At 36.2% G+C, this 111,358-nt stretch overlaps 10 protein-coding genes and 1 non-coding gene across 12 annotated transcripts; 7 read left to right on the forward strand and 4 right to left on the reverse strand.

Annotated features, from left to right (window-relative positions):
- Nucleotides 1–2,892: 2,892 nt before the first annotated feature.
- LOC143619903 (uncharacterized) lies at nucleotides 2,893–4,630 on the forward strand. The gene is made up of 3 exons (XM_077091724.1): nucleotides 2,893–3,251; nucleotides 4,039–4,203; nucleotides 4,532–4,630. The coding sequence occupies exons 1-3, from the start codon at nucleotides 2,934–2,936 to the stop codon at nucleotides 4,628–4,630; spliced, it is 582 nt and encodes a 193-aa protein (XP_076947839.1). The 5' UTR covers nucleotides 2,893–2,933.
- A 1,192-nt stretch (nucleotides 4,631–5,822) lies between these two features.
- LOC143619994 (protein PIGMENT DEFECTIVE 338, chloroplastic-like) lies at nucleotides 5,823–18,141 on the reverse strand. 2 transcript variants are annotated; one of them, XM_077091801.1, is made up of 8 exons: nucleotides 17,307–18,134; nucleotides 16,976–17,050; nucleotides 16,822–16,893; nucleotides 16,665–16,745; nucleotides 15,972–16,069; nucleotides 15,761–15,886; nucleotides 6,259–6,307; nucleotides 5,823–6,183 (listed from the first exon to the last, which is right to left on the reverse strand). In XM_077091801.1, the coding sequence occupies exons 1-8, from the start codon at nucleotides 18,102–18,104 to the stop codon at nucleotides 6,007–6,009; spliced, it is 1,476 nt and encodes a 491-aa protein (XP_076947916.1). In that variant the 5' UTR covers nucleotides 18,105–18,134; the 3' UTR covers nucleotides 5,823–6,006. The 2 variants fall into 2 exon arrangements, with proteins under 2 accessions (XP_076947916.1, XP_076947917.1); XM_077091802.1 differs by lacking the exons at nucleotides 5,823–6,183; nucleotides 6,259–6,307 and adding exons at nucleotides 15,131–15,534; nucleotides 15,615–15,663 and having other exon boundaries at nucleotides 17,307–18,141.
- Nucleotides 18,142–24,985: 6,844 nt separating this feature from the next.
- LOC143620032 (type IV inositol polyphosphate 5-phosphatase 3-like) lies at nucleotides 24,986–30,805 on the forward strand. Its single transcript, XM_077091829.1, has 10 exons — nucleotides 24,986–25,045; nucleotides 25,121–25,232; nucleotides 25,511–25,594; nucleotides 26,631–26,703; nucleotides 26,798–26,902; nucleotides 26,985–27,840; nucleotides 27,921–28,105; nucleotides 29,552–29,803; nucleotides 29,887–30,118; nucleotides 30,470–30,805. The coding sequence occupies exons 1-10, from the start codon at nucleotides 24,986–24,988 to the stop codon at nucleotides 30,485–30,487; spliced, it is 1,977 nt and encodes a 658-aa protein (XP_076947944.1). The 3' UTR covers nucleotides 30,488–30,805.
- A 557-nt stretch (nucleotides 30,806–31,362) lies between these two features.
- Nucleotides 31,363–31,433, reverse strand: TRNAG-GCC (transfer RNA glycine (anticodon GCC)). Its single transcript has one exon. It is a non-coding gene; the product is annotated as a tRNA-Gly (tRNA).
- An 18,834-nt stretch (nucleotides 31,434–50,267) lies between these two features.
- Nucleotides 50,268–59,475, forward strand: LOC143619991 (protein GIGANTEA-like). The gene is made up of 14 exons (XM_077091799.1): nucleotides 50,268–50,571; nucleotides 50,694–50,765; nucleotides 51,335–51,389; nucleotides 51,477–51,619; nucleotides 51,699–51,958; nucleotides 52,699–52,754; nucleotides 52,991–53,237; nucleotides 53,320–53,470; nucleotides 56,711–56,899; nucleotides 56,996–58,441; nucleotides 58,511–58,579; nucleotides 58,681–58,899; nucleotides 58,980–59,072; nucleotides 59,169–59,475. The coding sequence occupies exons 1-14, from the start codon at nucleotides 50,485–50,487 to the stop codon at nucleotides 59,403–59,405; spliced, it is 3,324 nt and encodes a 1,107-aa protein (XP_076947914.1). The 5' UTR covers nucleotides 50,268–50,484; the 3' UTR covers nucleotides 59,406–59,475.
- Nucleotides 59,476–60,139: 664 nt separating this feature from the next.
- On the reverse strand, nucleotides 60,140–61,546 carry LOC143619904 (UDP-rhamnose/UDP-galactose transporter 6-like). Its single transcript, XM_077091725.1, has 3 exons — nucleotides 61,367–61,546; nucleotides 61,088–61,288; nucleotides 60,140–60,774 (listed from the first exon to the last, which is right to left on the reverse strand). The coding sequence occupies exons 1-3, from the start codon at nucleotides 61,508–61,510 to the stop codon at nucleotides 60,304–60,306; spliced, it is 816 nt and encodes a 271-aa protein (XP_076947840.1). The 5' UTR covers nucleotides 61,511–61,546; the 3' UTR covers nucleotides 60,140–60,303.
- A 2,278-nt stretch (nucleotides 61,547–63,824) lies between these two features.
- On the forward strand, nucleotides 63,825–65,824 carry LOC143619905 (uncharacterized). Its single transcript, XM_077091726.1, has 3 exons — nucleotides 63,825–63,983; nucleotides 65,189–65,269; nucleotides 65,414–65,824. Exons 1-3 carry the CDS (start codon nucleotides 63,825–63,827, stop codon nucleotides 65,678–65,680), a joined length of 507 nt encoding a protein of 168 aa, XP_076947841.1. The 3' UTR covers nucleotides 65,681–65,824.
- Nucleotides 65,825–66,975: 1,151 nt separating this feature from the next.
- LOC143619906 (light-harvesting complex-like protein OHP2, chloroplastic) lies at nucleotides 66,976–69,342 on the forward strand. Its single transcript, XM_077091727.1, has 2 exons — nucleotides 66,976–67,362; nucleotides 69,195–69,342. Exons 1-2 carry the CDS (start codon nucleotides 66,980–66,982, stop codon nucleotides 69,307–69,309), a joined length of 498 nt encoding a protein of 165 aa, XP_076947842.1. The 5' UTR covers nucleotides 66,976–66,979; the 3' UTR covers nucleotides 69,310–69,342.
- A 989-nt stretch (nucleotides 69,343–70,331) lies between these two features.
- LOC143619907 (amino acid permease 4-like) lies at nucleotides 70,332–72,611 on the forward strand. Its single transcript, XM_077091728.1, has 5 exons — nucleotides 70,332–70,507; nucleotides 70,591–70,818; nucleotides 70,889–70,982; nucleotides 71,082–71,296; nucleotides 71,815–72,611. Exons 1-5 carry the CDS (start codon nucleotides 70,390–70,392, stop codon nucleotides 72,609–72,611), a joined length of 1,452 nt encoding a protein of 483 aa, XP_076947843.1. The 5' UTR covers nucleotides 70,332–70,389.
- A 5,764-nt stretch (nucleotides 72,612–78,375) lies between these two features.
- On the reverse strand, nucleotides 78,376–80,702 carry LOC143620033 (putative glucan 1,3-beta-glucosidase A). The gene is made up of 6 exons (XM_077091830.1): nucleotides 80,508–80,702; nucleotides 79,892–80,014; nucleotides 79,620–79,811; nucleotides 79,378–79,536; nucleotides 79,134–79,303; nucleotides 78,376–79,054 (listed from the first exon to the last, which is right to left on the reverse strand). The coding sequence occupies exons 1-6, from the start codon at nucleotides 80,700–80,702 to the stop codon at nucleotides 78,376–78,378; spliced, it is 1,518 nt and encodes a 505-aa protein (XP_076947945.1).
- Nucleotides 80,703–87,061: 6,359 nt separating this feature from the next.
- LOC143619908 (uncharacterized) lies at nucleotides 87,062–87,485 on the forward strand. Its single transcript, XM_077091729.1, has one exon. The coding sequence runs from the start codon at nucleotides 87,207–87,209 to the stop codon at nucleotides 87,423–87,425; it is 219 nt and encodes a 72-aa protein (XP_076947844.1). The 5' UTR covers nucleotides 87,062–87,206; the 3' UTR covers nucleotides 87,426–87,485.
- The last annotated feature ends 23,873 nt before the right edge of the window (nucleotides 87,486–111,358 follow it).

The following is a 111,358-nucleotide window of genomic DNA, read 5'->3' on the forward strand; positions in this document are numbered from 1 at the left end:
GAGATGCATCCTCTTCCCCCTTTATATACCCATCGCAAAGAATGCGATGAATTTAATGCAGGGAGAGGGAAAAGCGCATGCGCAATGAGACGATGACACGTGGAAAGCAAGCTGGCAACAGCTGTCGACAGGACGCGTGCCGTAAAATTCGCGCCCACGCGCCCGAAAACTCGCGCCCACGCGCCTGAAAAAGCGTCTGGAATGACCATACACTGTCACGTCGCCATAACTTCCTGCACGTCCTGAAACCGTCAGAAGAAACCGTCAGACGACGCTAACGTCCCTTCAACAGTTTGGACTGTTCTTATCCTTTCACCAACTCTTCGAATTTCAAAAAGATTCAGAAAGATTCAAAGATTCAAAAATGAGGGAATATACCCCCTCACCTTGGCAACCAAGAAACCGTAAGACAAGTGCGGATACAGTGTCAAGGGGAAACCCTTCACATACCTAGCACCTGCAGGGAATTGAAGCCAAGAATACCTTGGTAACCAAGAAACCGTAAGACAAGTGCGGGTACAGTGTCAAGGCGAAACCCTTCACATACTTAGCACCTGCAGGGAATTGAAGCCAAGAATACCTTGGAAGTCAAGTAACTATAAGACGAGTGCGGGTACAGTGTCAAGCCGAAACCCTTCACATACTTAGCACTTGCAGGGAATTAAAACCAAGAAGGATCTTCTGGGCCATGCTTGTGGACAGGGAAATAACATCCCCGCATAGCGGGAACGTTGAGAACTAGATTGTTTGAAGCTCCAAGATGGAATTGGTTGTTTAACATAATTGATCACTATGTCTAAAACTACCAAAACCTCGTGGAGAATCTACACAAGTGAAACTCAACTCTCCTGACTTGCGATGAGGTTACATACCTACCCGCATCATACCCAAAGATCAAGCAGAAAAGTCGGGAATTTCTGCACGTGACATTAGGAAACCCGCGGGAAGAATCCCCACGGAGAACCTTAAAACTAAAAACCCTTTTCAAAACCCCTTGCTTAAGTCCAAAAGTTCACCTCACTTATTAACAATTCATGAGAAGAACATTGGACTGGGGGGACTTGAAGAGGTAGGTCCCAGCAAAGCCCAGTTGGACCCGCAAGACTCACCTTGAAGAGGGACGTCTGCGCAAAGACCAACTGGTTCCGCAGGACCCACCATGCTCAGAGAGATGAAGACCTTACGCGCAGTACGACCAGCTGTTCCCGCAGGAAAAGCCTCCCAATGGTGAAGTACCCCGCCTGTTCCCGCAGCTGCGGATACAAGCCATCAGGGAAGGCTACCCGCACTAATAGCAAGGCTACACGCACAAGGCACTAACTCTCAATAATTCAGTAATGTCACCTGAAGAAGTAATGAGCAAGGCGGGAATACTCCCGCCCAAATGAGCCAGTCCGTACGCTTCTGGAGGATCTTTTGTACTATACCTGCCAAGGTATGGACAAAATAGACAAGATCTGACCAAAGCAGCCCATGAACCAATCACAGGGTGACAGCTCACTGACAACAGTACGACGAGCAGCACGCTCTAGTACTTAATGTCACTATCAGCCGCTGCCTACTCACCAACCCTCATCGTGGCACGTACATAGCCTGCAGTTGGTGGAAAAGGAATAGTACACAGCCGGCCATGTCACTATCAGCCGCTGCCTACCCACCAACCACCAGCATGGCACGTGCGTAGCCCACAGTTGGTAGAAAAGGAATATTATACAGCTGGCTGTACCTGCTTGGAAACCTACCTTCGGCTATAAATACTCCAACACCTTGGAACGGTATCATACACTATCTTATACCATCACATATCTTATCTGCTCTAGCTATTTCTCTTAATATACACTTATATTCAGAGCAATCTAGTCTGATTCTCACGCCGGAGGGTGGTCACAAGGAGGTACCCCCCCTTCTCAGTGACGAGCTCACGGTGTCTGTTTTGCAGGTCATCAGAAGAATAACCATCTTTGCCGGACCTAACCCTCGTGGGAAACATCTACTTAACCCCCAGATTATCCGTAATCTGCCGGGGTCACTTAGTGTTTCTTCAGTAAGCACCAAGGACAATTTTGCAAATATAAAAATTAGATTACCAATACGTTCAAAACTCATCCCATTCAAGTTATAGAACACCAAACGTAAATTATATCATTATATATGTTCTCTTAGGGTATTTGTAGTGAATGGCTACAAAATGAAAAGGATTTTCGACACGTGGCGTTACGTCAGCAGGGGGTGATTTTCATTTTAGGGTGTAGTGGTTTGCAGCCCAATATTGTCCCTTCACATATATATATAGGGTTAGGTTAGAATAAAAAACCCACTTTGAGTTGTGAAAACTTTAGAAACTCATTCTCAACCACATGTTTTTAATTAAAGATTAAATCTTGTGGTTCACAATTAAAATTAATAAAAAATGTAAAAGTTTCTTTACATTTTCTCTCTCCTGAAAACATATATAAAAATTACTGAAAAAATATAAAAAAGATAACAAAACATTTTTTTTTATGTTTTCGATGTTTTGTATTAAATGTAAAAACATATATTACATGTAACAAAAAAAAAACGATGTTACATAAGGTTTTCATAAGTTTTTTCAATTTAAGAGATTTTTCAAACTATACTTCTATATATATATGATGAGTATAAGCACACACATATATATATTACACACACGACATAATAAAAAATTATTAATTTTAAACTCAAACCCGATGATAAAGCTATATCGCCCCACCCACATGCACACAAATTGCATGAATACCGTCAGAAGACGGTGTTCAAGCCAAAAATTAAAAAAAGAAAAAAAAATCCATTTTGTGATCCATTTCACACACTCTTTCAAAAAGTTTTTTCTTTTGTTATGAATAAACCTTTTCTTTTCAACCAAAATTCAAAGCCCTAAACCCCAATCTCAAAACCCTCTAAAAAAACCAACCATGGTTACTACCAGCAGTTCCATCGACGACGACATTTTGACCGTCCTATGGTCGCCGGAGCAACTCCTGCAGAAAGTCCGAGACTTAGCTTCCAAAATCACCCACGACTTCTCTTCGCCGGACTCTTCTTCTCCGGTCATCGTCGGCGTTGCCACCGGCGCGTTTCTCTTCCTCGCCGACCTCGTACGCAACATCAAGTTGCCGGTCACCGTCGATTTTGTTCGAGCGGAATCGTACGGCTCTGGAACTGTTTCCAGTGGTGCTCCCAAGATTTCTTGTGACGTGAAACTCGATGTTACTGGAAAACATGTCGTTTTGGTACGATTGATTGAACTGCATGTTGTATTGATTGATAAATCTTAGTTTATTGAAGATGATATTGCTATTTAATTTGGTGTGTACCCATGGATTCGGTACCTGCGTTTTCTAGAAATTTGGAATCCGTAATTTCGGTACCTATGGCTAGTTTCCAGCTCTAAGAAGGTTTTCAAGCTTCGTTTACTATTTTTTTATAATTAAAATTATTTTTTATATATATTTTCCATTATAATTTTATGTGTGAAATAATATATATTATTTAGTAATATTTATTTATTTTTTTCATAACATAATATATATTAATTAATAATTATTAAATGTTGTTTTAAAAAATTATGTAAATAACAGGCTAGGGCTCGTTTTTTAGGCTCGAGTTTGAGCTCGGGCTCGGGCTCGGGCTCGGGCTTGATTGAGCTTTTTAACGAGTCAATCTCGGATACCTTGCGAGCAGCTAGGCTCATTTGCACCTCTAACTGGTACCATATAGAGATGGGTATTTTGTAACGAGTGTAGATATGGTACCGATAAATTTGGTCCAGTATTGGGTTTTCAGAATTTCGGTACAATGCTGGGTACCTGCTTTTTCCAGAAATTCTGCATCGGTATTTTTGGTTCTGATACCATATAGAGATGGGCAATTTGTAACGAGTACAGATACGGTACCGATGAATTTGGTATGGTATTGGGCACCCATCTTTTCAGAAATTCGGGTATCAGTATTTTTGGTGTCAATGAGGTACTGGTGTCATATCTAACAGTACTAATGATGCAAATAATTTTGATTCAGGTTGAGGATATTGTGGATACGGGAAACACAGTTTCGCGTCTGATTGCTTACTTGGAAGGTAAAGGGGCGAGTTCTGTTTCAGTGTGCACTCTTCTTGATAAACCATCAAGAAGAACGGTTCAGTTTGAGCTTTTGGGTGATGGCAAGTTCTATAGTGGCTTTGAGGTTGTCTTTCTTCTCTCTTTCATATACACACAAATGCAGATATAGATGTAGATACATATTATTATTAGTAATAAGTTTGTTTGGTCTAGTTGTAGCATCTGAATTGGGCATTTTTCAATTATCCTGTGATATATGATAAACCTTGTTATTAATTTGACATACGGACAATGACATGTTAGCCATAACTTTAGCTTAACAAATGAGAAAATGGAGTTATTATTATTGGTTTACAAGTTGTCCTAGATTGTTTTATGATGACATGACATATAACATATTAGATAAGTTATGTGTGGTTCAAGACATGAGAAGATATTTTTATGTGTGACAGTGCCCGGATTGCTTCGTTGTGGGGTACGGATTGGATTTCGACGAACACTACAGAAACTTGCCTTACATTGGAGTCTTGAAGCCTGAGATATACAAGTGAGAGAAACACATTAGGACTTTATTATTGTAGTTGACAACTTGACATACATAGATTATGTGATTCAGTGTTGGACTTAGTGGCTGGTCATAGGCTGGTTTTGGGCCAAACTAAACCAAAAATGAAAGCTTGGTTATTCAGTTTTTCTTTTTGTGTTTAGTTATGTTATGAGTTTGGTCTTTTGTTTTAGGTTTGGGAATGAAATGTCTGGTTCTGGTTATGGGAAAAAAAGTAATGAATAATGAATCATTGAATCTTGTAGAACTAATATACAGAATAATGGTTTTGTTAACTTAACCATTTATTAATAAGTTTGTGCTTGAAACTTTTGACCCAAAATAATGAATTTCATCCATAAATCCAATAACAGATGTTAAAACATGCGATTCAGTTTTGGAACCAGGTATAATTGAAACCGAACTGCGATTTCTGCTTTTCAGACTTGATAAACTCTGCTGGGTTAAGACTTAAGAATCTTGGGAAATCAAGAACACTGCTAGATTTTAGAAACCCCAATTTGGTTTTCATGCAAACTAACCAAGAAGCAACGTCATGCTTTCATAAAAGTTTATTATAATCATTAACTAAAACAAATTGCAATTTGATTCTGAAATCAATCTTTAACAAGAAAGCAACATATGCTTTCCCAACTAAGCTACTTAAATCAAGAAATTAAAACTCACAGCCAGAATCTTCAATAAAATGTTCATCGCAAACTCTCAAACTAATGTTTTACCATAACAAAAATGCATAATTCAAAGCTATTAAGTATTTACTGAATTCAGTACAAGACATCATCCTCAAAACAAAATCTTAAACTCTTGTATCTAACCTTCCTTTTCTTCATTGCCTTTTCTTTTCTTCTAATCTAATTAACTACCATCCTATGCATTCAACTCGGTACAAATCGAATCATCGTTTATACCATGATTGATGTCATAAATTCAATCCTTAATTGATTGTCTCCACTTGCTTCTCTTGAATTCCCCCAACTTTTAACTTAATATCAGGCAAAGAATGAGACAAACTACAAAGGCAATGCAACCGGATCTGAAAACTTCAAAGGCAAAGATCTCACATCTGATAACTTCTTTCAAACGAAAGTTTGGCTACTCGAATCACGCTACATGTTCCTGTTCTAACTACATTAAGTATACGAATTAAGAACTTAAGGTTTAATCCCGATAACTGCATCTCTAACGACATTGTCATGCTCCCGGAACACTACAAACAGCATAAACTCTAATTTCTTGTTTAAGGGACACTTGATACAGAATCTGACATATACAAACGTACAAATAACCTGTTCATGATACCATAAATGCTTTCGAACACTGTTGATATTTCGTTTTTCTTTGTGTCAGCCAAGGGTAAAATTGTCATTTTCGTTCGTCTTCTCGTTCAAATTTGAACCACTTCCACTTTGCATACATATTTTCTTCATCATTGAAGGGCAATGTGTCCAATGAAGGCTGTTCCGTCTTTCGAGTAGGTGAAACAGGTGGGATCTTTTGCCTGTACTTCTTTGCCATTTCTGCAGCTTCTGGAAATACTTTCTGCATAGTAAAAACAACCTTAAACTAATGCATCGGGGAAAGAGCATTTTGGTCAAATCAAAAAACACAAACTACCTCCTTGTTTGACAGGAACAAGCCCGGTTCACTCTCAAGTTCTGCAGTACTGTTCCACGAGATCAAGGTTTATAAAATGTAAATAAACAAAATACTTAAACGAAAGGGTAGTTTCGTCATTTACCCAAGAGATATTTTGTCGGGGAACATCGATTTCACTACCAAAACTTTTGACTTTTTCAACAAGCGCTAGAGAATTCATGACGTAATCAATTTCTCTGCGAGTGATATTAGATATATGCAATAATCCGCTGAAAAATAATTATTATGAAGATATGAACCAGAACTAAAAAGAGTTGTATTTTGATATTATATAATTACCTTCGGTTACTATCACCGATCCTTATTTGAGCACCATAAGGGAAAATTTTCCTCATTGTGCCTTCCAAAAGTGTTCCTTCTTTAAGGTGTATTGAATTCTGTAAATGTTCCCATTATAAATATCAATGGTCGGTTTGGTTGACCTGTATATGAAATGAGTGTTAACATGTATCTTTTCTAGTGTACATAAATTGATGTATAAATGTATCTCTTATTTAATAAGGGATATTGAACTTTCATGTGCAACTGTACAAATGTAACAATATTAAACAAAATAATCTCATAAGAGCTTTATTAAGATTTTATAATAAGGGGTTAACACCATTAAAAGCAAACATACTTATGACATGTTAAACAAACTAAAAACGTATGCTAGTTTTTTTATGGTATTAACGCTACAATAAAAAAGCATGCTTTCTAATTAATTTTTGAAAATAGAAAAGTAATTGTCAAAAAAGTTTTGATCTTTTGCATTTCATGGGAAAAGAAGCCATTCATTTTTTTCTCTAATTAGCATACGAAAACTGAAAACACTACCTAAAAGAATAATAGAACTAAAAGAAAAGGACCAACCAAGCTTCCTTTGACTAAGAATTAAGTCATCTGTATCCTTATTCGAGTAATTTGAGCATGCATGCAACGTCCCACCTACATTTATCAACAATTTCCCATCAATAACCGCCAAATGACACCCCTAATTAACCGCCAAATAGTGAATAGACAACAATTAGCGCTATTTTTTGTTAAGCGACAACGATTACTAATACATGATGTGATATAAATAAGGACAAAACTAAGTTTGTTCAATTTCTTTGATGATTAATTAGTAATTCATTTGCTATTATTTGTTATTGTGAATTGGTTTCCTTCAAAATAACAAATAGAGTGTCATATTCTATTACTTTGTTGCAGGTGGACACAAGTGATGATTGCAGATCTTCTTGCATTTGTAATTCCTATAGGGGTGAGCAAGTTAATTTCATTTAGAAGACTTCAATTTTTTGTTTCTTAGATATTTAACTATTACCCTATATAAGATGCGTATCATTATAGAACTCTTAAATTATTTAAGAACATTAAATAACTCTTAATAACTAACGTTTTTTATAAAAAAAATTTGTATGCTAATATTATTTGAGTGTAGTTTTATCACTTTTAGATCTATTTTTACGATTACAATATGAAAATTAATTTTTACACATATAAATTTGATATTACATAAATTTTACACATGTATAAACTTGTGATTTATATGTGATCAAAATTTTTTTTTAAATATGATAAAACTAGTCTCAAATAATGTTAAGATATAAAAAAAATTAAAAAATGTTTGGTTGTTATGAGTACCAACCCATATATATATATATATATATATATATATATCATCATCATCATCATCGTACTCAGTATATCCCACCAATAGCAATGCTATGGTAGGGTCTGAGGAGGGTAAGATGTAGACAGCCTTACCTCTATCCCATAGGGATAGAGAGGCTACTTCCGGTGAGACCCCCGGCTCGATAGTAGTTTTGAATCAAGCCTTGGACATAAGACACATAGCACTCAATCATCGGGACACCGGCTGATTGGTGCATGTGCCCTTGTCTTTCGGCTATCAACGCCACCACATGATGCCTGATTAACCTTCCGCCACTTTTAACGTTATTTTCACGTGATTAGTAAAATAACGTCAAAATTAGTGCAATTTTACTTTTGCCCACCCAAGGGTTCACACATATATACATTATATGTGCGCACCGCAAGCAGGGCGTCATATATATATATATATATATATATATATAATGGTTCAAATAAAAATAAGTAAGAACTAATAGATTTTTGACATGTGGTATTACAACCTATGGTGAAAGAACAATTCTAGGAAACTATATTGGTTTTTGTTAATCTTAAATCTCAATCATTGATTAATATGATCCAATGACTATGATTTATTCCTAGTCTTTCTAGAAAACTACTTATTTTTAGGATAACCCTCCCATATATATATATATATAGAGAGAGAGAGAGAGTTTTCTCTTGATCTCACCCCTATATATATATATGTAATTTGTATGAATCAAATACAAATGATTTTTATCGTTAATACAAATAAGTAGAGTAATTATTATTACAATATTTTATTTTTTATGAAAAATTACTCTAGTTCAAAACAATAATTACACTAGTTATTTGTATGTTTAGTAGGTTAATTTTATTTGTATAGCATCTTACCCTTATATATCCTTATATATGTGTGTGTGTGAGGTTGCTATGCTTTCTCCCGGAAAAGAGTCAAATCATTTGTACTCAAATCTGGTTGTACACTTTTTTAGGCTTGGTTTTTCTACAAGGAATCCAACTGGATCAAGAGAGTTGTTTATATGATTGCAGTATTTTGGTTCGGAAGGTAATCTTATTTTCGCTTATGATCGTGAAACGTGACATGTTTCAAAGTATATAAGTTTAAGTGCTTTATTTCATTTTTTTCCTCTTTATAGTTTTGTTACCTGTGGATACATTGTTTGGCTGTTGTTCAACTTGTCACCTGAAGAATCTTTAGAAGATCCAATATATTTTGTGTTGGTGCGACGTCAAAACCGGTAAGAATAAAGGACATTAGTCATACTCCTTAAATCGTATACTCTTTTCATAAATATTTTCTCTTAGTTTTATGTAATCATAAGTCTCATCAAATAATGTGTCAAGGCATATGCTTCTAATTTTATTTATATATATTTGGCAGAGATGTCAATATAGGACGTGTGGCACAGTTTTCTCATGTAATTACGGCAAAAGTAATTATGACTGCATTAAGCTGTTGCTTACTGGGGCTTATAATTTTCGCGTATTCTGTTCTTGGATTCCCATTCTATGCAGAAGTGCTCACACCGAAAACTTCTTTTCACTTCCTAAGGGTTATTTTTATTTTTTTTATTTTTATGCGCGTGTGTAAATTTGATATTAATATACTCTCGCAGGTGCATGATAACAACGCTGGTTTGTCTCTACGTTCACATTGTGGCTTTATCTGTATGCCACCTACCATTCACCAGATTTTTTTTTTTCTGATTTAATTAATTTCTAGTACTTATACAAGTGTTGATTAATTTAAGGTGTGGATAGTATATAAGGAATCAAGTTGGACAAGTGCTGTTCTTTGGATACTTGGGCTTGTATGTTTTACTGGGTAAGTATTCAATTAATCCAAACTGACTCAACAAAGGTTCTTCACTCCCACACTCATGGGACATGAACATTTTGCACATGTAATTTGCTCTACCAATCGACCTTGAGGAGGTTGTGCACTTCAGTCATATCTTTTATGGCTTATGATTGAACAATGTTGTTTCTTTTGACAGCTTTGGCATATGTTTTTACTTAGTGCGGGAGTTGTCCCATCTCTCACCGGAGCAGCCCGTTTTCTTTATACTTTTCAACAAAAATAGCAGGCAAGTCCAAGAAATTCTATTTATATATATATATATGGGTATATGGATGTTAGGATGTATGTATGTATTAAATAGGTCCCCACACGATGCAACGAGTATTTGAACACAGGTGGTGATCACATAATAATTATTGATGTTCATGGTTCGGTTTGAAAACTTAAACCGTTCAAACTGGTCATCAGTTAGGTTTCACGTTTGGTTTTCTTCTTTAACTTTTGGTGTCAATTTTCAATGGTTCACTTTCTATTTTCAACGACAAAATATCGTTAAGGGTTTGGCTTACATGTTTAACTTAAAAACCGTCAAAATTGAACCGTAAACACCTAAATGTAACATATTATTTTTATTGAAAAAAAAAACTACAGCAATACCATACTCAAGTTAAAGGGAATAAAATAATCGTTTTTATGATATTAACGCATGAGAAAGTTAATGTTGTTTAAAATTCGCCAGGGAGGGGGGGTGGACGTTGGTTTAAAGTTGAAAATAAAATAATAATATAGGATTAAAAAGGAGGCGGCAAACTTGTAAGTATTTTTTGAAAACCCTAGTGAAAATATAAAATGAAAGCCCATTTAAGTTGTGAAAACACTATGTAACATCGTTTTTTTATGTTACACATGTAATATATGTTACATTTAATTCAAAACATCGAAAAATCAAAAAAACATTTTTTTGCTATTTTTTAAACATTTTTTACTAATTTTTATATATGTTTTCAGGAGAGAGAAAATGTTATATATATGTTTACATTTTTTATTAACTTTAATTGTGGACCACAAGATTTAAACTTTAATTAAAAACATATGGTTGAGAATGAGTTTCTAGAGTTTTCACAACTCAAGTGAGTTTTTATTTTAACCTAACCATATATATATATATATATATAATATGAGACATGGACAAATTAATACACCTTTCTTTTAAGAGTTTACAAATCAATTAACACATGATACAACCCTCGATGCATTTAGGATAAGGGCAAACTTTTTCATTAAAAAAGTTACATATCGTTATTAAATAATAGTTACAGCATTGGCTCCTTCACTTTGCTTAACTTTTGTAAATTTTAAAAATAGTTACAAACTTACAACTATGATCCTAGATCTTTCAATATGTGATTTTTATTTTCATTTTTAACCTAACTTTCCCCATGATTTTTAAACGTTAATAACCTTTTCATACGTTAATTTTTTTTAAAGAAATTACACAATAAAAACGAGCATATTTTTTTCTTTAATTTGAGTATGATATTGCTATATTTTTTGTAGTTAAAAAAAATAAGATTTTACATAGTGACGTTTGCGTTCTGGTTTTGATGGTTTTTACATTAAACCGTGGGCCAAACTGTTAGTAACGGGTTTTTGTCGTTGAAAACCGAAACTGAAGAAAACGACCGGCTAAAAGTTAATGAAAACTATCAACCATGAAATCAAACAATGACCGGTTTGAACGGTTTTACGGTTTCAAATCGGACAACGACCACCCATAAACTTGTTTTACCTAGGTTACTAGGTATGTGTTTCTCGCTGCATTGCGCGGGCACCCGTATGCTATAGTATAGATATAGATACGGATGTTAGGATGTATGTATGCAGTATGACAGTATGTACGTGCGTATACATTAGTTGGAACCTGCAGACATCCCATCCCATGTGTTTTATGGCACAACTAGGCAGAAGTTGTCAATACAAACTTTTTTTTTTTTTTGAAAACTATCCCATATTTATCACCACCAGCCTATAAATATATTTATTTATCACGTGTATAGTATATATCTTCTTTAATTTATATGTCAAGGCTAGGATGCTACAAAACACTACTGTTACAACTATACTTTTTTTTTCTTTCCAGTCATGTTTACGATACCTTAGAAGCAAATTACAGAATTTACAGAATTAACTTTAAAATTTTGCCTCCTAAGTAAACCACGTGGTATTTTACTCTTTAACTTCTATTTAAGTGTTTGAATACAAGATTCCAAGAAATTAGCTCATGTGGCAAGACGAGTTACACTCACATTCATGAGCACTAATGTATGCATAATTGTGTTATATAAGTGTTTGGCGTATTGATCGTATGTTCAATATACCGTTCAACAACGATGCAAACTTTTGTGAGTATTTCATATTTTGTTAATTAATTATCTTGTCTTGAATATATTATATCAAAGAGGAAGCCCCCTTTCTAGTCTGAATATATTATCTTGTCACTATATATCTATAACCAAATTTACCTATGATGAGTTTTAGTCTTGTATAATTATACAATTCGAGCCCATAAATCCCCGCTCTGCTTTATGGTTATATAACTCTTCTCCAGTTCTGTATTTTCCATTTTCTCTATAAGCAAGATAGATGTTGCTGATGTTTGTTTCTTTCTTTAGGCAGAATCATAATTTTCAAAGTTCTTGATTTTTTTTAATTCTTGCAGAGATATGATGTCAAGTGGTCCTCTATCGAAGCATTCTTATGTATAAGTACGATTTGCAACAGCCTGCGCACTTCATTTTTCTTTTAATAATAGCAGCATTGAGCTCTGTGATGCTGAGGACTCTAACTCTTACTTGAGATGTTGGTTTAAATTTAGGGTACTGTGCTTGGGTTTGTTTTTGTTTTAAAAATTTACACTACTGTAACGCGAATTCTATGTGCCAAGTGATTCTATAATGGGTAGTGTCTGATGTATTATGTTGTTGATTTTCATGTATAACTAAAGGTGCATGTTGGAAATAATCCCGATCTCGTTAAATTAATCCCTTAGTTTATTATAGTTTAGTTAAACTTTGTTAACTAGTTCAGTTAATAAAGTTAGGGTGTAAATTGTAATTAGTTAATAGTTTGTGAACATATTGTAAATAGGGAAGTTAGAAACGATGTGATACGTCGCTTATTGAAAGGTTGCAACGGTTGACGGAATAACCGCCGGTGGGTATAAATACCCATCTCCGGCACCCATTGTAATAATATATCAAATCAATAATACATAATTATTCATATATTTTCGTTTAATTTCTTTCACATTGTGTTAATTGATTCTGAGGGACAACCGTGCCAACCTTATATTATGATACTCAGAAGACCTAAAGATTAACAAAACACGGGAACCATCCGAAAAGAAACTTATCATTAGGAAGATTTTAAGAGAGGAAAACGTTACGATACGTCTATTCTAAACTTTGAAAGTTGGAAATACAATACGAGAAATTAGAGTCTGCTAATTACAAGAAGGAAAATATAAAAAGCCTATGGATGTCCTAAAAGATGGTGCCAGAGGTCTTTAGATAAAGCAGCCAAAACTAACAGAGAAATCACTTGGGAACGTGCCGGAGGGTAAGCAGATAAAGTGACTGTAGTTTATCACATTAGCACATGATGGCAGGTCCAGTTAATAATTTTCTGAGTTATATAAGTGCAATCAACGTGACAATACAAGCCAATGGTCTGACGATTAAGCCATGAGCTATGCTAAAAAAGAGTGCCAGGAAGAGATGAAAGCTATTTTTAAGTAAGAGTATGGAGTATGTGTGGAATGTTGTTAAACATGTGCCAAAATGGACCAAACCGATTCAATCAAAGAGGAAGAAGACTTCAACTTCAAGAGACTAGATCATATCAGCTACCGACGCACATACAATCATCAATGCCAATCTCCAAACACAAATGATGAAGCGGCATTCAATGTTGATGACGAATTACAAGAGCTGTCGCGATCAACTAGCCAAGTGAGAGAGATACATAAGGGCTTTATTATTGTAGTTAGCATATATACATAGATTATGTATTTCAATATTGGACTTAATGGCTGGTCATAGGCCGGTTTCGGGCACAAACTGAAACAAAAATGAAAACTTGGTTTTCAGTTTTTCTTTTTGTGCATGGATTTGGTTTAGTTATTAGTTTGGTCATTTGTTTTAGGTTTGGGATTGAAATGCCTGGTTCAGGGAAAATAAATAATGATTAATGAATCTTGTAGAACTAATATACAGAATAATGAATCTTGGTTTTAAACTTTTATCCTGAGTTTTGTTAACCATTATTAATAAGTTTTGTAGCATGTTGGTTCAACCATGAGCGGTCTGATGTCAACTGGTAGAACCGGTGCTTGGTGTGGTTTCTGATCAATGTGTCGGCTGGTCTAGTTTGGTTTATAAAACACTGATGATCAGCACACATAATTAAGTAAATAAATGGCCGGTTTAAAGTTACCGTCAATCTTGTAGAACTAATTCCATTAAAATAAGTGGCATACAATATAACATTCCCCTCTTAGGCTAGATCATAGATAGATATTAATCATGTCAACTTGTTATATATATACACATTACAAATTATCTAACTTTAGGTTCATTCGCTTTATAGTATGGCTCAGCAAGTCTTTTAATATCAATTTATTCGTTTAAGCCCGAAGTCAATAGATGAGTGACAACCTCATTTGAGTTGGTTCATTATGATGTTTGATGTCCATATCATACCTATTAAACTGGATTTAAGTATTATGTTATCTTTATGGATGATAATTTGTGTGTTGCTTGGTTCTATTTCATGAAAAATCGGTCTGTAGTGTTTTCCATTTTTGTTAGCGTTATGCTGAAATCAAAACACAAGACAATGCCAAATCAAAGAGTACTTATCCGAGTCTTTTCAGCCGTATTTGCTGAAAAGATTTGCTGAAATCAAAGAGTACTTATCCGTGCTGTTCGGGAAAAAAAATACTCGGTCTTTAATATGAAGACAGCATATGTCTTTACTTAAATCAAGAAAAACACACAAGAATCTTCAAAAATGTTCATTGCAAGCTCCCAAACTAATATTTCAGTATAACAAAAATGCAGAATTCAAAGCTATTAATCGAATTCACTACAAAACATCATCATCTAAACAAAACTTAAAACTCTTGTTGCTTATTTTCCACTTCATTTATGGCTCAAATCAACAGGCGAAGGCAATTTCTTCTTTTTAAAAAACAGTTTCCCTAATATAGAATTTGATTACTAATTGTTAGGAAAACCAGCACTCAAACTTACAGTGGTCTCATCAGGTAACAAAGTTGAAGGAGGATGTTCAATCTATAAGAGAATTCGAAGATAAAAAAAATATACGAATTAATAATTTAAAGTTAAATCCCAATAAACTGCATCTCTAACTACATTGTCATGCTCCCGGAACACAACAAACAACATAACCTCTAATTTCTTGTTTAACAGACACTTGATACAGAATCTGACATTTACAAACATACAAATAACCTGTTCATGATACCATAAATGCTTTCGAACACTGTTGAAATATTCGGTTTTTCGTTGCGTGTCAGCCAAGGGTAAAATTGTCATTTTTCATTCGTCTTCTCGTTCAAATTTGAACCACTTCCAATTTGCGTACATATTTTCTTCATCATTGAAGGGCAAGGCGTCCAATGAAGGTTGTTCCGTCTTTCGAGTAGGTGAAACAGGTGGGATCTTTTGCCTGTACTTCTTTGCCATTTCTGCAGCTTCTGAAAATACTTTCTGCATAATAAAAACAACCTTAAATTAATGCATCGAGAAAAGCGCATTTTGGTAAAAAAAAAATGAAAGATATAAATTACCTCCTTGTTTGACAGGAACAAGCCAGGTTCACTCTCAAGCTCTGCAGTACTGTTTCACAAGATCAAAGGTTTATAAGCAATATGTTAAAAGTAAAAAACTTAAAACACTTAGACGAAAGGGACAAAGGGTAGTTTTGTCATTTAACCTGAGAGAGATTTTGTCAGGGAACATTGATTTCACAACCAAAACTTTGACTTTTTCATCAAGCGCTAGTGCATCAGTGACGGAATCAAGGTCTCCTCGAGTGATATTAGATATATGCAGCAATCCACTGAAAATAATATAAGAACAGCTAATGAGAAACATGAAGAAATAAATCAGAGTCAAAAAGTTGTATTTTTATATTATATAATCACCTTCGGTTACTTTCACCGATCCTTATTTGAGCACCATAAGGAAATATTTTCCTCACTGTTCCTTCTAAAAGTGTTCCTTCTTTAAGATGTATTGTATTCTGTAAATGTTACACATTCTAGATATTATTGCCATGAATTCTTTTTAGTGTACATAACTGCAATGTATCATTGTATCTTCTGTTTAATAGAGGATATTGAACTTTATATACAAATGCAACAACGTTAAGCAGAATAATCTCATTAAGAGCGCTATTAAGACTATAATGAAGGGTTAATTCCATAATAAAACAAACATTTTATGACATTTTAAACAAATTTAGGGACTTTATTTTGAAAACTAAAAAGGCATCTTAGTGTTAGGGTCTGGATCAAATACAAATGACTTTTTATCATGAAAAGTGTCAAAATAACTAGAGTAATTAATTTAACACTAGGGTAATTATTATTACACTATATTATTTTTATAACATAATTACTCGAGTTCATAACTGTAATTACTCTAGTTTTTTGTATGTTTAGTGTGCTAATTTTATTTGTACCGGATCCCACCCCTATGGTATTTAACCCTACAATAGGAAAACATTTTTTTAATTATTTTATAAAATAAAAATATAATGTGGTAAAAATACAAAATTTAACGAAAAGAGACAGTAAACTCATGATGATGTAAGCAAAAAAGAGAAAAAGACCAACCCAGGCTTCCTTTTGACTAAGAATCAAGTCATTTGTTTCCTCGCTTATTCGAGTAATTTGAACATACATGCGACGTCCCACCTACATTTATCAACAATTCCCATCAATAACTGCCAAATGATCCGGCTAATAACCGCCAAATAGTGAAGTAACTTACATTTTCTTTCAACTCGGTGAAGTTATTAACACGATTGACGAGTTCAACTTTAGGAAGAAAAGCACGTAATCCCTACAAAAATCAAAACTCTTAAAACAAAAATTCCTAAAAAATATATACAGTGGTGAGAAAGTCAAGATAATTAGAGCTAAACCTCAATTCTTGTAAGAAGACCACCAGTATTCCACTCTGTAATTTTAACCTCTATTGGTTCATTAAATTGCTTAATCTGCAAGAACCATGATATTAGTGCAACTATAACAACAACAAAAAATCAAGTGCATTGTGCATAACAAAAATAAAACCTGGATACAAAAGTGACTAGCATGAGTTAGCATGAATCATACAAGTCATAGATGTTTTTTAAAGTTAACACTGCGCAGTCACACATATAGAATTTATTGATCCAAGAAAATTTATCAAAATTTCAAAATCTTATTCTTTTTATGACTTCACCAAAAAGCTTGAAGAAATGAGAAAAAAACCTGCCTCACTCGATGCCAGGCCAATTTGCGAAACAACCGACGCGTGGAAATTAACGGTCTACCGCTAAGAGTCCTGCCCAAAACTTCAGCAAACAAAACCGTCCCCTGCTCAACAACCGGCTTCCCTGCCATCGGACCGCCACTTAACGCCTCCTCATTTCTCACAATTCCCATCTTCCCATTCACCATAAACTCTTCACCATTATCCTCAAAATCACACAACAAAGAATCCAACTCTTTATCATATAAAGGAAGCACCTCTTTCGTTAACATTGTCGCTAACAAATCCGCACCGATATTAACATCAAGCTTATACTCGTTCCCGGAAACCACCACACCGACAACAAAATCACCCGGTTGCGGGTCATAATACTCTACAGAAACCATCTTATCCTCTTTTTCATCAACTAAACTATCCTCAATTACATCTTCTGAATCACTAATTTCTTCTACAGATTTGCCATCTCTAAAGAACTTATAAAAGGGCTCCAAGGCCTCATCTTTATCGGGCTTATTGTATTCGGTTTCGGGTTCGGGTGCATTAACAGGCATTGGTGATGGCTTACCCAACAATCCCAGCTCTTCAATTTCATTTTCTTGATTTTGGGTTTGATGGGTGTTTGTGAATTCATCAATTAGGTCATTGTTGGAGCAATTTAAGACATGGGTGTTTCTAAAGATTGAGTATTTTGTGGGAAAAGGTGGGTTTTTGAAGGGTTTTGGTGAATTAGGGTTTAGAGTGAATTTGTTAATGGGGGTTTTGCAGGTTATGAAGGCTGCAAATAGAAGAAGAGACATGTCGCGTTTATCATATGAGATTGTTCTCCAGATTGGAAGTTGGAAGTGGAAACAATTTGTTTGCGTTATCCTTATGGGATTTTTGTCTCCTTATCTTGTGATTTCAATGGGCTTGCTACCGGGTTGTGTCGTAAAAGAGTAAAAGAATAGATAGTTTGGTGAACTGATCGTGAACTGGATAACGGGAGGTTCGTTTACGTACATTCGTTTAATAAATGATCGGATATGAGCAAGAAATTTCGTTTGATTAACTAAATAAAAGAACAAGAATAGAGTCCATGTTAGGGTATGCTTGGTACTATGTTTATTTAAGTCTGAATATATTTGTTATTATTTGTCTGTTTATGTTTGTTCATTAAAGGTTTTTAGTACTTTTAATAACTTCTCAAATCTTTTCGTATACATCTTAATCAACTATAAAGCTTTATGTGATAATTTATACATAAAATTAGCATATGAAAATGAATGTTAATAAAACACCAGCGCCGACTTGGTAGTTGGACTGAAACGTTGACACTAACCATTATCGGTTACTCCACTCAAATAAAACATTGTTCGTGTTCGTTCGTTTGTGTCTGAGAATCGTTCACAAACAAGTTCATTTCCTTAATGAGCGAGCACGGACATGAAATTTCATTCGGTTAGCTGTTCGTGAATCGTTTGCTTGTCCGATAAAAGCTTAATTGACAAACATAAACAAGACTATTATTCGGTTCGATTATGTTTGTTTATACATATATGGGCTTTTAGTGAATAAGGACCTTAAGGTAGGGGACAAATGAAGACGATGGTTATTTACTTATATGGGCTTTGGTCGTTGGGATTGTGAAGGAAATAAGTTGGGTCGAGTGGCCGGCCCATTTGATCTAGCATTTTAATTTTCAATCTTACCTTTTTTACCTTCTTATTATATCGCTTATTATTTTATTATTTCTACAAATGGAATATTAATCATAGCTAGATTAACGATAATGAAAAGCTTCAAAATTAGTAAGTGAAGAACATATATAAAATTCTGATGCGACATCTTTTCATCTCTAATAGAATATCACGTTGTTTAGTCATAATCAAAACTTGTACAACCAAATTAAAAAAAAATGTGTCTAAACATGATCGCAAAATGAAAAATATAAATTCCTAGAATGACTTTTTTACTATTGATATCACGTATAATAACTAGTTCGATAACTGGTAGGGTTTTCGAAACATTATATTAGATTATTAGCTAACCAATGTGTCAAATTAAATTATGGTTTTATATAGTTACCAGATGAATTAACAATTTTTGGTCTGAAGACTATAAGAGGCTGGATTAATTAAAAAGGGTTTTAGGAATAATTTATTCATCGATGATGGCAATTAACCATTTAATAACATAAACTCATGATTAAAGAAACCATTTGATGCAAAGCTGTCAACCCACTTGGAATATAAAAAGGACTAGAATGCAAAACATGACGTGCTGAAGGTGGACCATGACAATATTCAACTTTACAAACTTTTATTTTACAACCGTTAATGAAACACTTAAATATGATTATTGTTTTGTAGCATGGAGCTGGTTTAACGTTTAAACATGTACATTATCTTAATAAGATTGTCGCTACATGAAGAATTACTTGACCATCGGATTAAACACAAGAAATTAACCGCTTATGCCTCTTAAGCTTTCAACGTGTTGATAATTTAAGAAATTACGAACCAAAACACAAGAAATTAACGACTTATGCATCAGGATTTGATATACAAAACTTGTGCATTGCTTGACCATCGGAGTGTCTGCGGGACCTATACGTAATGGACCTCCTAACATGATATTGTTTACGACGCGATGTCAGAAGAGAAAAACAAAGAACTACACACCAAGACCACCAGGTGACCAAGACCACTCTGGCATCTATCCTTCTTATGCTTTCACTAGGGTTGTTCACAGTTAGGTTAGGTTCGGATTCGGTTATTAGCCTCAACGGAAACTGAAATCATCGATTAATTTTGTTTATTAACCAATCAGTTTTCAATTAATTGGTTCAATTTATTTGGCTAATTACCAAAACCAAATATGGCCTTAAATTTTTGCTTTGAAATACATAAGATAGATCCATAAATACATGAAATTGAGGTATAAATATATGAAACGAGGGTGTAAATACATGAAATGCAAGTGTAAAACATAAAATACATGAAATGGAGGTATAAAAGCTCAAAATTCAAAATATATGACAGTATAAATGGTTTGATTCGATTAATTTCGGTTAACCGATGGTATTAAAAAAGCGACTATTAATCAATTCGGCTTTCAGTTAGTTTCAGTCCAGTTTTGTTGGTTTCTCAGTTCGATCTTGTTAACAATTTGGTTATTGCTCACCCTAACTCTCCCGAGACATAAATTCAATTATGAGGGCCTTTGTAGCAACAATTGATAGAATGATAATTTACTGAATTTCACCATAATATCCTCATGAGATATAATATGATACTGTCTATTTCCTAAAAGTAAAATTATTATTCGTTTGGTAAGGTGTCATTTTCTGTTAAAAAGTAACAATTTCAATACAAACAGTAACTCATTAAAAGAAATTTATGTGCTTAAAATGTTTTATATGTTTAAAATAGTGAAGTTAAATTGTTCAACTTCATCATGTTGTCACATGAGATTGGCATATGTTTTCTATACTGTATTCCTATGATGTATTTAGAAAATAGGAAAATTACAAAAATGTTCATTTTGGCTACAACGGTCTACAAAATGTCTATCAAAATCTAAAAATTCTTAAATGCATGTTGCAAATATATCAGACTTGACTGTTTATTCATGTCAGCTGACGGTTTTTCTAATCCTATATGGCTTTAACAACGCACCGTGTTGTAAAATTTTGGTCGAACCGACCAAATTTTCGTTTGAGATCTGAGTAAATTATTTGTGACATTAAAAAGTTTGATTTTAACTATTATTTTCCTTCTTTTAAAGAAAAAAAATGATTTAAGTCTCCCTCGTCACATGCACCGAAAGCCTAAAAGAACACCTGGATTCCTGGAAAGACTTCTATTGTGACCACAACCTAATAATTTCATGATTTTAAAACAAAATCTTTGGAAAAGACCTCTATACGTACATTGTACATGCATATATACGAGGTTTGTATAAGATAAGAGGTCAACATGTTCTTAAGTAGAAAAGTGTGAAATAAGTTGAATAATGAGAAAAATGTGTAACTTCAATCTATACATGCATGTGATGTAAGGTTTTTGAAACAATTATTGAAAGCACTAGGTTCCCCCAATAATTAATATCGAGGTTATAAACAATTTATGTGTGTAATAATACTATTTTTTTTAATAATACTTATGATTATAACTAAAATTTTTAAAGATGGTTTACCCTTGCCTTTAAATTCATAACGGACCAGCTGACCAAACCAAAGTCGGTCTAGTCAGACATCTCACATCACTTTTGTTCGAGAGAAATGGACCGTTATGTAACAGATCATGTGGTTTTACGGATTTCTGGTTGAACTAGTAACCCAAAGTGAAAACCATCAAACCAACGGCTTCTATTTAGATTGTCTCCGTATATCTATATTATCTAATAAATAGATTATATCTCATTGGTCCATATGGTCAAATGAGTTAGGGTATAAACGTGTGGGTTAACTGAATTCCACTAGTATATAATTAAAAGTGGTGGTCGGTATTAACCATCTAGCAAAAACGACTTGAAAATTTTGACCCCGAGTAAAAGAAAAGAAGAAACTTAAAATTAAAATTATCTTTTTTAACATATCAAGAAAAACATAATTGGCATAATTAATTACAATACCGAATTACCGGTCGTCACTTTTAATAATTACAAGTTATATAACACGTATGGACAATCCTTAAATATTGTGCTATTAGCTAGATTTCTCTTGTTAGATTCGGAATAAATCAATAATGCTATTTGGAATAAAGACACATCACATAATATTTATTTGGTTGTTTGCATGAAAACGACAATTCATGATTGTGGCTGTATGTATCATTTTTGCCAACTAATGAACTGCCGAACATGTACAAGTATGATATTGTCGAGATGGTTGTTATCATTTGATCACTGGATACCATTTGATAGTCCTACATACCGTTTTGATGCAACATAGCTTCATTATTTTATCATAGGTAGCAATGCCAAACGCATTTAATAAATCTAAAAACTTTAGGTAAGTAATTCTTGGACGTCAAGTCATATCTCAATGTTTCAAGGGGGTGAAGGGGTCCATTCTTCACCCAACATGTTCAATACTTTACCTAAGGAGTTTCTCATTCATTTCTTTTCCTTATTCTAGTAATCACTAATAGAGTCGTATAGGTTTCTCTTGATTTGGATTCAAGGATTGAATTGATACGACACAAATGAAAAAAATACAAACACACGAAGTTTGGATAACTCCTGAACTTGTATTGAAAAGTATAACTTAAAAAATTTAATACACTTTTACTAGCGTTTCTTATGAAACCATAGCTCGGTGTCATCTATTTATAAGCTAACATAACATAGCTAACAATTATAAACTCTAATAACTTGGTCATCGTGAAACTCACTACAGTCAACTCATGGGTTGTGCCCGTTTCTAAGATGAAATATTAAATATTTTATAAAGTCAAAAAATCAACTATATATTTTCTCTTTTTAAAACATATATATTACGTATTTACTCATATTTTAAAAACCAACTTATTGAATAATTATTTTAGGAAAGGGAAATGTGTATACCCTAGCATCACACCACCAGTTACCCCCCACTGTCTTCACAACACCACCATCCAGTCACCACCGTGAAGAACACCACCTACGAATCTCAATCCTCATCTCAGGTGTGTGGCCTCAGTTTTTGGTTAAAATTGTAGGTTCAGAAGCCATAATTGTTTTTACATCAATGGTGAAGACGGTTCAGAATTAGATCTTCCGAGGCTTCAAGGGCCATAAATATGTATCATATATGTCTACCTATATAAGGGGTCGTGACTTGTGCGTCGAAGGTTAGTCGTGATGCCTCGGTCCCGACCCCTTATATCGAGCTTCTTTGTGGTGTTTTAAAAACTTCAACATGAAAATGGAGAAAGCGAAGTGTGACTGGTTCATCCTTTCAGTTGTGATAATCATGGCCTTCATCTCGACGGATAATTGTAGCAACACAATGTTTGTTCAGGCGGCCACTCTGGGTCTATGAGGCCGGCATACATGACTCCTATACACATGCCCCTATGATGGCGTCTCAGTGGTAAGGATATAGAAATCTATTGTGTAGGTCTAGTGATCAAACTCCGTCATCACCCAATTTACTCTAAGATATGTGACACCTGTCGGCGAGGGACGCCAAATGGTGGCGTATAGTATTTTTAATTAAAATACACAAATACATCGTTTGATGTTATGTGATAAGAATACGAGATAATCATGTGGTTGAACTGGTTTGCCTACAAATGTCAACAATTCAACTACATTAAACAGATCACATCCTTGAAGCTGATTTCATGGAGCACATTTAACTATGTCAAAGTTTTTTCAAGTATTGTAGTTTCTACGTGGCTTTTTTAGATATATAAATAATATTTATCTGTATGCTTTAAGGTAAAAAGATAAGTTTAATAATTGTTAGTCTTAAATATTTAACAACGTCATATAAAAAAATTGTTTCTAGTATTGTTTTTTATGAAAGCGTGTATAAGATATAATATAGTTTTTAACAGCCGAATGATTATCACAAAAGAAAGTATAATATAATTAAATATTAAGGGAAACGCTCTTAATATTTGACTGGTGAGTGGTGACCTTCATCACCATATAGTGACAGAGAGTACGAAATTCCAAATAATGTACAAAGTCACAACAATAATGGCATAATTAGTTACAAGTAGGGAAGTATTTATTGTAAGTCTGAATTTCAATAATTGCTGATCTTGAAAATTAGGTGACTGTAATATATATTTAAATACTTCATCACCGTTCGTTGAGTTCTACGTATCTATATTACTCGGACACTATTTTCTGCGATTTCTTTCCTATCTTCATCTTCAACAATACAATTAACTTTAAGAAGACAAAATTCACACACTCCCTCATCCAGATTGAGAGGAACAAACAAGAAACCACATGTATATGTGAGGCAAAAGGTACGTATGTTCGTCTTTCATGATCCCGACACATGTACATACATATATATATATTACATGCTCGCACACATGTGTACGTTTCATTAAAACTGAGTTGCAAATATGTGTCAAAGAATGGCATGTGATATGTTCAAGTTATGCTCAATTTCCATGCCTAGCTAATTGTATGTATAATTATTTCATGTTCGAGTTACATCGATCCTCCATACTTGTTGTACAAGATGAATCAAAATATGCATATTTAAGATACAACAAACTCGTCACAAAGCTAAATTATTTATACCAACTTTTTTAAGGGCCAAGCATTTTAAACCTAAATACAAAACCAAAATCAATTCATAACCGTTTCCATACATAAAAGGAAACCCAAAATGGAAACATCAAAGCCAATTTGGCTTTTATTTGTGGTTCTAATGTAGAGAGACAGAGATCGGTGGGACAATTATTAATTTTTTATAATATTAATATTAATAACATAAATAAACAATTTATAATAATAAAAATATTAAGCACCCAAGAATGAGTGAGTGGTTGACAACAAATAACACCATAAATAAATGACATTACTTAAAAAAAATTGGCTCATTCATTTTCATTAGTCTTAAAACTTAAAAGTTAAAAGTCAAATCGAGTAACAGATTACTGTACTTACAAATCATAGGTAGTTGATCCATCATCTCCATCAAACTCTTTTTGGTTCCAACTGCAAATTCAATTCAAGTATCGTCACCATGAATCACAAGCAGCATCACCATCCTCATTCTCATTCTCATGGTCGTCACACTTCTGAGGTACTTCCGTTGACTTCTTCGTCAAGTAATAATAATGTTAATCGGATTCATAATATCAGTTGTTGGCGATTGCAGGTGTTGTGGCCGAGACTCGTGATACGGAAGTGGCTCAATCGTTCTTCTAGAAACTCCGAATTCACCGCCGATTCGGAGGATGATGAGATTGCTTACGGCACCGATGCTGAAGGTTAGTTTTAATCGGAAATTGATAATAATAAATTGTTATTATTACTCTAGATATTGATTCAGTTTTGTCAATTTTAGATCTCTGTATTACACGTGAATTAGTTTGGATTATGTGTGAATAAGATGTGTACCAGATTTTAACTTCTGGTGGCTGAACCTATAACTCTATAGGCTAATTGGGAAATTAATTAGGGTTTACTTTTCAAAGGCTATATTTTGACACATGGATTTAGGATTTTTTTTTTTTTTTAAGTGATTTGTGTGATTTTGTATTTACAGAAGAAGAGAGTTGTGATTGTCCAAAAGAATCAAGGTTCAAGGATAATAATAAACAAGGAGATGATTTGCAGAGTGAGACTAATGGTAATAACATACAGTTTATTCTTTGTTGTTTTGCTTCAAATGAAGCAGATAAGATTAGTTTCATAAAGTTTTGGCCGATTCTTTTTGGGCTTTTTATAATTGGATCAACTTTTTGATGCATAGGCTTTTTGTTTGCTTTCCCTAAGCCTTTTGTTAGTGCATAGATGCTTTAGCATGTCATCATCATCATCATCATCATCGTACTCAGTATATCCCACCAATAGCAATGCTATGGTAGGGTCTGAGGAGGGTAAGATGTAGACAGCCTTACCTCTATCCCATAGGGATATAGAGACTGCTTCCGGTGAGACCCCCGGCTCGATAGTAGTTTTGCATCAAGCCTTGGACATAAGGCACATAGCACTCAATCATCGGGACACCGGCTGATTGGTGCATGTGCCCTTGTCTTTCGGCTATCAACGCCACCACATGATGCCTGATTAACCTTCCGCCACTTTTAACGTTATTTTCATGAGATTAGTAAAATAATGTCAAAATTAGTGCAATTTTACTTTTGCCCACCTGAGGGTTCACGCATATATACATTATATGCGCGCACCGCAAGCAGGGCGTCATGCTTTAGCATGTGCTTTGGTTATTTTTACAGGAAGCTACCAAAATAGGCACATATTAATTGACTAAAAGATTTATGCACAAGTTTGAGCGTTTTCTATTGGTCTAACAATGCATTAGTTTAATTAAAAGGCTAATGTGACTTTGTTTATCTTTAAAGAATGCTAACTATTCGGCCTATATGCATTGACTGAATGAAAGATTCTTTTCTTGAGCACTAAAAAATGGTCTTCAGATCATCAAGATATATTCATGATTTCTCAAGTGTTTTTAAAAGGATCATTAAAGATGCACTATATGAATAAAAGGATATTTCTATGATGCTTTTTTTGCCACTTCTTGATATCTTAATATACTTTTCATTGATACTCTTATTGATGCTTACTTTATGAATGATCTTAATTGAGATTCAAACTGCTGTTTCTTCACTTATCTTAGTACACTTGTTATATTTGATCTTCAGGTGCTTTTCCTAGGTCAAGAAGAAGAAAGTCAGAGACATTTAGAGCGCAATACATTGATGCAAAAGAACTCAAGTATGCTTACATTATTTTTCTACTATTAACATCACACAAAATGATCAGATACTTATGTCTTTTCTATTTTTTTTTCCTTTTTTTGTTTTTTTAGAGTATCTGTTAGCACTTGGAATGTTGGAGGGAAACTGCCACCAGATGACTTAGATATTAAAGACTGGCTTGATGTTGACAGTCCTGCTGACATATATGTCATTGGGTAACCTTAATCATGAATTTAAATTACTTAAAATTTCTGTTAAAATTAGTAGTTAGTTAAATTACATATGATTATCATACAGTTTTCAAGAGATTATTCCATTAAACGCTGGAAATGTTTTTGGTGCGGAAGATAACCGTCCAGTCCCAATATGGGAAAACATAATCCGTGAAACCCTCAACAAAATCCAACCCGAAAAACCTAAATACAAATGTTACAGCAACCCACCTTCACCATCACGGTTTAAACCATCCGATGATGCACCCGATATAGAAGATGAAGTGGTGTTGGAAACTGATAGTGAGGGCGGAGAAGAAATCCACCCGTTCAATGAGGAATCCAGTTTTGATGACCTCATGGATGGTCCAGCAGGGCAAAATGGTAATTTAACTACAGTCAAGAGTATGCAAATAGTAGGTGACTCAGAGAAACGTTATTCCTCTGAAAAAACACTAGACAAAGTAAACTGCTTTTCGGTTGAAGATTCTGAAGAAACTTTAACAGAAAGTTTTCAAGATTCGGTTTTGAGTAATACTAAAAAGTTAACCAGAATACTTAGTGGGTCAGAGAGGATCGGGCTGAGCTGGCCCGAGCCGCCATTAGATCTACTGGCTCAGTGTGTATCGGCGCCAGAGAGACTGAGCCCTTTGAAACTGGTTAAATCTTTTAAAGCTTCAAAATCTTTTAGAACTTATGCTTCATTTAAGTCGTATATAAACGTGGACAATCGGGTCTTACCCGAGGAAGCTTTTCTTCCTGATCTGAATCTTGATTCGACCATGTACCGAAAGCGAAGACCCGCGTATGTTAGAATAGTAAGTAAGCAAATGGTTGGTGTGTTTATAACTATTTGGGTGCGTAGACAGTTGAGGAAACATATTCAAAATGTACATGTGTCGGCTGTTGGTGTTGGTGTAATGGGGTACATCGGTAACAAGGTAAGTTTAGGATTATGTGAAGTTTTGTTAATTTATATGTATGCATAGTTTGATGCAATTGTCAATTGTTATTATTTCAGGGGTCCATATCGGTGAGCATGTCGATATATCAAACACTGTTTTGTTTCGTTTGTACTCATCTAACTTCTGGTGAAAGAGATGCTGATGCAATTAAAAGAAATGCAGATGTTCATGAAATACATAAACGAACACGTTTCAACTCGATTTTAAGTTCTCCTCTTCCCAAGAGGATACAGGATCATGAGTAAGTATAATGTATCTTTATTTTTCATTTTGTTTTCCTTCTTAGTAAGTTTGATGGTGCAAACACAAATTTTATTTTAAAATTTTCAGATAACAAGGTCTATAATTATACCACCTTATGAAATTGGAACAAACTTTTACACTTTTCTTGATGTTATGTTTAGCAATCAACTATTAATAGGTTCAATATGAAAACCAATGTACAGTTTATTTCCAGTTTAATCAACCTTGTTTTATCAGGCTTTACCTTAATATTTTTGGTGTGGGTTGATTGATGCGATGTTAGCCGACATCTAGGCCTGTAAACGAACCGAACGTTCGGCAAACTATTCGTGAACCGTTCAGCGGGAAGTTTGTTTATGTTCGTTTATTTAATAAACGAACGAACACGAACAAAAAATTTGTGTTTGTTTAATTAATCGAACGAACATGAACACATGTTCTGTTCGTTCATTTATGTTCATGAACGTTCGTTTATGTTCGTTTATGTCTGTTTATTTATGTTCGTTTGTGTATTAATAGAAAATAACTAATTATTACCTGGATGAGTCATCTCATTATAAAGGCTTTATATTTTTTTAATTTGTGTTCATCTAAGTGTTTTCAGTTATGTTTAATTATGTTTGTGTTTATTTACATTTGTTCATCTATGTTCATTTATGTTCGTCTATCTTTATTCAGTTATGTTCGTTTAGATTATAAACAAAATAAAATAAAGGAACACAGATGTTCATTCTTTTAAATAAATGAAAATGAACATAAATATTTGTTCGATTAAGTGTTCATATTCGTTTAAAGTTTAAATGAGCGAACACGAACATGTCCTTTTTTGTGTTTGTTCGATTCGTTTACAGGCTTTCATTGTTCACATTGATGAATACGTCAGTCTCAATCTCTAGGCTCTGTTGATTTTATTTGTGTTCGTTTGTGTGCGTGAACCGTTCGTGAACACATTCATTTCTTTAATGAACAAACACGAACATAAAATCTCGTTCAGTAAGTGTTCGTGAACCGTTTGTGAACAAATTATTTCCTTAACGAACAAACATGAACAAGGCCTTGTTCGTGTTCGTTCGGTTCGTTTACAGCCCTACCGACATCAGATGCTACATATGCAAAAAAAAAAAATGCTTATGTGAAAATAAGTATATAAATTTGTTTTCAAGCTCAAAAGAATATATTTTTCTTATAACTAGTTCCGAAGTAATTTTAAAACGTTACATTGGATGTCACGTGGCGTAAACGTGTGGCGTATAAGTATACACAAAGACAAGTAAGATACTACATTAACTTTCGAAAAAATCATCAAAAAAGTGGTCTGTTAATGTTGATAAGTCATTTATTGCTACAATTTGTAATAAAATGTAATTTGGTTGCTAAAATGAATCATAAAATGTGAATTGTATTAATAGCTGGCTTACGTCGCATTTTTTTTTTATGTTTCCAGTCGAATTATTTGGTTAGGCGACCTTAACTACCGTCTTACTTTACCATATGAGAAGACACGCGAATTAATTTCCAAAAACGATTGGTCCTCATTATTAGAGTGTGATCAGCTTGTTCGTGAGCTAAGAAAAGGCCGTGCATTTGATGGGTGGTCAGAAGGCATTTTAGATTTCCCACCAACTTACAAATACGAGAAAAATTCAGAAAAGTATGTTGGCCAGGATCCAAAAGTTGGTAGACGAACTCCGGCATGGTATGCATGTGTATATTAAATAATGGTATTAATTGCAATGAAAGGTTGTTTTGAAAATTGAATGATGTTTGTTTTGGTTTCAGGTGTGATCGCATACTATCGCGCGGGAAAGGCATAAGGCAGTTGAATTACAGACGGTCTGAACTTAGGTTTTCAGACCATAGGCCGGTGAGTGCATCGTATATGATCGAGGTCGAAGTTTTCTCTCCAAGAAAGTTGCAAAAGGCCCTCACATTCACTGATGCCGAGATTGAAAACAATGATGAGATTGGGATAGTAGAAGCTGACATAAGTGGCTTAAGATTAACCGCTGAGGTTGGTCTTCAAAATATTAATTACCAAAGTAGCCATTTTGAACAGGAACATTAACTAAATAGCCTTGACTTTTTTAAAATTACCAATCAACCAAGGTGCGACACGTGTAATTTCGGGCAACAGATTTCAATTTGGCATGGCAGATTAGATCACTTTGTCGCAGAAGATTCATCTGGCAAGGCAGATTTCCATCATAGGTTATTTTCTTGATTAAAAAAATAAAGTCAAATGATATTTAGTAAATAAAAAGTCAATGTCCATTTGTTAAAGACAATGGTCAAAATGGTTATTTTGGCAGCAATACATATGTTATGAATGTATGGAGTCTTAACTTTTTTTGTTTCTTGGCAGGATGCGTATTGGAATTGAGTTGGCTTGGTTGTTTGGGGCTCGGAATGATTTTCATCTACTCTTATCGTATGTTAAATTACTGAGTTTTGAAAGTATAAGCAATGAGGTGCTACTTGTGTAAATTGTGTTGTGTTCATTCATAGTTAGGTTAGGAAAGAAATACCACGTTCCATAATGTTTTTTAATAAATTTGTTGAGGTGCTAATATGTAGCTTTTGTTTTAAGGATTTTCTTGTTATAATGTGTACTTTGGAGCATTGTATATCATGGTTTTATATGTAATAAATGATTTGATTCTGGTCATGCGTAAGCTATGATGTTGTTTGGTTGTTTCTGTTTATAGTATTTTGTTAAGGATGGAGAAATGCACCGAACTGAACTTGGCCTAACTTTCTGTCTGCGTTGATATGCGTTTTTAGATTTTGTTATACTACCTTAAAAAAACTAAATAATTAATGTATTTAGTGATGCAAACAACACGTGTTTGATCAATATTTATGAGGTTTCAGATAGTTTGGATAGTACACACGTTTGATGCGCACTGCAGCGAATTGGATGAAGGTTCAATGCATTATAACTTTATAATAAAATGATTAACCATTGCATTGGATAGGATTTGATACAGCTAAACTAAATATATGGTTTAATGCCAAAACAATGAGCATGTTTTCTTCACATTATAAAACATTAAATTTGGGTTCGATACTTTGATGCATTATAATATATAAGCATGTTAAAGAAAAGGCTATGAAGGTACTGTTTTACTAAATTATATTTTTCAGAAGTTATTCAGACTAAAATTTAATACTTGGCAAAAAAAATATTTATACATAAGACATGCTTTCTGCATATAAATAAACCATTTTCAGGAAAAGAAAATATTCAAAAATGAATGCACCAGCCGGGAATCGAACCAGGGTCTGTACCGTGGCAGGGTACTATTCTACCACTAGACCACTGGTGCTATTGATTGGTTCGTGGAACTGAAGAATATTAATACTAACCTTATTACAACCAGGTTGTTTGAAACCAAGTTGTAAAAACACATATATATTCGTCATGTATCGCCGGGAACACTGAGCTAGGCTGTGCCTATTGAAAGCCAAAGAATGATACATCGGAATTCGTCTCATTATGAGCCAAGACAACTTTGTGTTGTTAACGTCTCACCGACCTAGTGTGTCTTGTAAATGGTGGCATCAAGATTCAAGACACTTGAATCTAGAAACATAAAATTGCCTGAGAAAAACTATGGGGAAACTAAAGAAATGCTATGAAGTATTTTTATTGATGTAATATATTTATTAGCACAAATGTGCGTGTATGATTGCATGTAATTAGTTAGTTAGTAGGCCTATTCTGCTTGTGTGTGTTATGAGGGATATGATAAGCAGTATTTTATCAGAATCAAATATTGAAGTAAACCAAGCGCTATAGTTAAGTGATAAGCATATAGCACTGATGCACTTTCCAAGCGAAAATCTAAAACACGATTCGGGATCATTCAATAAATTAATATTTAGAGCATTTCACATATAAACAATGTAGAATGTCAAACACTTATTGTTCGAACAAAGCGCACAACGAATTAAAATAAATAATCAAAAAATAATTTCTGAATGCAACAATATAGAAAATTTTGAAAAAAGAAACTTGGTTAATCAACTTGTACCTGATCACCGGACAATAAGCTTGGATCAATCCGTTATCACTTAACATACATCTTGGGCCGGTCCTAAGTAGGACTAAACGAGTTTGAAGTATAAATGGATCAAACTGGTTTAGGTTTCTCTGGCTTCTAATTTTATTTATATATATTTTATTAGTTACTAGTCTGTTTAATAGATACGTTGAGTTATAGTTCAAGCAGCTAATCTCATGATTAAACTGTGTAACATTTGTTTGTATGTTCATGTAATGCCTGTCTTAAAAAAATGCATATTTTTAAGTAAAGTTAATTTTAATGTTTTAAAATTTGTGGGGTAGTGTCATGAGAAGCACATGATTCCACTGTATTAGAAATATCATATTCAAATACTGTTTTCACTAATTTATTGTTAATCTTTTGAAGGTTGCATGCCAGATGCAAGTTGCGGTTTAACTAGTTCTCACTGAGGAGCATGATATTGGTGGGTACTACAAGTTTTCTGCATGTTCGCTATAAAAAGAAATTACTTATATACTAACATAATGTTTGGTTTGTATAGTTGTTTTAGTTGTCCGTTTAATTTTCTTTATTAGACAGTAAATCCAATAATGAAAAACTATTGTTCATATATTTAATTTTTCATTAATAATATTTAGAATATGACTATTGTACCTTTACTTATCTGGTAATTTAAGCATTCCAAACTCACATGTTTAAACCTTAAATTTCATGATTATAATTTTGTCAAATTATTATATTTACCATTTAATTAAAGACAAATCATTTTCCTTTTCATCAAATTTATTCTATAGTTTTTACAAAGTTCTTTATCAACATGTAAACATTGTATATGTGGAGCCAGCTGAACAAGTATTAAAAGAACAAATTACCAAAAGTGAGGAAACAACCAAGGTTCGTAAGTACCAAAAAGACGTGATTCCAACAATTTGGTAAAAAAAAGGCTTAAAAATTTGATAAAAATTTCATTAAAAGTTATCAGTTTCATCTACCATACCTGCAATTTTCTATCACAATTGTGATTCCAACCAAAACTTTATATTTTCTCATAGGTTTATGTTCATTAATACATACACACTTACATAATTTCAGAAAAAATTTCCTTTGCTATTTTTTTCATTAAAATATATAAAATCTTTTACATTGAAACAAAATGCAAACGAACAAGTTGTCATGCTAATGGAAAAGTTTTCTCGTCTCCTAATGGAACTAAAACCAGTTCCAAAAAAAAGCTTTTTATTCACTAGCATATGAAGAATAGTCAACACACCCAAATGCAAATTGAAACATCAAGTGTACCCGATCTTGCCCAATAGAATATATGAATTTTCCAAAAATATTCTACAATAGTGTGACCCTACAAGGTTTACTAGGGAAGAGAAGATACAATCGAAAAACCTTGTAAAAAATAATTAAAATTAAAAAATGTTGATGTATTTGAGTGGGGTAAAGTTGTCCTAAACTAAAAGAGTTGTAAAAAAAATAGCCTATGATATTTTAAATTTGAGTTGGATTTATTATTTACATGATAGTTATTAAGCATATATGTATATGAATCTTGTGGCTCTTGTCCTGCATGGCTACATTCATTAATTAAAGGGTATTGTTTATATTGAAATAGAAGAATGAACATCAAGTTGTGTCGTTAACCTTTTTGAACAAAGGTAAGTCACTTAAAAATTAAATTCATGAATCTTTGGGTATTTATGGTACGTTGGACACGACTAAGTAGCTTCATAGCTTCGGACGCAAAGAAACCAAAAGTATTAAATGTGAAAGGTATAAACTCATGTTGGTCGTCAAGACATGTTTTCTTGTGTTTAGTTATCTTATATGATTTTTTATAACTTAAGTAACGTTGTACGTTTGGATACAGAAATGAACAAATTATGCCTGAAAATACATTTTTTTTGCCTAAAAATAGTAGTATTTATTATTTTAATTCTAAATATAAAATTATTATAGTTTTTAATTGAAAAATAGTAACTGGAAATTTCAACCTTAAAACCGTCCAAACCTTGAAAACTACGTTCCGATTGGTTTGGATTCCTTTAAACAAACATTCGGACCCGCGCAAGAATTGACCACACCACGTGTACGATCCACAAAAGGCCACGCAGCCTTCACTTAAGATATTAAATTATTACGTAGTTTTTCAAAACATCTTATTCTAATCACAATTATTAGCTTTTACTTTAATAAATATAGTTTAATATTTGTATTTGGCAGTTGGTACCGACTTTTTTCTCCACCAACAAGGGTGCCTAACCGACTCATATGTCATGGAGAAAGTAAAGTTAACTTTTTTTAGGCAAAAATACAATAAAATATGAAAAAAGTTATATTTAACGAGTTAGTATTCTAGTTTAATGGCATGGAGTTGGTGCTTAAGAGTTAAGACTAGAAATTCTAATGTCACAAGTTTGAAACCTGACTTGATGAGATTTTTTACGGCGGTGGTTTTTCTACTTGATGGTAGTATTGGATGAGTCAGGCTGAAACGTCAAATCAATATGTACGGTTGATATTCTGTCTCAAAAAGGCTCACCAAGAATTTGGGATGATTCAAAACTTTGTTAAAAAAAAGTCATTCAGAAATTATGAATATAAGGGTGCGGTTAGGGCGGCCCGTTTAGTTCACAGTAGAGTTAAAATCTTAATTTTATTTTTTAATATGTTTATTTAGTAAAATTTTTAAAGCTAAAATCTAAATTTTGCCCCCATTTGTTTTTGGTTGAAAAACTATTTGAAATTTGAATTGGAATTAGTTCACCCAGTTGATAGTAGTGGCAAAAACAACCGGTAGGATGTGATGGCGGTTGTTGTGAGGGGAGGTAGCAGGACCGCTAAGTGGTGATCGGAGTGATCATTTTCGATTACTTTGTGATTATGTTACCAAAATGCATTAGAGATTGAAATTTATTTGATAGATTCCAGTTTCTTCAGTTCTATATTATTTGGCAAATTTCAATTCCATAATTTCTTTTAAAAATCCCATAAACCAAACGCAGGCTAAAAAGATTTTCGATCTAAGAAATTTTATGACAATATTCGTCTAAATTTAAATTTAGAAACGATCAATTTAAACCGTTAAAACTATAATTACAAAATCATTTTTTATGATTTATTCTAAATTATTCTGTTTTTGTTTGATTAACGTTATAAAACATATATATGGCTTTGGTTTCACACACTCTTTTAACATATTCAAACACCAATCATATAAGTCGTATGAAAATTACAAGTTAGAACTCGTATAATGAGTGTATGGCAACATAAAAAATAGTTATGCACGCTAAAGGGTATCCCAGCACACATGCATGGTGTCATGTCATGACAATGAAGTGATGGACGTTATAATATTAGTTTCTACTTTTAAGCTTTGTAGGTGTTAGTTGATGTGGAAGCAAAGCAGAGTTTGATACATGTTATTCTAGATTTCTAGGTATATGGCTTTCATATGTGGAATTATTAATTCTTCTTCGACAAAAGTTAAAGCAGCTAAATTTTGATTTTTACTTATTTATTGAATAATTTATAATACGAAAATTTATAACTTTTCTTACGCTCGGTTTTAGGCGCCGTCTTCAAACGGTCGACAACTATTCCTACAATAGTTGACGATTTAAAGAAAGAGATGCCGTGGTTCCAATAAAATTATGATGCAAGAGGTAAACAAGGTTTTAATTAGTATTAATATATTAGTTACTAATTTGAGACCCGTGTATTACACGGGGAATTAATAAAAATTATAATATTTAAACACTAAGCAAAATACAATCAGTAACACATAACACAATTATCATATATTATTAATACAACTACAAATTACATTAAAATTACAGGAATTACAAACAAACATTACGCAACTATTTCCACAAATAAGAAAAAATTTTCTTATACACTACATTTGTGGTTGTATTGGTCAAATTACCTTATTTATCAAGAATCAGAATCTTTAGCCCACACCTACTTGTAACCCTCTTGATAAGGCGACATATAATGTGTCAACTACTATTTTAAAAAGGAAGCGGTAAATAGAAAATGTTGTTTATTAATTTATTGTTGCTGTATAATAAAGGAAAATAACTTAAAATGAAAAGTGACATACCTTTACACTAAATGTGTCAACGGACGCACCAATAGTAATGGAGTCGGATTCTTGATGCTATTGAATGAATTAAACAAACAAATTTAAGTAAGACTAAACAAATCAAAATATCAATTGATTTGAAATTATAAATAATTCTTCATTAAAAAGTGTTGATTGCCCACGGAAAGTTTAAAATATCAATTGAAAAGGTGTTGGTTCATCATTCTTTTAGGCAATTAGCAAACCAAGGATAGAATAATAATAAGCTATTGACGAAAATAAAAGATCATTCTTTTTTAAAATTAAAGTTGAAATCCAAGCATTAGTGAAAAATAATTTAATAGAAAAAATTCTAAAAAGTTAAATCCCCCTAAAAAAATCATCTTACCTAACTCGATAGTTTTGTTATCAAATCTATCTGCCCCGATTCTGTTGGACTGAAAATCATCTCCATGAAAACCATGATTTTTCAATGAAATCTATCTGGCTCATGAGTTTTCAAGAAACGTTGAATTCCATGTTTTTTGAAATTCATCTTCTCAGATGAATTTCAAATGAATTTAGTCTTTTGACATAAAACTTACAACAATCTTCATCTTCATTTTCTTCATCTTCATCTTCCGGCCATGAACATAAAACTCAATTTCCGGCCACCGGCAAAAACCCACCACCACTCCACCCACCAGCAAAAACCCACCACCACCACCATTCCACCCGTCAACAAAAACCCACCACCACCACCCCACCGGCAAAACCCACCACCACCACTCCACACTTCAATCCGATCGCCTCTCTTAAATTTCATTCTTCTAGTTGAGAGCAACCAACCTAAATTCTTGTCAAGTTATGAGAAATGCAAGTAATCAAGATGATTGCTAATAGAAAAGAGAAATAAGATAAATAATAGATGCTTTTGAAATTCATATGAGAAGATGAATTTCAAAAAAACATGGAATTCAATGCTTTTTGAAAACTCATGGCCTAGATAGATTTCAATGGAAAACCATGGTTTTTGTGGAGATGATTTCAGTCCAAAAGAATCGGGCTAGATAGATTTGAGAACAAAACAATCGGGTTAGGTAAGATGCTTTACACTTGCTTTCTCTTATTGGTAGATGAAAACCATCGGCGGAAATCCAAATGCATCAGCGCTGATGGTTTTCGATGAACTATATTTGAAATTTCAACAACTTTTGGATTAATTTGGTAGTTTCTCTTCTTTTGGCCTATTTTGAGAATTTTCCCTTTTCAAAGCGCAATAACTTTTTATATTTTATTAAAAAATTTTAATTATTAAATTAACATTACAGCTTATGTAAAAATAGTGTTACATTTAAAAAAAATGAACCAATATGGATCAAGGTGCATTAAAAAATACATATAGGATATGCGTTTACATTAATTACTTTATGAGCTTATGTAAAAATAGTGTTACATTTAAAAAAAATGAACCAATATGGATCAAGGTGCATTAAAAAATACATATAGGATATGCGTTTACATTAATTACTTTATGGAAACACTATAGTAGGGATATTGATATCATATCATATAAGCAATTCGGGCGCATTATATCCTTCTCGTCGAGGCCGCCGGAAGTTCAATCTACATCAACAAAGTACAAATATGCTACAGATAATACTCGTCGAGTTGGTTAAAACCTTGTGAAGAGTGAAAGAGGAAATCGAGAATTAAGGAGGGTCTCAAGAGAGTTGGAATACCGCCCCTCTATTGGGGCACCATTCTTCCACCTTGTCTTCATACCGTCCACCAAAACATGCATGTTATTATTGACGATATATCATATGTGTGATTAGCATGAATTATATGTTTTATCAGCTCATATCAACAGAAATAATAATCAACTAGGTTACTTTACAATGTATATGGACAATGATAAAGCTTGTAATTTTGCGAATAATAATAGTGATAAAAATAATAATAGCTGAACTATCTTTTGCAACAAAAATTCCTTTTTGGCAACTTTATGATTGCTAATGTAAAGAGGCATGCAAGTTGAAGTTGGGAGATATTTATTTCGTACCAACCATGCAAGTTGTAGTTCGAAGATATTTATTTCCTACCCGTTGCCCGTCTATTTTCCACCACCAATGTATGAATCTCAATTCTCAACTGAAGGAACCTTGGAAGTAGTGGTGTTCTTCGGGTTTTGGGTTTTTAAGTTGGGTTATTCGGGTTTCAAAGTTTTAAATTTTGATCCGAAACTTTAAATCTTTCACGGTCTTTTTAGGTTCAGATTTTAGGTTGGGTTAATCGGGTTTTAGTAATCTTAGGTTAAAAAAACTAAAACGTTAAAATTAAAGTTGAATATTCTTATTGGAAAAATGGATTTTAATAATCCCAACATTCTGTTATTGGCCGATAATAAATTCACCTTAGTTTATTCCCACAAGTGGTCCCAAATTTAAAAAAGTTGGCTCTCAATAGTCCTCCGTTAAAAAAAACCTAATGGCGTTAAGTTTTTTTCCGAATTTCAAACAGACTTTTTAGGATTTTTGATCGGAATAAGGATACGAGTCGATTAACGTAAAACTTAGCTCGGAATGATGCTTCAAATGGCTTGATTAGTGTTTCAAATATGGTGTTTTAACTTCAAATTAACAAAAATTAAGTTGTTTGAAGTATCGTTTCGAGCAAAGTTTTACATTAATCGACTCGTATCCTTCTTCAGATTAAAAGCCCTAAAAAATTAGTTTCAAATTCGGGAAAAACTTAACGCTGTTAGGTTTTTTTAACGGGGAACCATTGTGAGCCAATTTTTTAAATTGGGACCACTGGTGGGAATAAACTAAGTTGAGATTATTATCGACCAATAATTGAAAGTTAGGATTATTAAAATCCAATTATTTAAATAACAAATAATGTAAATAACCCGATGAAAACAATCCATAAGTTGACCCATAACATAAATAACCAATAAAAAACCAATATAACCCGATGAAAACAACCCATAAGTTAGAAAATCATAATCATAAATTATTTAAGCCACAATAAAAGAAATATCTAAGCCATAGCTCAATTAAACCCACTACAGTTAGGTCCTTGCCTGCAACGCTACTACTAGGTTGCTGTCGTGATTAAGAGGTGACTTTTCATTAGGCTGAGGGGTGTGGGGCTTCAACGGGGGCGCTAGAGCCCCTCCGCTCGCGCCCCCAGGCGCTAATACCACACCACCGGGGCGCTAACCGGAACGCTAACGGGGCGCTAGCGCGAAAAAACATGCAGGCGTGAGCCTGTTAGCGGGAGAAGAGAGAGAGGAGCTTGTTGAATTTTAGAAAAAGAGCCGTTGGGCTCTTATTAAATTAAAAAAAAAAAATTCCTATATAATACCCCATTTCATCCCATTTTTATACCACAACTTCAAACCTTCACCCAAAATCAATTCATCTTCTCAACTTTTTTTAAAAAAAATGGCTGGAAATTGGTACCCAAACCTTGATTCAGATTACATTGACGACGATTTATGGTCGTCACCGCACCAACCGATGTTTTATTCGGAGCCGCAAGAATCATCCGGCTTTCAACCATCCAACACACAACCGTCTCCTAACTTTGTTGTTCCGGAGACACAAGAATCACACGGTGAAGCTACGGGACCAAAAAGACGCGTCCACCGGAAAAAACAACTTGCAACGGACGGGTCGGGACCGGCTTCGACTCCGAGGACGAAACGGAAAGCCACTCCGTGATCATCGGATGAGAAGGAAGCCTTGTGTCGGGCTTGGATAGTCATTTCTGATGATCAGCGTTGCGGTAATTGTTTTAACGTTTTTAAAAATGATTTTTAATAAAAAAGTTAAATAAAAAGTTAAATGGAAATCTAATTTATTTATTCATTTTGCAGCCGACTACCAAAAGAGCAAGATTTTTTGGACAAAGGTTAGGGAGACGTTCTACATGCTCGTTGGGAGTACAGAGCGGAACGCCGATATGATTTCGGGTCGGTGGTCCGAAATCAGAAAATTTGTCGGCTTGTTTACTAATCTTTTCAACAGGAACAGCGGTCGTATGAGACCAAGTGGCAGTGATGATTTGGCGGTTTACAATTTCACGGTCAAAGAGTGGAAGCAGGAGTATTTGCGGAGGTATGGGATGGTGAAGACGTGGGACGATTTAAAGTTGTGGGAGAGGTTGAAAAGGTGTTCCAAGTGGGTTGAGCTGGTGGCGCCGGACGTTGATGCGGAAGTACGGCCGAAACGGACTAAAACTAGTTCGTCTGGAGCGTATAGCACTTCAACCGGGTCGGATTGCCGCGTTGGATTCGACCTAAACATTGCGGAGGAGGAAACGTCTTCACCGCCGAGGAGGCGGCCATTGGGAAGGGACGCCAAGGGGAAAAAACCGGCTGAAGGGGAAGCCGTAAACATCGCCAATCTTGTTGAATCCCTCAATAAATTCAACAAAACCATGGAGGTGGTCTCTAATGACAAAAAGGAAAAAAGTCGAATGAGAGATTTGGACATTCTTACTAGAGACTTCAGTAACCTAAATCCGGTCGATCAAATGCTAATGGAAAAACAAAATGAACGTATCCGAAAGAGGTTGATCGAAGAAGACCAAGCCGAAGAATAAGAAGAATGTTTTTTTTAGTACTTTAATTTTTATTTTATTTTTAGATATTAATGTGTTTTTTTATTAATGTGTGTTTTTTTTAATAATTTATGAGTTTTTTTAATAATACGTTGTTTGAATATATTTATAAAAAAATAAAAAAAATCGCTGGAGCCCCTGCTGGAGCCCCTCCACACCAGGGCCAGGGGCTCCAACAGGGGCTCCAACACCCCTCTTATCCAGTTTCTCTCTCTACCACACGTCATAATATTATTGGTTGGAGCCCCCATTAAAACCCCCCACACCCCTCAGCCTTATTTAGGAGTATTCATAAAATTTAGTTACTAAAGCTTAGCTTATTTGACTATTACTATACAATTCTATTTTATTTTTTTAAACATAACTAAAACTTTCAATTCTTACATCCCCATAAATTATACACATTATTCTAAGTTAATGTGTATCATTAATAATATAAATCTCCTAATAACTTTTAGTATTCAAAATTTCTATGTGGATACATTATACCTAAAAATATATTTTGTTTTAAAAATAAAAGTTTATTAAGGTATTTTGGGTTGATCCGATACCTATAAATCAGACTTAAGAATCAACCTGAATTACTTCGATTCAGGTTTAGGCTAGCCTTTTCCCGGGTTCGGGTTTTTCAGGTTGGGTGCGGGTTTTCTTGGATCAGGTTTCATGTTTCGGGTAAAAGTGACAACCCTATTTGTTTGGACGTGTCCTCAAAGGTTTAGTTTCCATTTTTTTTGAACGATTAAATCTTATACCTTACATTCAATCATCTCGCAATTAAAAAAATAAATAAATACAAAACAAAAGTTTTCAATCATCTGCAATTGGCCTAGTCTCAAGTTTGAAATTTGACTAAGGTGAGTTTTCCTACGATGCAGAGTTTCACCTTAATTGTGCATGTTCCTGAGTGAATCAGGCCTGAAACTTAAACATCATTGGACAACTGACATCTCATCTAAAAAATACATTCATATATAAGATAACTCCAAACACCGATAAAAAAAGTTTCCAATCACCACTTTAAAATGTACAATAAACATAAAACTTCATGCTTTCTACAATCACAGGCTAAATGACCGATAAAACTAACATGATATTTGTAGCAATAAGAAATGGGCAGTCTCATAGAATAGTAACTAAGTTCTAAAAGTGTTCTAATTAGGTCACTCGACTTTATAAAGTGTTTCAATTAAGTCACTCAACTTTCATGTAAGGCCCCGTTACCGATAACCTACTTTCGTGTTGGATTTACTCATAAACACAGTTCTAAATATCAGAGTTAATTAAAACATTTACGCGGAATATAAAACTTTCATAAAACTTTACATAATTCATAACTTGTCTCAAAACATTTATTGTCTTTCACATTAAAGCATTAAAATTAACACATCATAGGTCTTCAGATGCCAGATTCTTGTTCAGTGCCATGTGTCTCTTCAAACGAGCTGCCTCATCCTACTCACCTGCGTGCATACTAAAAGTCAGCTACGCTGAGTGAGTTCTAGATAATCACATAATCATACCATTCACATAACATTATATTCTTTCATTCATACTTTTATACTTTCATACTTTCTTACATTCATACTTTCTTACTTTCATACTTTCTTACTTTCTTTTGTATTAACTTACTTTCATATCTTATGTTATAAAGAGCATTACGCCCTACATTCCTCGAGTATTATTAGGGCTCGGTACCCTCTTTCCTCGAGTATTATTAGGGCTCGGTACCCTCTTTCCTCGAGTATTATTATGGCTCGGTACCCTCTTTCCTCGAGTATTATTAGGGCTCGATACCCTCTTTCCTCGAGTATTATTAGGGCTCGGTACCCTTCTTCCTCGAATATTAGTAGGGTTCGGTTCCCTAGCTCTCGAATATTAGTAGGGTTCGATTCCCTCTTCGTTACCATACAACCATACATCATACCTCGAGTATTATTAGGGCTCGGTACCCTTTTCGTAACCATACAACCATACATTATCATTTCTTTCTTCTATTATCTCTATCATGTTCATACACATAAACATACATAACATACTTACCTTATACATAGCGTTACAACCTGACAGTACGTGCAATATCCGAAGATCGTTCACGTACCATCAAGCAATCATTCATACATTTCACATTATCCACATAAGGCATACACTTATCTCTTAGGATAAGTGTATTAACAAACATGTTGAGTATGCACACAGCCCCGAAAACATAACACATAAATGGGGCTAGAAACTCACCTGAACACGGTTACGTTCTCCGTTGATCGTAATCCCTTTCTTCAGTTGTGCACGGCTGACTGTATAACAAGTATACATATCAATTTCACTATCACTACTTATAACATCTTTCTAGTCTTAATTACTACCCACAACGAACGGGGGTCCGGGGGCAGCGCCCCTGGCAGCGGGGTTCTAGGGGCGGCAGCCCCTAGCGGGGTCCAAGGGGCAGAGCCCCTGGCTGGGGTTAAGCTGCCAGGTCAGCTTGGAAAAATTTTATTTTCGATAACTGCCTTAACACATTTTCCATTAGGTTTTTAATTTATTTTCTAAACGAACTTCACTTCAGGCGAAGTTAAACCTTAGGTGAACTTGGCTTCAGGCGAAGTTAAACCTTACGCGAACTTGGCTTCGGGCGAAGTTAAACCTTAGGCGAACTTGGCTTCGGGCGAAGTTAAACCTTAGGCGAACTTGGCTTCGGGCGAAGTTAAACCTTAGGCGAACTTGGCTTCGGGAGAAGTTAAACCTTAGGCGAACTTGGCTTCAGGCGAAGTTATCCTTAGGCGAAGTTACGCTTGAAGGCGAAGTTACGCTTGAAGGCGAAGTTAATCAGGCGAACTTAATCTTGCAGGCGAAGTTATCGCGCTGCAGATCTGTTTGCCCATAAATCCTTCGTTTCTTAGCCAAATCACTCGATTTTGGTACCCACGGAATCGTATGATCGGCGCCTACAAATCCCAACCATCAAATCGGCTTAAAATCGACGTTTTAGGGGTCCGATTTGGGCAGTTTGGGTTTCGGGTCCGGTTAACCCATCCAATCCTAACCATTTTCCGTAATATTAGCTTTGTTGGATTTGTTCTTACCTTACCAACTCAGATCTAACAACAAAATCTCGGGTCTCGTCTTCGAATCTTGATCGGTTAGAATGTGTGTGTTTTGAGTGTGTGAAGAAATAGATGCAAATGAAGATATTTTTGGGATTTTGGGGGTATTTATATCCCTGAAATCCCATTCTTATTTAACCCATCTCAATTAATCCACGTCCAAGACCCGCTCCCTACCCGATACTAATTAATTACGCGAAAACACTAAACATAACTTCCTTTATTCATCATTAAAATTTTTAGGATGTTACATTTCATGATTTATTAAATTAAAGGTTTTAACATGTTTTTTTAGCTCTTTTCTTTTCTGTTTCACATTATAAATCTTTTTATCTATTTTTTTAGGAAAATTGGATTTTAATAATCCCAACTTTCTGTTATTGGCCGATAATAATCCCAACTTTGTTTATTCCCACCAGTTGTCCCAAATTTAAAAAAATTGGCTCTCAATAGTCCCCCATTAAAAAAAATCTAAAGGCATTAAGTTTTTTATGAATTTCAAATTGATTTTTAGGGCTTTTAATCGGAAGAAGGATATGAGTCGATTGAGATAAAACTTAGCTCGAAATGATACTCCAGACAACTTAATTTTTGTTAATTGAAAGTTCAAACACCTGATTTGAAGCACTAATCAAGCCATTTGAAGTATCATTTCGAGCTAGTTTTACGTTAATCGACTCGTATCCTCCTTCCGATCAAAAGCCCTAAAAAATCAGTTTGAAATTTGGAAAAAACTTAACGTCATTGGTTTTTTATTACGGTGGACCATTGAGAGCCAACTTTTTAAAATTTGGGACCACTGGTGGGAATAAACAAGGTTGAAATTATTATCGGCCAATAATATAAAGTTGGGATTATTAAAATCCAATTTTCCTTTTTTTTATGTTAGCGTTGAGTGGTGACGTGGATATAATTTTTTATTTTTAAATTTTAATACAATTAACGTTCTTTTTATTTTTTAAAATTTAAATACATATATTACAAATTCCGACCTCCACATTTATCCTCAATTTCTTTCTTGACGCACAAAAAAATCGGTGAGGCTCGGTTTGAAGATTTAATGACCCAATTTGAGAAAAAATTGCATGAGTGACCTAATTGAAACACTTTTGAAACTTGATTATTATTCTATGAGATATATATCAAACAACAAATCTTACTATAAAAATGTTGAAGCTTAGGTGTCAAACCTACATTTCTCCTAATTTATAATCTCTCATCTCATTCATTCTAGCTATCCATGGATCATGGGTCTAAACCATTTTGTCAACTGGTTTACAACATAATGTGGATTTTATTCCTTATTGAATTAATTGTCATTTTCATATGGAAGATTTGACCCTGTTTGTTTTTTCCATTAAGCCAGAGATAAAATGATAATTTTTTTATTTCCCTATTACTTAATTCCGTTGTCAAAAATAAATGAGCCTAGATACTTTTTTTAGCAAAAATAAACGAAGCGGACCATTTTTTATTTTTTTTTGTTATTTGACAAATCCCGTGCAAATACACGGGTTCAAAAGCTAGTCTAATCTAATCTAACTATATTATTAAAGCAACACAAGTTGTCCACATGGTATTTAACTAGGCACTCCACATAGGATGCCAAGTAGATGTCATGTCACTGTTTCTTATTATATTATGACCCGTAACCCGTTTTTCTATTATAACCCATGATCTATAAGACTTTATAAAATTTTGAAAAATATATTATTGTGTGATACGGATTTCGTACCCAAGATCTCATGTTTCAAACCAAATGTGCTTACTAACTCCACTAAAATGGGTATAATTGATTTTGATTTTTTAACTTAACATATATAAATGTGATTTCTCTTCAAGTATAAAACCAAAATTATATTTAATTGTTAACATTTTCATAATTCACAATATGACATTGTCTTCTTGTATTTCTTAGGTTTATTGGATTTTAATAATCCCTATTGACCGGTATTGGTCGATAATAATCCCTATTCATTTTATTACCATTGGCGGTCCAAAATTTAAAAAAGTTGGCCCCAATGCCCCCCCCCCCCCGTTAAAAATGACTTAACGGAGTTATTCTTTTTTCCGAATTTCAAACTATTGTTTTAGGGCTTTTGTTTGGAAATAGGATGCGAGTCGATTGATGTAAAACTTAGCTCGAAACGGTGATGCAAACGACTTGATTTTTGTTAACTGTAAGTTCAAACAACCGTATTGAAGCATTGTTTCGTCGTTTTGGAGCACCGTTTCGATCGAAGCTTTATATCAATCGACTCATATCCTAATTCTGATCAAAAACCCTAAAACATTAGTTTGAAATTCGGAAAAAAGTATAACGCCGTTAAGTCATTTTAACGGGAGACCATTGGGGGTCAACTTTTTTAAATTTTGGACCGCTAGCGGTGATTAAATTAATAGAGATTATTATCAGTCAATACCAGTCAATAGGCATTATTAAAACCCAACAAATCTATTTATATAACACAACCATTTAAAATTGTTCATCGTTTCTCTCTTTATTTTAAAATCTAATATATTTTTATTTATTTTCTTTTACAACAAAACCTTAGTATTTATAAATTTAGTTTGTAAATTTGTAACAACATTTTGTTATAAATATCATTTTTATACACACAATATTTAATATAACAATATCGGTATGAATTTCTTTATTTGAAATAAATCAAACATCAAGATTTGGTTTACAACTTAAAATTATAGTGCATAATATATCAAAAAATTAATAAAAAATCATAAATAAAAATTATTATATGAAACAATTGAATTTTACGTATTACATGTAATAACTTTTTATTTTTATTATATTTTTCACCCGTGTGGAACACGGGCTCTAACCTCGTTATAAATAATATATGAGATGAATTTAGTTAACAAATAAATAACGCCTGCCTTCATATTTCCAATATTAAAAATTTTTAAAAGAAACAATGATATAAATATAATGGTTATGGTTTCTTGCTGGTCTATTCTAAAATTCAACCAAAAAAAAATTATGAACAAATTGGCTTGACATGTATGTACATAATGTAAACATGAATTCATCGGAAATCAGCTGGTCTTGTTGGTTTTTAGTAGGTGATTATTATTTTTTAACGTTACTGGTAAAATAATTGCATACCTCTTTATCAGTACAAAAAGTGTGAGATCTCTTGATGCCGGAAGGACCAACAATTTTACAAGTCAAGGTAAAATAAAGATCGCTAGTGATTCTAACAATTTTACAATTATAGATCATGTAAAATGTACCGTGGCGGGATCCTTGTTGGCATATTATACGGGCTCACTCAGTGGCTTAGCAAAACAAAAAATGTGTTAAATTATATATAAAAAAGTAGATTAATTGTACCATGCGAAGTTAAGACAAAGTAGTTCATATCATAAACTTACACATCTAGATCTATTATTAGCTTCACTCAAATGTCAGAATGCGTAGAAGTTTGTCTCGTAGCGTTGGGTCCACTATGACCGCTGAAGGGGTGTGCGGTGATCTAAGACCAACCTCGTTATCACCTAGATTAAAATCTAGCATGGTCTGCTTACACTATCGTGCACATCGACGTGTGGGTAACCACGTATGGTGGATTTGTGGTTGCTCTTTCCACGTACGTCAAAGGAAATATTCATAGCACCGGTGCTACCCCTATCAATCTAACGCATATATAAAACCAATGATTATTTTGCAACCAAGTTCAACACAGTTTAACCAATCTAAACATAGTAACATATACACACATACAAAATCCATAAACATGTATATGCATACAAAATTAATCACAAATACAAAAGGGCCTAATAAACCAGTACTTAAGTTTGATTGGTGCATCGATATTTGTGCAAACGAAAATGATGTCAACTACAGCTGTTGTGATGCATAACTGTGGTGGGAGTCGAATTGCTGTATGCTTAGAAAGGGTTAGGGTTCGACGGGATGTCGATTGACATGGGATTAGTGGCAATGGCCTTGGAGTTTAGTGCGGTGGTTTGTGGTGGTGCAATCACGCACATTAAAAAGGAAGAGAGAGCAGGGGGGGGGGTTGTTAACACTGAATCCTGTATGCGGGATTCCACAACTGAAACCGAATGCCCGCTGTTATTTTCTTTATGAATTATCCGATTTAATTTTTGAAAGTATAATCCAAATTTTCCAATCAGGCACTTCTCTCAAGACAAATGTATAATTTTTTTTTAACAGCGTTTAGAACCATTCCAATAGCCGATTGAGCTTTCATAAAACAGGATGTTAACTATTTATACTAATTTTAACATTCAAGGTATAACCTAACCTATAAGATTTTAAACCTATAACTTTAAAATTCCAAGTCTTTAACAATCAGGCTTACTTAAATAGTGAATCACCATCCATCCATCCATCCCTTTCACTTTGAGAAACTGGAATATGCTTTCAAGTGTTGAACGGACCTCAACACCACGTGATAACAAGGACAGTAATGGTATTTCAAGTCATAACATCATCATAATATCAGTCACCCACTCAACGTGGCCGCCTTAAGGTTATCGTTGCCACGTATGCAACCCTTAGATTCCTAATTTCTCACACACACAGCTAAAGATCTCCTTCCTTTCTCTCTCCAAACCTATTTTTATTTATTTAACCTTTTTATTCTCTCTCTCTCTCTCTCTCTCTCTCTCTCTCTCTCATTTCACTCATAATAACAATAATCAATCCCTACCTTTCTTCTCCAAACTTTCACAGTCGCTGTAAATCGATACCAAACTCCATTTCGCATCGATTCTTCAAGCTTTCAGGTACGTGTTTTGTTCAAATTCTCGTCTATTTTTCGTTTAATTGCTGTCTAGATTAGTTTAACGCTCGAATTTGTGCCTGTCTGCTGATTTTTGCGGCGTTAACGGTGATGAATTCGAGTTAATCGTTGTTGTTAGTGAAATTGAGGTCGGTGTGATAAGTTTATGCAGAAGATGAGGAATTAGTCTTTGGTTTAGATGAAATTGGTTCGAAACTTTAGTTTACCTTTGATGATTAGTAGTGGTATTATTAATTTGTTACAGTTTATTGATAATTTTATTTAATGTTTCAGCTATTGTTGTTGTTTCACTTGGTTATAGGCCGTTAGGTAGGGTCAGGAGAGGGTGAGACTTAGACAAACCTTACCTCTATCCCAAAGGATAGAGAGGTTGTTTCCAATGAGACCTCCAACTCCAAAAACCTATATGACATGGACGGAATACGAGAAGCATAGAGTTCTACATACGAACTCAAAACTACATAGAAAGAGTAGTAATAGTAAATAACAAGTAGTAAAAATAGAGAATTAGGATAAAATTTTGTTGATAGTCTCCAATTAACAAAAGAGGTGAAAAAGTATGATAATATAAACAAAACATCATAGGGAGACTACAACAATATAAGGTAAAGTTAGCCCAAAACACAAAGTTAGAAACCATACTAACCCCTCCCCCCTAAAGGTCCTTAACCTTAATCCTACGACCTACGCCTCCAAGAAGTTCTATCATCGACCATGTCCTCAGTGAGGTGCAAGTCTATCAAATCACGCCTAATCTCTCATCCCAAGTCAATTTGGTTTTGCCTCTGCCCCTCCTCCCTTCTATACTAAGGGTTTCAACTGATCTAACGGGAGCTGTCGTATTTTTCTTTTCACATGCTCAAACCAACTCAATCTTCCCTTCTTATCTTATCTGACCGAAAGACCTCGTTTCTTATTTGGTTCAATCTTGTGTGCCCACACATCCACCTTAGCATCCTCATCTTTGCTACCTCCAACTTACGCTCATGTGTCTTCTTGATGGCCCAACACTTCTAGTATAACATTGCAGGACTAACTGCAACTCTATAAAATTTTCCCTTTACTTTAGTTGGGAACCTTCTGTCACGCAAAACCCCTGTGGCTGCTCTCCATCTACACCATCCCACCTGAATGTGATGGGCTACGTAACTAACGATGCCCCCATCCCTTTGTACAAACGATCCTAAGTACTTGAACTTGGTTGATTGCGGAATCACGTGGCCTTCAATGGTGATTTGAGTGTCCCATCGTCGTTTACCCCACCAGAGTCACAGTAGAGATACCCAGTCTTTGTTTCACCTGGTTATATAGGATAGAAATTGAATAATTTTGTTTTATATTAGATTTTAAGATGTGTTGAATACTTTGATTTTAAAGGTGGTTTGAGATAATTATTTTTGCATATGTTATGCTCTTTGACCTAAAGTTATCATTTATTTGTTTTTGTTAAAATTTGAGTTATTCATTTCCTTATGGTTTATGCAGTTGATTGTATTAACAGTAAATCTTACTTTACGTGATGCTGGTTATTCTATGGTTACAGGCTTTAATTAGTGTTATTCCAACAATTTTGAGTGGTTCTTGGTTGACTTCAGAATTGCTGTTGTAGATAAACTGCTTTATAGAGACAATGGCTGGTGTATAAAAATGTTGAATTACAATCTTCTCATTCTTGATTGGTAGCGGTGAAAGATTAGAAGTTTGCAGCTTTCACCTTTTCTCTGTCACCAGAAAGACAAGGTGAAGCTGTTCATATGGCCACCACATCTGAAAAGTGGACCGATAGTCTACAGTTCTCTTCACTGTTTTGGCCTCCACCACAAGATCTAGAGCAAAGAAAGGTATGATTCACACAGTTCATTAAGTTGAGATATTGTTTAATATTTGCATGATACAAGTTGCTTGCAGTCTACACTTATTTGCTTGTTGATTACAAAGGGTATTCAATTAATTCTGTACGCAGGCACAAATTGTAGCATATGTTGATTACTTTGGTCAATTCACATCAGAGCAATTTCCTGAAGATATAGCCGAGGTAGTTCTTTGCATTAGTTACATATATACCTTATTTCATATATACCCAACCAAAACTAAAAATATCACATATACCCAACTTTCGTGAATTTTTACTTAATGACCAGTCTACCCCTTATCATTATATATTTGTTTAAACCCTATTTTTATTTGGATTTTGATCGACATCGATGATAAGCAAGCGAACCAAATCGTACTCTCTCCTCTTTCGCTCTCTTGACGGAAGATAATCGAACAATCAAATGGGTAAAAGAAAATTTAAGCTAAAAATATGTAAATAAAAAAAAATTGAAGTTAAAAGATCGGCATATATGAAATTTTAAAGTTTTAGAAAAATAAGGGTAAAATGGTCATTTATTAGATTGTTTATAATGAATTGGGTATATTTGATATTTTAATTACTTTGTAATGGTATATATGATATTTTTAGTTTGTACTTCTACCATTAGACCATGTTTTGTCTCTAACGGCCAGTTGAAAACAGACATGGGAAGATTCCTGTGTGTAACACACTCTGCACACTGAGAAAATTCTTTTGTTAAATTGCTCACTGATATATTTGTTTTGCAGCTGGTTCGCAATCGTTATCCAACAAAGGAAAAACGTCTCTTTGATGATGTCTTGGGTATTGTGTTCCATGCTTATGAATTTGCAGTTTTTCTTGATTGGATTTTTGTAGCAAACTATTTTTCTAACTAATCTTAACTTCCAGCTATGTTTGTTCTTCATCATCCTGAGCACGGGCATGCTGTTATTCTTCCTATAATTTCATGCATCATTGATGGCACAATGGAGTATGAAAGAAGCACTCCTCCATTTGCTTCTTTCATTTCATTAATCTGCCCAAGTGCTGATGTAAGTCAACTTTATGCATGATGAAATGTGGTCAACTTTGTGGTCAATAAAGATTTATAATCTAGTTTCTGAAACACAGAATGAATATTCTGAACAATGGGCCCTGGCATGTGGAGAGATTTTAAGAGTTTTAACTCACTACAATCGACCGATTTTTAAGTTTGAACACACACATGGCGAAACAGAAAGTAGCCAAGCATCAACAAGCAACGCTACAGATGGTGAATCTTCTTCCCAATCCGTGCATCAAGAAAAGAAACCACTAAGGCCCTTATCCCCTTGGATCACTGATCTGTTGCTTGCTGCACCTCTTGGTATAAGAAGCGACTACTTTCGTTGGTAAGTGGGAATCTGATCATTGTAAAGTAAACTTCTTATAATTTATCTTCTTTAAAGATTCTTGTACGCCGAGGACAGTTTGTGTTTGTCCTATTTTCAAGGAATCTTGAAAACGTTGGGTATTTGTTAGCATTTGCTAGAAGGAATTTTGTTCCAGCCGAAAAATTGCTTATTAAGGTTTTAGACTCTCTCTGAATGCTTCATTACATGGACTCAAAAAGTGTAGGCGTTGCTTTAGGGCTTGAATTTGTAGCTTCATTACATGGACCCAAAAAGTGTAGTGCGTTGCTTTAGGGCTTGAATTTGTAGCTTCGTTCTTGAAGCCACACTGATGCATCAATTGATTGCTTGCTACTATCCTTCCAAAATCTGGTGGGTCAGGTTAATGATTTTCTGAAAACTGACAATAGTGGGCCGGTTATGGTGAACAAAGTTTCCATACCCGCCAAAACCGAACCAAGCCGATTATATGTATTTCTTTCAATAATACAAGATAATATGTATTCACCGGTAACTGACCCGCTATAACCCTCAAACCCAATTAACCGAAACCGATATACTCAATCAGTTATGGTTATCCTTTAACTGACATCTCGGTTATGGTTTTGGCTCAAAACCGACCCTAACTGACCACGCACCCCCCTAATTACTGTTACCTCAGCCTTTTCCAACTTATTTGTCTTCTTTTGTATTATATACTCTCTATTCCGTAAGCTTATTAAACTTTTTCACATTCATAGGTGTGGAGGTGTCATGGGAAAATATGCTGCAGGGGAACTTAAACCACCTTCTGTTGGTGAGTGGACTAGATTATATGTAACCAGTTTGTTATCTGCTTGCAATTAAGCTAGAATGCTTTAAGTTTTGCATATTACATATAGGATTGATAATTCATAGTTGTAGAGTTTATTAATATCAATGTGTGTGTGATCGATCGTCTTATTGGCATAGTAGTATATTATTTATATGGTACTGTGTTGGTAGATAACTTTTATTGTTGACAAAAGAATAACATATATGGTTTATGCTCAGTGATGGCTTCTTCTCGTGGATCCGGAAAACACCCTCAATTAATGCCATCTACTCCTAGATGGGCTGTTGCTAATGGTGCTGGTGTAATTTTAAGTGTATGTGATGAAGAGGTTGCTCGATATGAAACTGCCATTCTAACTGCAGCCGCTGTTCCCGCGCTGTTACTTCCTCCACCGACAACAGCCATGGATGAGCATCTTGTTGCAGGCCTTCCTGCATTAGAGCCTTATGCAAGATTGTTTCACAGGTTATAAAGCAGAATACGTGTTGTTTTTTACTTAACATCGTGACTTCCTGTTTCTAACATCTTATGTTCCATGATATTTTAGGTATTATGCTATCGCTAGTCCAAGTGCCACACAAAGGCTTCTTCTGGGACTGCTAGAAGCACCACCGTCGTGGGCCCCGGATGCTCTTGATGCTGCTGTTCAACTTGTAGAGCTGCTCAGAGCCGCGGAAGACTATGCATCTGGGATGAGGGTAAGTTGACACTAAAGTTTAATGCTAAAGCTGTTCTTTTCATTGGACTATCTCAAAATTGCCAGTATCATTGCTAGGGGTGTTCATAAACCGCCAAAAATGACCAAATCGGCCAATTAGTAGAAAGTCGGCCGGTTTGAAATAATGGCCCGCTTCACGGTTCAGTTTTAACGGTTTGGAACTTGGAACGGACATGCAAACCAAACCGGCCGTTTAACATCTATCTTTGTTATTCTTTTTTCTTTTTTAATGCTAGGAATATAAATTAATGTTATATATCATAATATCATATTCATGAACTACCCTTATCATTTTTTTAATTTAATACATAATAAGATTTTGAAAAAATATATCTTTTTTGTCTAGACCCATCAAATGTTGAAAGCTAGCCGGTTCGGCAGACCCAATCAACCCGCCTGGTTCTATTGTCTTCCCAAAATATAGTTAGCGGTTCAACCCAAAAATTTTGTTGAAACTTGCTAAGCCAGACAGTGAACACCCCTAATCATTGCCATTTGAGTGTTACTTAAATGGTGATAGACCTGCTCATGGGCATTTGCTCATGTGATTTTACCCTACGACTGAATCTCACTAAGGCAATTTTGTTGTATTAATTGTTAAAAAGAATTCTGTAAGTATTAATGGATGTTTAAAATCATGCTAAATTTTGATGAAGTACACTATAATGATGCTGGCATCTGACTGGTCTACGGCCTACTAATTGAAAGTAGGTCGGATCTTTGCTTAATTCACCTTTCTTTGTTTTTCTGGTTAAAATTGGCCTGAGTTCTATGAGCATTCTTGTTGCAAAATGGTGGGACATTGCTTGATATATTCAACTGTTACTATCCATAATTAAATAAGATACATGTAAAACACATTTATTAAACTATGTCCATAGCTAACTATTGCAAAACCAGTGAATCAATCATCTCTACATTGGTTGTTCTTACATGCGTTTATATCCTCTAAATTTATTGAAAATGTTCCCATAGACTAGAAATCACTTGACTACCATGCTAACAGCTGGCTGACTCACTGAAACATAATTGGGGAGTTATAACATGAATGATGACCAATAGGGTTATCAGTTGTGTGCTTATATGATATAGTTACTCATTGAGAAAATAGTATGGCATTTGCACATTCAGTTCATTACAGGAAGCCAATAATGTCAATTGATTCCACGGGGTGCAAACACATAATAGGCATATAGAATTTATTGTACGTCAAATAACATTTAAGTGCATTTTCACATGGTATTAGAGCCAAGTTCCTCCTAAACAGAAGTTGCTACTGCAACCATACGCCACGTTTCACCAACATTTATGACACGTTGCCTGCACTTAATAACCCTATCTGCCACAGTTCTATCAGAGTTGGCAATCACTTTACGATGTCGCATATCAATTCCGACAGTCATCTTTCGCTGGCGTTTATCAATTCCGACAGCCATCCTCTGCTGCTGCGTATCAATTCCGACAGTCTCCTTCAGGTTCAGGCACCGCTTATCAGTTCTGGCAATATCCCACCGCTGTTCATCGATTCAGCAGCGTTATTCCGGCGCCGTGTGCCAATTCCAGCAGACGCATTCCGATTCCGTGTATCACTGTCCACCGCTGTCTCAGGTATTTTATGGCAAGTTATGAAACTCAACAATTTTATTTCAGATCTATTTTCTTATTCACAGCAAGTCTTTTTCAATCTCTTCCGGCCTCCTATAATCAGCAGAGCACATTGAAATTTATTATTAGCTTATTACTTGTAAGAGAAAAGCGTTTACAGATGAGATTGTATCTCGTTTTCCAACTCTAGTGATCAACCCGCATAGGTTTTCATCAAGTCTCTGGCAATTTCCCACCGCTGTTCATCGATTCAGCAGCGTTATTCCGGCCCTGCCAATTCCAGCAAACACATTCCAATTCCGTGTATCACTGTCCACCGCTGTCTCAGGTATTTTATGGCAAGTTATGAAACTCAACAATTTTATTTCAGATCTGTTTTCTTATTCACAGCAAGTCTTTTTCAATCTCTTCCGGCCTCCTATAATCAGCAGAGCACATTGAAATTTATTATTAGCTTATTACTTGTAAGAGAAAAGCGTTTACAGATGAGATTGTATCTCGTTTTCCAACTCTAGTGATCAACCCGCATAGGTTTTCATCAAGTCTATCATGATCCTCGTGATGAAGATATATGCAATAAGCTTGGAGAGCTTGATTTATATGCTCCATCCTGAAGGGGAGTGTTAGAATATATTAGGGTTTGCTGCATTAAGGTTAGGCTCATTAGCCCATTAGGATCAGGATTTAGTATTTAGTCTATTTATACTACAGTTAGATTGTAACAGATTATAAAGATCATTAATGCATTATCAATAATATCTCTTTTACTTTCATACAATTCATAATCGAAAAACATAAATAAAGGCTATATATACAGCCTCACATACCGGCCGACTACTAAATACTAAGAAGGAAATTACCCACTACTTTACTGATTGACTCAAAGGAGTTAACCCTCTAATCCACTAATTAACTAAACAATGAAACACGACATAAAGAAGCTAATGTATGGCACTAACTAAGTTGCATGACCCATACAGCCATACTCCTCCGACCTCTGTTTGTTCCCACTGATTCTATGCATGCGATGCGTGGATGTGTGTACACATCTCATACTTTTCTAAAGACCCCTCGCCTTTGATTGCACAAACTGAAATCTTAGTTTCAGTTCTTTCATGCAGACATACTTGTTGGAAGGACGATAGACTTTCATTGTCATAGATCCAAAGGTCCCAGGTAGGAGTCTCTTCCTGCTTCCCATTGGGCCGACTAAAATAATATTTGTTCAGAAAACCTTCTTGAGCCAAAACAAGTAAAACAAAGCTTCATGGTGTTTGAAGTTATATTTCAGCACAAGCACATAACTGCCCTGGTAAATTTAGTTAAACTTTAGTTAATGTACATATAAAATCTAATGTATGAAGAATTCAGGGGTTCAAGCTACTAATCATGTCATTTTGTAGCTTTGATTTAAAAAAAATATGTTTACTTAATAGCTTTTTATGAAAGATGGGCTTTATTACTTTTTCAGTTTTTCTTTGAGTGCTATTAATATACATCGTTGAATATGATGTCTAGTTATAGTTTCAGTTATATATATAATTCTCTGTATGGGATGTTAGCAATGATGTTTTCTTCAAACTGCATAAAGGTTATAACTTGTCTTTTTTTGTAGCTTCCGACAAACTGGATGCATTTGCACTTCTTGCGTGCAATCGGAATGGCAATGTCTATGCGAGCTGGCATTGCAGCAGATTCAGCAGCTGCTTTACTTTTCCGGATACTTTCCCAACCTGCTTTGCTTTTTCCTCCACTTAGACCAGTTGAACCTACGGGCGATTACATTTCAACCCACAAAAAGCAGGTATGAATTTACATGCACCTACCGTTTTAATGGTAGTAAATGTTTGTTAAATAAAATTGAAAGCTCAAAAAATATATATATGTATATATATATCAGAGACTAATGCCAGCATCTGAAGCTACGATTGAAGCGACTGCACAAGGAATAGCATCAATGCTATGTGCACACGGGCCCGAGGTCGAATGGAGAATATGCACAATTTGGGAAGCTGCTTATGGCCTAATTCCTTTGAGTTCATCTGTAATTGATCTTCCTGAAATCATTGTTGCAACCCCTTTACAACCACCCGTGTTATCATGGAACCTATACATACCTCTCCTTAAAGTTCTTGAATATCTGCCACGTGGCAGTCCATCTGAAGCTTGTCTCATGAAGATATTTGTTGCTACTGTTGAAACAATCCTTCAGAGAACATTTCCAGCAGAATCTTCAATTGAACACCCAACAAAAACCCGATACGTTTTCGGGTCCGCTTCCAAAAACCTAGCTGTAGCCGAGCTTCGAACCATGGTTCACTCCTTGTTTCTAGAATCATGTGCCACGATTGAGCTTTCGTCTAGACTACTTTTTGTTATTTTGACCGTCTGTGTTAGTCACGAAGCTCAGCTTCATGTAGGTAAGAAACCAAAAGGCGAAGAATTGGAGGGAAAACATGGGGGTAAAAGAGTAAATAAACAGGGACCTGTGGCAGCTTTTGATTCTTATGTTCTGGCTGCTGTTTGTGCTCTTGCGTGTGAGCTTCAGCTTTTTCCTTTAATTTCAAGAGCAAGTAATAATCATTCAAATGTTGAGAATGCTGACAATGCTGCAAAAGGTACAACATTGGTTAAATCTTCAAACGATTTCCAGAATAGTATCAATTCGGCAGTTAGTCACACTCGTAGGATATTATCAATCTTGGAAGCACTTTTTTCACTAAAACCGTCTTCTGTTGGTACATCTTGGAGTTATAGTTCAAATGAAATAGTAGCTGCTGCTATGGTTGCAGCTCATATTTCTGAGCTCTTTAGACGGTCAAAAGCTTGCATGCACGCACTCTCGGTTTTGATGAGGTGCAAATGGGATAAACAAATTCACTCTACCGCATCTTCACTTTATAATCTAATTGATATTCACGGTAAAGCAGTTGCATCGATTGTCAACAAAGCAGAACCGTTGGATGCACCCATTCCAAATAATCACCCTCTCGTATCATTAAGCGGTAAAAAACAAACTAACTGTGAAACGGGAGAGTCATCAGGCACACATCAAGCCACTGTAGAAACGAATGACAAAGTTTCTAAGTTATGTGATGGCATGGGCAACAGCTCTGAGAAGGGGATAATGAATTTTCCATTTAATGCTTCAGAGTTAGCTAACTTTCTTACGATGGACCGACACATTGGATTTAATGGCAGTGCACGGGTTCTTTTGAGGTCGGTTTTGACAGAGAAACAAGAATTATGTTTCTCGGTTGTGTCGTTGCTCTGGCATAAGATGATTGCATCACCTGAAACGCAACTTACTGCAGAAAGTACCTCGGCTCAACAAGGATGGAGACAGGTAATCTTTTCAGTTTTTACCATTTTTAATTTGTTTTGTGTCAATCTTGATTGCTGTTTGTTTACACAGGTGGTTGATGCACTCTGCAATGTGGTATCAGCATCACCAACAACAGCTGCAACTGCAATTGTTCTTCAGGTCCCGATTTTGTTCATCTCTTACGTGTTTCTAAGCAATGTTATCATTATATTTTATTTACTGTTTAGTCACTTTTGCACTTTTATGTATTTGCATGTCAGGCCGAGAGGGAATTACAGCCATGGATCGCTAAAGACGATGATCTCGGTCAAAAGACATGGAGAATTAACCAACGCATCGTGAAGTTAACAGTGGAGTTAATGAGAAAACATGACACCCCCGAGTCACTGGTGATATTAGCCACTGCATTAGAGCTCCTTCTGCGTGCCACTGATGGGATGCTTGTTGATGGAGAAGCATGCACCTTACCACAACTTGAGGTTCTTGGTCTTATTATTTTTGCTAAACAATAACATATGGACGGGTTGTTTAATATTTAAGAGACATGTTTGTGTTTCAGCTTCTGGAAGCAACAGCTAGGGCGGTTCAGCCTGTGCTTGAGTGGGGAGAATCTGGGCTGGCTGTTGCAGATGGTCTGTGTAATCTTCTCAAGGTAAATAAACAAACAAAAACAACTTCAATGATGATGAATCATGGTTTAGAAAGTGAAAAGAAGGATTAATTATAAACATAATTGTCTTTGTGATAGTGTCGGATGGCGGCTACAGTACGGTGCCTTTCTCACTCGAGCGCTCACGTGCGGACCTTAAGCATATCGGTGCTTAGAGCCATTTTGCATGTGGGCTCCATAGGCCCGGACTGGGAAATGGAGCTAGAGAAATGTGTAACCTTGGAAGCCCGCGGCCGAGTTGCATCTGGAATGGCGATTGATTATCTGGATATTGCTGCAAAGGAGTTGGGGTGTCCAATATCCGAACAATATTAATGATGATGGGTTGTACAGTATACATGGTTGATTTATATTCACAACTTCATCTTTTATTTATAAATAGAGATGTGTTGTAATGCTTATGACAAATTGATCTTGGATAGTACTTAAACCTATGTTTGGATAAACTTATCTCTAATTGTGTTCAGTTTCATGTTTCGGAAAGTAAACTATTTTCTTTTTACTGCTTATCCGAAAACAAATTTCTTCTTTTTATAACCATGAGAACCTGCAACAAGAAACTTACTGGGCCAGCCAGTATCCTGCTAACCAATGAGACCGTGTAATTCGCAGCCTGCAAGTAGATAAACTGGTTTGATTTTTTATTTTTTGTATCCTACTTTTTTTTGTTTTATTTTACTTTAAATTCTTGTTGAGGTATTCTAATATTTTTTTATGACACTTGTGCCAAGCTTTCTTCTATTTTGTAACATGTTTTGGTGATAAATTTGTAACATTTTTAGGGTAAGAAAGTGTGAGATTCCAAAGAGCTAAACTTTACATTGGTTTTACTACTCTGTATGTTTTAAGAATGCAAGTTATATTGAAATTGATTTTAAAACAAGAGAATCAATTCTTCAACTTAAGAGATGTACAAGTTTAGAATCAACCCTCGACAGAAAATGAAATGAACACAAAAATATTCAAAACTAGCCTTGTAAGGCATTAAATGTATCATAAGTAAAAATACTCTTTTAACAAAAAGAATAAATAATGACTGAGGTTTGCATCTTTCCAACAGTCTGCACTACATAAATATCACTACAGCTTATAACCCATCATAGGCTAAACATCAAGAAAACTAATTCACCAACATCCTCATATCAGAAAACTGATAAAAATAACAATCACGGTAATTTAATCAGAACAAATTTTGCTCTCAACTAACTATTCTTTAAACCTTCTCACCAGCGCTTGAAGTTTGATGACTTGTTTTAGGAAGCAAATGAGCGTGACGTTCTTTGCCCCCGGGTTTTAAAGACGCGTTTCCATACCAAATCATACCCACTATGGCTATAATCATCCCAACCACCACATGAAGGTTTAACCCTTCTCTACCAAAGAATATGAATCCTAGAATCAAAACCAGTATGGTTTTCATATGCCCAAGAACTTGAAACGAGACAGCTGTGAACCGCCCGATGCAGATAAACTGACTCAGATTCGTGCCTACTGCAATCGTGCAGGATAGCAATATCAACACCATAGATGGTAGATCATATTTAAACACGTCGACTCTCTTTTCAGTTAACCAGTAATCCAAAAACGGGCCCAACATTAAAAGAGATCCAGCCTGGATAGGTGCGGTATGGCCCAACAGATTGAAGGAACTTAATGCGTTTTTCCTTTGAAGATAATGAACATACTGTAGTTTACATTTATAATCAGTCAAATTGTTGATCAATAAATCAAAAAAAGGTTTTTTTTTTTTTTTTCTTTTTTTTTTTAATATTTAGAATCAGTGAAAAGCAGTAATCAAGAAATTAAGAAAGGGAGTAAAGTAAAATAAAAAAATTATATCAGTGAAAATTTACATTTTTAAAAAACCAGTCAAAACTGGTAATCAAGAAATCAAGAAAAGGTGCAAAGTTAATTTCTTTTTTAAAATAAACGAAAACTGGTGATCAAGAAATCAAGAAAATATGCAAAGTTCAGTTCATTATTATCTAAATGCTTACATATTGCTGAAGTGATGTAGCCCGTACTGCAACGAAAGCAGCACCGAAACCTTTGGCATTAACGCTCACATCGGTAACTGTGCAGACAGCAACACCAAGAAGAACCACCAAAATACTTAGTTTCGTGTCTCGTGAGTATCGAATCTTATCAAACACAACTTCAAACAAGCATGATACAGGGATCATACTCAACTTTGCAATCTAATTAACATTTTGATTTAAATAATATAAAAATCAGAACGCGAGACCAACTGATCAAAGTCAAAAAGTAAAAATTACCTGGTAGAATCCAACTGAGTTCCACATAAGACTGACATTCATTCCAACAATTGAGAAATTAGCAAATAAGACAAATTTGATAAGTTCTCGAGTGGGAAGATGGGACGGTTGGATGTAACCAAGCCACCTAAGAACAACCGTCATCAAGGTGGTGGTTACAAAGTGCAATCCGGTTAATGTTGTTGCTGCATATAAACACATTATTAGATGGGAGTACAAACATGGAGTGTCAGGATCAGATACAAACAGCTTTTAACGTGAGATCTCACGTAATAAAAATTCACATAATGAAATTCAATAAGAAAGAGATTAGTGATCCAGATGATATACTGAGTGAGTTGGGATCCGTCAGATCGAGAGCGTTTAATTAGTGAAATGAAATGATGAAGATTTAAGCAGCAGAATAGAAAGATGAAGTTGTTGGAGGTGATTGGATGCCGTACCTAAATCAATCGAATGAACCCGGATGACAGTGGATTGGTGTGAGTGTGATTGAATATTGATGTGATGGAGCTATGGAATGTTTTACCCTATTTTTATTTTTTGTTTTTGTTTAGTAAGCACCGTTACTTTACGCTAACCGGGTACATGCTGGCTTTGTAGTTTAGTTTAGGCGTTCTCTCAAGAAATCATACATCTGGCTGCAACTTAACAGTCGTTGTGTCCATCACAAGAGCAAAACTCTTTAGCGTAACACATAGTGAGACTAAAACCAGGGTGGGCTTGGGATTCGAAATGACAAACTCGCAAGACCTAGCTCAAATCCTTTGTTGTCAATATCCACCTAAAGTGCCACAATTGGGGATCGAACAAAGAATCCAAGCATCCTTTTAATTTTTATTGTATAATAATAATAATAATAATACTATAGTTAAAAAGTTTTCACTAGTATGTTGGAATTTTAAGCCAACTCCAATAACCTGTCAAAAATCTTTATAACCATGCACTTGATATCTTCACCCATATCATGTACTACCAATGACATCGGCCATCAACTACAGTCTACAGATCGACCCATACTATCTCAAGAATCCATGTCTTCGCATAACAACTTGCAATATGGACTACGAATTCCTCTAACCGACCTTCTTTCACTGCTCTTTTCTCCAACGATTGCTCTACGTCTCCTTGATTTTCAACGTGTTCAAGATTTTGGCTTTAATCTCTGTTCGTTTCAAAGTCGAGAATATTGTGGGCTCTAAGGTCAGAAGTCCATGTGTTTGAAACATTTGTGTCAAACTTGTCCATTAAGTTAAGTTGAAGCCTTTGGGATTTTGTTTTGCATAATACATTTAATCGAATTATAAAAATTGGAAAGGCTACCATGTTAAAATCATTTAAGAAAGTTGTCTCTAGAGAATGGGAAAACAGAGAAACCAAAGGGTAGGACAAATGGTGGATATGGAAAGAGATACCTATGAAAACTTGTTAGTATGATGCAAAGGTTTGGTGTGGTGACTGGTGAACACAATTTTTACTTTTCTTCTTAAATTCTAAATGCTTTTAGTTGTGAGAATTAAAGAATAGCTAAATGTTAGTTTAGCAAAAATAGGAGTAATATATATATATATATAAATTATAAAATGAACTGTGGTTTTCGTCCCTATGGTTTGTTCAAATTTGCAGTTTAGTCAAATAGTTTTAAATTTGTGATTTTCGTCTCTGTGGTTTCGTTTGGCTTGCAATTAAACCCGAATTCACTAAACTCGTTAAGTCTGGTCGTTAAACCTATCAATTAGCATGTCCTTCACGTGAGGGGCAATTTTGTCCTTTTTTTATTTTCCCAAAATAACCATAGCCCCCCTCACGTGAAGGGTTTGCGAATTAGGACTGAGGTTTATATGTGGAGAAAAATGACAAACTGCCCCTCACATGAAGGATACGCTGATTGATGGGCTTAACGACCATACTTAACGCGATTAGTGGAGTCGGGTTTAATTGCAAGTGAAATGAAACCACAGAGATGAAAATCACAAATTTAACATTATTTGACTAAAATCACAGATTTAGACAAATCACATGGACGAAAAATACATGGTACTCAAATTATCAAATTATAATGAATAAATTAAAATGCTTAGAGTTGATAGAAACTCAAAACCAAAACTAAAAAAGATTTACAAGAAGATTTGGCCCTTTGTGCCTCCTCTATTTTGATGTTTTGTAAATTGGGCCTTTGTGTTCTTTCTTCCTCAGCAGTTTACAAAGAAAAGAAAAGAAAAGAAAAGAAAAGAAAGAAGCACGCGTGAGACACACAAACAGGATACGTATAGATAGGTTAACATAACATTACATTACATTAAGGACCTGTCTCTCATCCAATCCATCTTCTCTTTCATCACCGATTCGCATAACTTATTCTCAAAATCCACACGAAACCACCCGAATCCATTCCAATCCAATTCATTCAAGTAGGTTAGGGTTTTTAGGTTTTCAACAGTAATTATAATTATTATTGATGGCAAAGAAGCGTAAATCGGTGGCCACAAGCCTTGACGAAGTGGATCGGACGATGCACTCCACCTTTTGCACCGCCGCTAACTCTCTCTCTCAACTCTATTCTCACGCCATGGCCCACCAAAAGCTTTCCTTTCTCTCCGGTGAACGCCATGGATTGGTACAACTTATTATTATTATTAAACCCTAGTTTTTTTTATATATAAATTGTGTATTATGAAGTTAGGGAACCAATGCACTGAATATAGCACATGGTGTGTTCCTAACTGTGATAATATAGGCTGTTGACATTAGATGAAAATGATTAGCTAAACTAATATTGATAAGATAGGATATTAACCGATAACATCGAGTTCAATTGTTGACTGCATGTTTGAGATAAGGTCATTGGATGGTTTTTAGTTGTATTACTTTTATGTGAGGATTAATAGAAGACTCGTAAACAAATATCGTTTGTTTATCGATGTAGAGTATAGACGTGAGTCGCGGAGCACGCTGCTAACAGAGTATTGTGGTTGACCTTTTATAAGTTCTTGACAGTGTGTTTTTTTTTTCTTTTTTGGTTGAATGGTGGCAATGGTGACTCTTGTTTTGACTTTTTAGCGGTGGTGTGTTTTTTTTTTTTTTTTGTAAAATTTAGTTTTTAATATCTGATTTAGTAAAAAAGCATTAAGATAGTTTTAGTTTATTACTCTCGTAATATGGGTTTGCACAATTAAGTTTAATAATTTGTTGCTTTAACATTTTGCTATAAAATGTATTCTAAACATCTTTTTAAGCAGGCGCCTTTGGAATATGAACAATTAAATTGATAGCATAAGGCTGTATAAGTCGTAATGTAATTGAGCTAGTGGTGATTGTTGAATTTCATTATGTCAAATTATCTGAGGGAAAGATTAAATTGGAATTTTCGTTGAGCAAAATTTTTTTTTCTTTTTGATAATTCCTACTCTAATTTACTTTGCTGTCTGGTTGTGGATTGATAGTTGAATCACAAAAAGTGAGATTTAATGTTCAGTCACTGCTGTGAGTTACAGACTTACTACCCAGCCGTATATTTGTTTGCTTTGCTATTCAGTAATCTATTAATACATTTGAGTATTTTCAATGACTTGATCACCATTTTAGTTTTTTTATTTAAAAGTATTCAGTGTGTAATTGTCATACTGCTGGGGTTAGTAAATTCGTCACGGCTTAGTTCAGTGTATTTTCTCTGTGCAAAATTATTCAGTGTATTTTCTCTATTTTGGTTTTTGATGTGTAACTTATTTATTAAATTTGTAATTTGGAAAATGTTTAAATGTTTTCACCATTTGTATAATTATTAATTAACTATTAGTTGATATATCATTTGATTTTGTGTAGGAAAAGCTGTACCAATGGATATCCAAACAACAAGGGGAAGGTTTGAGAGTGACTTCTGATGACGTGCTTGCCTATATCCAGGTTCACATTTCCCCAACAGATATAAGATATTGACTATACATGAGTTATTCGTGCTTTATGAAATCAACTACCTTTTCTGGTGTACAATTCAACAAACGACATACGCATGAAACAGAGTTAATTATCAAGTGCATTTGCTTGCAGGGCGAGTTGGAATTGTATGTGGAAGAGCCATCAATGACTCCAAGAAGTTTACATCAGCAGCAGCATAGTCAAGCTTCAAACCCAAGCCCCTTTACAAATTCTGGCCCGTCAAATGTTCCAAGTGGTGGTGATCAACAACCAAGGAACTACATTTTTTCAAATGCTTTATCAAGCCCAGTTCGTCGAAGCCTTCAAAACTATCATATATCTAATCAGAATCGAGATTCAGTTGACTCTTCAATGGACATTAATGAATCTACTCATTGAACGTTCATGCGTCTGTGATGGCACTCTGGCAGTGATGATGGTACTGAAAACTGGTTGAAGGGTTTGTCGAAGAAAATTGGAGCATCGATGAAGGTAAGGTTCGGTTGGGTTCGATCAAAGAAGTAGAAGTAGTTTTTATTATTATTTTTTTAATTTATTTTCTTATGGTATGCTGTTTTCATAGGCTTGTGTGAATCTTTTCTGTTTATGTTACATGTAAACTGATTTACCGGTGGTATGAAATGCTTTGTGCTTAGATTGTTTTATTTCAGTTATTGTGAAACCAGAAATTATTGTTAGAAAATACATCTCTGATTAGCTGACACGCTAGACTTTTAAAAATTGGCTATTAGCAAAGTTGCTTGGAACGAGAATAATATAAAGACGAGACGGGAGATCAAACCACTCCATGAATTCCAATCTAAGTGATAGTCCTAGCGGTTTGACGGTTCATGAACACTTTATTGGACGAAGTTTTGAGTATGTGTTTGTTTGTTAAGGAATTGACCTTGTTCTTGTCCGTTCGTTAATTTTATAAGTGGACGCAAACGGAAACTAATGCACACCAACGAACACTAACATGAACGTATAGGTCCTAACGAACATGAATAAACGTAAAACAAACACAAATGAACATATAAAATTTGAGAATAATAATAATTAAATCAACACAAATCACCCAAAAATTCAAAAGTACACTACATAATATCCAAAAAAGCTTAACGCACCAATCATAAACACAATTATATCAAAATACCAATAGCAAAAAATAAAATAAATAAATAATAGTATTTTCTAATAAACAAACATATATGTAAATGAACGTAACCTAACAAACATTAACGAAAGAATCTAACATGCTACCGAACATTCATGAACATAAATTTAACAAACAAATTCTCTGGTCATGTTTGTTCGTTAAGCTTACTAATGAAATTATTTGTCCATTCTTGTTCATTAATTAAACGATGAACATACGAACATCCCGTTGAACGGTTTTTCAAATACCTTGGATAAAAAGAATATAATTACTTTATTATAAATAAATAAATAAATTATATATTGGTTTGGATTTAGAGTTTTGACTTGAAGATAAGAGTTTTTATCTACAAAGACTTGTCAATTTGAGAAAACTTGGCTAACACCTTATCCGCAAACACTTCAGTGATTCTCAGAACAACAACTACACACACACACACACACCTTCTTCTCCATCTCATATGACCATACACAAAACCCTAACTTTCATCATCTTATTATAATAAACCACCACACTCTCTCGCCAGCCAGCCAGCCAAAATGTCACTGGCTTCAATCCAGTACATCCGAATCCCCAATTCTTCTTCTTCATCATCAACATCCGCCGGTGGTGGTTTTCGATTCTCTGCAACCAAGCCCACCGTACTTACAATACGTTGCACTCAAGCCGATGGACCGTTACGAAGACCTTCCATTGCTACTCCACCTGTGAGGCCCTCCGTTCCACCGTCCTCAACTCCACCACCACCATCATCGCCGCCGTCGAAGCCAGTGGCGGAAGCAAGTCAGGGTTCGGTAACGTTGGAGTATCAGAGGCAGGTGGCCAAAGAGCTTCAGGAGTATTTTAAGCAGAAGAAGCTGGAGGAAGCTAATCAAGGTCCTTTCTTTGGTTTTATTGCCAAAAATGAAATCTCAAATGGCAGGTTTGTATTGTATTTTTTTTTTTTTTGCTTCTCTTAACATATTTTTTAATTTATGTGTTTTTAATTTTTTTGTTTATAAACACATCCAATTTAACTGTGTTAGCCCTTAACCTATTACCAATGGTTTATGAACCTCATCAGTCAGTCCGACCTGCTAATCCTAAATGTAGTTTAGATCCAAATGATAAATCAAACAGAAATCTAGCAAGCTAGAAGCATCAACTAACTGGAAGTGTAGCAATGGGATTGTTATGATGATGGTGGAGATGAGCGTACACTAATGGTGGGAGTAGTTCATATTCTGTTGGTGACTATTTGGTTTTACAAAGCCCGAGTTGCTTCGAGATGTTTAGGTCACATCAGTAGAGGCATGAGGCCAAAGCTACATGTATGCAAGGCGCTTGGTATTAAAAAACTAATAGATTAGTTACAGGCAGTTTTTTAACTTGTTAGTTTTTAAAAACTAGCAGTTAAATGCAAACACAAGAGAGAAACAAGCACTAGGTACAAATAAGAAGTTAAGCTTCTTTCCTTGCCAACCAAAGCTCCCACAAGGGCTTCTTTCTTCCTAAGGACATCCTGTCGCTAGGAGTTAGGAAGTAATTTCACTGAAGTGAAATACCGTGTACCTTTTTTCACTTTAAGTATTATTTGGTTAAGTATATTAATATTTACATAATACCAGTTTAGAACCGTAGGGCGAGTCTAGAGTGACTGGGAGGATCACTCATATGCTAATGATAGCTATCATTAGCTGTTTTAATTCTGCATCTCTCGAAGTCAGAGTTAATAAAGGAACTTTTCTTGTTGAGCCTGTACTCTGCTCTTTCCCCTTCTTCCGTGGGGCACCTTGATCTTCACGCCACCTGCTGGTTTCTCCTGTTGCCTCGATGAAACCCCCGGAAACGGGTAAACCTAGTCTTCATTCAATTCTTGTGGGCTGCTCTCCATATGATCTCAGCTCATAATAGTTACCCAACACATGACTTTGATTATTCTTGCGATGATTAAGCTTATTTATCACCTCTTTATTATATGTTTTTGGTTTCTATTAGAACTCAACAAACAGATCCACTTGTGACCAGTGGGATCTTGCTTGAGAACACACATATATGAAAGCATCAATGGATACCATTTAATTATATAAGCCCGCCAGATGAAAGGGTCGTATGATGATGTGCCTCTGAGATCAAAGAAAGCATTTTGCTAACCCAAGCTCTCGTCACAAGGTTGATGCATGAATTACAGACCCAAGAATTTAACGTTATTGAAACATCACAAAATTGATAGATGAGGAGGCTTAATGAGTTAATGCCCAAAACGAAGTTGCAGTTTGCACACATGATGAGGTCATATTTTGCAAGGATGTTGATATCTAAAAGTCATATAGATTCTTAAGACAAACTTATCATGTATATTTAACTTTTAGATTAAACTATTTACATTATAATATTAATTCGAATAATGCTCTATGTTAACTTATATATCAAACCTGATCCAACTCATTTGTTTTAAGCTATAAGTATTATATGGTATGCATTATATATGAACAACACCAACTTGGCAGCTCATTCTTATATTAAAGAAACTTTAACTAATTATACATGTATTTTACAAACATGTAACGATTTAAATCTTTTTAGACTTCTTTTTCATATTTTCTTGATGGGACAAGTATAGGACCAAGTAACATACATATAGATTGTCACCTTAATCCTCTCTAAACGAAGAATATTGCTTTCATATGCCTTTTTTCTTGACTTTATCGTAACGCGATAATGATATAAATCTATTAATTGTGTGATTTGATGATGTGTATATGAATGGTGTAGATGGGCAATGTTCGGGTTTGCTGTAGGAATGTTAACAGAGTATGCAACTGGATCAGACTTCGTTGATCAAGTCAAGATTTTACTGTCCAATTTCGGCATTCTAGATTTGGAATAGTAACTCGTGTTTGTATAAGTTCTTGAAAAATCTACATATATGTATGTATTCAAACTTTCATTTTTTTCATCTTACACTTAATTGTAATCTATACGTACTACTACTACTACTATCCATACAAGTTTGCTTTGGAATCCTCACCTCTTTTTGTTATAGAATAGCATGTATTATTTATTCAAATCTAAGCAGATAAATAAATCTGTTGGATCATATTACTGTCTGACTGGCCAATGAGATTCCTCTTTCATCATATTCCATCTTTTAACTTGTATTCATCAATACCTTTTCTTGATTCACACGAGTCTTGTTCTAAATTCTACTCTTTTTGGCTCTCATCTGTGTTTGAGGAAGGATTACTGTAAAAGTTGTTTTTTTCTAATTAAAAATCCGGACAATAAAATTCAATCCTAACTTATCGACGGTGTCATCAACTCTGGTGTGATGATAAAGAAAGTCGCCAGGGTAAAATGTCTGGAGTAAGTAAAGATAGGTCGAACGATTTATCAAGTTATTTTCTTGTATTGTGTTATGGCTCAGGATCACAAAGAACAAATATTTGTGCTAGTGTGCTACTTGCTTTATAATATTATAAAGTTCTCCGAAAAAGGTATTCCTATGTGTATGTACATAAAATAAAGTAAAAGATAAAGATATGTAGCCTGGGTTTTATGATATCTTAAGAAAGTTACAAAAATAAATATAACAATAACAATAATCACAATAGTCTGGTAAATCTTAATATGTGTACAGGTTAAGTAACCAACATTGCTAATTATTATAATTAATTAATAACTAATTAATTATTTAATTAAAAGTAATAATACAAATAACAGTATGATAATATGATTTTGATCAGTTGAACCTAAAACTTGTGAAATTCTGTAAAATAGAACTCATCACTAAAGTTCAAAATATAGTATTTTAGCAAATTTATGCTCCATTTGGCATGTCCCTCACACCTACATATATAAACAGATTTAATTCAAATCCAAAAGTATCAATTCCACACATCCATCAAAATTTCAATCTTCCACCAATTTTTATATTCTTTTCACAAATTTTTTATATTTATAAGAAATTATGAAAATCGATGAAAATAATGCACCAGACTACCAAAAAGGCTTTGAAGTTTCGGGGGACTTCTCTTCTCAGGGGTCGTCCAAATTCTTTGACGACGATGGCCGTCTAAAACGAACAGGTAAAACTATACATCTTCACATGTACATTCATATTTGTATGATTTATTTTGATACATAACTGCTTCATTTCATTCAAAAACAGGGACTCTTTGGACTGCTAGTGCGCATATTATCACTGCGGTCATAGGCTCGGGCGTGCTGGCATTGGCATGGGCCACCGCACAGCTCGGTTGGATAGGGGGACCCACTGTTCTTTTTCTTTTTTCCTTTGTAACTTACTACTGTTCTTGCCTTCTTGCCTCATGTTACCGTGATCCTGTTACTGGCAAACGAAACTATACCTACATGGAAGCCGTCAAATCTAACCTTGGTACGCTACATCTAGCTTTAAAAACAGCTGGTGCAAATCAAGTTTTGAATTCTCAATATTATTTTTTCAGGTGGGTTTAAGTTTAAGATTTGTGGGTTCATTCAGTACTTCAATCTTGTTGGAACTACAATTGGATACACCATTGCTGCCTCCATTAGCATGATGTGAGTGACTATATATATACACATTACAATAACCATTGATATGTTGTTAATTAAATAAGAAAGTTTTTACTAACTTGCTATAATTGTGTAAAAATGAAGCGCTATAAAGAAAGCAAGTTGTTATCATGACAAAGGTCACGATAGTCACTGTGGCGTTTCAGGGACTCCATTTATGGTACTGTTTGGTGTTGTAGAGATCTTCTTTTCTCAAATCCCGGATTTCCATGAGATTTCATGGTTGTCGATGGTGGCCGCTGTCATGTCATTCACTTACTCCGCCATCGGTCTTGGCCTCGGGATCGCCAAATTTGCTGGTAATGGTTCATTATAGAACATTAATTTATTGAAAAAACTAAAAGAACAAATCTAAACTGTTAATATTTGTTACTGATGGTTCATATTTTTAAATCGTGTGTTTCTTAGAGCATTTGCGTCACTCTACCCTTCCATACGTATAATTTAGCTAAAAAACATATTTATCGTAAAGTTTCTTTATCTTTTAAAGCCTCACACATCTGATTTTCCATATTTATTCATGTATAATACTTTTTTATTCATGTTTTACTTTCTTCCATTTACAACTCCTAAAAAAATAGATATAGATATTGAATAGCTCTATATTTAGCGAATCACTTTCGCTTTCAAAAGGTTTTTCTTTTATTTTAGGGACGCTGATGGAACGGAATTTTTGTTGGTTTCCCTAAATTGTTCCTTAAAATTTAAAATCGCGTGCATATGTATAAAATAATGTGAATGCTCTTAAATCTACATATGTGTAGGTTATACTTTATGTACATAAAACAAACTAATTTGTTCATATGTTTTTTAACAGAAAACGGAGAAATCAAGGGAAGCCTAACCGGTATAAGTGTTGGGGAAGTGACTCAAACACAAAAAATATGGAGGAGCTTTCAAGCGTTCGGCGCCATTGCATTCGCCTACGCGTACTCCAACGTCCTAATCGAAATCGAAGACACAATCAAGTCCCCACCACCTGCAACCGAGCAGGAAACAATGAAGAAAGCGACACTAATAAGCGTGATCACAACCTCTATTTTCTATATGCTTTGCGGATGCTTCGGTTATGCAGCCTTTGGGGACCATGCACCCGGAAACCTCCTAACCGGGTTTGGGTTCTACGACCCGTTTTGGCTAGTTGACATTGCAAACATTGCCATCATAGTTCACCTTGTGGGTGCATACCAAGTGTTTGCACAACCCATATTCGCATTCGTTGAACGAACCGCGACAGAATATTATCCAGAAAGCAACTTTATCACTAACGAAATAAGTGTTCTGATTCTGGGATATAATTACAAACTGAATTTGTTTAGATTGGTATGGAGAACTATGTTCGTGTGTATGACCACCTTAGTCGCAATGTTGATGCCATTTTTCGAAGATGTTGTTGGGATCCTTGGAGCCATTGGGTTCTGGCCGTTAACGGTTTTTTTTCCGGTTGAAATGTATATTGCTCAAAAGAAGATACCAAAGTGGAGTTACAAATGGGTTTGTTTGCAAACGTTGAGTGCAGTTTGCCTTGTGATTTCTGTTTGTGCAGCTGCAGGTTCGGTTGCTGGAGTGATTAAAGATCTCGGTGTCTATAAGCCGTTCAAGACAATGCACTGATCGATGATGGAATGGGAGGTTTGTTTACTGGATATATTTGCAGAATTAAGTGAAGCTGAATATTCAAATTTAATTTTCTTGTTTCAGTTGATTTGTTCGTACTTTGTATTCATGAATTGGAAATTTGAAATTAAATAAACAAAGGGTTAATTGTTTTCAAATTATAGGCTATATAATATAGTTTCATCCATCATTCACTCATGATATAGTAAATGCTTATTCAGAGGCCAGTATTTGATATTTTGGTTGCCCCGAGCGCAAAAAAATTGGCCCTCATACATAAATCCTCCCTTCCCCTAAAAGAAAAAATAAAATAAATACCGAGGATAATTGTGATAACAAGATAATCCAATTGGCTTATGATGCTTAATTGTTCAAGTTTGAATGGGCCAGGAAAATCCAATTAAAATATATATATTAATCAGGCCCTAGACGGTTGCCAGACCCGCACCACTTGCTAGCTAGCCGTGTGTTTATCAATGTGAATTGTTCATGATGTGTACATATTACCCTTTTAAAATTTTCTATACATTAGTGTTATGATAATGAGCTAAATAGCACTCTAAATAAGAGATTTTCTGTTTCGAAACTCGAGTTTAAATTCATTGGTTGCTTTTTACTTCATTTGTTATCTCAAATTGTAGCTAGTTTTCATGTTATCATCACTGACGGACCTACACCTATGGTGTAGGTGTCGGTTGACCCTGTGAAAAAAAATTTTTAAAGGTATATTTATGCTAAAATCCTGATCGCCCTTTATAAAATTTTGACACCGCCATCTTTTGACCCCTGTGAAATTTTTTCTTGGTTCCACCACTGGTTATCATGTATTTGTATTTCTCAAAAGATGGAACTCCAAGTATCTCCACTAAATTGGTTAAGCATAATATTTCTTTAAAGCATAAATTTTCAATGCATGATTTACAATACTATAAAACACGATTTAGGAAATTTATAATATTTTACAAGTTTTGTGGGTAACATATGAAAATTTCCCTTTTTAAAAAAGAATAAACGGTTTAAAAGCAAGAAAATATATTTGTTCTAATGTAGTAGGTTGCGTTTTAATTTTCAGGTTTCGACCGGATAGGGTACTTGCAGAAGTCTATTAGCTTCAAAGTAAACTTTCAAAGGAAAAACTTTGCGTGAAACTGCATTACTTTTGTAGTTGGCTGATGTACGTACTAGGATCGTCCGGCGTGATAAATTGGAGTGTGTTTGGCATGGTCGTTTAAGGGTTTCAAAAGCGTAGAATGATTCTAAATGAAAACCATAATAAGTTAGGCATTAATTTAGAATTTAACATATTCCTAAAAGATTCAAGAAACAACACAGAAAGGTTCATCTTTTGTTGTATAATTGCGTACCTGGATGATGAATTCAAATCAATGATGCAAACCTGTAATCTTGATTTCAATTTTGGTTTCTTGAACAATTTCCTGGATTAATCTCTGAATCGTGAATCACTTTCAGATAAACCTATTTGCGGGTTACACGCAATGATTTATCGGATAAGACAGAGATTTCTGTTGATGGAATTGAATTTTATTGTTTCTATGAATTGATGAAGAACCAGAGAAGAAGTAACCGTCGTCTCTTTCTATGCGTTCGATGTATTAAAAATTATCCAGGGAATGACAAATATATATTACAATTCCCTTATCAACCCAAACAAACTAATTAAAAGCTCATTTGTCATTACACTTAAGTCCAAGTATAAAACCAAACAACAAAGCCTAAATAACATTATTGTTAAACAAGCCCGCACTCCCGCGTCACCTAAACTCGTTTAATCTCATAACGTTATTTCCTCCATCAACAAGTTAATCCAATAACACTAAAATATCCAACAATCCTCCCCTATTTCAGTGATATCCATGATTAACTTAACCATTGTCATAGAAACACAAATGTATGCATAAATGAAAATGTCTTACGGATTGAATTTTCATCTTAGTAAATTGCACGATCCAAATATTCGAATATCGATTGAACCCTTGCTATCCATTTGAATACTTGAAGGCAAAATACACATACGTTTATAAATCCAAATTCCACTTGACACAATATTTTACTAGCCTGTGTCCTAATCCTTCAAAGAATATATTAAAGCTCAAGTCCAAAGCTTCTTGAATAGGCTAAACTTCATATTCTTATAGGTAGTTCATTATTTTCGCACCCGCACTGCAATTTATCAATGAACTATTAAGAAGCTATACTTCAACCTACTTTATCTCGCGGTCCGAACACAAACCTTGGGATGCTCATGTTATTGTGTTCCAATATCTATATGACAAGCTTTCTACATTGAATTCAGCATCTAACGTTGTATTAGATGGGAATTGGGTGTCTTGACATATGATATTAACGTACGGACTTTAAACCCATCCCCATGACTGATATGTTCACGAGATCTCTTCCTAACTCTTTAGTTAGATCATCAGTCAAATTATACTCATATTACAAACTCAACTGATATAACACCTTGCACGATGAATTCATACGTATAATATATAACCGTCTAGACTTTCCATTATACATTTGACTATAACCCATAGTCAGCACTATCCCACCTGATAGATTTTGGTGATATCGGTTTAACCACAATAGAATTTCATAATAATAGTTTCTTAGCCGTTCAACCACTTTATCAGTTGTTGCAAATGCTAGAAACTCACATTCCATTATCAAGTTATGCAAATTCATTCCTTAATTACCTAAGAAATGAAACCTCCCCCATTCACTTAGTTATACAACTTGCATCATAATACCATTCGAAAACTAAAGGAAAACTTGAATAACACAAACCATAGTACATGGTTTCTTTCAGGTACTTAAGCAGTCTGTTTACTGCTTGCTAATGTTGAGCACGACTAATTACTAGCATATCTGCTCAACTTATCCACAACATAAACTATGTCCTTGTGCTAATCTTAGCATACATTAAGTATCCAATTAACTTTGAATATTCTAATTGTGAAAGAGAATCTCCTTGATTAGACATACATTTGATATTAGGATTTATAGGAGTGCTATCCGAAGAATAATCAAACCGATTGAATTTCTTCAATACTTCCTCAATGTAATGAGATCGAGTCATAGCTACCATTGTTACTCCCTTTTATTTTTATACCTAGGATAACATCAACCTCCCCCAGATCCTTTATATCAAAATAGAATATAATAACTACTTTGTCTTATTATTCACTCAAATCTGAGTAATATATCAAGTAATTGATCATTTCCATTAAGATTCTATTTTTCTTTTCATTCTAAAATAATTCACATGATCCTAACATGTCACAATTTAGAACATACATGCTTTGAGATAATGATGTCATACAAACTGATTCAATACCAAACGGGACATTAATATTAACTTTTAAACATTTCCTTTAAACAAATATCCGAATCCAAAAGATTCCATATCGAGATAAAGATAAACTTATCCGACTCAATAACATGTTTAAAACTATCAATTATTTATAACACAGACAAGAGGTTCTTTAATCACTAAAACATACAACAAATAATCCAAAACAAATATTTTCCACAAGTAAATACAAGTCTTCAACCGGTTCAAATTCTTCAAACCATTTCAGATCCTTGCATACATGACTCGTATCACCCGAGTCTACTTACCATGCAAGCATGTCATCTTGTACACAAGATAAAGAAATAAACGACAAATAATTCTCAACCGAATTATTATTAGAAACCATTGACCTTTTTAAGTCCAATAAATAACCCGAAACCCGGGTTTCATTTATTTCACACCCCAAAGGGTTTACTGACTTGTATAGCTCTAATGGGCTCGTAGCCCATTAACCCTTGTGTGTACCATACGGACAAATATTTTAACAATATTTCTATTTCATTCAAACTATAAATTAAACATTGTTTCTTCGACTCAAATCCAGTTTTTGTGTTTTACAAAACAATAACATGTCCCGATTGATTCATTGAATCAACTATAATCTCATAGGTTTTGTTAAAATTAAAGTAGAGTTAGTAAACATACCTTTTGAAGCATTTGGGTCTTTCGACCCATTTTGACCCGCCTTATTAGGCTTGTTTCCACCCGTAACCTTCACCTTGTAATCTTTCTTTAGGTGTCCCAATTTTTCACATCTCCAACAAAACAACTTGGCTTTTTCAAAAGTTTCAGTTTTCAAATCATAAAATAAAATAAATGCTCATAGGACTGAATCTAGTAATAAAAACATCATACCATATTCTTGCAATTTAATCATTTGCAATCAAAGTTTGATGCAACTGCCACTTATCTATTCTTTGTGCATTCTCAAAAGGAAGCAATCCTAGATAAGTAGTGTTAACGATCTCCATCGATTCCACTAAATTTGATTATATGGGAACCAACGAAATTATTAAAATCACAATTTAAGTTTAGTGATCTATGCATATCTTTTCACTTAAATATATTCCAAAAGTTCAGTTTCATAATTTTGACTATTTCAATACTGATTTATGCATAATAAAATCCAAATGCATTAATTTAATTGAACCATACTGATTCAACCATTAAATCTCCATTCATCAAAATGCTCCAATTGTTCTAATCGTTCTTTTCTTGAACAGACTTGTTCTGATTGATATCTCAAAACAACTTTAGAAACAAATTAAGGATAAACCGTCAAAACCCAATTTTTGTAAAAACCTTTTGGAAACACATCCACATATTATTTATTTTATTCCATTCAAAAAACCACATACAATATTTTCATACGAACTGGCATACCAAATTTCAAACGTTGACCAAAATTAAAATAACTGAACCCAAAGTTAGTGGCCAAAATCAATTTGTTAATTATGAATTGTTGACAGTTACATCAGATATTTTGAAACCAAATTTCCATTGCATACATATTTTTATAATAACATGGTATATGCAATGGAATCGAACCCAAGATATTAAATTCCAATGCCTTTCGGCACTTCCCAAACAATAATTCATGAGACTACCAAATCATGCAATTAATAACTAATGACCAAAACAAACCCAAATAGGTTTATCTTTGTTGTATAATTGCATACCTAGATGATGAACTCAAATCAATGATGCAAACCTATAATCTTGATTTCGATTTCAATCTTGGTTTCTTGAACAATTTCCTGGATTAATCTCTGAATCATGAATCACTTTCAGATAAACCTATTTGCGGGTTACACGCAATGATTTATCGGATAAGACAGAGATTTCTGTTGATGGAATTGAATTTTATTGTTTCTATGAATTGATGAAGAACCAGAGAAGAATTGATGAAGAACCTGAGAAGAAGTAACCGTCGTCTCTTTCTATGCGTTCGATGGATTAAGAATTATCCAGGGAATGACAAATATATATTACAATTCCCTTATCAGCCCAAATAAACTAATTAAAAGCCCATTTGTCATTACACTTAAGTCCAAGTATAAAACCAAACAACAAACCCCAAATAACATTATTGTTAAACAAGCCCGCATTCCCGCGTCACCTAATTCGTTTAATCTCATAACGCTATTTCCTCCATCGACAAGTTAATCCAATAACACTAAAATATCCAACATCTTTTGTCATCATTTTTTGATACAACATAGTTTAACTTTGAAAAATAATAATTTGTTGTGATGAATAGTTGATTAAGACGTAGCATGCATACTGCTATTTGGACTAACTCTGCAAATGAAAGAGGGTTAGTAATAGCTTCGACTTAAATGGGCATAAATTTTAAACGATCAAACGAAACTTTGGGTACATTAACTTCTAAAGGTTAATATAACCATTTTTTATCATCCAATGGATATCCGCATTCTTTAGTGACCAATAAGCCCACCCGAAACTTGCATGCCCGAATGTTTTTAGTTGAGCCTTTGCAAACCTTTGGTATTCACTTTTAGTAGCTCCTTTTACTTTCCACTCGGCCACCCATTCTCCTACGAAAGTTAGTGGTCCATTTGATGTTGTGATAGCTTGCAGCTCGTTGGAACGGTTCGATTTGATGAAATCGATGTTTTGTTCAACAGTCATACCATCGAAAATGTCAGAAAATAGATTGTAATAATGAACATCAATAACGACACGCTTCATTCCACTCGCAATAGGAAAGAGTTCTTTTGAATCACTAAAGTTAAGTCGGTTTGATAGAACCACAAAGACATTGGGAGCATGCTTTCGTACAACTTTATAGCCCGCTTCGTAATATTTGGTTCGCATGCTTAGTGACATCCCTGGTGCAAAAGGCTCGTTCATGAGCTCAACAGCGTATAAGCTTGTATTGTTGGCGTACCTAGCAGTAAAGAACTCAATGACACGGATTGTTTCTTGTATCGTTTCATCCGCTTGGCCCCACTCAATATAACCGTCCCTAGTACCACTATGCTCAAAACCATTTTGCGAGCCCGGGACAGCATGTAGGTGTAGTATCACCTTCAAGTTATATTTCCTGTGCACCAAAATGGTCGATTACAAAGTTATATTATCTTTTATAATATTAATGCTTTCATCAAGAAACATATGCATACTTTGCCCATAAGAAGGCCTTATCAAGGTATTGCAAAGATCCTCCTACAAAAGGCTTCGGCGGTGTTGGATCACTCGCAGTCCACCATCTTACCGGAATTCTCACGCCATTTAATCCGCTCCTTGCAATGAAGCGGAAATCGTCTTCTACTATGAATGTATCCCAGTGATGCTGAATGAAACCACAAAATAAAGAGTGAGGCTATATACATACCATCTAGTCTATATTAAGAAGAAAAATCATACTTCCATGATTTTTGGTGCTTTTAAAGGACCGTAACCATTAGTCACTTGGTAATCTCCTTGCAATCTATGGGTGATCGTCATCTCAAAAACCGAAGGATCATCATCACCCCATTGCCCGTCTCCTTTTGAATCAGCGGTCACAAGATCTTCCGTTTTCGCCTATACAAACCACACGAAATTAAACAAGTCTCAGTTGTAGCAATTATTAGTCAAGAAACACAAATAGGTGGCAAACTACGAACCTGCAAGAAAAACCCGTTTGGGGCTCTAATCCGAACACGATTCAGATCATCTGGGTTTCTAATAATGTTGAATATACCAAATGTTTGAGAATCATTTGAAATAGCAACCAAATTGATCCCTGTTGAGTCAAGTCCTAAGAACTGTTTGTTAAATACCCGTATGTGAAATCTGGTCTCATTGATCCTCCACAACTGTACAACACAACACAAATCAAACCAAACTATTTAACTTCATTTTTACAACAGTTCTTTAACTTTGACAACAGCATTACCCGAAAAGTTTCCCACCCGGAAGCTGCCGATGAATGATTTGCAACGATGATTGTACCTCCACCGTGCTCTGCAGCTTGAAATTTTCCAGTCCGTTTCGATTTAAACTGAAGTCCAGCTCCATCCTAGTCATCATCATCAATTTGTTTTAAAAATATCAGCCCTAACCCGCACAATTTAAAATCGTGTAATCTGAACATGTTAACCCATTAATCTAAACGTCTTAAATAGATTGACGGGTAATAATCAACACGAGCGCAACCCGTTTTATAAACGAACTAGGCTATATGCCCATGTGACACACGGGTTGAAAAAAGAATTTTTAAAAAGTTAAAAAAATATAATACATGATTATTCAAATAGTAGTATATTAAAATTTTATCTAGTGAGAACAAAGAAATGAGAAGTTACTTCACTCAACTCGATTTAGCCCATAAAGAAAATTTTTAAATGTTGTAAAATGATACTTTAATGTTGTCAACCCATGACATGATTATTTTCATGTCGTGTCAGAAATTGTGGGCCCTATTTACATGTGAAAACATGTTAAACAGACGCAGAGAAACCGCATTTAACATTCTTTTAGTAAAAAACACACAAGTTGTGTCAAAAACAAACCAAGAAATCTTTGTTGGGGATGTAATCAAAGAGGGAAGGTTTTATCCAGCCTTCAGTGACTAGCCAGCCGCCAAGACTAACGGCTCTGATCTTCTGGTTGTTCGTGTCCAATGTTGTTCTTCCGTTGGATATTATGAACAAAGCAAACACAGAAACAATCCCCAGTAGTTGATCTTTTGGGTTTGTTGTAATCATTTTGACTGTTCTTGTTTAGTCAACAACAGCTATGAGTTTGAAGGTTGAATACCTTAAAATCAAAGGGGTGTATATATAGGAAGAGTATGGTTCATTGGTGGTCCAATTTGGGGTACATTTGTGTACACAAGTCATGAAACCATATGAAAACAAGTTTTTTTTTTTAATTTTAAATAAGAAAATGATATTACATCATATTCAAAAAATATAACAGCCATCTAGTAAAATATAATAGCCATCTAATGTTTGAATGATAAAGATCACATGTAGTGAATAAGACCATGTGTAGTGGATAATCCTTTATGATGGCGTTGTGTGTAATGTGAAGCCACATCACTATAGGAGATTATACCATAAATGTCATAGTGGATAACCCTCTCTCAATCATTACCTCATTATTAAATTTTTTTTATTTTTTAAAATTAAACAAATCCACATCCAATCAAGTGCCATCAAGCATCGACCAACCCCACCAACCATCATCAAGCCACACTACCGTTGTGGGGGAAGCGCTCCCACCTCTAAACACTCTAAAGCGCCCTTGGGGGGGGGGGGGTTCCCGGAGTTTTATGGGGTTATGGCTTTATGGGTAGAGAAGACGTCCCACTACGGATGGTCTAACAGTTAAAGATATGTAAGAATAACTTTTTATTGGGAACGTAATTATTTATCTGAAAAAAGACTTAATTAATAATTATATCTTTTTATTGGGAAAAGATATAATTATTTTTTTATTTATTTACTAGGTTATAATACGTGTGATACACGGGAAAAGCAAAAAAAAGGTGATTAATTCTACCTTCAAATCCTAACATCAATATCATAAACAAGTTTGAGATTTAGAAAGTTAGATCATGGATCTAATTAAAATTTAAGACAATGAATTGAATCAAAATTTTAAACTTACATCGAATTGCGTAGAACATTTGTCGTCCTCCCACCCTATATATTCCAAAGGTCTAATTCTCTATAAGCAACAGTGATTGCAACAATTAATCAATTTCAGATTAACTTTTAATCCAAAATCATCGAATTAGAAGTTACCTTATTTATTGAAGGTTCTACTCATCGAATTATAAGACGGATTTGTGGCAATCGAAAAAAACCTGTTGTGAAGAAGGAACCGGCGATGATTGGTGATTTTCGATAGATAGGACAAAAGATTAAAAAAGGCTTGGCCTGAAATTAGTGTGAAGTGTGTGGAACCGATCGAACAAGTGGGGATAATTATTTTAATTTAATTTTGATTTATTATATTAATAAGAAATTCTAAAAATTGAATATAATTTAATTTTGAATTATTTTATTAGAAATAAATTATGAGAATGTGTGTTATTTATGGAAAGAATTATTAAATTTAATTTTGAATTATTTTATTAGCAAGAAATTATAAGAATCATGTTATTTATGGAAAGTAATCTTGTTTTAATATTAATATAGATATAGATATATAGAGGTGCAAACGAACCGAGCTGCTCGCGAGCTACTCGAGATCGGCTCGTTAAAAAGCTCAATCGAGCCGAGCTTAATCGAGCATTCGAGCCCAAGCCTGAGCCTTAAAAATAAGCTCGTTTAACAAACGAGCCTGAGCTCGAGCTTCACTTATCGAGCTCGATCCGGCTCGCGAGCCTAAACGAGCCTGTCATTTATAATTTTTTTAAATATATATAATAATTATTAATTAATATATATAATGTTATGAAAAATAAATAAAAATAACTAAATAATATATTATTTTATAAGTAAAATTATAATAGAAAAAGATATATTAACATAATTATAATTATATAAAAAATAATTGATAAATAGTAAACGAGCCGAGCCCGAGCGAAGCTCGAGCTTCAAAATCTGCTCAGGAGCTGAGCTCGAACTTTGAAAATAGAGCTTGAAACGAGTTGAGCTCGAGCTCAAACTCTGTATAAGTTAAATGAGCCTAGTCGAGCTTGGGCTCGTCTCGGCTCGTTTGCACCCCTATAGATATAGATTAGAGCATTGTCATCCCACCCCTTATCTTCAAACCAAAAATTACACTAAAACTCACTTTATTTGCTCTCTCCATTTCAATTAAATATTACTTTTTATACATTTTATCATTACATTTTCTCTTTCTTTCACTCACAACCACTTCCAAAATATATTAAAAAATTATAGGGGATGAACAGTAACATTTCAAATATACAGAAAAATCACTACTTTTTTTAAAATATAAAAACTCTTCACTCACAACACCCTGAATCACTTTCTAAATTATAAAAACACTCCTCACATAATATAAGGGGTTGGATGAGAATGCTCTTACTATTGTTTAAATGTTAATAGTAAATTAATAATGTATTTATTTTATTTTATATGATTTCTCATTTACTTTATTTTGTAATTTTTCTGTTAACCTTTCAAATCTATATGATACTTCACCAATGTCCATGTTGGTATTGTGTTTTCCAGCGTATTATACGGGCAGCCCTCTAGCAAATATATGCATACATCATACATTTCTTAAATTTTAACCATATTTACTCTTTTATTCTTCAAAACTGCTCACTTATAATTTTTATATGCTATAAAATATTTTGTCCTGTTTTTATGAAAGATATTTTATTCTTTAATTCATAATCATATATCTTTTGTAATAAAATATTTTATCGTGCTTTATAGATGGACCAATCATGTAATTTCTTATTAGTTTTGTATTTTATCATTTATGAGGTATAAAACTGTTGGAACTGATATTACAAATATATAATGCAGACTACACATACATAACATATTACATGTAGGTAATCTGACTTATTACATGTATGTAATACGACACATTGCATATATATTATCCATGTAATCTATCATATCTAGCTTCTTGAAGAAAAATGGTGCTGAGGTTGAACAATGAAAACCGAAATGTCCTCAACATATATTACATATTACATGTAGGTAATCTGACTTATTACATGTATGTAATACGACACATTACATATATATCATCCATGTAATCTATCATACCTAGCTTCTTGAAGAGAAACGGTGATGAGGTTGAACAGTGAAACCGAAAGGTCCTCAACAATAGGTGAAACGGTGAAAACCGAAATGTCCTCAACATATATGACATATTACATGTAGGTAACCTGACTTATTACATGTATGTAATATGACAAATTACATACATATATTATCCATGTAATCTATCATATCTAGCTTCTTGAAGAAAAACGGTGATGAGGTTGAACAGTGAAAACTGAAATGTCCTCAACAATAGAGAAAAGTATAGTAATGAACAAGAATCATACAATAATAGGTGAAACGGTGCACACTATCTGTCTTGATCAAATTGGTGGTGTTTTGCACTTTGTTATGGGCAATGTTGTAAAAGTCGGATTTAAAGGCGGCCTTGGAATCGGCGATTCCAAGGTTCTCGGACATCAACCTTGCCGCCTTTTCCCAACACGGCCACCGTTACTCGACAAGGTCTAACTCGGTCAAAAGTCGGAGTACTTGGGATTACTCGGCCTCCAAGGTCAACTCGGCCGCCATTTTTTTTTAGTAAAAAATTAAAAATAACAACAAAACATGAATTTTTTGAATTATGTTTTTTTTTCATATGAATTATGCTTATTTTGATCTGAATTATGCTTGCCTTAACATATATATAATATCTAATAATTATTTTATGCTATATTTATCTTGCCATAGTATAAGCCGAGTACTCCCTAAGTACTCTGAGTACTTCCTACAAGGGGGTCGGCCGTCTAGGAACCGCCTAGCAAGTTTTACGACACTACTTGGATTATGTTAATATGGCCAGGAACCAATTAAAGTCCTGAAAGAGCATAGAAAGTCTGTTAAGGGAAATGCTAAATATCATAAACATTTTAACAAAGCCATCATCGTGATGAAAGTCTATTGAGATCATAAGATGTTTAATGATAAAATGATAATTTAGGTGCAATTCCATTCTAATATTCTATCTTGGATTGCATTTGGGCCTGTAAAAGATGAACGGGCTCAGCGGAAAAGAATTGCTGGATCTTTGTTTGGGCTGAAGGCTAGTCTGGGCCTGAACTGTATTTGGGCTCAGTTGATCATGCAAATAAATGAATGGTCACTGGCCATTGGAGGTGGACCACCAATTGGGTTCATTCTTTACTTGATCTGTATTTTGGAAATACTCACTTACTCACCATTGGACATTTGGACCAATAAAAAGTTATAACCAAAAGAATATCGATTACAAAGTATTGGGCCTGGGTTGGAATGGAATCCCTGTTAGAGGTGCACACTCCGGTTAACCGGTTAACCGGTTAACCGAAACCCGGTTTTTTTCCTAACCGGTTTTTTTGGCGAGAAATAACCGGTTAGACCGGTTAATCGGGTCGGGTACTAACCGGTTTTAGAAAATTAATAAAAAAAGAAAATCGGTTAACAGGTCGGTTATTAACCGGTTAAAAACCGGTTTTTAATAAAAAAATTAAAAAAAAAAATCGGTTAACCGGTTTTGAAATCAAGAATATAAACCGGTTACTAACCGGCGGTTAGGATCGGTTAGTAACCGGTTAGGATCCGACCGGTTAGTAACCGGTTAGCTTTTCGGTTAGGAACCGGTTAGAAACCGGTTACAATGTGCACCTCTAATCCCTGTATCATCTTCTATTTATAAGTTAAAACAAAAAATAAATAAATTATCAATTTTTGAATTTCACCTGGTTAATAGATACATGAAAAGTCAGGATGAGTATTATTACAAAACTTTTAAATTATTTAAGAACCTTAAGGAACTTTTAATAACTAGCGTTTTTTTGTAAAATTTTTTGTATGTAATATTATTTGAGTGTAGTTTAATAACTTTTTGGATTTATATTTATGATTACAATAATGAATATTAGTTTTTACACATATCTATGTTTTTTTACACATGTAAATTTGTGATTACATAAGTTTACACATGTGTAAACTTGTGATTTATATACATAATCATTTTTTTTTAATATGATAAAACTTAGTCTCAAATAATGTTAGTATATTAAAAAAAATTAAAAAAATGTTTTGTTGTTATTAGTTCCTACAAGTTCTTAACTTTTTTTGAGTTCTGAAATGATAACAACCTAATAAGTTAATAACCGTTCACTATCTATATCTATTTCTGATATTCTTTTCAAGTGATGGTAGGAATGAGATTTTTTTTCCCGAATACCCGTACCCGTGCCGGTACCCGTACATGTACCCATATGTATCTATCAGGTACGGGTACTCAAATTTACTGATTTTAGGTATGGGTACTTTCGAGTACAAGTATGGATATTACGGGTATAAGTACGGGTATTATGGGTACTGGTACCCGTTTAGAATATAAAGGGGCTTTTATTAGGTTTCCAACACTCATGACTTAACTTTCATGTGGGATTCATAATATATATCAGTTGAATCAGTTTCTAATCTCTTGTTTTTCTATAGAAATTGAGGAAGCAATAAACAAAGAAAAGGAAAAGGGAAAATGAAAAGATGACTAGCGAAGATTAAACGAATGTTAACTTTCTTTGTGTAAGTTAATTTTGTTTTAAACATTTATTTTTGGGAGACTTTATATGTTTTGGAATTCATTACTTGATTATGAATGGATTTTATATTTCATACCAAGTTTAGTGGAGATTTTTTTTTAAATAACGAAATGGTACCAAAGCGAGTACCTGTACCCGTACCCGGACCATAAAATTGGGTACGAGTACAAGTACCCAGATTTACTAATTTTAGATACGGGGACGGGTACATGTATCGTACCAATCTTATCCCTAAGTGACATTGAGGGGATAAAAATATATTGTTTAATTGAATAGAAATATATAAAAGGAATTGGATATGCAGGTTACTAAACAATTAATATTTTTCTTGACTTTTATAATTACATTTTTCTCTATCTCCTACTCATAAGTCACAATCACTTATGAAAAACATTATACTATTTCTCCAAATTTATTTAATAATAAAAGTTTTCTTGTCTCCTCCACTCACAATCACTAACAACTACTCTATATAATTTAGGTCACCCACTCACAATAATATGAAGGACCTGTTAGAACGCTTTGGTAAATTATAAAGATTCATAACGAGAAGGCGTGTTCGTTAACGATTGGACGGGGATATGCTATAAGAGCGGTGGGTCCCGTGCGACATGTGAAGAACAATCAAGGAATATCAAAAAGTTGTGGACACACCAGTCCCACCACCTGATGATGACCAGCGTGAACAAATGCTCTCCCTTTTCTTTCATTCTTTTTTAATTTTATTACTATTTCGTGCAAACATATATGCCCCCACCATTCATAGTTGCTTTTTCTGTAATCACACTCTACAAATGGTTACAAAACTAGACAACTAGTACATCAACCTAACAATAGCTAGCGTGTACAAGTTGAGTTGAGTTTGTGCTAACAAAAACATAACAAAACAAAAAAGAAAGAGATGTATATATGTGTGTAAAAGCTAGGCACGTAAACAAGTGAGAGCGAGCTAGCGCGCATGGAAAAGAGCAAATCGTTTCCGTCTTCATATGCAAATGGTTTCGGGCAGAAAGATGATGGATCAAGATCGTACGCGTTCAATGGGCCTCTTGCTAGTGATGGAGAGATGAAGAGGAAGAAGAGAATTGCAGAGTATAACATGTTTACAACCGGAACTAAAATGAAATCCGTTGTCAAAGATAGCTTCAAGTGGATCAAGAACAAGTTTACGGATTGAAGTCTTGTTTGTACGTCTTTTGGCTTAACTATATATATTCATCATGTATTGAATTTCATCAAGACTCAAAGCTAATTATTAACTTTATTATCTTCTTCAAAACATGGTTATTTTGATCAATATCTAGATTCAGTTCTGGATATTTATATTACCATTTTATTCTTCCATAACAAAACCGTTTTATAATCTAGTTTTCATTATTACCCCTTCCATTTCATGATCAACCGATTAGAAAAATATAAAAATAATAAAATAATTTTAGATGTGTGAAAGTTTCAACGACTCTTTGGTATTTCGAATAACTAGACGATTTCCTTTTTTGCTACTGAGGTAATCAAACATTCAAACTGACCCGGATGGTTAGATCATTTTCGGTATGTTGTAGGGATGGATGGCCGAAAAATACTAGTTTTATTTGTGAGAAATCATATATATACGATACATTTACAAAACATATTACAATAACTCTAATACACAATTTCATATAATAAGCAATAAAGAGATTCAAACCAGTGTATTCAAAAATATTTTCAACTATGAGACTTGACAAAATAAATGGTTCGGGTCTTTAAGATTGATCAAGCGCCTTCTCTAAAACATCGTAGCAATCATTGTACCACCACAGAGGAGCTCACGACTAGCGACCCCAGTGGACCTGGTCTGAAACAACTCAAGAGTTCTTTATTTTCAGAAATATATATATTTCTAGGTTTTTTATTGCTAATAATGTGCATATATATAACTTTTACTGAGTCAAATATAATGCATTAAAAGACATCCAAACGATTTACAATGAAGTGGCATACACATTTAACCTTGTAATATTATAAACACATTTATGATGCAGTTACTACTGATGAAATTCATGATCAAGGTATGAGATCTTTACCTTATCCGTCATAAACACAAAAGGCTTAAGAAACTCGATCAATTGAACAAACAAATGCTTTTGATATCTTCTTGAACATTGAACAATATAAAAAGGCGATAAACATTCAATCGTTCAAGACAGACTCAGTCTATACTATATGAAAAGGTGTGATGCTTAATTGCTTAGTCTTTGGGTCGTTACCAGTTATAAGAAAACTAAAAGAGACAGATAATGAGATTTCCATGCTAATGGTGGGCCTATGGCCCAAACAATTATGTGGGTGTGAATTCAATCGGTCCAAACTTAACGATGTTTGGGACTTGTGAGTTGTAACTTGTAACGACCAAAATATTTAGATACCGCATATTGCTCTAAATGTTGTTTTTCAAAAAAAGGTTTTTATTAGAGCTTCTCATAAATAAGAATGCACCACATATGTGTTGTATTTTTAATGTGAATAAAAACATAATAATTATACGTATTAAGTGAAATGATCGAAATGAAAATACTTAATTAATTCACTAGTAACCTCAATCAATCAGTGATTTATTTAGAAAAAAAGGAAAAACATTAATTCCTACAAATATTCGCACCAAGAAATTAAAATCATAGATCTAGTAGCCCAAACATGATCTCCAAATAAAAACATCCATTGCCAAACTGATAAACCATTCTTACCAGAAGGATTATATACATTAATAAGTTTTAAATAACAATAATTAACCTTTTAGCCTACTCATAAAGTAAATGGAAGGTTCATTAAACCGTGAAATATTACACTGCTTACATATTACACAAGAGCTATTTGATGTAACCGAAAAAATAAAGTCGTGTAACCCAAAATAAGAAAGAAATAATATGCAAACATGTAAAGTAAGGGCATCCCGATTGGATTAAATGGGATGATAGTTTCTCATTCTGATTGATATTTTCTCAGTTCATCACGGTACCGATACGACACCAACACTTGATATAGCTTATGATAACCCAAAAAAATACTATATTTCGAAAATAGCACTATTTTCAACAAAAAATTATATATATCTAAACATTGAATAATAATAATAATAATAATAATAATAATAATAATAATAATACCCTTACCACAGCCGTGCATTCGGTCTTTTTTCTTTTGAAAAGAAACAATCGAATAAAAGCAGATTAGGGGTGTTCACGGTTTGGTTCGAAACCGTGAAATCGCCCAAACCGGTCATCGGCTTGGTTTCACGGTTGGTTTATTTTCTTAACTTTCGGTCGGTCCGTTTCAAAATTTTCAAACCGTAACGAGCGATTTGGTTTGCGGTTTATACCAAAAACCAACCATATAAAACCGGACCGGACCGAAAGATTTTTCCATATATTTTAACTTTCTAAAATTATATATAGTGTACATATAGTACGTGTTAAATCTTGGGTAAAATTTAGTTAGTATGCTTGGTTTTTTAACTACAACTCCACACTTTTTATGCTTATTTTTTCATTAGCATGTGAACTTTCAACTTTGTAAAACCCTTATATTTATGTCATGGCCAACAGATAACAACTATCTTAGTCTCTTAGAGATTGATTGGATCCATTGACTGTAGCTCCCTATTATGTGTGTAATTGGTTTATAACCTATGGAGCGTAAACAACTTCATATGTGAATGTGAACCAACATTTTTAGATTTATCAAGATTTAGAGGGTAGGATAATGAAGAGGTAGGTCCCAGCAGAGCCCAGTTGGACCCGCAAGACTCACCTTGAACAGGGACGTCTGCGCAATGACCAACTGCTCCAGCAGGGCCCACCATGCTCAAAGAACCTTACGCGCAGTACGCCAGCTGTACCCGCAGGGAAAGCCTCCCAATGGTGAAGTACCCCGCCTGTTCCCGCAGCTGCGGATACAAGCCATCAGGGAAGGCTACCCGCACTAACAGCAAGGCTACACGCACAAGGCATTAGCTACTTCAGTAGTCACATGAAGGAATGAGCAAGGCGGGAATACTCCCGCCCAAGTGAGCCAGTCCGTATGCTTCTGGAAGGTCTTTCGTACTATACCTACTAAGGTACGGGCGGAACAGACAAATTGACCAGAGCAGCCCATGAACCAATCACAGGGTGACAGCTCACCGACAACAATACGAGGAGGAGCACCCTCTAGTACTGTTTGTCACTATTAGCCGCTGCCTACTCACCAACCCTTACGAGGGGACGTGCGCAGCCTACAGTTGGTGGAACAGTGCGTAGCCGGCAGTAAAGGAACAGTATACAGCCGACCTTTACTGTTGGCCGTAGCCTACCCACCAACCAGCATGGCCTGTGCGTAGTCCACTGTTGGTGGAACAGGAATACTATTCAGCCGGCAGTACCTTCTAGGAAACCTACCTTCGGCTATAAATACTCCAACACCTTGGAATGGTAAGACCATCTGATATCTCAATCTTATCTAGCAATCTCTTAATATACACTTATATTCAGAGCAATCTAGTCTGATTCTCACGCCGGAGGGTGGTCACAAGGAGGAACCCCCCCTTCTCAGTGACGAGCTTACGGTGTCTGTTTTGCAGGTCCCCTGAAGAACAACTCTCTGCTGGACCTCATCCTCGTGGGAAACATTATTTAACCCCCAGATTATCTATAATCTGTCCAGGGTTCACTTAGTGTTTCTTCATTGGCGCCATCCGTGGGACCAAAGCTAGAACTAATTTAGTTTTTTCAAAATTTTTGAAGAAATGGTTAACGTTACTCCGGTCCCAAGGCTAGTAACCGACCAAGAAACCCCGGTAACCACAACCCCAGCAACTGGGGGGAACACCGGCGGTTATACAAATCTTACGAACACTACCCCGACTACCCAAGCCGGGGCAAGTGCAGTAAATATTCCACTGGGGTTCACTGATGCCCAGTTGGAAAAACGAACGAGGGTCTCTCGCCAAACACTAGATCAAGTGAAGGCGTGGGCCGAAGCACGTCAAAGAGAGTTCCAAGCTGAATTGGATGAACGCTTGCGTTCAGTTCAACAGGCTGACGAATTCGGCAGTACTCGCCAACACCTCAATATGAACAGTGAGTGCGAGTACTCAGACGACGAGAGGGAAGAATCCGATACCGACGCAAACCCTCGCCATATGGCGAAAGGGAAGCGTAAGGAAACGGACTTCCAACCAAAAAGGAATTTTGGGGAAGCTTTTAAACCAACAAATGCGGAGAGAAACCCGCGTGACTTCTCCAAAACCTTTAGGCCAACTGCTACAAATGCAGGAAAGTCGAAATTCGCAAGGGACATTGCGGAAGCAATCGCCCCGAGAAGTGCCAAACAAATGTCCAACATTGGCACTTATGATGGTCTATCCGACCCAGATGACCATTTGAACAGGTTCATTGCGGGGGCTACCGTCAGTAACTGGACGGAACCCACGTGGTGTTACATGTTCCAGATGACTCTGGTCGGAGCGGCCAGGGCATGGTTCGATCGTTTACCGGTCCATCATATATATGACTGGGCGGACTTTCAGAACAAGTTCAGCCAGCACTTCAGCCAACAGAGGAAATACACTGAAGAACAGTGGACGATCCTCAACTGCGTTAGAGAGGAGGATGAATCTTTACTAGACTTCATCACCCGCTTCAACTCCAAAAAGCTAAGTCTCGGCAACATAAGTGAAGATCTGGTTCGCGCCGCTTTCATCCAAGGCGCCGAATACCCAGAGCTTATCCGCACATTGACGGGTAAGGATGGCATGCCATCAACATGGGATGCCATCATGACGGCGGCAAAGCGCTTTGCCGAGACGGAGAAGCAACTGGGAAGGGATCTTCCCCAGAGTACACACCTCTACACGCAGAGGACAAGAGAGAACAATGTTCGGATCGCCCGGCAGAACAAAAAGAGGAAGCTAGGTATCTGGCAGTCAAGGGTAAACTTTGACACCTCATCCAGCTCTCACCCTCTTGTTGGCGGAAGAAACCATACACACCCTTCAAGCCAAAAGCACCGGTGGACGCCACTCACCAAAAGCGTCACGGAGATATTTGCCACTGAAAAGCTACCGTGGCCAAAAGCTCCAGTGATCCAGCACCGACCTAATGCGGATCAGAGCAAATCCTGTGACTTCCACGGGACAAAAGGTCATGCTACGGAAGAGTGTACATCCTTGAAGGATATTGTTGAAGCATTCGTCAAGGATGGAAGACTGGCACACCTGGTGGCATCAATCAAGAAGGGAGGACGGAACGACAACCGGTACCGAGGCAACGGACGAAAGCCCGTTGACATCAGCATCAACATGGTTCATGGTAACATTAGAGGAAGAAAAAGGCGAACGCCAGAACCATGTGCGTGGAAGGAAACTGAGGTGCGCTTCCCACGAGTGCCAGGAGGACCCAGCAAAGAAGGCCCTATCGTCATCAAAAGCCAGCTGGGGCACTACATCACCTCCCGCACTCTTGCTGACAACGGCGCCTCGTCAACGGTGATGTACAGGCAGTTCTTCGACAAGCTAGATGACGAAGACAAGGAACGCCTGAAAACGATCTGCGCCTTAATGGAAGGGTTTGATGGCAGCACAAACACCCCCCTGGGTATCCTATCTTTCCCCGTCACTCTCACGGATGGGAAACACTCCCGCACAGAAGATGTGGACTTTGTCGTGATGAGGAAGCCACACCACACATACGACATTCTCTTCGGGAGAGACGGGATGGCAAGATTCAACGCCGTGGTATCCTCAGTCCACGGCATGATGGGATGGCCAACAGCTGAGGGTGTAGCGATGATCACCGGCATTCCCCAGGTATGCATCGCATCTGTCTCATCTAAACCCAAACCAAAGATGGCTAAACCGACCATCACCGAACCAGAAAAATGGGCCTTCAATGGCAAGTACCCAGACCAGGCCGTCACCATTGGCCCGACAATTGTTGATCCCACACGCACCTTACTCAAGCGCCTATTACAAAAAAACGCTGACATCTTCGCGTGGACACCAGCTGACATGACTGGTGTGCCCCGAAGTAAGGCAGAGCATAAGCTCAAATGCGATCCGGCTGTTACGCCGATCGTACAGAAGCGCAGAGTAATGGGGCCAGAACAAACTAACGCGTGTAGAACCCAAGTCAAGGAACTCCTTGACGCAGGCATCGTACGCGTTAGTAGATATCAAACTTGGGTTGCAAATCCCGTTATGGTACCGAAGAATAACAAACAATGGCACATGTGCATAGATTTCAAGGACTTCAACAAAGCATGCCCCAAAGATTGTTAGGGTCCACATACCAACGCCTAATGGACAACCAGTTTCATGCCCAAATTGGGAGGAACTTGGAAGTCTACATGGATGACTTGGTCATCAAAAGCCCTGACCCAGAAGTGATGCTGAAAGACATCGAAGAGACTTTCAACACGCTCAGGAAGATAAACATGAAGCTCAACCCAAGCAAATGTGCCTTTGGAATGGAAGAAGGGAAGTTCTTGGGGGTCATCGTCACTAAAGATGGCTTCAGAGCGAACCCTGAAAAGGTCGAAGCCATTATCAAAATGGAATCACCTACTACCATCAAACAGGCTCAGACACTGAATGGACGACTGGTGGCACTTAATCGCTTTTTGGCAAACCACGCGGATAAGTCGTTTCCCTTCGTGTCAACGTTGAGAAACTGTTTAAAGAAAACGCACTTCCGCTGGACACCAGAAGCGGAAGCAGCTTTTCAGGAGATTCGGTCACGCTTGATCGAACTCCCAACACTCACAGCACCAAAAGCGGGAGAGGAATTAATCCTATACCTTTCCGCAACAGATAGAGCAACCGGGGCAGTCCTGCTAGTAGAGCGAAAAGGCATCCAGATGCCAATCTATAATGTCAGCCGTGTCCTAACAGACGTAGAAACCCGGTACTCTACCCTCGAAAAATTAGTCTTAGCACTTATACACGCTTCACGCAGGTTAAGACGATATTTCCAGGGCCACCCAATCACCATTCTCACCAACTTCAAACTTGCAAACGTTCTAGGCAAACCCGAGTTATCGGGACGCCTAGCCAAATGGGCAATTGAGTTGGGAGAATACGCGATAAAGTATAAACCAAGACCAGCCATAAAAGGCCAGGTTCTGGCCGACTTTATTGCAGAAGTGCCTGCATCGCGGGAAAAAGAGTGCCAGGAAGAGGTTCAACCCTCTCCAGCACAAGACATCAATGATGTCTGGCAACTCTACACTGATGGAGCAGCCAGTAACGAGGGTTCAGGCGCAGGGCTGAAACTAACCAACCCAGCAGGCCAAGAATACACTTACGCTATTCGACTGGATTTTCCAAGTACGAATAACGAAGCCGAATATGAGGCATTCTTGGCTGGGTTGAGAATTGCGCGTAAGATGGGGGTGAAAAACTTGGAAGCCCACGTGGATTCCATGTTGATAGCCAATCAAATCAACGGGACGTACACGGCCGTGAACGACACAATGGCCCTGTACCTCGCACAAGCAAAATCCCTTATGCGCGATTTCAATGACTGCAAAGTCATACACGTCAAGCGAAGTGAAAACAAATCTGCGGATGCGTTAAGCAAGCTTGCATCATTAGCCTTCACCCACTTAGGAAAAGATATCCGCATTGAACTCCTCGAGACACCTTCGGTCCCGCACAAGGAAATTTGTGTCATCCAAACCAGCTCGGAAACGTGGATGACACCAATAATAAAATACCTTGCGGCAGGTACACTACCAGAATCCAAAACACAGGCAAGAAAACTACGCTGTAAAGCACTGAATTATCAACTCATCGATGATATCCTTTACAGACATAACTTTCTTGGCCCACTCTTAAGATGCGTGGACAACCAAGATGCTGACTACCTCCTAAAGGAAGTACACGAAGGCATCTGTGGAATACACGCAGGTCCCCGCGCTGTTGTAGCTAAGTTAAACAATGCGGGATACTTTTGGCCGGGGATGCATATGGATGCACTGGCATACATCAGAAAATGCAGGTCTTGCCAGCTTTACGCACCCAACACGCACCGCCCGAAGAATGAACTTGTTCCAGTCACTTCTTCATGGCCATTTCAGAAGTGGGCCATCGATGTGACAGGCCCATTTCCTACAGCAGCAGGAAATGTTCAGTTCCTTGTGGTAGCCATCGACTACTTCACCAAGTGGATAGAAGCAAAACCTTTAGCCCAAACAACCGCAAAACATATCAAAAAATTTATTTGGGAATTTATTATTTGTCGTTTTGGACTTCCACAGAATTTGGTGAGCGATAACGGCACCAACTTTGCTGACAAGAAGCTACAACAGTGGCTGAAAGAACTTCAAATCACCCACACCTTTACCTCAGTGGCACACCCGCAAGGTAATGGTGAGGTGGAAAGAGCAAACAAGAGCATCGTCGAAGGCATCAAGAAAAGACTCTTGGAACACAGATCCGGCTGGGTGGACGAGCTTCCGCACGTCCTTTGGGCAAACAGAACGCTGAAGAAGGCCAGTACGGGAGAAACCCCGTTCAGCCTCACTTATGGCACGGAAGCCATGGTCCCGGTCGAAATTGGTTTACCCTCACCAAGGATCTTGATTCAGCCAGAAGACAATGATGCGGAAAGACGGTTGGATCTTATGCTGACCGAGGAACGCAGAGACTTAGCCGCAGTGCGTGAAGAGAACTACAAGCGACAAATGCAAAAGTACTACAACACGCAGGTAAAACTCTGCAACTTCAATGTAGGAGACTACATACTGCGTAACAACGAGGCTTCGAACCAAGAACGCCCAGGAAAGCTGGCCCCGGTCTGGGAAGGGCCATACATTATCAAAGAAGTCCTGGAAAGGGCGCATACCGGCTCGAAAGGCTCGATGGCACTCCCATCCCAAGAACATGGAATGGAGCTCAATTACGCAAATGTTATATGTAGATCAATTCCAAACTTGTAAAGAAAAGGCCTAGAGCCACTTCTAATGGAAATGATTCTCCTTTCATAATGTGTTGATAACTTTACCTTTATACTTATGAACTTCCCACACTGGTGCCGGTATTCACCGCATAAATGGAGAAGAAGTAAGTCGTTACGTGTGGAAGGCGGCAAAACCCGCATAAACACAACGCTAAGAATAAGGAAAACCTACACGCAGGTCAGATGTAAGTAAAGTTTAGCCATCCTTGTAAGTGCAAGTGACGGTCTTACCCGCACAATCACGAACAAGGAAGCAAAACTTCAACCTATCATCTACCACGTTCAAAGGTTATCCTAAAAAAGAATAAGGAAAACCTACACGCATGTCAGATGTAAGTAAAGTTTAGCCATCCTTGTAAGTGCAAGTGACGGTCTTACCCGCACAATCACGAACAAGGAAGCAAAACTTCAACCTATCATCTACCACGTTCAAAAGTTATCCTAAAAAAGGATGAGAAAAACCTACACGCAGGTCAGATATGGGTAAAGTTTAGCCATCCTACTAAGTGCAAGTGACGGTCCTACCCGCACAATCACGAAAGAGGAGGCAAAACTTCACACCTATTATCTACCACGTTCAAAGGTTAACTTATTCTAAAACACTTGGAAAATTGCTAATTCAAACTAAAGTATGCAAGTCATATAACGTTTATAAAGCAAGGAATCCAATGGAAGAAGCGGTCTTAGCCGCACAAAGATTTATATTTCATAAATATTCGTTACAAGAATGGCCGGGTAACTACCCGCCCAAGAAAGTAAATCTATGCAAACTAAATCTATCCTAGCAGCGGGAAGGGATCTTCAGGATCAGGCTTCAGGGCCACTTCCACTTGGACCAGCGCCGTCAGTAGAGCGTGGCAGTTCAAGGAAAGCCTTAAGGATAGCTAGCCCATCATCATCAGCAGCAATTTCATTCACCTTCTCCACCACCGGATGCGGGAAGGCAGCATACTGGTTCACTGCTTGGTCGTAAATAGCTTCAGTATCCACATTATACAAAGGGAAGTTGGAAGGCGGGACGCCTTTCTCAACGAACCCTAGACCAAGCAGGAAGCCGGCCCGTTCCCCATCCTCGTGAGAAGCGTTGAGGGCTGCGCTCATAGCATCGTCGTAAGATGTCTCTGAGAAGACCCGATGCACAACCTACAAAAGAAAATATGCAAGTGTCAACACCCTTTCTATTTACAAAGAAAAGCGTAAAGACATGAAAGCTTACCTGAGACAACGCTTCTCGAAGAAGCCATTCCTTGGCAACCAGAGCTTCTTGGAGGGCAGCTTGAGCTTCGTTACGGGCGCGTTCGGCTTCACTCTTGTTAAGGTTGGCAAGCAACACTTCTTTAGCCGCAGCCTCTTCGACACCCTTTAGCTTCCGCTCAGTATGGTCAAGCACCCCCCTCTGGTCCAAGATCTCCTGGAGCTTTTTGGTGTCTTCCATCGCCAAGGCATCATGAGCCTGCTGGAGAGCCTCTAATTTGGCTTTAAGTTCTTCATTCTCCACGCGCAGAGGCTCAGCAACAGCTTCAGCCTTGGTGGCCCTCTCGGTTGCGTTCCTCGCAGTTTCCTTAGCCAGCCGAAGCTGTTCATTAACAGCTTGGGCAGCCTTGGAACGGGCCTCGAGTCGAGCCTAAACTTCAACCTCGAGGGCCTTGAAGGCCTTCTCCTTCTCCGCAGCCACTGCGGCAAGTTTTTGGTTCTCCTCCCGGACAGCCCGCGCCTGAGCTACTTCCTTGAGGCGAGCTGCTTTTAACTTGTCGTTTTCACGACAAAGCAGCTCGACGCGCGGCTGCATCCGGGCCAGGAGAACCCGAAGCTCATTGGTTAGCCTACCCTCCTGGTAGCTAGCCATGGCTTCCCCCAACGCACCACTGGGAGCAGCGTGACGAGCCCATTCCACGCACTCCACAGGGGTGCGAAGGGTTGTTCCTCGGCGAATGTTCCATCGTGGAACATACACTTCATTGGAATCCGACACTGCAAAAAACAAAGCAGTTAGGAAAAGATGATAAAATATATATATATATAAAATGGGCCAGAAGAACCTACGCACCTGTAGGGTCAATAACAGGCCGATAGCCGCCGAACCTATCACCTGAACCCAAAGGAAATCCATCCAAGAGGTCAGGCAGATGGGAAGGTGGCAAAGATTGGCGGGAAGCCCCATGCGTACCTGATGGACCGGCCGTCGTTGCCGATGGCGGGGGCATGGTAGCAGCCGCCGTGGTCGCCGCCGCGGTCGCTGCCGCGGAATCCGCAGCAATGGTAACCGCCGGCTCGGTGAAGGATGCTGTAAAAATCGCACTCACAGCCGGCGGTGACGTCATCTCGGCTGGAACAGTCGGCTCAAAGGAGTGAGCAACTGGACCAGCGGAAGCAGGCGCAGGCGCCTGGGTCGTCGCCTCAGGTAGGCTGACCAAGCCTACCGTCATTGGCGGGGAGGTACTACTCGGCGCTCCACCCTGGAATGCGTCAACATCCACGCCTGCGTAAAGAAGAAAAGTGTTAAAAGATATTAAGCTATGAAGATAAAAGCTAAAGGAAGTTTGTACTTACGGGTTTTCTTGAGCCTAAAGGTACGGAGAGGCGGGGACGAACCCGATGGAGCCGGCCTCTTTGCGCCGGTCACCGTCGTCTTCTTTGGCTCTCCGGAGGTGACAATCACAACCTCCGGAGCGGTGGTCTTATCACCACCGGGATTCCCCGCCACCTCTTCGCTCTCGGTCTCCGAATCAGACCGAGGCGCTGGATCGGCAGTGGAGGCCTTCTCCTTCCCCTTCCCGCCGGCAGCCTTCTTCTTCCACACCAACGGAGGACCATCTGCGGATTCCTCATCAGAACATACGATTAAAGGAATTCCAGCAGAGGTTTCAACATTGAGGGGTCGAGGGTCGAATAGCGCCTTACCTGGCCGACGGGCACTAAGGATCTCATGGCCTAGCGGATAGACCTCCACGAACCGATCCGCCGTTTGTTCTAGGATGGGCAACTCGTTCTCGTCTAGAGCGCGAGGACCCATCCGTGCGGGACCATCAGCCTCCCGTGGAATAAGGAGCGACTGCAGGTCGTTCCCCTCTGAAATGAACAGGAAAAAAGTTAGAAGCAATTCAGAATCAACAATAAGAGACGAAGCATACCGTAAGGAACAGAGTTCGAACCGTATTCGAGGACGATTGGGATCTTTTGCGCATCGGCAGCCTTCCACACCCGGCTCATCCCCAGCATCACCATCCAGGACTCCGCAAACCGGTAAACCGGAGATTGGACCCGAGATATCTTCGCAAACCATTCCGCCTCCTGGTAGTTGGAGGCGTGAAGGCTGGGAAGTGCTTGCCCGTTCTTGAATTTCATGGCAATGGGGATGGCGCGAGCGGATATGAAGAAAAACTCCCTCTTCCACGCGCGAAGACTGCGCTCGGTCGCGCAGATCTTTAAACCCTTAATCCGGGTTGTCAACGTGTACCACCCCTGGATGCACCTCCAAGTGTAGAAGGTCATCAGGCGGTCAACGTAGGGCTCAACACCCAGTATCCGGCACACCCACTCAAAGTGGCGAATCTTGGCGATCGCCATGGGGTGCAACTCGGTCAAATGAACACCGTGCCTCTCAAGGACACGGTAAACAAACTTTGTCAATGGGAACCTAAGATTCCCATAGACAAAGAATGCAACATAAACCCCGATCTTGCCTCTGGGGGCATCGTATACCGTCTGGTGGGGTTCAGGAAACTCAGGCTCGAGAGACTCGAGCATGAACTTCCTGACGACGTACCGATATAGATCGCTAGGCAGAGCACACTGGCACTCACCAGCAGTACTCTTATCATCAGCTGTAGAATCGATATCACGAGACATTTTGTAGAAGAAGAAGAAAACGATTTCGGGAGAATGCTTGCCTGAAAAGGATGAGTATTCGCCGGAAATCGCTTAAAAGATGAAGAGAAGAGTGAAAGTGTGGATTACAAAGAACCCTCTCCCCCTTTATATACTAATCGCAATTAATGCGATGCATTTAATACGGAAGAGAGAGAAAACGAAGGTGCAATGAAACTATGACACGTGGCAAAAAGCAAGCTGGCAACAGCTGTTGACAGGACGCATACCATTAATTTAGCGGCCACGCGCCCGAAAAATCGCGCCCACGCTCCTGAAAAAGCGTCTGGAATGACCATGTACTGTCACGTCACCATAACTTCCTGCACGTCCTGACACAGTCAGAAGAAACCGTCGCACGACGTTTCAGATGTTTGGACTGTTCTTATCCTTCCACCAACTCTTCGAATTTCAAAATTCAAAAAGATTCAAAAGTAAGCGGGAAAATACCCCTTACCTTGGCAAACAAGTAACCGTAAGACGGATGCGGGTACAGTGTTAAGGCAAAAACCTTCACATACCTAGCACCCGCAGGGAATTGAAGCCAAGTATGCCTCGGCAACCAAGTAACTATAAGACGGGTGCGGGTACAGTGTAAAGGCAAAACCCTTCACATACTTAGCACCCGCAGGGAATTGACGCCAGGAATACCTTGGAAATAAAGTAACCGTAAGACAAGTGCGGGTACAGTGTCAAGGCAAAACCCTTCACATACTTAGCACTCTGCAGGGAATTCAAACCAAGAAGGATCTTCTGGGCCACGCTTGCGGAAACAGGAATAACATCCCCGCAGGACGGGAACGTCGAGAACTATATTGGTTGAAACTCCAAGATGGAATTGGTGGTTTTAGCATAATTGATCACCATGTTGAAAACTACCAAGACCCCATGGAGAATCCACACAAATGGGACTCAACGCTCCTGACGTGCGAGGAGGTTACAAACCTACCCGCTTCATACCCAAAGATCAAGCAGAAAAGTCGGGAATTTCTGCATGACATCAGGAAAACCGCGGGAAGAATCACCACGGAAAACCTAAAAAGCTAAACCCTTTTCAAAACCCCTAGCTAAGTCCAAAAGTTCACCTCACTTATTAATAATTCATGAGAAGAACATTGGACTGGGGGGACTTGAAGAGGTAGGTCCCAGCAGAGCCCAGTTGGATCCGCAAGACTCACCTTGAACAGGGACGTCTGCGCAATGACCAACTGCTCCAGCAGGGCCCACCATGCTCAAAGAACCTTACGCGCAGTACGCCAGCTGTACCCGCAGGGAAAGCCTCCCAATGGTGAAGTACCCCGCCTGTTCCCGCAGCTGCGGATACAAGCCATCAGGGAAGGCTACCCGCACTAACAGCAAGGCTACACGCACAAGGCATTAGCTACTTCAGTAGTCACATGAAGGAATGAGCAAGGCGGGAATACTCCTGCCCAAGTGAGCCAGTCCGTATGCTTCTGGAAGGTCTTTCGTACTATACCTACTAAGGTAAGGGCGGAACAGACAAATTGACCAGAGCAGCCCATGAACCAATCACAGGGTGACAGCTCACCGACAACAATACGAGGAGGAGCACCCTCTAGTACTGTTTGTCACTATTAGCCGCTGCCTACTCACCAACCCTTACGAGGGGACGTGCGCAGCCTACAGTTGGTGGAACAGTGCGTAGCCGGCAGTAAAGGAACAGTATACAGCCGACCTTTACTGTTGGCCGTAGCCTACCCACCAACCAGCATGGCCTGTGCGTAGTCCACTGTTGGTGGAACAGGAATACTATTCAGCCGGCAGTACCTTCTAGGAAACCTACCTTCGGCTATAAATACTCCAACACCTTGGAATGGTAAGACCATCTGATATCTCAATCTTATCTAGCAATCTCTTAATATACACTTATATTCAGAGCAATCTAGTCTGATTCTCACGCCGGAGGGTGGTCACAAGGAGGAACCCCCCCTCTTCTCAGTGACGAGCTTACGGTGTCTGTTTTGCAGGTCCCCTGAAGAACAACTCTCTGCTGGACCTCATCCTCGTGGGAAACATTATTTAACCCCCAGATTATCTATAATCTGTCCAGGGTTCACTTAGTGTTTCTTCAGATAATAAATAAAAATGTTTAAAACCGTGAAACCAAACCTTTGGTAATGGTTCGGTTTGGTTTTTAGTTTCAATGGTTCGGTTTCGGTTTTTGATATTTAAAACCGTTACTAACGGTTTGGTTTACGGTTTAATCTAAAACCCGCCCAAACCGGACCGCTAACACCCCTAAAGCAGATTATTAGAGAAAATCCAAGGTAGCAAAAAATTAAATGAGTTAGCATATATATATTGTGTATGGTATAGGATATAAAATGAAAATTAAAAGAAAAAATACTGTTACTATTCGTTTAGTTTCCTGCTAGAGAAGCTTTATCTATATCTTTTGTTTTTCAAAAAGCAAATTTTAAAAGCTCACTCAAACACCTTCTAAATAAATAAAATAAAACAAATTAAATAAATAGTATGAACAAATAGACTTCAATTGACTTCGGATTAAAAAGCCGTACACATTATAAAATTGTATTTATTTATTTATTTATTTATTTGATATCCACGTGAGATCCATGAGTTATTTACTATTTTAAAGCAAAAAACGAAGACCGGGATGAATATGAAATCAATTAATTAAAAAATATTTTCTCTTTGACCTTCACAAACAATTGACAACAGTGGTCAGTTGGCAGGTGCAGGTAACACGATAAGCATTAAACATGTATATAAAGAATTGAAGGGAAATAACATGTGTATGGAGTTTAAAATATAAACATCTATATCTTAATCTTAATGACAGACATAACTCGTCACCCGAATCATGGATTAGGAGTGGTGATTGACTAAAACTAGAGCCAATTCACCGTTTTGGGTGTGCTACCAATTATTGATCATTCAAAAACCAGGGATCATGAATGTGACGTGATTTTTGATGCATTAAATTACATGTGTTGTCGTTGTCAATCATTAACGCGATACAGAATGAAGAGCATGAGATAGAGATACAATCCATTACTTCTACCTTGTCACGTGCTACAACTAATTCTGATCAAGATATAGTAAGCATCGCGGTTCCACATAAGGATGATGACATGAGACGTCTCATCCAAACATTTTTTTAACAATGTCACAACGCTTTGTTGCGATGCAGCAAATACGATGACCACTTTAGAGACTTTCCTAACTAGTTGGAGACTCCCAACTACAGTCTTAACATTTTTTGCATCAGCTATGGTAATCTTTAGCTCATCAGCTATTTTTTTTTATTATTTTTATTATTATTATTGTTGTTGTATAGAACCAAATCTGAAAAAACTATGTTCCAACGCAACATGAAGTATTGCAAATTTTTTTCGATTATTCAATGTTATACTTTTCTACTTACTTTTAGGGTTTATGGTTTGATTTAATTTTCTACATCTACGTTTCTAGTGTGGTGGTGGTTGCATTTTCAAAGACCAATACTAAACAAACAATAACAATGATAGTAGTAATATCAACAACAACAACAACAACAACAACAACAACAACAACAACAATAATAATAATAATAATAAACGAATTAAAAAACAGGTCCAATATAAAACACAGAGGAAAGTTTTTATCTAAATTAAAAAAAACAGAACATCACTCATATAAACGAAACTCAGAACCTTTGGTTCCATAAACAAGCACTCTTTTCATTACATCAAATAATTATTTTGTAGGGTATGCTTTTTTAATCAAGGGGACAACGATTACCTCTAACTATAAGAGTTGGCCATCAATAAGGAGTTTATTTGTAATGAAGTTAAAGCTCTTGTGCCTTACTTGAACAATTTGCTCTAGTTTAATTAAAATAGTCTTTAATACAATGAAATTCAGATGTGATTAAGATATCTCATTTTTTTAAGGTTGTGGGTTCCGGTTCGGTCACAAACAAAAGTGTTAATTTAGAAGTAGATTTATAATGTGGGTTGATTTTCCGATAAAAAAAATTGACAATACGTCATGTTTCACTTTTGAAAAATAATTATACTATATATAAATGGAAACTTTAGCTACAGTACATTACGAACAAAGCAGCAAGCCCTAATCTTTAACAATGGATAATCAAATACAGATTTCCTTCACACAAATGGGGCATTTGACGTTGCACCACCGATATTAAGGTATGTTGGTGGATAAAAAAACTTCATTCATGTTAGATGTTGACAAGCTTTCATACTTCGAGCTACTGGATTATGCAAAGGAGTTTGGTTCATACGAATCGAAAGTTGGTCTTTGGTTGTATTGCAAGATTCCAGATGATGGTCGTTTAAAACTATTAGTTAGTGATAAAGAAGTCTTTGAGGTGTTGTCTTTGATTGGTTCCAGTTCCGGGTCTGCACAAGGTATGGTTTTATACGTTTAAACTGATAAGTTAAGGAAACCCACAAACAATACCAGTAGCCCTCAAGCCCAACCCATTATCTCTCCAGCCCAGCCCATTATCCCTGAAGCCCAACTTATTATATCTCTAACCCAGCCCATTATCCATGTACCCCAGCCCAGTAGCCAACCAAAAGCTTGCTTGAGCCCTAGTTCAGGAGTTAGGAGGTACTCTAAGCTCACAGCTAGAAAACAAGTTCCACCAATTGACATAAATATATCACCAACTAAGGATACATGTATACCACTTAAATCACCAGCTAAGGTTATTAGTTTGTCACTTGGATCACCAGTTAAGGTTACAGACACAGAACTTAAATCACCACCAATTAACACAAATAAAGATGAAATAGATAGTGGTGGGTCAGATTCAGATAGTTCAGAAGATGATGATTCTGATGATGAGTCTTATAAATGTGATTTGGATGATAATGATGATGGATATAACAAAGATGATGAAGAGTGGAGGTGTTCAGTTGCTAAGTTACAACAGGTGAATGAGCAAGATGTTGAAACATAAAAGAAGTTACTTGAAGACTGTCTAAAACAATCTGCTGATGCAATTAAAGAAGCATCCAGTAGTTATGAAGATTCTGATGCTGATATTGACACACCTGGAGAGAGTGAAGATGATGACATAAGAGGTAAGAAACACAAACAAGATGTTCCAGTTGTAAGTGAAGAAACTGACTGGTCAAAGTTTAAATGGGTTGTTGGGATAAAGTTTGCCACTAGGGATGCTTTAAAGAAGCAGTTAGAAAGTATGCTGTCTCAAATGGTAAAAATGTTTACATTGCTACAAGTAACAAGAGTAGAGGATGACGTGTAGGTGTTAAATGTGTGAAAGGGTGTCCATTTAGTCTGTATTGTTCATTTCACAAGGACAAGAGTTGCTATATGGTTAAGACTGTTAATAGTAAGCACAATTGTCACAGAAACATGGCAAAGAATAGACAACTGACTGCTAAGTTTATAGCTAAAGACTTCTTGCCATTATTCAAAGCTAAACCTCGATGGAATGGTAAAGATATCCAGGATGCAGTTAAAGAGAAACATAAGGTGCTTATACGCAAATGGTTGGCTTACAATGCCAGGAAATGTGCATTTAAGATGCTTCATGGGTCAATGAGGGAGCACTACAGTAGACTTGGGTCTTACTTGGCAGCTTTGAAATAAATAAATCCAACATCAACCTTTGAGTTGGTAACTGCCCCACCAGGGTTCAATAACCAGGAACCAGGTTCAAACTTGGAGACATTCTTTAGATTGTTTGTGTGTTTTGATGGGGTGAAGAGGGGATTTTTGGCTGGTTGTAGGAAATTTTTGTGTTTGGATGGTTGTTTTTTGAAAACATTTTTAGGGGGTATGTTGTTGGCTGCAATTGGGAGAGATGCTAATGACCAAATGTACCCTGTGACATGGGCTGTTGTTGATGGTGAGTCTAATGATAGTTGGGAATGGTTCATGGAAGAACTAAGAAAATGCCTAGATGTCCAATATGGTGGAAAGGACTGGACACTTGTCTCTGACCAACAAAAGGTATGACTTCACTTTGTTAATATCTAAGTTATAAGTTGTAAGTTGTAAGTTCTAGATGTCTAAAGTTTATTTGATTTGGAATAATAATGACAGGGACTAGTGAATGCTGTATCTTTGATTTGGAAAAATGCAGAGCATAGAAACTGTGCAAGGCACATCTATGCAAACTGGAAAAAGAAGTTCAAGGGTAAAGAGTTAAAGACATATTATTGGCAGGCATGTAGGGCTTATAATGAGCCTGACTTCAATGATGCTATCAAGGAGATGAGAGCAATATCAGCCGATGCAGTGGAGGCTTTCATGAAACAGAATCCTAATTGCTTTGTAAGGTGCTTTTTTAAGGGTCATACATCTTGTGATGTCATAGTTAGTAACATGGTTGAGACTTTTAATGGAACCATAGTTGAGGCAAGATCTATGCATATTATAGACATGTTAGAGTCAATCAGGGTCTCAACAATGACAAGGATAATTACTAAGCATTCTCAAATGTTAGCTAAAGATGTTGTTGTGTGCCCAAGGATACAAACTAAACTTGATAGAGGAAAAAAATGGGCTCATAAATGTACAGTGTTCCCATCAGCATATAATGTGTTCCAAGTTAAAGACTTTGCTGATGATCTTGCTGTGGACTTGAATAACAGAACATGTTCATGTAGGAAGTGGAACTTAGCAGGTAGATTAACCATTAATCATTCAATAATTAAGTTATGTTTACAGGTCTTCAAATGTGTATAAAAAAATTGTATTTTGACAGGTATACCATGTAAGCATGTGTGTGCAGTTGTTGGGTTTCTTGGAAGAAATGCTGAAGAGTTTGTTCATGATTGTTATCTTAAGGAGGCATATTTAAGGTCATATTCATACACAATTCCACCCTTGCCTAGTGAGAGGTACTGGCCAAGAGTTGATTATCCTTTGGACCCTCCTCCCATCAAAAGTCAACCAGGAAGACCAAAGACAAAAAGAAAGAAAGATCCCTATGAAGATCCTAAAAAGCCAGGTAAATTGACAAAACATGGAGGAGAAATGACTTGTAGCAATTGCAAAGAAACTGGTCATAACATTAGAAAGTGTACAAAACCTAAGACTTCTAAGAATAAAGCCACATCAAAATCTAGTGCAAGGGGAAGGTCAACAAGGTCAACTCAAGCCACACATGAAAGTCAACCAACACAGCAGTCAGTAGGTTCTAAGAGGCCAAGGGGGATGACCAAAGATATGCCAAGTCAACCAACACAACAATCAACAAGTTCTAAGAGGCCAAGGGGAAACACAAAGGCCAAAGGCAAGGGGAAAGCTACTTGATGGTTTATGGTTAATGTTTAAGTATGTTAATAATGTTTTTTGGAATGTTTAAGACTGTTAATGGTTAATTATGTTAATGTAATGATGCTGACTTGTGTGATTTATGTTCCCTATGTACTGATTAACTAATGTATTTTGCAACATTTTTAATGTATGGAAATCATGTATGATGCATGAGTTTGTAATGGTCATTTGGAAATTTTGTATGAATTTGTTAGTTACAGGTTATGGGTAATTGGTTATCTTGTGTAGTCAATCTGATATGGACAGTTTGTAATGGTCATGTGTGTAGTCATATGATATGGGCAGCTTATGGTAATTTTGACAAGCCAGTCTGCTCATTTGGTTAATCTGATAGGATCTGATATGGGCATTATAGTAATCTGTTTTGGTCAATATTGAGACATATGCAGGTCAATATGTCTGTCTGGGCATTATGGTCATTTTGACTAATCAATTTGACTAATCTGATTTGGTCAATAAGCCTGATCTTTTGGACAATATGCTGGTCAATATGTCTGGTCTTTTGTTTTGGTCATCAATCTGATAAATTATTTTCTGACAGATACAGCTGCCATATATATGACTATAGAATTTGAGTTTAAATTCCATATATTCCATCTAAAAAACTAGGAAAAACCATAATTCTTTTACTTTAATAAGCTATAGTTAGGCAACCATCCAACCCCACTTTTTGCTTCTGAATTTGTGCTACTGATGGCTGTCCTGGTGGTGTTGCTAGTGTTATTGTTGACTGAACCAACAATTTCACAGTCAAATTATAACAATACTAATATTTCCATGTCCGAACATTTTAAAATTCAGAAGAATTAATCAATTTGACTAATCAATCTGATATGGGCATTATGGTCATTTTGACTCATCAATTTGACTAATCTGATTTGGTCCAAATATGCTGGTCAACATCACTAATTTGATTTGGTCAATATGTCTGATTTTTTGTCATATTCTTTGATTAATCTGATATGGGCAATATGGTCATTTTTGACTAATTTGTTCATTTGTGATGTTGTCATTTTGACTAATCTGTTCACTATGTCTGATCTTTTATGTTGTCGATATGTGTGTGCAGATAGACTCGTTGATAAGCATCCATTTTTGGCACACAAATAAAGTCCACCATATATTGAGAACAACATCCATTAACATTAACATATTACATGAAATTGATAATAACATTAACATTAACATATTACATGAAATTGATAGCCAAGGTCCCAAGGAAACAGATTACATTCCATACACCATGTTCTTTAACAAACACAACATTTTCACACAAACAAAGTCCACCATAGTGCTATGACAATAATTGCTAAACCTAAAACACTATTACTCTTCTAATTGGACTTTTTCAATGAGAGTTGAAGCTTCAAATTGTTGTTCTCTTCTTCTAACACCATGTTCTTTAATTTTAAATTTTCTATTTGCATCTTGTAACATCCCGAAATTTCCAAGATAATATTAATTATGTTGCTTAATAATAGAGAGAAAGTTTACCCGGGTTATCAGGAAATAAATAATAGAATAGGAGTTGGTATGGGTCGGGCTAGTGTTGGGTAATGGATGTGGGTTGTGGACGTGGATTAATTGAGATGGGTTAAATAAGAATGGGATTTCAGGGATATAAATACCCCCAAAATCCCAAAAATATCTTCATTTACATCTATTTCTTCACACTCAAAACACACACATTCTAACCGATCAAGATTCGAAGCCGAGACCCGAGATTTTGTTGATAGATCTGAGTTGGTAAGGTAAGAACAAATCCAACAAAGCTAATATTACTGAAAATGGTTAGGATTGGATGGGTTAACCGGACCCGAAACCCAAACTGCCCAAATCGGACCCCTAAAACGTCGATTTTAGGCCGATTTGATGGTTGGGATTTGTAGGCGCCGATCATACGATTCCATGGGTACCAAAATCGAGTTATTTGGCTAAGAAACGAAGGATTTATGGGCAAACAGATCTGCAGCGCGATAACTTCGCCTGCAAGATTAAGTTCGCCTGATGAACTTCGCCTTCAAGCGTAACTTCGCCTATGGATAACTTCGCCTACGGCCAAGTTCGCCTAAGGATAACTTCGCCTGAAGCCAAGTTCGCCTAAGGATAACTTCGCCTGAAGCCAAGTTCGCCTAAGGTTTAACTTCGCCTGAAGCCAAGTTCGCCTAAGGTTTAACTTCGCCTGAAGCCAAGTTCGCCCGAGGTTTAACTTCGCCTGAAGTGAAGTTCGTTTAGAAAATAAATTAAAAACCTAATGGAAAATGTGTTAAGGCAGTTATTGAAAATAAAATTTTTCCAAGCTGACCTGGCAGCTTAACCCCGGCCAGGGGCTCTGCCCCTTGGACCCCGCTAGGGGCTGCCGCCCCTAGACCCCGCTGCCAGGGGCGCTGCCCCCGGACCCCCGTTCGTTGTGGGTAGTAATTAAGACTAGAAAGATGTTATAAGTAGTGATAGTTAAATTGATATGTATACTTGTTATACAGTCAGCCGTGCACAACTGAAGAAAGGGATTACGATTAACGGTGAACGTAACCGTGTTCAGGTGAGTTTCTAGCCCCATTTATGTGTTATGTTTTCGGGGCTGTGTGCATACTCAATATGTTTGTCAATACACTTATCCTAAGAGATAAGTGTATGCCTTATATGGATAATGTGAAATATATGAATGATTGCTTGATGGTACGTGAACGATCTTCGGATATTGCACGTACTGTCAGGATATAAATAAAGATATTAATATTGCATGTAATGTAAGGATGATGTATGAACATTATGAATGAAAGCTTGTCGGTACGTGAACGATCTTCGGATATTGCACGTATCGTCAAGGGAAGTGATTAGCTCCTTACATGGATATTAAATAATAACGTATAGATAGTGTTCCTTTTATGGAAAGTACGGTGTTCCTTTTATGGAAAGTATAGTGTTCCTTTTATGGAAGGTATAGTGTTCCTTTTATGGAAGGTATAGTGTTCCTTTTATGGAAGGTATAGTGTTCCTTTTATGGAAAGTATAGTGTTCCTTCTATGGAAAGTATACAGAGTGTTCTTCCTATGGAAATTATATATAGTATGGAAATGGTAAAGGTTCTTTTAATAGATATTACGTGATGATCTTCCCATGGATATTTATACGAGGTTAAGATAGTAATATGTGTCTTCGGATACGGGAAGAAATATATGGGAATAATTTGTGTGTATGGTAGCAAGTATGTAGGTAGAACAGAAGGGCAACTAGTGAAGTATGGATATGTATCTACAGATATGTATGTATGTGTATGTATTGTATGACGTTCGATTAACTAGAACTCACTCAGCGTAGCTGACTTTTAGTATGCACGCAGGTGAGCTGATTATAGAGTTAGCATGAGGATGACACACGGCATGGATTGAACGGCTGGCATCTGAAGAAAGAAGTAAAGATGTTTTAAATATAAAGTTTTGTGTTATGGTATCAAAGAAAAGATTTAATGTTTTGTAACAAATGATTGATGTTTTATATTCCGCGAAAGGTTTTAATAAACTCTGATTTGAAGAACTGTGTTTATGAGTAAATCCGACGCTAAAGTAGGGTCACCGGGTTCGGGGCCTTACAAGTTGGTATCAGAGCATAAGTTCGAGAGATTTAAGCATCCTACATGCTTAGACTCGAACAGAGAATGGGATTTAAGTAAGAAAAGAAAGAAGATGCCAGTTCAAGAATGCCATGTGTCGCTCAAGCAAAAATCAGTAAAGGTAAGGTGTTGATTAAATGATATATGTTAATGAGAAAGAAAAGATGCGTGAACGATAAGGATAGAAGTAATTGATTGTTTGATTTGACTAACTGCTTAAGTAGAACCATCACAAATAGACTCATAAAGGGAAGCGAATAGGACACGGAAAGCAACGTGATCAGCTAGTCACAGCTGGCCACTGTTATTACCTGTTAGCCTTGCTATCCTTGTACTAAATAGTTCCTTGAG

Source organism: Bidens hawaiensis, unplaced genomic scaffold (assembly GCF_021521415.1).
Source record: "Bidens hawaiensis isolate Kalapana, Puna unplaced genomic scaffold, B.hawaiensis_p1.1 tig00002525_1, whole genome shotgun sequence".
In the NCBI taxonomy this organism is placed as follows: Eukaryota; Viridiplantae; Streptophyta; class Magnoliopsida; order Asterales; family Asteraceae; genus Bidens; species Bidens hawaiensis.

What these genes read in the sequence shown, in the direction of transcription:
- LOC143619903 (XM_077091724.1), top strand. Translation starts at nt 2,934, where the DNA reads ATGGTTACTACCAGCAGTTCCATCGACGACGACATTTTGACCGTCCTA. An exon ending in CTGGAAAACATGTCGTTTTG is followed by an intron (nt 3,252 to 4,038) that starts GTACGATTGATT and finishes ATTTTGATTCAG; the next exon opens with GTTGAGGATATTGTGGATAC. An exon ending in AGTTCTATAGTGGCTTTGAG is followed by an intron (nt 4,204 to 4,531) that starts GTTGTCTTTCTT and finishes TATGTGTGACAG; the next exon opens with TGCCCGGATTGCTTCGTTGT.
- LOC143619994 (XM_077091801.1), bottom strand. Translation starts at nt 18,104, where the DNA reads ATGTCTCTTCTTCTATTTGCAGCCTTCATAACCTGCAAAACCCCCATT. An exon ending in CCTGGCATCGAGTGAGGCAG is followed by an intron (nt 17,051 to 17,306) that starts GTTTTTTTCTCA and finishes TGGTTCTTGCAG; the next exon opens with ATTAAGCAATTTAATGAACC. An exon ending in TTAGTCAAAAGGAAGCCTGG is followed by an intron (nt 16,070 to 16,664) that starts GTTGGTCTTTTT and finishes TAACATTTACAG; the next exon opens with AATACAATACATCTTAAAGA.
- LOC143620032 (XM_077091829.1), top strand. Translation starts at nt 24,986, where the DNA reads ATGAATCACAAGCAGCATCACCATCCTCATTCTCATTCTCATGGTCGT. An exon ending in TTTGCAGAGTGAGACTAATG is followed by an intron (nt 25,595 to 26,630) that starts GTAATAACATAC and finishes TTTGATCTTCAG; the next exon opens with GTGCTTTTCCTAGGTCAAGA. An exon ending in ATTGATGCAAAAGAACTCAA is followed by an intron (nt 26,704 to 26,797) that starts GTATGCTTACAT and finishes TTGTTTTTTTAG; the next exon opens with AGTATCTGTTAGCACTTGGA.
- LOC143619991 (XM_077091799.1), top strand. Translation starts at nt 50,485, where the DNA reads ATGGCCACCACATCTGAAAAGTGGACCGATAGTCTACAGTTCTCTTCA. An exon ending in TCTCTTTGATGATGTCTTGG is followed by an intron (nt 51,390 to 51,476) that starts GTATTGTGTTCC and finishes CTTAACTTCCAG; the next exon opens with CTATGTTTGTTCTTCATCAT. An exon ending in CTCAACAAGGATGGAGACAG is followed by an intron (nt 58,442 to 58,510) that starts GTAATCTTTTCA and finishes TTGTTTACACAG; the next exon opens with GTGGTTGATGCACTCTGCAA.
- LOC143619904 (XM_077091725.1), bottom strand. Translation starts at nt 61,510, where the DNA reads ATGACGGTTGTTCTTAGGTGGCTTGGTTACATCCAACCGTCCCATCTT. An exon ending in ACTCAGTTGGATTCTACCAG is followed by an intron (nt 61,289 to 61,366) that starts GTAATTTTTACT and finishes AATGTTAATTAG; the next exon opens with ATTGCAAAGTTGAGTATGAT. An exon ending in CTACATCACTTCAGCAATAT is followed by an intron (nt 60,775 to 61,087) that starts GTAAGCATTTAG and finishes TGTAAACTACAG; the next exon opens with TATGTTCATTATCTTCAAAG.
- LOC143619905 (XM_077091726.1), top strand. Translation starts at nt 63,825, where the DNA reads ATGGCAAAGAAGCGTAAATCGGTGGCCACAAGCCTTGACGAAGTGGAT. An exon ending in CCGGTGAACGCCATGGATTG is followed by an intron (nt 63,984 to 65,188) that starts GTACAACTTATT and finishes GATTTTGTGTAG; the next exon opens with GAAAAGCTGTACCAATGGAT. An exon ending in ACGTGCTTGCCTATATCCAG is followed by an intron (nt 65,270 to 65,413) that starts GTTCACATTTCC and finishes ATTTGCTTGCAG; the next exon opens with GGCGAGTTGGAATTGTATGT.
- LOC143619906 (XM_077091727.1), top strand. Translation starts at nt 66,980, where the DNA reads ATGTCACTGGCTTCAATCCAGTACATCCGAATCCCCAATTCTTCTTCT. An exon ending in AATGAAATCTCAAATGGCAG is followed by an intron (nt 67,363 to 69,194) that starts GTTTGTATTGTA and finishes TGAATGGTGTAG; the next exon opens with ATGGGCAATGTTCGGGTTTG.
- LOC143619907 (XM_077091728.1), top strand. Translation starts at nt 70,390, where the DNA reads ATGAAAATCGATGAAAATAATGCACCAGACTACCAAAAAGGCTTTGAA. An exon ending in TGGCCGTCTAAAACGAACAG is followed by an intron (nt 70,508 to 70,590) that starts GTAAAACTATAC and finishes ATTCAAAAACAG; the next exon opens with GGACTCTTTGGACTGCTAGT. An exon ending in CGGGATCGCCAAATTTGCTG is followed by an intron (nt 71,297 to 71,814) that starts GTAATGGTTCAT and finishes GTTTTTTAACAG; the next exon opens with AAAACGGAGAAATCAAGGGA.
- LOC143620033 (XM_077091830.1), bottom strand. Translation starts at nt 80,702, where the DNA reads ATGATTACAACAAACCCAAAAGATCAACTACTGGGGATTGTTTCTGTG. An exon ending in AAGCACCAAAAATCATGGAA is followed by an intron (nt 79,304 to 79,377) that starts GTATGATTTTTC and finishes GGTTTCATTCAG; the next exon opens with CATCACTGGGATACATTCAT. An exon ending in AAGGCCTTCTTATGGGCAAA is followed by an intron (nt 79,055 to 79,133) that starts GTATGCATATGT and finishes TTTGGTGCACAG; the next exon opens with GAAATATAACTTGAAGGTGA.
- LOC143619908 (XM_077091729.1), top strand. Translation starts at nt 87,207, where the DNA reads ATGGAAAAGAGCAAATCGTTTCCGTCTTCATATGCAAATGGTTTCGGG.